We start from the raw sequence: 144,179 nt of genomic DNA on the forward strand, positions 1-144,179 counted from the left end.
AGGCTCCATTCACTCTTTTACTATTTCCCCATCAGTAAAGGGCTTGTTATGTTTTCCTAAGATCCACTGTATTCTTAGGGAACATTCATATGCTGGTTGTTGGGCGGTAAGTGAGTGAGGGAGGACCTGTGTAGATCGCTACTACTGGGCTTTGAGCTCATATATTTTCCGTGTCCTTACCTCGGACTGCTGCGGGTAAGTTTCTTCAAAGTGTCTCTGTCTAATTTCATAATGCCGTTTAAGGTTTACACTTTTGACAACCGCGACAGACTCCGAGCAAATGAGACAAACCGGTCTCGTGCATCTCGATGCAGGAAGAATAAATGCAAATCTCTCGACCCATTCATCTCGGAAAACATGGTTTTCAGCGTCAACTTTTCTAACTTTTGAAAAGGACATTGTTTTTCAGTCACTGACAGTTACATCTGTCTACGCGCTGTGCAGCGAGTCTGTCTTGGCTCTCTTCTCTCCACGACGTTGACGTCTGAACGTGGCAACAGTGCGCATATGTTAACTGTCCATGGCGTCTTAGGACCCAAACTGCTACTGAGCGGACCTTGATGTGCCTGCTATAAATTTGATTGCATTAGAAAATAATGTTAGGCGTTCATTTATTTATTATGTCAAAAGGCTTTGAGGTCCGGACGGATGCATCTCGCGGTCCGCATCCGGACCGGAGTCCGCTAGTTGGTGACCCCTGGCTTAGAGCATCATCAAAGGCATATACCAAGCCACGCCCATAGCAACAAAACAGGTTAGCCTAGCAACCATTTAGCAAAACCTATATCTCTGCATCAGAACATGGTAGAGACACGGGACTTGGTTCGTTTCACTCATAGGTTAGAGTATTATCAATTGCAGATGCTAAGCCACGCCCATAGCAACCAAACAGGTTAGCCTAGCAACCATTTAGCTACACCTATATCTCTGCATCAGAACATCATAGAGACACGAGAGTTGGTTCGTTTCACTCATAGGTCACTCATATCTATCTATCTATCTATCTATCTATCTATCTATCTATCTATCTATCTATCTATCTATCTATCTATCTATCTATCTATCTATCTATCTATCTATCTATCCGTACATCCGTCCTTCCATCCATCCAGCAAAACCTAATAAGTTCTAATAAGAAACTTAATAAACCACATACATTTTGCCTGGTTGTGGTCTCTCTACCTCTCCCTCTGTCTTTCTCAAGCCAACATAAAGTTTGTTCACAAACTTTTACCTCATCTAGTTGATATTCACAGTGCAATTTTTGATCAGACAGGTCAAACATTGATCGAACTGACTGGAACGACCTGTGCATTAAACAGTTTAAATGCACATGTTTCAGCCAATCAGCATCGAGGATTCAAACAGACCATGGTATAAAGTTATTTAAGATCAGGACACAGTTGATCACTTCACAACACCTGTGACACAATTCAGACAATATACTCACATTAGAGAGAAAAAATCAACTCCAAAAGTTCAATTCAATTCAATTTTATTTATATAGCGCTTTTCACAATGTGCATTGTTCCACAGCAGCTTTACAGGAGCAAATAAGAAAAACACAGAAAGGTAAAACACAGTGCAGTGCATGGTGTTTATAGACCAAGCAGGATCATTATAATAAATAATATCTAATAAATAAATGAATAAATAAATAAATGCAGTCTCCCGGTGAGCAAGCCAACACTGCACTGCTGTGGCGAGGAACCCAAAAGTCTTCTTCTGTTCAGCTCATAAAACATGAATATGATAAAACAGACAATAAGAAAATCGGACAGTCTGGGCTGGGTTTCCCGAAACCTTCTTAACGCTACATCATTCATAAGTTATACCTTAAGAGTGGTAGCGATATATTCTTAAGAACGACATAGTGACACAAAGGTTTCGGCAAATCCAGCCCTGGACCTTTGCATCATATTCATCTTTAAATGTTTAATGTTAATGTTTTAAAGTTTCATGACTTACCTGCAGACTGACTGATCAACTGTCTTTGAATATATATTTTCTAGAGAATTTAGCATTAAGAGGAACAGTTACACAGTCCTCCACAAACCCCAACTGGCTAGCTCAACATGCCATAGATGGTGTCAGATATGGAGATGTTTCTACATACTGCGCTGGTACAGCATCTCAAAGTAACCCATGGTGGAGGTTGGATCTCTTGGATGTTTATAACATTAGTACAGTGATCATCACTGCTCATGGCAGCTATTTGAGTCAAGCCAACAGAGCAGAGATTCGTATTGGAAACTCACTGGACAACAATGGAAACAACAATCCCATGTAAAGTTATTCATGAAATCACTTCAACACTTTTCATTGATTGATTGATTAAACACGTCTATAGAGATTCATTGATTCTCTCTCTCTCTAGATGTGCTGTGACTCCTGATCCTCTACCTGGTAATACTGTCAGTCTCTCATGTGGTGTAATGGAGGGACGTTATGTGAATGTGATCCTGTCTGGACGTACATCTTATCTCACTCTGTGTGAAGTGGAGGTCTATGAAACAGGTCATTTCTGGCAAGCAATTCTGTACCGTTAGATATAGAGAAAACTTTGATTTATTTGACAAAAATGATTTTTGGAAATATTCAATTTCATCGACACTGATAGCCCTGTGGTTAGTGCTCTGAGATACAGTGCCAGTACGCTCACAGCAACCCAAGTTGGCTGTGGGTCTGTAATGAACATAAGAGTTGAAAAGACTCAAATGGTCATTAGTTGATTCTCACAGATGTTTTTATACAGACTGACTGATCAACTGTCTTTGAATATATATTTTCTAGAGAATTTAGCAGTTAAAGGAGCAGTGACACAGTCATCCACATATCTCACCTGGACACCTCAACATGCCATAGATGGTGTCAGATATGGACCAGACCCAGATGATGTTCCATACTGCTCTCACACAACATCTCAAAGTAACCCGTGGTGGAGGCTGGATCTCTTGGATGTTTGTGACATCAGTACAGTGATCATCACTGCTAGATCAGACTGCTGCGTGGCTCAAATCAACGGAGCAGAGATTCGTATCGGAAACTCACTGGTCAACAATGGAAACAACAATCCCATGTAAAGTTATTCATGAAATCACTTCAACACTTTTCATTGATTGATTGATTAAACACCTCTATAGAGATTCATTGATTCTCTCTCTCTAGATGTGCTGTGACTTCTGGTGTTCTAGCTGGTCACACCATCAGTTACTCGTGTTATGGGATGGAGGGACGTTATGTGAATGTGGTCATGACTGGACGAACATCTCCTCTCACTCTGTGTGAAGTGGAGGTCTATGGAAAATGTATTGATAAAAAAATACTATTTGGTAGAGTTGGTAAATGTAAAGTTTGAGTTATGATATTTGTGACACCACATTCCCTGTCTTTTTTGTCTTCCATATTTTAATTACATTATATTCATATTGTGTTAAATCTATTCATGCTGTTTATTTCAGTGTGTGTATTTGAATGTGTTTTGATATCAGTTCATATTAGTTAAACACATCACTTTTGATAGACTTTCTATCTTATAGAATTGTTCTGATTTAATTCTGATTAACAGTGTTTGGGGCCGTTTACACGAGTTCAATTTAAAACAGGAAGTTTTTATGCATTTTGGTTGTTCCTTTACATGACAGCGGTGCTTAGGTGGACTGAAAATGCAAAACACAGGATACCTTTATTGTCTCTGTTTAAACTACAAAATGTGAATTTGTTAAAACGGTTGATGTCATGTGTATTACCTGTTTCTTTACAAAATGACATCACTTACCTGACATGCATAATATATCGTTTTAATCATGTTCGCAGATCCATGTGTGCACTGATCTTTTTGACAACATTGTCATCTAAAGAAAAAACTTCCTTTTTTACTTGTGTAATGTGCCCTTTGTTAGACTGAACTAACTTTCTGCTTCGCTTCTTTAGTGTCCTCTTGCAAAGTGTTTTTATTTGTATGTGATTGTTGAATTTGTGTTTTCTGTGTTTCAGGTCATAGAAAAAAATACTTTCTGAGGCTGAAGTTCTCCTCCAGTGGTGATGTAGCTGCTGAGAGCGACAAAATCCTCCATCAGGTGAGAAAAAGAGTCTTAAAATACAAAAGTAAATGTCTAAGTGGCGTAGCAAGTCAGGTCCGGGCCCATCCGTCCGTCAGCGACCGCGTTGCACATTACTGGACATCGGTTGTTTACTCGGTTGTGTTATTTGAATGTTGACGTGCATCAATCGTGCTCCAGAAAGAGACGCAGCCAGCGTTTTGCCTGTGTTATTACACGCGATATGTGAACGGCCCTACCATTGATATGATAATACAGTTGTCAAACATTAAACATTTAGTTACTTGCATCGCGCTGGCTCACATTGTGTCTGTCAATAGCAAATCCTGCCATCTTTCATTTGATTGGACAGTAGTCCTTGCCTTCCTTCATTTGTTTGGCCACCTAATTCAGATTGACATTGACAAGTTCATTCAGAGTCCATATAAATTAAACTTCATTAAACTAATTTAAACGACACAGCAAGGTAAACAAAGTACACTATACACTACACAATATTAATAGAGTGTAAATGATTATATTTATTAAATTATGAAATGGATGTCAACTAATTGGGACAATAAAGACCTCCCTACTACCCCTATCCTCACCATACACTTTATTATTAAACATCTCTTAGCCATTTTCTTCATTTTGCTGAAAATAAATGCCTGTACGATCTGATCTGTGATGTGAAAATGTAGAAGAGTGCGTTGGCAATAGATGGATTTGAACTTGCATTCACATGCAGCATCAGAACTACTTGTCATGCGTTTTACTCGCTACGCCACTGAAGCTACTGGCAAAGTAGTGTCGCTTTTACACTTCTGGGATATGACTTACTCACATGTATGTCCATAGGTAGACCAGGGCCCATATTTATCAAGCTTCACAAAGTGCCATTTTAGTATTAAGTGCTGAGAAATATACTCCTCCTTCCAAACTTAAGTATAAAAGCAAGTTATCACATTTCTTAAAGCTAAGAATCACTCTTACTCTCCCAATTATTTAAGACAGCTGGAGAGGTCTCTCAAGTGCTTGGAGTTGCCACTATAGGGGCTTGTGATGGCGCTGAGGAGACAGAGACATGTGATGGACAGAGGGGTTGGCCAATGGAACCATATCATTATACATTATACACACATAAATTCAGTACTCTCCTGCATAGGCGTAATTGCAGGTGGGACTTTTTTAAAGTATGAATTTGCGAAAGGCATTTATTAATGAAACAAGATCTACACATCATTTCTCATCATCAAATTTATACATTTAACAAACTTCTTTGTTCGCAAGATAAAAGGCACGCAGTCCCGTACATGACATTCATGCTGCGCGCATTCAAGTTATGCTCTATGGATCATCAGTATACTGTTGCACGTTCTCCTTATGCTGTATTGTTCTCAATGGTATGTGTGATTTCACACGCAAGAAAAGATTTATACCGAAAATAACATTGTATTTAAAGCAAAACTACTCGACTAAAGCAAATAAAAGCAAATCTCTGCACTGATTTAAAATGTGTCATTAAGAATTGGTGGAAACGTGTTTATCTTTCACTTCCAACGTGTATATCATAATGGATTCTCTTGAAAAGTCTTTATTGTCATTGTGTGTGTTGAATATAACTCATTTTAGGAATTTCACCATTCAACGTGAATGTATCAGAGAATTTTCTTAAATAAGGAAATCTATTCAGTGATTGGTCCATGGCATTGATGGCAATGTCGTCATCCAAAATCCCGTTTGCGGCACAGCAAAGTGTTGTAAATCATCTCTACACTGGAAACTTAAGATTTAGTCCAACACTTCACTGAAATTACGACTGAGCTGCTTGATCATTTGTTTACTCTCACGTCAGTTCTTAGCAGTGTTCTTGTGAGTAATTCTCAGAAGCTTGTTAAATACGGGCCCAGATCTGAGATCAGTAATCTAGTCAATTTCTACAGTATTGTACGGCCATGAATAAACGGACCCATGTGCACCTGCATACCCAGATGCTACGCCACTGACATGAGTGATGATGAGAGAATGAGAAATGACAGAATGTTTCATGTTGAAATCTTTGATGAATTTTAGCTGCAGTCTGCTCTGGCATCACACATCTCTGATTTTAATCTGTCCTGGACACAACTACCTGAGGAAGAAGAAAAACCAAGAGCTGACAGAGGTGAGTACACTTTAACAACTTGACTGATCAACAAAAAGTTAATCTATTGATCTAAAATCAACATCAACAATATTTTAAATCTGTTTCAAAATCTGTTTAAATAAATTGTCACAAATGCAGCTATTTTCCCTTACAGAAAAGACACATGAATTTCACATGTTTTTTGCATGTGATCACATGTATACAACATGTGTTTAACATGTGCAAAAAACACATGTGAAATGTGTGTTTTTGGAACATTTTGGTGTGAATTCCATGTGAATTCCCATGTGAAACACATAGGATAACATGTAAAAACCCATGGGATGACATGTGCAACATGTGGTGACGTGAAGAACATGTGATCACATGTGGAGACATGTGGGATATGTTATCCCATGGGTTTCACATGGGAATTCACATGGAATTCACACCAAAATGTTCCAAAAACACACATTTCACATGTGATCACATGTGTTTTTTGCACATGTGAATTTCGTGTGTCTTTTCTGTAAGGGTTAGGAGCGACAGGTCAATGGAGATCAGTTTAGTCGGCGGTTTTTTAAAAAACAATCACTAAAGACAACTGTAACACCGCATCCTAACCAAGCGTGACGCTGCGACACGCGATAAAAGCGTTAACCAGAAGTTTTGTCCTAACCAGCCGCGAAAGCTCCACAGCAGGGCTGACAGCTCCGCCCACACAATGGTCTCATTCGATGTAAGTTCTGCACCTCATGAATATTAATCGCCAAACATGGATGAGGACAGGCTATATACGTTTGATTACATATGTTTAGATTGTAATATTATAGCATAGCGTCTGGTGAGGCATCACTGAAGTCATGAGAACAGGACGCATCTCTCTTTGTGCACTCTTCAGCTGTGCGGACCAATAGTATCCAGCTGCAGGCCCGCAGCCACTCATTTTAAGACACACGATCCAGACCACCAGTCTCAGGCTGGAACCATAAATGGTTTAGCCCAGATCGTGCTACCAACATTTTTTGTAGCTTATGTTCTTATTTTCGCATAGATTGTGGTGAATTACGTACAATATCTGAAAACGCTAGAAAATGCATAACCTACATTTTTTTTGTAGTTATTATTTGCATAGTGCTTTCTATTTTACTAGATATAATATTTACTTAGTGTTCATAATATCTACACAATCAATATCTGTTCATTTTATAATAAACACTTAGGGACAAAGTGACTTTTAATCTCAAATATACATTATTTTTCAGAATTCAAATAATGTAAATAAAGTCTTGCATTTCTTGAACAAACATTTCAACAAAACACGCTCAAAAAGAACATATTTTTTACATTTTAATAGATGTATAGTATATTAATAATTGGAACAGAAATAATAAACAGTTAGAAATGAAGACTGTTCAAAAGAAGAGTTTACTTTCAGTCCCGTTTTATCATGTGTCTTACACAAAAATACTCCATGTCTTCCTGGAATGAAAAAAATGTAAAGGGCTCCAGGGAACCTTGATGAGGGCCATTTCCTTGTCCTCTTCATCCACTGCCAATGCTGTGCTAAAGGGGCACTGTTAAAGGCTGCAACAGTTTGTACACCGTTGCAGCTGAGGTATTTTCTTCTCTCTTAGAATTGCCGTATGTCTCTACACTGTCTAAACTGACAAAGTAACTAACAGTTAAGTGCCTTAAAGTAACGTACCACAAACCATAAATAAATGAGCTATGCGTTGAATAAATAAAAATAATCAATGCGTTGAATAAATAAAAATAATCAAGAGATAATAACCAATAATAAAGATAGACATAGCTGCTTCGCCGCAAAGCCCCTTTACAACAACCTGAGTGTCCGCAGAAATAAAACACACAAAACGATTGAATACTACAACGATTTTAAACTTCAATTATAACATGTGAAAGTTGTGCACATAATAGTTGTGATAAACACATAACTTAATATATACATTAATTTTTCACAACATAAACAAGAACTGGAAAAAAGGCGTGGTGCTGCCGGCCCGCCCCTTCCGGCCTGAGACTGGTGGTCTGGATTGTGTGTCTTAAAATGAGTGGCTGCGGGCCTGCAGCTGGATACTATTGCTCGCGTGGAGAGAGAAAAACGGTTCTGATTGGCTGTGTCTTGTGATTGACTGTCGCGCCCCGCCCCTTTTTTGCTTTCGGTATGGACAAACAAATTGCTTATCGCAGGAATATCATCGCGTCGCGTTTGATTAGGACGCGGTGTAATACATAGACTACATGATTGACTGAATCTTTGTTTTATTTTCAGGTTCTTGTGTGAAACATCTTTAATCTGGATACACGCACTGAATGTTTAAGGCAAATGCTCATTGATTTTATTCACTCATTTCTGTTCTTCTCTATCATTGATGTGGTGTGAATGACGTGGTGTTCACATCACTGATAAATGTCATCATTTCAATCTCATCATAATCCTCATCACTATATTTGTGTTGTTAGTTGTGTAGTTGTGTGTCATAGTCAGAGATAAAGTGTGTAGAGCATCACTAGCTTACATAGTTTTCATTTAATATGCTGTTTATTTCATTGTACAGCATTCCACAAGATCCCATTTTTTGTAAATCTGATTACGACTTTTGAAGTCTACTTCCCCATAGTTTTATTGACACTCGTTTAATTTCTATATTGTTCACATCTGTACTTTGCTTTTTAAATTGTTTGGCGATATTTTAAATGCTAAATAAACCTGTGACCTGCAAGAACACAAACCTCAGCAATGATGACAATGTAAATCAGAAAGAAGGTCTGAGGCACTAATTTAACAATCTAAGCACATGGTCTAAAGCGCACAGCGCAAGTGACCTTAGTCCGAATACACTTTTGCTAGTTTAACGACGGGAAAAACAGTTGGCGTGCCTGGCACATTGTATTACAGCAGTGGTGTCGTCGAGGTTTTACGCCATATATCCACTTCTTTAACAGTCAGAATTGAATATAAGCCAAAAGGGAGGGGCAATGACGTCCCGTGGAGTACACACCTCTACACGCTACTTGCACACACCTGTTTTGTGATAGTGGTTAGATGTATGAAGTTAAAAGAGTAGGTCGTTTTATTGTGGGCGGGGTCCTGCTGAGTTCCTTGCCAAAGCTGCCGTGCCTGGACGTGGGTAAATGTTATTCCGTGTATGTGAGTATATTAGGATTTGCGGCTCGGGATGAGGTTGAACTTGGGTGGGCGCCATTACAGGGACCCTCCACAGGAAAATAAAACAATTCTGTCATGAATAACTCTCCCTTAAGTCGTTAGTCAACCCTAAGACCTCCGTATATCTTCAGAACACAAATTAAGATCTTTTGAAGATGACTTGATTTTACAGGTAACAATTTGCGAGAGGTTGAAAAATACCTAGATCACAAGTAAAATAAATATTGAGAAAAGCCGTTTCTCCAAGGGGTGTTCGGTTCCGGGTTTTTTGGAGTAGACTCCGATTCTCAACTCCCACTTTTGGAGACGACGGAATCGACACTTCGACTCCATTTACTGTCATTCAAAACGGGCTCAGGAATACAAATATAAAATAAATGAATGAACTTCAGCTTGGGAACGTTGGGCTGGCAACCAATCTCCAAAGTCACTAGCAAATACACATGCATTTGTCCAACACAGTCACAGAGTTTTTTGTGCTGTCAGACCAGTTACTCCTTTCTGGTCCTAAACCAATGTGGTTTTCCAAGCGCAAGCAGCGCAAGGACATGACTAAAACATTTATTTATTTATTTTCATGTAAGAGTTTATATATTCACCCTCGGCTAAGTTCAACACTTTAAAAAAACGCATTGAGCCTACCTTGTGTTCTTTTCTTAATGTAACTCATTGCAAAATAACTCAAAATATCAACATGTAATTTTAAAACCAACAAATATGCTATAATAATAACCCAGCAACAATAACTTAAAAAACCAGCAACAGTCAGGAAGTCACAAATCATATATTACGTTTTTAAGCTGGATGAAACGCTTTATCATTTGTTTCCACAAACTTGATTTTGATTTGTGTCCAGTTATGCGCACAGACTCACATAACCATAGCGCCACGCTTTCATTTAAAGCAACTTACAAAGTCTTAACAGTCGTTTAGAGAAATAAAAGCTTGAAGAGGGACAGACGAAATATAGGAGAGTTTTTAATAAGATTTTTTTAGAATTTAATGAGATTGGATTGAAGGTAAAGAATGAACGGGAAATATTGCGTGTACTTTTGTGAGCGAACAAGTAGGCATCGCTCATGCTCTGATTAACGCAGTGTTTTGGATCGGCTGTAAACGTGTACAGAGAGAGTGGACGTATGACTTTTACCTGATTGGTTTTTAAATGTTATTCGTTGCTTTGCGCCAATCACAAAGACAATGTAACCGGTTTGAGTCAATGACAACATTAAAAATTACGGAGTCGACGAGTCCTGTTTTGGAGTCGATTCCGACTCTAGGGACATTAAGTTGTTCTTATGTTCTATAATTTAAACACCCTTTGCATTTATAAATAAAGCCAACTATTCTTCTTTTCCTGTGTATCACGGGAAAACACTTTACTAGGCGGCAATGTTGTATGATCATGAAGAAAAAGCAGGCGTGACCCATATCTGGAGTGAAAGCATATCGTCGCTGTCGGGCGGAAACCTCCTATGTCCAAATTTGGTCAATTTCATATTTTTTCACAAATCGATGCTATTGGTCAGTCCCCATGTGGGTCTGTTATTTTTACAAATTATTAACCAATCTAAAGTGTTGAAAATAGCTTGAGAGCAAATCTCTTAACTCCATTGGACACTTCAACTGTCTGAGAAGTCTCGTAACTCCACCTCTTCTTCACTCCGCGGGAGCTTCTCGGCATTACGTCTCCTGATTGAGTGAAAGTAGTTAGGTACATTTGAGTAGGTCTGTTTTGTTAAAAATCGATAGCTGTAATGCTTCGGTGCAGAAGGAAGCCCGTGAGCCACGAAGGTAAGTTTGCGAGCAGATTCGGCTAATTTCCGCCTATTAGACAGCCTAGTCAGCTCATCGTTTTTTGTATTACATCACTTATAGTTCTTAAACCTTTAAAATAGAGTTTAGGAAGATGTATTTAACCACAGTCGTTAGCTTTGGTTAACAATTGAAGCCTTTTCTCTTGTCAAGAGGCTCAACGCGACCGCCGACTTTATTTGCATGCAGATTAATTTCCGCCTATATTAGACAGCCTGTTTAACGTTTTATTTTGGTATTGCATCACTTATAGTTCTTAAACCTTTAAAATAGAGTTTAGGGAGATGTATGTAACCACAGTCGTTAGCTTTGGTTAACTATTGAAGCCTTTTCTCTTGTCAACGCGACTGACGACTTTATTTGCGTGCAGATTAATTTCCGCCTATATTAGACAGCCTGTTTAACGTTTTATTTTGATATTGCATCACTCATAGCTCTAACGTTTAAAATAGAGTTTAGGAAGATGTATGTAACCACAATCATTAGCTCTTAAAGCCTCGTCTCTTGTCAAAAGGCTCAACGCGACCGCAGACTTTGATGAACACTGCTGGCATCAGGGACGTCTGTGTCTGTACCATTCTTATCAATGACAGCGTAATCTCGTATCTCCCTGCTCCCAAGTTATAAACCTCGTATCTCCGATTAAACATGGTTTTGGGGAAATGTTGTGTTAATTTTGGTACACAACAGTATATGATAGCAATATAAGGTATAATACCAACTTTAACGATACAATGTTTAATAACTCAAAAAATATGCAGTTTTTTTAACTTCCTGAAAAATAATGGTTTTGGAGACACGAGGATTCCGCCCGACAGCGACGATATCATACAAATTCATTCGAATTAGCCGCCAATTTTCTGTAATTTCCCATGGGTGTGCTTTTCCCAGTAAATAGAGAGCCACACATTATGGTAATTGTTTGAAATATAACTTTTACTATAACTATTACTCATCAATCTGTCGTTTTTTCCCCTCTTTGTCGTTCATGCACAAACAAACACGGGATGCATCCTTAATTTGTATTCTTAACTAATGAGTTTCAAACAAAACAGTATGAGATGGAACAAGTCAGTCATGTCTAATGGTCTTTGTTGTTACTGTTTGCATGTTTTAGTTGTAAACTCAAAGACAAAATATGTTTTGATCTGTCTTTTTAGATCGAATCCCTGTCTGCTTTCATATACATCTTCTAGATACTATCACATGTCTTATTTTCCAACAGACCATTTTCATTCACTCTGATTATCAAAGAGAAAGAGAAATATAGCTGCAAGCAGCGACACGGGGCCAAGCCTACACTTTGCGCCACTTTTTACATGGTTTATAAAACACTTCAAGTTGTACTACATGTATCGCACTTTATTTTATTTCATTACTAAAATGACATTACATTTCGTTTGTTGACATACTTGCACTATTTGTGCACATACTTGCAAATTGGAATGTAAAACACACGACACAAGGTTCAAACCAGCGACCTCTTGCACTTGAGACTTGCAATTTATCAGGTGTGCCATTCAGTTGACATGCGACCCAGCAGCGTTCAAAGGTAATAAAAAAATATAAAAGAGTAATATCTCACGAACGCAGGTATTGATGACAGATGTCAGAAGTGACAACGAAAGACAGAATGTCATTTTGTACTTCGCTTGTTTCTGTTTGTATGTATTTACATGTATTGTAAACTGCTTTAAGTTGCACTACGTACGTCGCACTTTATTTTATTACTTAAATGACATTACAGTTCATTTGTTGACATACTTGCAAATTGAAATTTATGAATGTGCAACACAAGGTTCGAACCAGCGACTTCTTGCACCCGAGACTTGCGATCATATCAGGTGCGCCACTCAGTTGGCTTGCTTCAGCAGCAGCATTCAAAGGTAATAAAAAATATAAAAGAGTAATATTCAATTCAATTCAATTTTATTTATATAGCGCTTTTCACAATGTGCATTGTTCCAAAGCAGCTTTACAGGAACAAATAAGAAAAACACAGAAAGGTAAAACACCAGCACAGTGCATGGTGTTTATAGACCAAGCAAGATCATTATAATAAATAATATCTAATAAATAAATGAATAAATAAATGCAGTCTCCCGGTGAGCAAGCCAACACTGCACTGCTCTGCTGTGGCGAGGAACCCAAACTCCAATGCTGAATAATGGAGAAAAAAAAACCTCGGGAGAAACCAGGCTCAGCCGGGAGGGCCAGATCTCCTCTGACGTGTCATGGCTGCACTCAGTGACCCCGACCAAAGCCACCGAGCAACGTCCACGAAGAACAGGGAGAGCCCACGAGCCGCGACCCAGGAAGCCCCACCCGCCGAAACCGTGCAGGTCCAACCCGGTCTCATTCCGCGATCAACAACAGACAACAGAGGAACAACCAGGGAAAAGTAGTAATGGCATAATTAACTTTATTCCTCTGTTGTCCGACATCGACCACAAAACAAGACCAACCAGACCAGATCCACACAGTCCCAACAAATGAAACGCCCCGAACCACAACCAACAAGCCCCCCCACTCCCCACAACACCCACCCAGCTACCTCCAATCAAAGTCACTGAGTGCAGCCATAACTTCAAACTGCTGTCGTGTGATGTAAGTTTAGCATTAAATACCAAGTATTGTAAATTTAGCATTTATGTGACAGGTAGTCCGTCTTTGCTCTCGGTTGGGGATGGAATTGTCTGAGCTGGGCCGGCCAGATGGTCGCCTTTTTCTTGGGTGGTGATGGAATTGCCTTGGATGGAGCTGGATGGTCAGTCAGTCCGCAGGCTCTCGCAGGAGGATGGCACGGGATTTTCAGATGTAGCTGGCGTAATCTCTAGTTGTGGATGGGCATATGACGTTCATCTGGGCCTGGCGGAATCTCTCCCTACCTCGGGATGGGCATCCCGAGGCGAGGGCAGAAACAGAAAGAGAATAATTAGCGTAGCTGCTGTTCATTAGCTATGTATTAGTGAATGCTTGGCTGAAAAGATGTGTCTTTAATCTAGATTTAAATTGGGAGAGTGTGTCTGACCCTCGAATAGTATCGGGGAGGCTATTCCAGAGTTTAGGTGCTACGTATGAGAAAGCTCTACCCCCTTTGGTGGATTTAGTTATTCTAGGTGTTATCAAAAGTCTGGAGTTTTGAGATCTTAGAGAGCGTGATGGGTTGTAGTGTGGTAGAAGCTCTGTTATGTAGGTAGGGGCTAAACCGTTTAAGGCTTTATAAGTAATTAAAAGAACTTTAAAGTCAATACGATACTTAATGGGTAACCAGTGAAGGGTTGATAACATTGGGGTTATGTGATCGTATTTTCTGGACCTGGTTAGAACTCTGGCAGCTGCATTCTGAACTAACTGTAGTTTGTTTATTGATGCTGCAGGACAACCACTAAGCAGTGCATTACAGTAGTCAAGTCTTGAGGTCACAAATGCATGAATAAGCTTCTCTGCGTCAGCCACACATAAAATATTTCGCAATTTGGCAACATTTCTAAGGTGGAAGAAGGCTGTTTTTGTGACATTTGAGATGTGATTTTTAAATGACAGGTTGCTGTCTAATATAACGCCAAGGTCTTTAACTGTATTTGTTGGAGTAACAGTGCAGCCTTCAATTTGCAGGTCATAATCCGAAATATTCTGCTCACGTGTCTTTGGTCCGATAAGTAATATTTCTGTTTTATTAGAATTTAAAAGAAGGAAATTACAAGTCATCCAATGCTTTATATCGTCGATGCACTCTGCCAATTTGGATAGTTGGAAGGAATCATCTGGTCTTGATGAGATATATAGCTGAGTATCATCTGCATAACAGTGGAAGCTAATTCCATGTTTTCTAATAATGTTTCCAAGGGGCAGCATGTATATGGAGAATAGCAAGGGTCCTAAAACCGATCCCTGAGGTAATCCATAATTTACTTGCGTTAGATTTGATGATTCCCCATTTAAATGGACAAATTGATGTCGGTCTGATAAGTAAGATCTGAACCATTGTAGTGCCTGTCCCTGAATACCGGTATAATTGTGTAAGCGATCTAGAAGTATTTTATGGTCTACAGTATCGAACGCAGCACTAAGGTCGAGCAGGACTAGGAGTGAGATGTTACCTTTATCTGATGCTATGAGCAGGTCGTTTGTAATTTTAACGAGTGCAGTTTCAGTACTATGATGCGGTCTAAAACCTGACTGGAATTTTTCGTGTATGTCATTATTTTGTAAGAAAGAGCACAACTGAGTGGACACTACTTTTTCTAGTATTTTAGACAGGTAAGGGAGATTTGAAATCGGTCTATAGTTTCCTAGTTCATTGGGGTCTAAGTTTGGTTTCTTGATAAGAGGCTTAATGACGGCCAGTTTAAAGGCTCCTGGGACATGGCCTAGATTAATTGACGAGTTGATAATGTTATAAATGGGCTCAATTGCAACGGGTAATAACTCTTTTAATAATTTAGTTGGTATGGGGTCTAATAAGCAAGTTGTAGGTTTAGATGTTGCAATAAGTTTAATTAAATCTTCCTGTTTTATAGGTGAAAAACACTGTAGCCTTTCTTTTGGGGCGATGGTTGGTACTAATTTATAGGACAGACTTGGAGGTTGAGATTTTACTATTTTGTCTCGTATGTTTTCGATTTTCTCTGTAAAAAAGTTCATGAAATCATTGCTACCAAGGTGCGGCGGAATACCCAGGTCAGGTGAAGTCTGTTTATTTGTTAGTTTAGCAACTGTACTAAATAAAAACCTTGGATTGTTTTTGTTAGTTTCTATGAGGTTACGGAGGTGCTCAGCCTTTGCTGCTTTTAGTGCCTTTTTATAACAGTTTGCACTCTCTTTCCACGCAATTTTAAAGACCTCTAATTGGGTTTGTTTCCATTTGCGCTCCAGTTTACGTGTTTCTCTTTTAAGGGCGCGAGTGGTGCTATTGTACCATGGTGCTGCGTTTTTCTCATTAATCTTTTTTGACTTCATAGGTGCGACAGCTTCTAATGTATTAGAGAAAATAGTGCCCAATTTGCTGGTCATGTCATCGAGCGATTCTGTATTTATTGGTATGGTTATTAAAGGAGTCAGATCTGGCAAGCTCTTTGCGAAACTATCTTTAGTAGTCGAGGTAATTGTTCTACCCTGTCGATAACGAGTTAAACGGCTGATTTCTGCAGTGCGCAGTGTACATGTTATAAGATAGTGATCAGTGACATCGTCGCTTTGAGGTATAATATCTATATTGGTTAGATCGGCTCCGTGAGATATAATCAAGTCTAGTGTATGATTAAATCGATGAGTGGGTCCATTGATGTGTTGTGTTACTCCAAAAGAGTGTAATAGCTCTGTAAACGCCACTGCTAATGCATCGTTAGCACTATCTACGTGGATATTAAAGTCTCCGACAATTAGTACTTTATCAACGTTAACCAATAGGTCCGATAGGAAGTCCGCAAACTCTTTCAGAAAATCAGTGTAGGGACCAGGGGGTCTATACACTGTAGCCAACGTACAAGAAAGCAATGGTTTTTTACTGTCAATTGGAACAATTATGTTCAACGCAAGCACTTCAAATGATTTAAATTTATGCTCCGTTCTCTGAGTTACAGTAAGAAAGTCTCTAAAAATTGTTGCGACACCGCCACCTCGACCAACCGCACGTGGCTCATGCATATAACAGTAGCTTGGTGGTGTACACTCATTTAGACCGTAATAATCATTTGGTTTAAGCCAGGTTTCGGTAAGGCAAAGCATATCAAAATTGTTGTCTGTGATCATTTCATTTACAATAACTGCTTTTGAATTTAGTGATCTAATATTTAGTAGGCCGAACTTTATGAGTTTGTTTTGGTCGTTTATTACATTGTCCTCAGGTTTAATCACGATTAGATTTTTTCTCTGAGATTTGGCTATTTTGTTATTTTGTAGTATTATTCGGGGGACAGACACAGTCTCTATGCATTTGGAAGCAGTAACATTTATAACAGATGAGTGGGAGGAACACAGACTATGGTTAAAGTTTTGACTTACCGCTGGGAGACGTAGTCAAGCGGTGCGTAGCGTCTTTGAGATGTTGTCAGACAGAAGAACTGCTCCGATGCTGCTGGGGTGCAGGCATATTGCATATGTTATGTGCTGCTTAACACTGTGTACCTAAAAATCATGGTAAACATAAGCATATATTATTATCATATTTATTTGATTAAACTTTTTTTTTCAAAACACTACATTAGAATATTGACATATTCAAAACATTCATTTTTAAGTGGACGAAGCTGCACCACATTACACACACAGCAGGGGAGAAGAAGAAGCCCAGCTAACATTAGTAATTTGTGATTCATTTACACTACATTTGTCCTAATCCACAACACTAATTTCTCTGTCACAAAAAGGATCAAATGCCTACACGCCATATCTTACCTTATAACTGCAGAAAAATGTCGTGGTGAGAACCTCTGGCAGGGAAAGAGAGAACACTGTTAGCATCTAGAAAAGCTCAATTTAATACATAAAGACAGTTTTTTCTGAAATGAATAAAATCAGATGCTGTAGCCAATGTGTCACATTTAATGGCTTTGACAACTGACAATTGTATTTACTTACAGGTGTGAGTTTTGAAACATCACACAGCCTGCGTGTTCTAGCTGCATGTGATGCTTTTAACCATAGTGTCAGAATGAAATATTGTTTTTCAACTGATTTTCTCCGTAAATGCGGTTGCGAGTTGTGAAAGTTTACAGGTGCATTGTCATTCCCATAAATAACCAAACTGTTGTGAACACAACCGTATTAATGACTCAAATACAGGACTGATAACCGTATTTTGGTGCTAGATGAACGTGGCTATGGAGTATTATTGGAGTAAAGTTGTAGTGTTTAAATGATCACAATCTCAACTTTCCTTTATTATAAAAAATATGATGTATTTTCATGTACAATTCTGTCACGATCACAGAGGAGAAGAACCCAGATGCAGGCAGCAGTGAAGGGGTTAACAAAGAACAGAATTTTAATGGGGATCAAAACAGAAAACAAAAACCCACAATAGGGAAAACCGGACACGATAACAAAACAAGAATTCAAACAAAACACTTCCCACGGGGGAGCAACGATAAATTAACAAAACAAACTGGCTACACAACGTCTAAATAAACAGGCAAGGTAAGGGTAGGCAAGGCAAGACAAGGGGTATCCAAAGTCACGGTATACACGAAGCGAAATAACACACGACTAGGGAACAATACAAAACGAACTAGCACAGGACAGCAAAAAAAAGACATTAAATAGGGAGACTAACAAAGGAAGGTAACAATGGGCAGGTGTGGGTAATGAGACACGGCAGGTAAGCTATACAGGGAACGAGAGGGGCGGGGCCAATGACAAGACATGAGAAAACACATGGTATGTCGAAAGATAAACAAACCATGACTTTATCACACTAAACATAAGGGATCTGTCACGATCCTGCCACAAGACTAGAAAAATCCTGAACAAGAAGGCAGGACCATGACACAATTCACAAGGGCTCTTTTGCAGTGTCTTGTAGTAGATATTTGTGTGCCTGTCAGTCTTACTTTCATTATGTACCCCTTAGAACAAATAATTACAAATGCTTTTACTCTCTTTTAAATATTTCAGTGTATTATATAGTTTATTACTAGTGAAGCTTAAAACATTACACTGTTGGGATATCACGTTACTTATATGCATATTAACATGTTATATTAACAACGTTTACCTGAACAGCAATGAAACAGCTATTAGGAGGATAAATCGCAGCTCTTTTCTCCGTCTAAAGTTAAGTCAGTGTTCATTGTGCTTATGACGATACACCTGTGGTGTAAAGCCGCCACTGCAGTTAAAAAGTACACCCTCTGGATGCAGCGTAGTATTTCAGAGTTTATGGACTATAATAATAATGAAAATAATTATTATTTTGCTATTATAGTATGTATAATTTTGTATTCCGTCGTAAATTGATAAAGGATACACTTAAATGATTCATTTCTAAAATGGTAGGGATGCACGATAAATTATCGGCCAGATAAATCAGTCCGATATATTATAGCTGGTAAATTATAAATCATGTCCTCTGCTTAAACCACTTCAGCTGCACGCCGCTCACAGTTAAAATACATACAGTGCTGTCTTTCTGTCATGATCATCATTCACTTATTGCTATTAGCCAAACATTGTTAGATATAGATATTTATTATGAATGTGTAATTTATAAAACCATATTGTTTGAAGCAGTCTGAATGCTTTCGGTCTTGAGACCTATTAGACTCGAGGCTATTAAGACATTTTTTCTGGGTTGCTCTGGAAGAACATCTATCATTTGTTCATCAAACAAAAATTATAACAGAAAAGTTTGAAGGTTAAAGATCAGGGACGTGCACAGACATTTTGAGGGGCATGGGCTCAAGTGGAAAAAAGGGCACTTCTCATATTTGTTTTAATTTTTTCCAAACAAAATGTTAAATATATTAAAATAACTATTTTTTGAAATCCCTCACACTCACCCAATTGTTTCATTTTCCAACAATGCTCTTCTGTAGAATTCACAAATTTTATCACAAGAACAGACAACAACATGAAATTAAGCCACATTGTGTATGTTTTCTATGCTAAAGTTTCAAGTATATATTTAGGATAAATGACTGCACAAAGGAAAATGACATATTTTCACTAATAATTTATTTATTTTGCACATGCCAATAAACTGTTGGTGTCCCAATAACACCAAAATAATTAAAACAATGACCTTCACATTAAACTGAAAAAGGCAGTTGGTGCTAATTTGTTACTTTACAGGAAAAAAACCTGCAAAAATAATTAAAACACACTGCAAAAAATGATTGACAAAATACAAAAATACAGCTGCTTAACTAATTATTATTATTATTAATATTATTACCTATAATTACACTTACTGTACCACGCACACACACACTGATGGTGACAAGAACTTTGTTTCACATTTGAGGGAGGGCTGTTTAGATCTATCAGCATACACAACATATAAAATGGATAGTCATTAGATGAGGAGTCTGACATCAAACTTATCAAGTTATTGTTTAAGGCAGGACACTTAATGTACTGTTCAAGTTTGAGATGTTGGTCTATTTTGCTTTCATGTCTTCTTTTGCTGTTTGTTTTAAGCCTTCTATACCCTCGTCTGTTTGCTTCTGTAGATTTCTTCTAAATTATCCAAAACAAGCGGCATATATATCTGCATATGTAAACATAACATTTCAAGGGAAAAGACTCTTGATGAATTGCCTGACAAATGTATGCAAGTTAGCACATTTTAATGACTTAATGCCTGGTTTACATAGCAATGAGGCGATTCTGATGACGTTATTAATTTGACTGTGTTCAGCTGTCCTTTCTCCATCAAGTTAGCATGTATGCCAATATACTGCCTCAGCCTTAGAGAAACTTTAGCTATTAGCTTACTCATTAGCTCATAAGCAGAGGTGGGTAGAGTAGGCAAAATCTTTACTCAAGTAAAAGTACAAGTAACTAGAGAAATTGTTACTCAAGTAAAAGTAAAAGTCACTATTTAAAAAACTACTTGAGTAAAAGTAAAAAAATATGCAATGAAAAAACTACTCAAGTAGCTAGTTACTTAGTTACTTTGTATCTGATTATATAGGCCTACTGCATAAAATTAATATTAACGCCAATATTTTAATATGACATTTTAATCAATATTTTTATTATCATAAGCAGATATCTTTGCAATATACTAGAGAGACTAAAGAATAGACAAACACAGAAGAGACAAGCATTTCTGTAAATTTCATCTAGTCCTGATGTCAATGTAGTTTACACAACTTATTTAGAATAAAAGACCATGTCAAACTAAAGCATGAACTAAACTCAGAGCATTTCCTAAGATGATCTAGAACATCTGCAGTGCTCTCTTAAATGAAATACACATTTTTGAACAAAGCTCATGTTTTCTCGTGTTGTGAAACGCTCTTACTTGTAAACAAACAGTAAACAGTGAACCACACGCCCATCAACACGTTTTCTTCCTTCTGTTCTTCAAATGTATATTTCTGCAAGCAGTGGCGCCCCCAAGGGGGGGGAAAGTAACTGGCACCCCATTGTCCCCCCCAACCAGAATGAGATTTTTTAAATATATATATTTTTATATTAGAATAATAGTATTAATATTTATTAATTAAAATGTACATTATCGAAGCACTATGTAAAAAAATAACTTGTATAATGTGTTATGTAGAATACGATCTCAACCCCTCCTCTCTCGTTTAACCTGCGAAACCACGACTAATGTCGTCTTTACACAGCAAAGGCGGCACAGAAACCGAATCTGAAGCGGCTTAAAACCACGAAAATGAGTATTTACACAGAGCGTTAATGCAGCTCTAAAGCGGCATAAATGCATTTACACAGGAATTAAAATAATGCGAAATAATGCTGAACATAACCACAAAAGCACAGTTCTAACAATATGCTGATGAAATAATATCTTAAATTAAACAATATAAACTCAATATACATATATACTGACACTAATAATAACAACGCATACTTTAGGATAAAAGCAATAATAGGCTATAAATGCAACATTTTAAATGATTTTCCTAGCTAACAAACACTCTCGGGCACCTCACCGCATATTGAAAGACGCCAAAAGTTGTTTTAAAGAGCCACAAAGTCACTGTCGACCAGGTAAATGAACAGTTCCGATGTTACAGCAAATGTTACCAGATCGTTTTCGTGTATGAAATACTGTCCTCAATGAGATGCGTCTCGAAATATAACGACAAAATCCTGCATTTCAATCCTAGCCCGACAAGACCCAAATAATTTACGCTCCTACGGCCGGGCATCTGTGCACAAGCGCTACTGTCCTCACTTTACGATCAGGACAGAAGCACACTTACATTATTATGATGCGAGTGTTTTGAGGTAAACGGTAAGAAAAGCACACACTCTCTCATCACAACACAATGTTAAGTTTGTGATTTATTAAGTGTTCGACTTCATGCGTGTGTTGCGGAGACCCATCTGCTTAAGTAACACGAGAGCTTTTCAAATAACTCTGCGACACTGCATCATGTCCGACAAACCTAATATTTGAAGCAGTTTGAGACGCACAGTAAAACATGTCTGCATGTGATCGTGTCACACATACCGGAAGTATTTTTCCACGAAGGAGAGGAGCTTAAGGAGGAATTTAAACAATGTCATGAGTTCAAATAAAAAAATCTGCATGCCGGGCCTGAGTCACAAGCAATCATACTCCAAACATTTTTCTAAATTAACTCTAAAAAGAAACGAAACGAAATAAATGTAATTTGCCATTAAAAACTAATCTAAACTATCACAGCCTGCATGAGTAAACAAAAATACTCCAAACATTTTTCCTCATTAAATCATTTTATGAGGAAATGAAACGAAAAATTTGTTTGAATTATTTAAAAAACCTGTGTTGTTATTATTAGCCTAAAACAAATGTGGCTGTGTGTTTTTGGCTTCATCTTCACTCTCTCACTTTCTGCTGACATGACAATGACGTAGTTTAGAGCGGCTTTAATGCGCCTTCATTTACACTAAACCTGAGCCGCATCTGAGTCGCCTTTGATACTAGGGTCTGAGGAGGGTCAGAGGCAGCATATTTTAGATCGGCTTTTGTGCGGCATTGCGTCTTTACACAGAAATTTAATCCACCACAGAGACGCCTTAACTCGCCTGTGTAAAGACGCCTTAATATGCGCACAGGGCAGCCGCAGTACCACGCACGTGAGGTCATGTTTGCTTCTGTTCAGTCAGCACGCATGAAAGGGGTAGAGGGTTGGAGACGAAACTCACAACCTAGTAAGTAAAACGTGGTTTATTGTATGATAAAACTTATTGTATCAAACTCTAATACGGGTTGGCTAACTGAGATTAAGCTAGTCGCTAAGGCATTGGATTTGAATTTTTCTGCTGCTCATATTCGCATTTTGATCGATCACTATACATGTTTGGTTAATACACTACTCCATCAGCTGATCTTTAAATTGTTGGATTTGCAGTTTTTGGCATCGATTACGATCAATTTTTTTATAGTCAAATATATGTAGAACAGTTAGCGAATTAGCATGTATCGATCAAACACTGAAAATATTAGTAAATTAAATTAGAAATTAAATCGTAAGACTAGTAATAACTTTATATGATCCCAGTAGTATTAATGGCAATGCCAAAACTCTTAACCATTAGATTCAGGCATAATACATTTTTTTAAATATGCCACCCTAAGATTTGTACTGGCCCCTTTGTGCCACCCCATAAAAAAAATTCTGGGGGCGCCACTGCCCCTGACAAGCAACAGTCCAGATACCACCGGATGACAGGTTTTCATCCAGTTTATCCTTCCTTCCATCCGGACCGCGAGACATAATAAACCATTAAAAAAAACCTTTCTGTGGTTTAAATTGAGCAGCTGCGCGCGTCTACATAACCGAGATGTACACATCACGCGCACTCAGGGACATTTATGTTGATTATATTTTGCCGCTATATCCTCTAATATCTTTATTTAGCGCCAAACGCACTTCATTTGAACCCTTTCCGCTCCGCGAGCGCTGCTTCTCCCGCCAAAGACGCCTCGCATATAAAGACCTGCAGACACCAAGAGCAGGTAAATAAATGGACACTTTTTCTGTAACGCTTAAGTAAACGAAAATGTTTTAAGCTGTCAGTCAGTTTTGCTATATAGGTTTGTGACAGATTATAAAACATAACATCTTGTATCTACATATAGCATTTATGATATTAATAGCATAAATAATCAGCATGTTAAGAGCATTTCATGAATCATGTTTTCATTGGAAATAATATTTAGAATCGGTTCCAGTATGAATGGCATGGAAAGGCTGTTAGTAACTTTGTAAGTACTCCTGCTCACGATATATTTATTTCAGTTGTTACAGTTTGTTGTCAGTAGTTTTATTAAATGTTAAAATAGACCACTGGGACTTCAGCACCAGAGCCTACAACACATTTTCTCAGTTACCAGACCTTCTGTGTTTCATACAGACTGTGGCTATATAGAATATAAAGTAAATGGCCTGATAAAATATTAGATTGATTGATTTAACATTATTTATTTAAAAAAGTATTGTCCGGACCTCCGCCGCAAAAAAATATAGAGACCGCAGACCAGCTAAAGACCAACTAAACCAGCACAAACCAGCATCAAAACATACCAAACCAGCATATGCTGTCTTTTTTTACAGGGATGGCCTCCTGGCAAAGACGACACACCGGCTTGTTTCCATTAAGCACAAACATGTATTTGCTTTCCCATCCCTCTTGAAATAGCCTCCCCTCTGCATCAATTTTTCTTTGTTTGACACGATGTGTCTAATTAATATATATATCATATCACTCACTTATTACACCGCTGGTTGGAATGCTTGATTCTGATTGGCCAGTCGTGACATTTGCAGGTTCGTTATTCCCAGATAACCTCTCAAAACTAATAACACAGGGTAACCCTGACGCAACAAATCATTTTGACAGGGTTTTTTTGACAAATTAAATATAAATATGTCTTTTAATAACATATATGACATTATATTTACAAATTATTAAACCAAATTGAATGTTCGTGACATTTGAACGTTGTTTCTTACCTTAAAACTGAAAGTAAACAGCTTTTCCTGTTAGGTCTGCATTCAGTAAAAATGAGCTAATAAAATATTTCAAATTCACATTTCATGTCAAGTTTCTTTCTCATGTGGCAAGTATCCCGCGTAATAAGCGGAATAATGTACAAGCAGCCGGCTGTTATCGCGAAATAAGCCCCTCCAGTGTGAAACAAGAAACAACCTGATCGCACTGGAGGGGCTTATTTCTGCGATATATACGGACACTGCCACCTACTGGCTAGATGTCATCATCGCGCAGGAAATAAAGTTGAGTTGCATTTTCAGGTCGTGGACGTAAAATGTATAATAACACTACAATAATTTGTAAGCTCTCGCGGGCCACATAAAATGAGGGGGCGGGCCGGATTTGGCCCGCGGGCCTTGTATTTGACACATGTGACCTAGGGGAAACACTGTACAGTATAATGTAGGATTTATTCTGTGTATATTCTGATCTACAGGAAGCTCAATCTGTGTCAATGAAATCACTTCATATGTTACAGTACATGACAGAATTCATCTTTAATGTTTACAGATTTCATGAGTGTTTATATATCTACAGACTGACTGATCAACTGTCTTTGAATATAAATTTCCTAGAGAATATAGCATTGAAAGGAACAGCTACACAATCATCTATACACCTCGACTTGCTAGCTCAATATGCCATAGATGGTGTAAGATATGGACCAGATCCAGTTGCTAGTCCATTTTGCGCTGTCACAGACTATGACATTGACCCATGGTGGAGGTTGGATCTCTCTCTCTATAACATTAGTACAGTGATCATCACTACTGAGGACAGAAGTTTGGAACTAACCACTGGAGCAGAGATTCGTATTGGAAACTCACTGGAAACAACAATCCCATGTAAAGTTATTCATGAAATCACTTCAACACTTTTCATTGATTGATTGATTAAACACCTCTATAGAGATTCATTGATTTTCTCTCTCTAGATGTGCTGTAACACCTGATCCTCTACCTCAGGGGTGGGGAACCTTTATCCTATCAAGGGCCATTTACATTTTTACAACTTCCCTTATGGGCCATACTAAATTACTACATACTAAAATACTGAACACATATATCACTAACCTCTCTAATGTGACGGTTGGAACTGCTTCTCTTTGGTGAGGCGTCTGATGTCAGTGATGATGATGCTACTCGCAGCTGGTTTTCCAAGTTTGTGTCAGTCAATCAGCAGTAAGTTGTCCCAAATAGAGATGCAAACTTCAGTGCATGTCTTCTCAGAATGGGAAAATCTCAGAACGTACATACAGTTTATAGAACTCGAGCAGCGGGAGGTTGTTGTACTTAGCTTTGCACTCGTCATTGCTTTGCAGCTCGATTATTTCATGTTGCAGGTTGTCAGGTACATCAGATGGTTCCACATTAAACGGCGTGGCAAATATCTTCAGTTCCTTTTGTTTACTTTTCATGTCCTGAAACCTCTCTCCAAATGCCTGATGCAGTTTTGCACACTCACAAGCATATTCATCTGTGACAGCAGGCTTTTGTTCTTGCAGAGTAGGAAAATGCACAGTGTTACCCTTTTCCAGTTGCAATTGCCACAGCTTTAATTTAGCTTCAAATGATTTCACGTTTGAAAGCAGAGAGCTGAGAAGCTGATTTGGACCTTGGAGTTTAACGTTCAGCTCTGACAGGTACTTGGTTATGTCCACCATAAAGGCCAAAGGTCACACAGCCACATAGCATCACTGAGTTCCACAACCGTTTTTCCCTTAATCTCCATGAAATGTTTTACTTCTTCCCTCAGATTGTAAAACCGTGCGAGCATATCTGCACGACTCAGCCATCGCACCTCACAATGGTAAACCAGATCTCCGTACTCAGACTCAAGATCACTCAGTAACTCTTTAAACTGGCGGCTGTTTAGCCCTCTGCTTTTGATTAAATTTATCGTGGAAACGACAGTTGTCATTACACTGGAGCTTCAGGGAATGTGCACACAGACTTTCTTGATGTATGATACAATGACATACAACTAAATCACTTGGATCGAGACAGAGACGACTCATTTCTTTTTTGATCAATGCAGTTAATCCCTTTTGCGGGCCAAGCATGGCAGGAGCTCCATCTGTGGCAAGGCCACTTAACTTTTCAAATGGTAGTTCAAATTTGTTCATTGCCAAAACAACTTGCTTAAACAAATCCTCACCTTTTGTAGTGCCATGCATGGCTTGCAAAGACAGCAATTCCTCGGTCGTTTCAAACTCCGCGGTAATCCCACGCATAAAAATGGCTAATTGGGCAGTATTCGTTATGTCTGTTGTTTCGTCGCAGGCCAGAGAGAAAAACTCAAGTGTCCTTCAGTGTTGTCTCGATGTCTTGTGACATATCAGTAATTCGTTCTGCGACGGTTCTTCGAGATAAACTGACACTTTGGAAGAGTTTTACTTTGTCTGGTGCTAGCAGCTCCGCGGCAGCAACAAGGCACTCTTTCACGAACTCTCCTTCTGAATGAGGTTTCAGCTTTTTAGCTATTAGCTCGATCACTGCAAAACTTGCATGCATAACATTCTCTCTTTCAGAATGTGGTCTTGTGAAAATGGCTTGTTGAGCACCCAAACTCCGCCGAAGAGTGTTAACTATCCAAGCGCATTTGTCCTTGCAACGCATCCAGTTTAGCATGTTTCGAGCTGTAATGACGCTCGAGATTGGCCTTTTTCATAACTGCAAGTGCATCCCCACAAACTAGGCAGACTGGCTTACCTTTCATTTCAACAAAAAAATAATTGTTTGTCCATTTCTCTTGAAAAGCACAACATTCTGAATCTACCTTCCTTTTCTTGACAGACGCCATGACGCATATCACTGATGACAGCCACTTACGTACCTGTTGTGTTCACGCTGACTGTGACCCGGACATGCAAACCTCACTCTATTATGTTATTTTATATTATTATAGATTATTTAAATATTTTATGTTATTTTCTATCACATGAATGTTAATTGCTGTCTAAAAAAAATTATTTTAGTATTTTCTGATTTGACTCACGATCCAGATAAAACAGTTTCGCGGGCCGTATCAAACTGTCTCGCGTGCCGCATACGGCCCGGAGGCTCCCCACCCCTGCTCTACCTGGTAATACTGTCAGTTACTCGTGTGGTGTAATGGAGGGACAATATGTGAATGTGATCAGGTCTGGACATACATCTAATCTCCTCCTGTGTGAGGTGGAGGTCTATGGGACAGGTCATAAGACAACTAATTCTATACTGATAGATAGCACTGGGACATCACTGGGACATTTGATTCATTTTACAAAAATAATGATTTTTTGGAGCTATTCAAATTTATAGATCACTTAAAAATGTATAATTCATCATTTGTTTCATCAATCAAAAGTGTCCATGTATTTTTGTCTTTTAATGTTTGAAATGTAACATTCTTGTTTAAAATGAGTTTACATGAATCTTAGAACAGTCATGCAGTATCCGACTATTTCAATGTCAGATTAAAGTTTTTTAGCTGTTTGAAGAGGCTGTGGGTATGTCATGAACATAAGAGTTGAAAAGATTCAAACGATTCTTAGTTGATTCTCACAGATGTGTTTATATATCTCCAGACTGACTCATCAACTGTCTTTGAATATATATTTTCTAGAGAATTTAGCATTTAAAGGAACAGTGACACAGTCATCGACATATCTCACCTGGCTACCTCAACATGCCATAGATGGTGTCAGATATGGACCAGACCCAGATATTGTTCCATACTGCTCTCAGACAACGTCTGAAATTAACCCATGGTGGAGGCTGGATCTTCTGGATGTGCATGACATTAGTACAGTGGTCATCACTGCTAGACCAGACTGCTGTTTAGAACAAACTAATGGAGCAGAGATTCGTATTGGAAACTCACTGCAAAAAAAAAAAATGGAAACAACAATCCCATGTAAAGTTATTCATGAAATCACTTCAACACTTTTCATTGATTGATTGATTAAACACCTCTATAGAGATTGATTGATTTTCTTTCTCTGTCTAGATGTGCTGTGACTTCTGGTTTTCTACTTGGTAATACCATCACTTACTCATGTTATGGGATGGAGGGACGTTATCTGAATGTGGTCATGACTGGACGTACATCTTATCTTACTCTGTGTGATGTGGAGGTCTATGGAAAATGTAATTCCTAAAAATCTATAATGTTTGTAACGTTTCAACTTTGACTTGGAAATATTTGTGGCCCAGTCTGTGAAAATCCAGCTAGTAATAAAATCATCCAACATAGTGTTAAGATCATTCTATGAGAATATAATCTTGATATCATTAATATTGATAGAGTAATGAAATGTCAGAGAATTGAATTCATAGTAAAATCAAACTTTGATGCTTGCTATCTCAAATTTGGATTTTGAGACTTTAGTCTGGTTTTCACAGGCAGGGTGATGTTTATGAATGAATGATTTGAGTCATCACAGTGTTTTGGGCCGTTTACATGACACTGTTTTCAACTTGCATGAAAAGGTTTCTATTTTGTTTTGGCTTGTCTTTACATTACAACAGCATTTGGTAATAAAGCCGCATGCCTTTCCCCGGCACAAATTCATGGAGGTGCATCAAGGCTTCCATGCCATTGCTGTTAGAATATAAATGACCCTTCCAAAGGCCAGTGAAGACAAAGTGACAATTTACAATTTTGATTATTTTATAATATCGCATGAGACCTGATGAATGCCATTTCGATTATTTCTTTTAAAAAGAGCCTGATCTCACATAACGCAGTGAAGCAGCCCCTGATTCTCAAGTGATCAATATCAACCAATTCAGGACCACCGCCATGGAAGGCACCTGGTAATGTGGCTTGTATGAAAGTATACATTAAGTAATCTCCTAAGGCAGGGGTGTCAAACTCAGTTCCTGGAGGGCCGCAGTTCTGCACAGTTGAGCTCCAACCCAAACACACCAGATTCAGCTAATTAAGATCTTCAAGATTACTAGAAACATCCAAGCAGGTGTGATTGGAACTGAACTCTGCTGCACACCGGCCTTCCAGGAATTGAGTTTGACACCTGTGTCCTACTGTCACGATCAGTGAAGAGAAGAACCCAAGTGCAGGCAGCGGCGGTGAAGAGGTTAACAAATATACTTTATTTGTTCCCAAAAAACAAAACACCCACAATGGGGAACAGACAATGCAACTAAAATGTATCAAAAAGGTAAACCAAAACTTCCCACATGGGGGCAAAAACAGCAGGACTAAAAAATAACAAAAACTAAACACGACACAACATCAAGGACTCAAGGTAAGATAATACAAGACACAGGGAGCACAAAGGTACAGGGTACACAGTACAACGCAAGAGCAAAGGAAAATGAAACATGAGGGCATTAAATAGGAAAGACAAAGGAAGGATAATTGACGAGGGCAGGTGGGGAACATGAGACACGGCAGGGAAGCAATACAGGAAACGAGAGGGGCGGGGCCAATGACAAGACGTAAACAACTCATGACTTTCTCACATAAAACATAAGGGATCTGTCCCGATCCTGCCACACGACTAGAAAATCATGAACAAGAAGGCAGGACCATGACACCTACGGTATAGTTCAGGGAACATGTCTTGAAAGGGTAAATAATTAGAGCAGTGTTTCCCAATCCTGGACCTGGAGATCCCCAGCACTGCACATTTTTCATATCGCTCTAATCAAAAACATATGTTTTAACTTTTCAGCTTGTTAGTAAAGTCTCCAAGATCTCAGACGAGTGTGTCAGATTAGAGTGAGATCAAAAATGCACAGTGTTGGGGTTCTCCAGGACCAGGATTGGGAAACACTGCTGTAGGAGCCAAACTGTGTTAAGGTTATGTGCTATTTCCTTTTTTGATCACTAAGTGGCGCTGTGAACATGGTGGTGCATTTAGTATATAGGTGGGCTTGCTACTGTTGTAAGCAGGCATTTGACCCAGAAGGGCAAAAAGGTTTTCACATCAACAGCGTAAAACTCATGGACATTGTAAGTTTCACTTGTACATGTATTGGATATAATTGGACATTTTGCACGCCGACGTTATGTGGAGCCAATAAATTGTGTATGGTGATGCAAAACAAAAATGGTCTCTTCGTTACTTATGGAGATTTGCAAAGAACCAAACAAACGGTACACGAAGAAAGCGCATCAACCTAATTGTTCCGGGATCAAACAACTCAGTAGCTTTAAGAATTAAACTTAGCTCCTACAACAGCTTTAGAGTTTTCGCAGCATGCTAAGAGACAATGTTATCAATACAATACAGTGATTGTCTCTGTGTATAAACTACAATAATGGGGATTAGTAAAAACAGTGATGTCATACATATTTTGTTCTTTTACAAAGTGATGACATCAACTACTTGCCCGGCTGCATAATACAGCGTTTTCAGTTGTTTCATGGATCTATGTGAACTGGAGATCACTTTGTCTTCTGTAGCAAAACGTTTTTCAAATATGCAAAGAAATAATCTTCCTTTTTTTAGTCGTGTTAATGTTCCCTTTGATTGATTGAACTTTCTTTCTGCTTTGGTTCATTGATGCCCTCTTCCAGTGTTTCCCTAAAATATCATTGTTTGTATATTTATATGATTGTTTAACTTGTGTTTTCAGTTTTAGTTCACAGAAAAAAAACGTTTCTAGAAATAAACCACAATACTAAATGTATTGCTCAGTTTAGTGTTTACCCAGCTGGGATTTCCAATATACCGTTGGCGCGCTAGTTGGAGCTCTATTAATGCAACACAAAGTACTCACGAATCCAGGAGAAACAAGATTCCAATGACATAATAGCAATCACAACTTCTCATTCCCCGCTGAGATGAACAGCAGCATCCGTGATGCACGATGACGTGGATTTACTGGGTAGATGAGTCCGCGACGATCCTCACTGATCTGGACTCCAAACTGCACACACCACTGTGATATAGCCACTTGAATGTGTAAAATAAACACGGGTATATTCTTCCGAATTTCGTACTCTTAATCTAACACAACGGATACATTTAACGATTCAAAACGTTTACTCACACGGAATCCTCATGTGAACTCTCTTCCGCATCTGACTCACGCGGTGATCAGATGTGTGCGGCCTCGTGTAGTATTTTTCCTCATGCAGCGAATGCAAACTGAGGTTTAGCACATTCACAAGATAACACAACTCACTGCGAACTCTGTCCATCGAGCTGTCACCCACAAAGTCTGTGAATATTGTTTTGCTGCGAACTTCAGTGTGTTTCTCACGCGGTTTTCTCTTACTCCCCGAAACTGTCTTTTCTCAACGCCATCTTTCTTCTTCTCTCTCTCTCTCTGACTCCTCCCCCTGAACTCGCAGGGTCAAAGTACACAGTTCTCATTGGGCAGATAGAAAATATAATCAATTGCAGTCCTTACGTATTTTTTCTAACACATCCACATTAGAAAAACTATTTTAGAAACACAGTAATAAATGTAAACATTTGTTTAGGGTTCTACATTCTCCCCCCATCAAGAATCGTTATGTCCTCATAACGAGGGAAAATAAAGGAAAACATTTTCTTTTGTACAATGATGACATTTGTATCACCATAGAAAACAAAGTCATTATCTTAAGTTAACTGTACACATACTCAACTTTGAGGGAACATTCATCCACAAGTATGCAGTAGAACAATATCTAACAGGGTTCACAGCTTTTGCTTGAGCAAGGACTGGCTCAAATTTTGGCACACCAAGAGTATCATATTTAAATCTCTTGGGCACAACTCTCTCTCTCTTTGAGATCTTTTACCCACTTCAGGTACATTACCAGAGAGTTTGATTTACATCACTTGGATCCACATTCATGTGGTCTCGCACACTGGAAACAGCACCAGTTGACTCTTGGCTCACTTTTCGCACATTGTCAGATTTGTTTTCAGATAGCAAGCTTGTATCAGACACTATAGAATCTTCTGTCCCAGCACTTTGCAGAATTTCAACCTCTTCTTCAGGGTATTCTACATTCTCTGTTACATTTTCAGAAACCACTGGTTCCTGAGAAGTTCCTATTCCTTCAGGTGTCAACTGCTGATTTTGAGGTATGGGAAACCACACTCTGAATGTTTCAGTCTCACTGTCAGAACTCTCATCATCCTTCGGAACAACTCTGGTTTCTGATTCTTGAATTTCAGGTACATTCGTCACTTGCTGTCCTGGAATCTGACTCCGTTCAGTATTCTTCCGTCGTCTCAGAGTCCTCCTTCTTGGTTGCAGAAAACTGTCAGGGACTTGTCGCTGTCTCAGCTCTTGTCCAATAGGAAGAATGTGATTCCGATGCAAAATCTTGACAGGTCCATTTCCACTCTCGGGCTTTAGACAGAACACCGGTAAGTTAGGCATTTGGCTCTGGACAATGTAAGGCTCTGAACTCCATCTGTCCGCCAACTTATACTTCCCTTGCAGTCCAAGATTTCTGATCAGAACTCTATCACCAGGTACCAGGTGACAATAGCGCAGTCTCTGATCATATCGCCTTTTATTCCTTGCATTTTTCTTTACAGCATTTTCCTCTGCTAGCTCGTAAGCAGACTTCAGTTATCGCCGCATGACCTTTACAAAGCACTGGTAAGACTTTGTGGAAGTACCATCACTTGACACACCAAAACTCAGGTCGATGGGCAACCTGGCTTCCCTTCCAAACATTAGGAAGTAAGGCGAATACCCAGTGGCTTCGTTCACACTGCAGTTATACACATGTACAAGATGTCCAATATGATGACTCCACTGTTGTTTCTGCCTCGGATCCAGGGTCCCCAACATATTCAAGAGTGTTCGGTTGAACCTTTCAGGTTGCGGATCTCCCTGGGGATGGTAAGGTGTTGTCCGGGATTTCTCCACTCCTAGCATGTCAAACAACTCATGGATAAGCCTGCTCTCAAAATCCCGTCCCTGGTCCGAGTGCATAAGCCTAGGAAGTCCATAGTGAATGAAGTATTTCTCCCAGAGAACTTTTGCAACTGTGGACGCCTTCTGGTCCTTGGTCGGGAATGCCTGTGCATACCTGGTGTAGTGGTCAGTGATTACAAGGACATTACAGATGTTCTTTCAGTCTGGCTCTATGGATAGAAAATCCATGCATACAAGATCCATGGGTCCAGTACTGGATAGATGTGACAACGGCGCAGCTATTTTTGGCAGAGTCTTTCTTTGGACACACGTCTGACAGTATTTCTCCACACCGACCTTCATCCGAGGCCAGTAAAACCTCTCTTTTACAAAACAGTAGGTCTTGTCAAACCCCAAATGTCCAGATTCATCATGAAGCGATTTGAGAACGTCTTCATGGAACTTTGCTGGCAGACACAATTGCTTACGACGCGGTCGACCTGGGGCTTGAGTGCACCGAAATATTACTCCATTTTCCAGAACTAATCGGTCCCGCTCTCTCAGAATCAATGGAATGTCCTTATGAGCGTCTATCTGGACCATGGACAGATCTCCATCTTTCAAAGCCCTCCAAATCTCTCTGAAACAAGGATCATCCTTTTGAGCATATGACAGATCCTCAGAACTCAGATTGGAAATCTTGAAGGCATCCAGCTTAGCTAATTTACAGTACACTCTGGGAACTGATTTAGGAGATCCCCCCACGGACGCAACAATCCTACTGGTGCTTGCAAAACAATTTGACGCGTCTTGTCCGGGTAGCTTACACAAAGATCTCACTCCAAAGGATGGAATATTTGTCCACTCCGGGTCCTTCACTCGCCTATATGGACGCTGAGACAAGGCGTCAGCGTCGACATTTTGTCTCCCAGGCCTGTACTTGAGACTGAAATCATAAGCGTAGAGCGCGGCCAACCACCTATGTCCCACCGCATCCAACTTGGCTGTAGTCAAGACGTAGGTGAGTGGGTTGTTGTCAGTCTGAACCTCAAACTTGGCTCCGTACAAATAATCATGTAGCTTGTCGACGACTGCCCACTTTAACGCCAAGAACTCAAGTTTATGGACTGGGTAGTTCTTCTCAGAAGGCGTCAAAATTCTACTGACAAATGCCACGGGCCTCAACCCTTGTCCTTGGTCTTGGTACAGTACACCACCCAAACCTTCACAACAGGCATCAACATGTAGGACATACGGGAGCTGAGGATTGGCGAACACCAATAAAGGAGCCTGGGTAAGTCTCACTTTTAACTCATTAAAAGCTGCTTCACATGTATCCGTCCATCTATTGCCAAAAGGATCAGAGGCTTTGTACACTACTCGTTCTGGGCAGGATCCTGCTTTGATCTTCTTTAAGCTTGCTGCAGGCAAGCACCCTTGCAACAACTGATTTAAAGGGTAAGACACCTTCGAATAGTCTTTCACAAATCTTCTGTAATATCCACAGAAACCCAAGAAAGAGCGGAGCTCTGACACGTTCTGCGGTCGAGGCCAAGACTTTACAGCTTCGATCTACGAGGGATCTGTGGAAACACCATCTTGAGACACAATGTGTCCGACATAGCTGACAGAAGTCTGACAGAAAGTACACTTATCCAAGGACAGCTTCAATCCTTCACTCTGTAGTAAGGGTGTGCAAAACAGCCGGTATTTGTATCTGTATTTGTATTTGTTGAGGGGGGGAAAGTATTTGTATTTGTATTTGTTGAGGAGGGGAAAGTATTTGTATTTGTATTTGTTGAGGGGGGAAAGTATTTGTATTTGTATTCGAGTAAAATTCAAAATAGGCGTAAAAATCCAGTTTTTTTGCGTTACACTTCTAATTTACGTTATAGTGTACGTAAACAGAGCGAACATGAGAGCACCCGACTGCAGACGTCAATAATGCAGCGTAATGGAATAATCTCCCTATCAAACTCCGCTTCCCGAAAGTTATAAACTGCCTCCGGAACCCAGTTAAGGTACAAAAATCTATTCAACAAAAATAGTGATGCACGCAGTGAAGTCTTTTTTCGCTCAGCCGAGCCTTCTCTGTTGCTGTGTGGAGCAGCCTGTGTCAGTCACCTCTTTTACCCCCCACCCCCCCGACTCCTGAATGTCACTCACTCACTCACTCATGCGGGCATGCACTGCGGTCTCATGAGAAAACGCAGCTTTTTGATATAAAGTTTTTCTTGTTCCCCAATACAAATATTTTTTTAAGTATTTGTTCCAAATAAGTATTATTAAAAAACACGCTATTTGTGCCTTTCCGAATACCGTATTCGGGTTCGGCTCCACCCCTACTCTGTAGCCTATCCAACACCTTGATTAACCTCTCTTCATGCTCCTCTAAAGTCCTTCCGAACACGAAGAGGTCATCCAGATAAACCAACACCTCCAAGAGATTCATGTCGCCTACCGTCTTTTCCATGACTCTCTAAAAAGTCGACGGAGCCCCACAGATCCCTTGGGGCATCCTCTGGAACTGATAAAACCCCACGGGGCAAATGAAAGCAGACTTCTCTTGGTCAGCTTCACTCATAGGAATCTGGTAGTACCCGCTCCTGAGGTCCAATACACTGAACCACTTGCTCCCGTTCAGGCAAGCCAAAGCATCTTCTATGCGTGGGACTGTATATTGGTCTGGGATGGTACGCCGATTCAAGGTCCGGTAATCCACACACATCCTGATCTGCCCGGTCTTTTTTCGCACAACCACAATCGGAGACGCATAGGGACTTCTGGACTCAGTGATAATCCCTGCCTCTTTCAACTTCTCCAGATGTTGCCTGACGTCTTCCAGATCAGCTGGGGGAAGCCGTCTTGACCTTTCCCGGAAAGACTTGTCTTCCGTCAGTCGGATGCTGGGTACTTCTTGAACATCCCACATCAAATTCATCACAAGAAAAAACATCCTTTCTCTCCAACATCTTTTTAGTCAGACTCTGTTTCCATTTCTCGGTCACAGGAGGATCGCCAAAATTAAAGGAATGCTGGTTCAATTTGGCCTGGTCGCTGCTCTCTGGTGGCTTAGAGACTGTAGACACGACCTCAACTGGAAAAACATGAGCAATGGGCATTCCTCTTGTAATCATCACTGGACGAGAGGAGACATTTCTGACTGTAACTCCAATCCGATTTGACTGGACAACAGTAGTAGATTGTACCTCGGCTGTTACTAGCAGTTCGTCAGGAAGACGAGACTCCTCAGGTTTATCCACTAGCAAGGTCTTGGCAGAAAGAGCAGGAAGGTATTTCAGGGTACCATAAACTCTAGCACTCTGCCCTGGAGGCAATTTCACTGGTTTAGAGCGAAGATACCAGACAGTCCCTCTATTGTCATCGTCGTCACATTTTTCAACAGCAATTATTCGTTCATAAGCATTTCTGATCTCAGGATGGACATTCAAGATGTGAAGAAAATCATTTCCGACCTTCTCTCTGCATGCTCCTACCAGCCTCTTTACCAGCGAGGTATTTGTTCCCACCAGAATGTTAACGTCTCCTTTTCTGACAGGATCGGGACAAACCAACACCAGGGCATCTATGGATTCGGTCACTCCTGCAACAGACCAAGGAAACTCCAGCCTTAAAGACACACAGCCATCATATGGGTACCGCTGTGAGCTCAGTCCCCATATCTCCAAATTTTCTATTGGCGTCAATAGCAGATGCTTCAAGTGTTTCTCATAGAAAGACCTGTATAGCAGAGTTACTTGCCATCCACTGTCTAGCAAAGCCTTAGCAGTGATCCCTTCCACTTGGATAGGAAAAACAGAACTCGGTCCCACTAGCCCACTAGGAAGAACTGCTGGCTCAACTTTGACTCTTTTGCACTTGGTGGAACGTGTCTTTCCCGGAGCTTCAGCACGTTCCTCTACCGAGCCCCGGAGAAGTTTCCCGACGACTGTCTCATTTTGATGAGTCGTTGGTTCACTCTCCTGAGATTTTCCTCGCTTGTACAGTCACGCTTCAGATGCCCATCTTCTCCGCATCAGTAACAGAAGACATTAGCTTTGTTCACTGGTCTAGAAGGTGTGCTCTCTGCAGCCGCAGGTAAACTATGCACAGCAGGGTGATCATGGGAAATGGGTTCTTTAACAGCAGCGGTCAGACGAGACACTTCATTCTTAAGTCCTCTTATCTCCTTCTTGAGCTTTTCTACTTCTGAATCGCCCATGTTAGTGTTAGTAGACGACACATTTCTCGAAGGGGACACCACAGAGACAGCTACATTGGACTGTACTGAATTTCTGTCTTTCAGAAGAGTTTCTTCTTCTCTCACCTCCTTCATTAATTTGTTAAAGGAAGGAGGGGTGCACAACTTATGGGTCATTCTCAAACGCATAGCTACAAAGTCACTGGATAGGGCACCTCTGACTATTTGTTGCATTCGAAGATGATTCATGGCAGAATACTCAATGCCTTTCTTCCTCAGCATACTATGCAGCATCCTGTCCAATCTCAGTATGTAGGCTGAGAGCTTTTCTCCCTCATTCTGGTAAGTGCTTCGAAACTTTAACATCAAATCTGCAGCATCCTCAGTAGTGCCAAAGGCAGACTCTAGTGCACCAAGATAGTCACTGAAAGTAGCAGATGGGTTACCAGTCTTCTCAAACCTTACAATGTCTGCTGCAGGACCTCTGAGACACTCCACTAACCTCTGCTTCTTCACATTTTCAGCACACTGCCATTCTTCCAGAATGTGAGTAGTCTGCTCGACCCAGACCTCATACTCATCTTCTCCAGGAGGAGTTGGTATAAACCCTGAGAAAGGACGCAGCTTTCTATATCCGACTCTCTCCTCAGATGAAGCCACATGACACGTTTGAACAAGGGAGTTTATGGCATCAACCAGCTTAGTGTTAAGGTCAGGTGCAGAGGAAGCCGAACTTGGAATGTCAGCTAGCGATTTCCCCTCTTTTTGAAGAAAAGACATCAGCTTGAACTGGAACTCATCTTCCTTATTCTGCTTGGGTGTTTCAGTTGCAAAATGGACAACCTGTGTGTACCAGGAGCCTACTTCAGGTCCTCCAAACTCTGCTGGGATAGACATCTTGGAAACGCTATGTGCAGTTTTAAGCAAGACAAAGTGAAATTGCTTAGTCTTATCAGAGTGCCGATCACGCACTTTGCATTTCTCAATTCCTAGAACATCATTCAGCACACTATAGACTATTTGGTCTTCACAATCTGCTGGAACATTGGTCAGAATAAGAACTCTGTCGAGATCAATGTCTTTCTCTCTGCACCATGCAATAATTTCGCTGACCTCCATTTTGTTCACTTGTGGAATCGGCAATTTGTGATCAGAAAAACAGGTAATGGCTGTTAAACATTAACATTCGTTATACAACATCTCCAAAGAAACACAGTGTGTACATAAATTTCTTCCAACTTTTTCACAGAACATTAAAGTTCACTGTTTGTGAAAACACAATCTGAATAATCTGAAGAATCCCGGACGAGCCCCCACAAAATGTAGCCCTCCCACAGGGTAGAAACTTAAGGCTCACTCAATAGTGAATTATCTAGGGAAACTACCACCCTGGTTAAGGCACAATTTCAGAAAATTACAGTTTTCACACACAAAACCCAGATCTCAGACCGTCACGTGTTAGTGTCAGATTTATGTTTTCCATATGGAAACTGAACTACCATACGGTATTTACCTTTAAAGTTAGGAATACAGCAACCACAGGAAACCTCACAACATGTACAGATCAATAAACATGTATTTATTTTCCTGGAACTCTTTTTGAAGAGATTATATTTTCTTGTTCTTTCTCTTTGCTTTCACGTTAGTGTGCAATAAATCAACAACAAAGCAGTTCAACAATAATACTGTACATAACAACCAACACACTAACCCCCAAAGAAATAAACCACAATACTAAATGTATTGCTCAGTTTAGTATTTACCCAGCTGGGATTTCCAATATACCGTTGGCGCGCTAGTTGGAGCTCTTTTATTGCAACACAAAGTACTCACGAATCCAGGAGAAACAAGTAGGCCGTAAAGTGAAGCCGTTTTTCGTTTAATCCCGTTCCCATATATGGGGCACTAAATTATTTTCATTCCAATAAAAAGAGCTATTGTTTTTGAGTGAGAAAATAAAAGTTCTCCATGTATAATCCTGCAGTTTATTTTTTATTAGTGTTCTAAGTCGGCAATAGTTCCTTCCTCGCGTAATCATATTTTGATCATGAGTGATTAGGCGTCGCGTCACATGTAGGAAGCACGGCCAATGAGGTGGCCGCTATTTGGAACGACATTCCAATATGTCTGCGCCCTTGTTATCAATCTCGAGTAGCGAAGAAGAGGAAATTATGGCCAGACCTCCTTCAAAACTCCGTAAAAAGGATTATAAACAATGCTATATGCATCTCACGTCCATAAAGAAAGAAGAAACAAAGGATTTTACACGCGAACGATGGGATACATACAGAAATAGCGTCAAACGGTGGCTTGTTTTGCATGGTGAGAATCAGAGAATAGCAGAAACATACAAACATTGTCTAGAAATCGAGTTTGAAAATGTTCCTGAAGACGCTGGGTTTCACTCCACTTGCTACAGGCGTTTCATTGACAAAAAGCGCCTGGATGCGGCAGAGAAACGTGTCATACAGCGTCCTGAAGTTCAAGATGCTCACAAAGATCAGTCTGTGTCATCGAGTAGTAGTACTTAAACAACTGAATGTCCTAAAAAGAAACTTAGGTCCAGGACGGGCCTGCCAGTAGCTTGTGCAGGTCCTGTGCTTCCTAAACCTTGTGCATAATTTGTAAGAAAACGGACAAGTACATTACTGTGGCAGGCAAACGCCAGAAGGACCATCTTTCACAGGCAGAAACGTTGTCAGCAGGTGGGTACACACACACGCAAACGTTTTAGCTTTGAAGTTTTATGCTATATGTTGGATACCATGGTAGAATTTTAATTACAATTAGGTAATTTATTTAATGTTTACAGATTTTCATTGTTTTGCATATAGCTACAGCCAGAACAATCAATATTGTTTAACGGATAACACAGTTTTTATATAATGGTTTTTATTTACAAATTTGTTTCATAATATATAAAATTATATCATATTTATTTACAGGCCAGTTGCTGAAAGCTGCTGAGATGAAGACACTAGCATTCTTGTGCATATTCAAGACAAAGACTGTGTGTCTCTGGAGGTGCGATACCACAAGTCCTGTTACAGACAGTACACCGGGTTCTTGACAAAGTCTACTGCAACAGTTACTGGGACCTTAGAAGAACAGTGAGTTATTATATTGCATTATCAAATGATAATTAAAAATGTATTTAAAATATACAGACTATGCAGATGGTCAATGTTTTACCTTTGAAATGTTTAGTCTGTAAACACGGTTTTGACTGCACAACTCAATATTTATTTCAATATGATCAAATGTGTAGTGGTTTGTGAAGGCTGAATGAACAAGTAATGTTTTATTAACAATTATTATGTTTTATATCTAAAATAGAAGTAATTGTGAAATAGTTATGGCACAAAGTAATATATCTTTTTTTTCTGTGTTTTCTTTTCAGAAATGAGCCAACCTTCGATTCCAGCTACAAGATATTATGTGAGAGGACCATCCATCATAGAATAATTGTAAATCAAGAGGTGCTGACAATGATGCAGCTAAGAAGGATCTTTTTAAATCTTGTGAAAAAACATGAAGATCTTGATGCTTCAAACTACAGGTAATTTAAATAAAGTTTCTTTTAAATGCAGCTTTGGAAATAATGTTACTGCAACATTTTTTTATTTTATTACACAATTTTAATTTATAAAAATGACAACCATAATCATATTTTATGAAGTGTTGAAGCTCATACACACTGTATTTTAACAATTGTTTTCAGTGTAAATATATATATTTATACCACTGTGATCATATTTCACTGTATCTTTGTTTCAGGCAGGATAAATTGAAGAGGAGGTTGATCCGTGATTTCCCCCAGCTGGTGTTTCACTCGCCCAACAAGCGCAACATCAGTGAGCTGGTTTTTGTCGAGACACTGTCTGCAGATAAGCTGATCGACAGGCTCCCTCATCCATCGGGTACAGAAACAACAGAGTCAACTGAGGTAACTAGCCAAAGTGACAGTGAAAACATGCCAAGTACAACAGCTGGTCCGCAAAGACAAACCTCAATGGCCTCCAATTCTACAGAAGACACAAGGACATTGTATAGTGCAGCACTGATTTTAAAGATGCTTCTATGTGACTCTCCTGGTATGACATGTCCATGGCCACCCAAGTCAGATGATTTAAATGTGAGTGAAGCAAAATCTGTTGTGCCAATCGAACTGTACAATCTGATTTCCTGGATTATTGGTGCAAATGAGGAACCAACACTGGCCCATTATGTTGATATTACAGATGATTTGAACCTAAAAGTAATATCTATTTGTCAAGACATTGTGTATCTCGCAACAAAGGGCCGGAGGCAGACACCCAAATCATTGTGTCTTGGTCTAACCGTTCGCCATTTAACAGGTTCATCACAAATTGTGTCACTTCTAAATAGACTAGGACATTGTGCATCATGGGACACAGTTGTCAGTCTAGACAGTAGCCTTGCCCAACTTCAACTAGTAGAGGGCAGAGACAAAATACCAAAGGGATTCTCAAAGAAGGTTCCTACAATACTTGTGTGGGACAATATTGACTTTGGGAAGGAGACACTATCAGGTCGTGGAACTACTCACCACAAAAATGGAATTATGCTGCAAAATACTGTAGTTCAACCTGTGTCAACAACAAACAGACAACCACTACAGAAGGGAGTTTCCTCATTCAAAGCACCCCCTTGCATCCCTATCGAACAGTACCATCAGTCTAAAAGACAAGGACCACAGAACTTGTTTCATCATGAAAGTCAGTCAGTCAGTCAGTCATATTTATTTATAAAGCACATTTAAAAACAACAGCTGTTGGCCAAAGTGCTGTACAAAAATTAAAACATACACCAAAATACAAAGGTAAACAAAACAGAACAACCAATAATACACTACAGTTATGCCACTGTGCTTACTTGCGACCGTATGCAATATTGAATAAATACGTTTTAAGAAGGGACTTAAAATCAGTGTATGTTGAAGCAAATCTTATGTAAGTTGGCAAATTGTTCCAAAGCTGTGGGGCAGCCACTGAAAAGGCACGGTCGCCTTTCAATTTCAGACGTGTCCTTGGAACAGTCAACTGAAGACTACTAGTAGATCGTAGTTCCCTGGAAGCATTACATTGAAACAGGAGATCAGAGATAGATGACGGAGCCAATCCATGCAAACCCTTATAAACAAACAACAATGTTTTAAAATGGATACGATGTTTAACTGGGAGCCAGTGAAGAGAGATCAGCACTGGTGAGATATGTTCCCTCTTCCTTGTTTTGGTCAACAATCTGGCAGCAGCATTTTGAACAAGTTGAAGACGTGACAATAGGGACTGTGAAACACCCAAGTACAATCCATTACAATAATCTAATCGGGATGAAATAAAAGCATGTATTACAGACTCCATGTCTCTTAATGTTAAGAATGACTTCATCTTTGCAATATTCTTTAACTGATAAAAACAACTCCTAACCACAGCATTGATCCGTTTATCAAAAGTCAGAGCAGAGTCAAAAATAACGCCTAAGTTTCTAACATGTGAATGAAGATTACCAGATAGAGGTCCTAGTTTACTGGCCACAACCTCTGAAGAAGCTGGGGAGCCAAAAAGTAAGACCTCAGTCTTAGACTCATTTAACTGGAGGAAGTTGGCAGACATCCATTGTTTAACATCTCTTATACAATCAAACAGACACTGCAGGCTGGAGCCATCCTTAGGGTGCAGAGGAACATAACACTGAGTATCATCTGCGTAACAGTGGTAAGAGACATTGTGCTTTTTAAATATGGCATATAAAGGAAGCATGTACAAAGAAAATTAAACAGGACCTAAAATTGAGCCCTGTGGAACCCCATATAAGACTGGTGCACAAGTTGAAGAATATTTGCCAGTCTCTACTGAAAAAGTTCAGCCCTTTAAATAGGATATAAACCAATTTAACACACAACCTTGAATCCCAATTTGCTGTAGGCGATTTAAAAGAATGCCATGATCAAGAGTGTCAAATGCCGCACTGAGATCCAGCAGGATTAAAACAGCACAACTTCCAGAATCAACAATCAGCAGCAGGTCATTTACTACTTTTAGCAATGCAGATTCTGTACTGTGTTGAGGTCTGAAACCAGACTGATATTTATCAAAATTACCATTTTCCTGTAGGAAAGAGGAGAGTTGATTGAACACAACCTTCTCCAAAACTTTTGATAAAAACGGTAATTTAGAGATGGGACGATAATTATTAAGAACTGCTGGATCCAGATTTGAAAGTGTTCCATTACAGGTAGATACATACAAATTGAACACGATGTCTGCTGCACAAACTGAACTGGCATATGTTTTTTTTAAAGTCCATACATGCTGAAAGTTGTACAATCCCAAGCTGGACAGGTTTCCATACATTGCTTCAAGGTGATGGCACTCTGCAAAAGTCAGCACAGTATTACCTTCCAGTCATTGAGGCTTCACCGACAAGAGATGTCAACAGTAAACACAATTCTGAAGCGAAGTGTCCAAATTGCTGATCAGCTAGAATTGGACCATATAGTGTTAGTTTTTGACCAAGCTATATATGCCAAAGCTCAGCAAATCCGCTGAAAAGACAACGACCTTACTCAGCGTATAGTGATTAGACTAGGTGAATTTCACACCTGCATGTACTACCTGGGCGTTCTAGGCAAAAGATTTGGAGATGCAGGACTGCAAGACATACTCATTGAGTCCGAAGTTGTTGCCCCAGGATCCATCAGCGGAGTGATCAGTGGTCATCACTACAACCGCAGCATGAGGGCACACAAACTTCTGTATGAGAGTCTGCAACGCATCAGATTTCTCACCTTCTTAGACTCCTTGCCACCAGAGGAGATGTATGAGTGTATGGATGTCATCAATGAGATCAAATGTGCATTCCAGGACAGAACCATGGATGTTTTGTGTGCAAATGAAAAATTTGACAAAATGTGTTCAAAATATGTAGACTTTGTAAAAAGAAGAAGTGCAGAAAACCCAACGTTTGCCTTCTGGAGTTCGTACATCCACATGGTACAGATACTCCTTCTATTTGTGAGAGCAACACGAGAATCAGACTGGCAGCTTCACCTGTCAACAGTGCGCTTGATGATGCCGTGGTTTTTTGCTTACGATCGTGTAAATTATGCTAGGTATTTACCTTCACACTGGCTGGAAATGGTCAATTTGCCCCTCACACATCCTTCTTGCCACAGTAAGCTCAGTGTTAAAGGCCAGTAGACTGTCCAACGTCAAAGTGTCCATGGATTTGCCTCGATTGCTTGTGACCAGGCCATTGAGCAAACATGCAACAGAGATTCCAAGACAAAGGGTGGTTGGACAGCGATAACACAGAATCGAGCTGCAGTATATCGCTGGATATTGTCGCAACATGAAAGGGCTGCCATAGCAAGACAATGTGAGGAAATGGCAGGTAAATCTCCTGATTTAAGGAAACGTAAAGACCTTGACAGTACACGGATTCATGCTGATGAAAAGGCTGTGACCAGAATAATTTCCACCACAGATTGCATGCTGAATCCTTTTGACACACACCAAGATGGCATTGTGTGTCTTAGCTCTGGGACAGTCACAGCTGAAGAAATCATGAGGGATTTGCTCACAGCTCCTGGAAAGGGGGAAAATGCTCTCAGAGAGTTTATGGACCAAAGACTGTTATCAACATCAGTTGATATACTTGCTCCCATCAAAATACAAAAACGAAAGACCTTCAGTGACCAAGCAAAGACAAAGAAGAAACCGGCAGCAGGCAAGGAAGTGATTCTGTGTGCCGACAAGAAGCTATTCTCCAGACTACTCGTCATAGGTCAAAGTAGAAAGATAGAGCTTCGGGAAATTCTGTCCTACTCCTTGGGAACTGTGTCATATCCTTTAGCCAGTGCTGATGGTTCACTTGCTAAAACAAACAAATCAGCTCTTATGGATTTATTGGAAACCAAAGGTGGAGAGTGTTTAGTTGACAAAGTTCCGGCAGGTGGAGCTGTTCTCTTCGACGGAATGGCGGTCATTCAAGCCATTCGGTCCACACCAAGTACAGAGAGAGCTCGCCGACACCATACTGCAGTACATTGTCAAGCTTGCTCTGAAGCACAACTGTACACGGATAGACTTTGTGATTGACCAATATCCAGAAATGAGTATTAAAAATTTAGAACGGTCACGTAGAGCTGTTGGTGGTACACAACTGGTGAAAATTTATGGACGGATGCGGATCTTACCACTGTGGGCAAGGACTTAATCTTGTACATAGCACATGGAGACCGGTGTCACTGTGTGACAGTAATGCAGGGTATACAGACTCTCAGTGCTGTTGAAGATCTGACATGTGATCATGAGGAATGTGACACCAGGTTGTTTTTACATGCACAACATGCTGCGCATAACCATCAAACCATATAGTCATCAAGAACCCTGATACTGATGTGGCAGTGATTGCTTTAAGTCTGAAGCCAGATTTACCATGTAGGTTGTTTTTTTCACAAGGGTTGGCAACAAAACAAGGATCATTGATTTAGCTAAGGTGTCATCAGCTCTTGGCACCAGTGTGTGTTTGGCACTAATTGGGATCCATACCTTCTCAGGTTGTGACTCTACAAGTGCCTTTTATGGCAAAGGCAAAAGAAAGGCATTTTATGTTGCTTGCGAGAAAGAGGAATACCTGAATGCATTTACAAATCTGGGTAGAAGTTTTAACCTGGACCAGTCTACCTTTGACATACTTTGCAAATATGTGTGCCACCTCTATGGCCAGCCATTTGCCGAAAATGTGAATGATGCAAGATACAAAGCATTCTGCATGGCATCATCGGCTTTGCCAGAACTATCCATGCCCCCGACACGTGATGCCCTGCACCAACACTGCAAAAGGGCAAACTACCAAGCAGCCATAATGAGACATTCTCTGAAAGGTATAATGTTTGCCCCTTCACCCATTGGCAATGGATGGCACCTCGAGGATGGGGAGTTAACAGTGACCTGGGTGACTAGAAATCCTGCCCCTGAATGTGTGTTGCAGGTAGTCCACTGCAGTTGCAAGCAAGGCAAATGTGAGACTGGAAGATGTTCCTGTATGTCTGCAAGACTGTCTTGTACCGATTTTTGTCGGTGCCAAAATTGTGCAAATGTTTCAAAGGAAACAGAGGAAAGAGCAACATGGGATGATGGTTCCGATGATAGTGATAGGGATGATACTGATGAGTAAAGATGTGCTGTGCATTATCTTAAGATGATTTTCAGTTGTAATTAATCTGTTGTGGAATCTGTCTGTTCATTTTTGGCATTATTCATAATTAAGGGGGGTGTGGTCGCATTTTGAGTCATTTCAGCCAACTTGGGCCAAAGTGTGCTGCTTCTTTATGTTTCTGTGATTACACAGTACCTACTGAACATTTTGATGTATAATAAATCACAGTTTTGCTAAAATTACAATGTGTATGTTTAATTATGTTTGGTGCCAATCCATGAAGTTGAAGCATATTTTCTACAAATTGGCCATATTTTAAGGTCTACATTCACACTTGAGTATTTAATGCACCAAAACCTTTCTCAAATGTTTAGGTACATGTATAAAGGTCAGTTTGAGAGAGATTTTATGTTGCTAAAATGAATATAAATAAAGTTATAAGCAAAACCAGCAGCATAAGATTTTCGTTTTTTTTGTATTCACAATTATACACATTTATGGATCTTGAAAAAAACTGCAGGATATTTTGCGGAGAACTTTTAACAAAGTCCAAAAGGGTGTTGTCTATGCAACAATGCATTTAAAAAGTAGTGCCCAGGCATGGAAACGAAAATCAATTTCTATCCACTTTTTCCTAGTTCACCTTATGGCCTAAAGATTCCAATGACATAATAGCAATCACAACTTCTCATTCCCCGCTGAGATGAACAGCAGCATCCGTGATGCACGATGACGTGGATTTACTGGGTAGATGAGTCCGCGACGATCCTCACTGATCTGGACTCCAAACTCCACACACCACTGTGATATATCCACTTGAATGTGTAAAATAAACACGGGTATATTCTTCCGAATTTCGAACGAGTAATTCGATATAACTAGCACTTGAACTGTGTAAAATAAACACGGGTATATTCTTCCGAATTTCGAACTCTTAATCTAACACAACGGATACATTTAACGATTCAAAACGTTTACTCACACGGAATCCTCATGTGAACTCTCTTCCGCATCTGACTCACGCGGTGATCAGATGTGTGCGGCCTCGTGTAGTATTTTTCCTCATGCAGCGAATGCAAACTGAGGTTTAGCACATTCACAAGATAACACAACTCACTGCGAACTCTGTCCATCGAGCTGTCACCCACAAAGTCTGTGAATATTGTTTTGCTGCGAACTTCAGTGTGTTTCTCACGCGGTTTTCTCTTACTCCCCGAAACTGTCTTTTCTCAACGCCATCTTTCTTCTTCTTCTCTCTCCCTCTGACCCTTCCCCCTGAACTCGCAGGGTCAAAGTACACAGTTCTCATTGGGCAGATAGAAAATATAATCAATTGCAGTCCTTACGTATTTTTTCTAACACATCCACATTAGAAAAACTATTTTAGAAACACAGTAATAAATGTAAACATTTGTTTAGGGTTCTACATTCTCCCCCCATCAAGAATCGTTATGTCCTCATAACGAGGGAAAATAAAGGAAAACATTTTCTTTTGTACAATGATGACATTTGTATCACCATAGAAAACAAAGTCATTATCTTAAGTTAACTGTACACATACTCAACTTTGAGGGAACATTCATCCACAAGTATGCAGTAGAACAATATCTAACAGGGTTCACAGCTTTTGCTTGAGCAAGGACTGGCTCAAATTTTGGCACACCAAGAGTATCATATTTAAATCTCTTGGGCACAACTCTCTCTCTACGCACGCACGCACGCACGCACGCACACACGCACCACGCACTGGCACACACACACACAAAGAGTCACACAGAAAAGAAATGTTATGAATCAATCCACTGCATATGTTTTAAGTATAATCATGAGTTGTGATGTGTTTTAATGAATCATAGGATTAAGAAACAACGCTACATAATTAAAAGCATTAGATAATTGAGTGTTTTCTTTTTACTAAAAGAATGTTAAGAATGTTGGTATGTTGTCCGGCCATAAAAACTGTCTCTAGGGAACACTTCCCAAAAAGAAACTGTCTCTAGGGAACATTCCTCAAAACTAGCGACTGACCACAGGATGTATGTTTTGAGATGTTATTTTGCAGGAACTAAGAAAAAGGACGGAGTCAGATAACCTGGTTCACGGTGATTGGTGGAAAGGGAGCAGCACTCCTTAAAAGGCAGAGGAGGAGTCAGAAGATGCGAGCGACGTCACATACTGAATAAATATGTGTGTTTTTTAAATAATCGGGGTTGTTGGTTGTTGGCTTGTGGTGGAGTGAGGAGATCATCTGACAACCCAAAGCTTTGTTACTCCTTTTTACATCTGATAATAAACTTCTAATCGATTTTGGAGAACGTCTCTGTACAAATTTTTGAACATGCAGGACTGCTTTAAAAGTCCAACACTACCCAAGAAAGAAGAAGAACAGACGGAGGACGAAGGTGAATATAGACTGCAAACATATATTCATAATAATTTGTTGAACTAAACTGGAAAATATGGAACCGTAGTTGACTGACCATGCTTTTGGTAAATACACTCATGGGGTCTCATTTATGAAATGAGCGTACGACCAAAAACTGGGTTTACGGTCGTTTCCACGCAAAACTTGGCATTTATCAAAATGGACGTGTGCGGTTGCTATGATCAAATCTCACGACAGGTCTCAGCTCCTGTAGCAAGTTTTAAAAACCCTTTAGGTAACTGATAAAGAATAATGACAAATAAAAAGATAGATTACGTTTTTTCGTTTAGTATGACGATGTAAAAATAGATTCCAATGCGATTTCTTATTTTCATTACATTAATAAAGTATTTTATTTTCTAGCCTAATTATATGATTATTTAAAAGGTTAAAAGATGCTTTTGTGTACAAAACTTTAATGAAATTTTAGGCTACTTCATAAAATGCACAGTTAAAAGTAAAACATTTTAAAAAGTACAATAGGCCTAATCAATGTATGGGCAATGGGTTAGTTTACCTAATTGCAAGACCATAGCTTCATTGTTTGACAAATAGGCATTCTAATAAAAACAGACAAAAGGCATGATTTAATGTTTTTTTTTATTTGTGTGATGTTCGCTTGGGGGTGGAAGACGCGCACTGGGTCAAAGCTCGAGATTGCCTGGCTTTGTGTGGCAGGCTCCAGGCTGGTTTGTGGGGGCAGAAGACCGCTGTTCTGGTTCTTGCCTCTGATAGATCTGAAAGAGAAGTAAACATAAAACAGCCTGTGCTTCATTTAAGCAGCCTGAAATGCAAGATCTGCAGCATTAGATCCCGTTTAGAAACATGCATCTGTCTCCTCCGCCACAGACCATTTTCTCTTCACCTAAATGAAACAAAAATTGTATAAAAAACACATTTAATGCACATTTGATTGCGCTGCAAAAATGATCAGTAGGGACTAATTTACACCTACATTCGTTTTTACATTAACACATTAATGTAACTCAAACACAGTTCTTTAAGTCTGAAGTCAGATTAATTTCGTTTAAATTTAAATGCATTTTACAACCAAAGTAACTTAAAGCAACAACAATACTTTCAGTGTAAACATAATAGTGAAAAAAGGCAAGAAAATAAAAAATTCAAACCTCAGCTGGAGTTCGGTTCGCTCTTGCCCGCAGCAGTGATTTCTTTATAAACTGTTTTCAATTCTTCTGATTTCGCTTTTCAAGGTTAAAGTTTACATATCTAAATCGTAACAGTTCCTCTTTTTGGCCGGATTATGTTTCTCCATGTCGCAAAATCTTGGGGCGAGGTGTCTACACCCTGGATTTATAGGGGCATGATATGTAAATTACGATCGATTTCAGCCGCCACATTTATCAAGGTACAATCATTCGTACGATGAGCTTGCCGGCATACGAATGTTTGATGAATCACACATGAACCCTGTCATAAGATGATTTCTGCGCACGGATCTGCGCTCGTTTCTACGTTAGGTTGATAAATGAGGCCCATGGTCTTTATAATAAAGTGTAATGAAACATATATAGAATATATAATGTGATCGACTGAACCTTTGTTTTATTTTCAGGTTCTTGTGTGAAACATCTTTAATATGGATACACAAACTGAATCTTTAATGCAAATGCTGATTGATTTTATTCACTAAATGTTATTATTGTTCTTCTCTATTATTGATCTGGTGTGAATGATGTGGTGTTCACATCACTGCTGAATCTCATTATAGTCCTCACTATATTTGTGTTGTTAGTTGTGTAGTTGTGAGTTCTGAGATGAAGTGTGTAGAACAACAGTAGTGTGTCATTGGTCAATGGATCAACAATATCATATTTATTATAGCATTTCAATTTATTTATGAAAGATCATATTTTTAACTCTTTTTCAAGATTTCCTTGTCCGTGTTTATTTTCTATATTGCTCACATCTGTACTTTGCTTTTTTATTGTAATGTTTTAATATAGAAATGTTAACAGTCATGCTAATGAAGTTCAGCAATGACAACAAGCTGAAAATATTATTGGTTAGAAATAAGATACAATGTTAAACTAATACAAACATGTAAAGATCTATTTTGGCTTTAGTACAATTAAAACTGACAAATTAAACTGACCATACAACATGGCAACATATAACAATTTTATATCATTAAATTTGGTTCAGAAATGTTTTTTTTTTGCATGTTGTTTGTATGTGATGTGTGTGACATCATCATCATCATCCTCAGGTGTTGTGTGTGTCTTCTGTAGTGAAGTCTGTCAGATGTGTGCTGCACTGCTGCATCTTCAGCTCCTGCTTACAGACTTCTGATCTTTTCTTCAACACATTAAAGTCTTGCTCAATACGACTCAGATCAGTCAAGAATGATTCAGTTCATATCTTTATCACAAACACATTTATTGTTTGCATTATTGTCTTGCTGTATGAAGCTCAATAAATTTTAGGCATTTGATGAAACCAGCAGATGTTTCTGTTCATTTCTGAATGTATTTGAAGATGAAAGATCCAAGTAAGTGAAACGGAATTTGTTTGTGACGTTACAGTACAAAGTTGCATATAAACCAATAGCCGTAAAATAAACATTTTTCAACTAAATCAGCATTTTGTCATTTGCATCAGTGAATACGATCGGGTGTTCAACATTTCTATCGGTAAACATTAAACGGTTGTCAAATATTGAATGTTTTTAGTCACTTACAGTATGTTTTGTGTTGCAAAGCACTCTTTCAGTTTTAAAACTCAAAAACTGAAGTGTCTTGATGAACAGTTGAGAGTAGCTCTGTCTTCTTTGATTTGATTGGTCACTGCTCGGCTCTGTAACCAGTAAATCCCGCCTCCTTTAATTTGATTGGCCACCTCATTTATTTTCATATTGCAATGTTGCGTTTAGTCTGTAATTTCACAAATTTTGACACATTTACATTTAGTCATTTAGCAGACACTTTTATCCAAAGCGACTTAAAGAGAGTTCAGGGAGCAATAAGCAATATGTCATACAGGAGCAATAATACAATAGGTGTCAATGCAAAGTTACTGGTTTCAACAAATGCCAGACCAATACCTGTTGAGAGAAAGAGAGAGGGTTAGTGTTTTTTTTTTTTCAATTGTCAAGTATTCACAGAAGATATGGGTTTTAAAGGAGTCATATTGCACGGCTAAAACAAATATTATTGTTTGTTTTAGATGTAATGCAATCTGTATACACCATTTAAAGTTTAAAAAACGCTGTATTTTCCACACACCGTGCATGTTTGTATCTCCTCTTTGCCCCGCCTCTCTGAAACGCGCTGATTTTTTACAAAGCTCATCGCTCTGAAAAGCGAGGTGTGCTATGATTGGCCAGTTCACCAGTGCGTAGTGATTGGTCAAATACTGCAAGCATTTCACGGAAATGTAACGCCTCTTACCATATTCGGAACATCAGGTTCCAAAGCAATTGTACTGACAGGCGATACAATGAGATTTACAATTACGCCCACCTTAACTACGTGTAGATTTGGGCGGTCTTAGTCAAATCATGTTACGAAGTGACGTAGATTTGTGGGGGTGTGGTTACACGAGGCATTTCAGGCAAGTCTGGTTGAGCATTCGCTTTTAGATAGAATGCATCTTTTGTTCCCACACGTTCATTTCTGCAATTTTACGTGTCTAATACATGCATGGGCAACTTATAACACACCAAAAACACAGAAAAACACATACTTCCGCCATATGACCACTTTAAGTAGTTTTTTGAATGTTGTGAGAGATCTGGTTGACCGGACCGAGTTAGGAAGAATGATCCACCAGGAAGGTGGAACACACACCAAAGAAAAAATACTATATGCGGTCCTACATGAGATGGATATATGTGCAGCAGCTTAGTTCGCTTATAAGGAGGGCCGGCTCTGCCTACATATGATAGTAGCGTATGTTTCACATGTGCAAGGAAAAGACGTGAGGATGGAGGAATTGAATAAAGTGTCATATCCTTGCTCTCTTAAGCATCAATTCATTACATTTTTGATTTTAAATGAAATGGGAGGAAGTTTTCATGATTTCTTATGTCAACAATAAGATTCATGACAATTATTCATTATGGTTACTCACACATGCCTGACTAAAGGGCCGTTCACATTATAACGATAACTATAACAAATATAGCTGCAAGCAGCGATATGGGGCCAAGCCCAAAAGGCACCGCAAGCGTGAAGCTGCGCCGGTGCAGAGCCACGAGAGCAAAAAAGGAAAATCTGTGATGAAAACGGGACAGAATGGCCGAGATAAGGCCTCGGATCCATTTTTGGGTCAACTTTGAAAAATTTGTGACGTCGCAACTTTTGAACAACGGCGAAAATCGTATGTGTGTTGGGTCACGACTTTGCGGCTCAGTCCAAAGATCGTCTGAGCCAATTTTCATAACAATCGATCACAATTTCTAGGACTAGAAACGAAAAAACGCATAACTGTATTTTTCCAGATTGTCGCTACTGTAATGGATGGACTCTTAATGTAACACATGGAATGCGATGAGCGTGAGGAGTGGATGTCATGTGCTGAGTAGAATTTCTGTATATCAATGGGTTCAAAAGTTACAGCCATTTGAAAAGTGAATTTTCGAACTGCTGGTGGCGCTATAGAGTGAGTGCCAGGGCCCCCATAATTAGTCATATGACTGTTGAGGACCACCATTACGAGTGTGCCAAATTTCATCATTTTCATACGTACGGTTTATAGGGCTGCCATAGGCTCCCATTGGGGAAGAAGAAGAAGAATAATACAAACAGAAGCAGTAGAGGCCATAGCCCCTTCGGAGCTTGGCCTCTAATAACTGTAACTTTAACTATATTTACGTCCACACCAATAACAATAACAACAATAACGTTGTTTATTTTAAGCCTGCCCGCTGCAGTGTTCCCAGTCACTAAAATGAATGTAGATGACGTGCTGCTGATGCTTTCATTTTCATTCCGGAACGTCTTTCCTCCAAAACATGACAGCAAAGGCTGGAAGCTCTCTCTGAAGGCTAAAGGTGTGCTCATGTCTGGGATGTAAAGCATATATTTTACCAGCTTGCTTAGACTCATAAATGTTACATATATAATATCCTACTGTAAACACACTGCTTTCCGACCACTACAGTCTTTAATTCAGACATAAAACCTGCGTTGCGATCACCAATAGTCAAACGTTATCTGCCAGAAACTGTCTGACAGTATGTTTTATCGTTCATCAGCTGGAAAAAATCGTTCTGAAGGTCATCCCAACGATATCATTCTCTCTATCTGTATCTTTATAGTTATGGTGTGAACCCCACTATTCTCCTGAATTAAGTTTTTTAAAACCTTATTTTTTAAAGTTATCGTTATAGTTATCGCTTTAATGTGAACAGCTCTTTACTCAGTAAAGTCAAATTATTTGCATCCTCTTTTTTGAGTTTTTAGGACTCATACTATTTTTGTTTGTTCTTTTTAGTCTTCTGTTCCTCATGATCTTAACTTGCACTCTACAGTAATGCCCACTCATATATATTAATTTTTAAGTTATTTATCCTCTTACAAGTAGTCTAATATTTACCAGTTTCACACTTCTAGCCCAGTCCATCGCAGGAAAGTCCATACAAAGAAGGTGTAAGAGCCATTTTTTTCATTTTTGTCTACTTTGAACTTTATGAAGATGTGTGTCCAGTAGGAGTCACTGTTGATTAAGTGATGGCAGAATAGAGGTAGGAACCTTCCCTCAGGTCTCACTAAATCCTTGGTGTTCGAGTCAGATCCGTCTGCGTGTTGATTTTGACTAAATTCTTGCTGTCTCGAGTCTTATGAAACCCTAACCCACACCCTTACCGTAACTATCTGAACTACCTATGATTCTTAAACTTGCCGAAAAAACACAGCTGCGGGATGATGTCAGACTCGAAACATCAAGGATTTAGTGAAAGCCGAAGGTGCACACATGTTTTTTGGCCGCGACGTTGTTTTGTGCCATGCCACGCCACACAACAGTGAACTTTGAAGTGGAACTGTGGATTTGAATAGTTATGACCAAGTGAAGCTTTCTGGACCATCGAAGATTTCAGTTAACTTTTATGGGGAAAAGGTTCGGTACTCGATGCTTTTCAAATCAGACAGAGCTTCGACTAGGACCTCTGCTGGTTGAACTAAATAAATGCAGGTGCATGCACAAAAAGGCACACACGCACGCACGCACGCACGCACGCACGCACGCACGCACGCACGCACGCACGCACGCACACACACACACACACACACACACACACATTTAGATATGATTCTAACAAATCTGATGCAATACACCTGCGTTTCATTCCGAAGGGATCATCCTTCTATGCCCATAAGTAATTTATCCTCTAACTAGTTTGATGCACATTTATTTCTGTAAGAAGTTTTGAATAACTGTATCATGAACTAAACGATTTTCAACTTTAAGGATCAACGTATTTCTGGTTCATTGCTTTACAAAAACTAACCTTACAAATAAAACCAGACCATGCTTATGTGACCGGTCCTACTCGCCCCGCTCTGCGCGGGCCTCGTACTGGCGTCGGTCCGCATGGGAGACGGGCGCTCTAATGAGGAGGCTAAAGACCGCAGTCTCTAGCATCTGTCGTTAGAGCGTCTCTGTTGGTCGGGGAGTGAGGTTTACACACTGCACAGCTCTTCACTAGCTGGCCTCCGTTACACTCACTCCCCTAAACCTCACTCCCATCCGGGTCAAAGCACCAATGTAACCGGTCCTACTTGCACTGCTCTGCACGGGCCTCGAACCGGCGACGGTCCGGATGGGAGACGGGCGCTCTAACGAGTAGGCTAAAGACCGCAGTCTCTAGCATCTGTCGCTAGAGTGCCTCTTGAGGTCGGGGAGTGAGGTTTACACACTGCACAGCTCTTCACTAGCTGGCCTCTGATACACTTACTACAGTTAAACTATCATAACCACAATTTAACCACATGGATTTGCTTCAGTAACCATATTGTAATGTACGTTGTTAACGCAATGCTCTTATCCACTGAGCTACAGGAAAGCTTTTTACAGTCAAAAGAATCTTAAGGATGGAATATACTGGCTAAATAGTTATTTACTATAAAATAGTGATTCAACAAATGCAAATTTTAGAATAAAAAGCTTTTTTTCAGTTAAATAAAACAGCTAATCATTTGCAATTTAACGATGATTTAATAAGATGGGTGTGCGTTGTGAACTGATTAGTGCAATAAACTGCGACTGCGCAACCCTTGGCACATGGAGTACATTTTTTAATTATTCGCAGATAATGTAACAAATATTATTCATCCTGCAATATTTATACATCTGGCTTGGGCAGATGAGATTCTGTTGTGACTGTTAAAATAAAAATAATTATTGCCAATTTATTGGCATATGTCGATAATAAAGTCCTCCCTACTTACCTCACCATACATTTTATTACACACCTGTTAGACATTTTTTAAATAGTTTTTTTCATTTTGTTGAAAATAAATGCCTGTATGATCTAATTTGTGATGTGAATTTGTTAGGTGGATTCTAACCTGCAACGCGATAGTATCAAAGTTTGCTAGTCACACGTCTTACCCACTATACTATTTAAGCTGTTGATTAGTGAGTGTCGATTTTACACTCTAAAGTATACATGCTTCCAACGCCCATGCTAAAGATATACAGTAGTCTAAAATATTTGTATTATCTTTAATGAGCATCAATATGCACACTTTGTTTCCACTGCCTTTATTCTAAAGCAATCCATATTTTCTTTGGGTTAGTATGATTGTTAGCATTTACAATGTTGCACCAGCCTTTTATAAAGTGAAGCAAAGTACAGATGTGAACCGTAAAAAAAAAATACAGTAAATGAAATTATGTAGAAATAGAAATGATCTGTTTTAATAGGGATCTTACACTCATAAAATGAAATGCAAATGAATTAAATATGATCTAGCAATGATACACAACTGCTGTACCTCACACTGTCTCTCAGGTTATAGTACACAACACAAACATAGTGAGAATGATTATAATGAGCATCAGCAAGAACAATAATAGAAATCACTGAAGAAAATCACTCAGCATTTACATGAAACATTCAGTTTGTATGTCCAGATTAAAGATGTTTAACTGAAGAACCTGTAAATAAAACAAGAATTCAGTCAATCACATTATATATCTATATATTAGGGCTGTCAAAATTAACGCGTTAATAACACGTTAACGCAAATTCCTTTTAACGGCACTAATTTTATTAACGTGCGATTAACGCAGCGCGAATTTTCTGTTTGAAACTTGGCCTTGCCCGTAGTTTGAGAAAGTAAACGATGCAGCAGCAAACAGAAATGGAGAAATAAATAAGTCTTCTGAACATAAAATTCATATATAAAACGATGTCTGATGGTTCTGTCGACAAGACTAAAGTGATCTGCATTTATTGTCGATGTGAATTAAGTTATCACCGCTGCACGTCGAGTTTAAAATATCACTTGATGGCGAAGCATACAACTGACGCAGAGAGCTCTCCCCGCGGCAGACCACACTAGATTGTTTTCAGCAGAGACGGATGGACAACTTCACAAGCAACAGACTCACCACATCTATCGCTAAATGGGTGGCTACAGCATGTAGGCCAGTTAATGTAGTGGAGGACGAGGGTCTACTTGAAATTATTCGCATCGCATCTAACGATTACACATATGAACTACCTTCGAGAGCCACTGTTACAAGCAAGATTCACGACTCTTACAAAGAGGAGAAAGCGAAAGTCGAGGAGGCGATAAGACAGACAAACACGGTTGCGCTCACCAGAGATTACTGGACTTCCCTCAGTAACCATAGCTACCTGGGGGTCACGGCTCATTATTTTGACACACACTGGAAACTACGGTCGTACGCTTTGACCGTTATGAAGACAGACGAGAGGCACTATGCTGACGTTTGCGCTGAGCACTTTCTGCAGGTAGCCAGACAGTGGAATATTGAATACAAAATTAGCCCACTGACCACCGATAGTGCACGCAGCATGATTGCCGCGGCCAGGCAGCTTCCGTTCGAGCATATGCCTTGCATTGCACACAGCCTCCACCGAGCTATCACAGTTGCGAAAATGTAAACATGCTTGTGTAAGTAAATAGCTCAGTGCAGAGAAAGAAGTAATGGGAACCTGTGTTTTTCCAGTTTTTTTCATGTGTTTAATAGACATGTACAAGTTCTTTGAAAAATATCTATGACCTTTGAAACATGTCTAGTCTCCATGCTCTATCTTGAGTATGGTTTCACTAATAATAAACAATATACATTTGCATAAAGCATCAATATTTGTCCATGCCCATGTTGATTAGAGTATTAAAAACTTGAAAAGTATTCATTTAAGGTACATTTATAATGGATAAAAATGTGCGATTAAGTTGCGATTAATCACGAGTTAACTCATTATAATCATGCGATTAATCGCAATTAAACATTTTAATCGATTGACAGCCCTAATCTATATGTTTCATTATTATACTATAGTGGAGAGCAGGTCCTGTAATCACGAAACATTTGATCTTACCCCTAAGTGTTGGTATAAAATGGCAGTAAAGGTTTTTATTCTGGAGTTTCATCTTAAAATCCATTCACAATGCTGCTGAGAGGAAGTTTTACTTAGCATAAGATTTCTTTCTTTTTTTAAGTGAAAGGGCGGAGTTGATCTTGTTGCTATAGATGATGTCATCAAGCTTACAACTCAGAGTACCCACAGTAGTGGCATAATAGCATAATGATTCAGAATGCGCAAGGTCTAATTTTGAGCTACAGGCACAAGAAGAGAAACATTTTGGGGTTTTCATAGGTAAAAAAAAAAGTACATTATTAAAGACCCTCGTCTAGCGATCCTTAATCTTTCCTTATATAAAAGCATGCATGTCTATTGGATTCGGAAGTAAAGCACTTTTTGGTTTCAGTTTTAAAAACAAACTGCAGGAATGAGAAAACATGTGAGACCTGTTAAAATGTTAAAAGTAGAGATGCACCGATACTAAAGTTTTCCACCGATAGCCAATTATTATTATAGTGATATCTGCCGATACCGATAGCTTGGTGGTTAAATTAACTTGCATTAACTAAATTCTGAAGATTTAATTATTTCTTAACTTTCTGAATGTTATTAATTCATAGTGACTATTACATTGAACATCAAACTGGTGATGTTTTTCTATACACAGAGCACAAATTCATTCGGTCTTGTTTTGATTGACAGGATATATCTCCCCTTATCATCGGCTCTTTTAAACTATCGGCCGATAATGTCAAAAATCACTTGACTGACACATCTGAAGTGTGCGCACAAGGATGCTCTCAGACAGGCCGTAATACCGATATGTGCATAAAAACAGAATTACAGTATTTAAAAAGATCTGTTTATAAAACAGTTAGTTCTGGCCCTTGATTTCAATTGGTTAAGCTGTTAAACATACATCATACACCCAAAACATACAACTGACCACATTATGTCACTCCGCCACTTTATCGGTGCATTCAAAAAGGGATATATGGATGTTTGGTAACTGTTGGCAAAAAAATATCAGATGTGTAATATTATATTACATCCTTGCATTACAGCAGATCTTAAAGCCGTCTGTCTCAATGGCCATCAATAAAAGAAAGAAAAAAGGTTTTTCTTTTTGTCAGATTCCAACAAATCATACATCATATCGAAAGTGTTGGTCAATTTGGATTTGGATTTCGAGCTCATTCTGTATGGATCCGTTTTCTGTGCTTTCACATTAAAGTGTCACATTTGAAAGTGTGTGTACTTGCCTCAGTCCTCCGTCTGTTCCTCTTCTTCTTTCTCAGGTAGTTGTGTCCAGGACAGATTAAAATCAGAGATGTGTGATGCCAGAGCAGACTGCAGCTAAAATTCATCAAAGATTTCACTTATACTGTCATTTCTCATTCTCTCATCATCACTCATCTCATATATTTACACACATCAAACACTCTCATATGTCACTTCTCTCTTAAATCATCACATTTACTTTTGTATTTTAAGACTCTTTTTCTCACCTGATGGAGGATTTTGTCGCTCTCAGCAGCTACATCAACACTGGAGGAGAACTTCAGCCTCAGAAAGGTTCCTTTTTTATAACCTGAAACACAGAAAACAATCATCAAGAAGCAGTAGAACAAAATAACGATATTTGAGGAAAACATTAAAAGAGGGCAAACTGAACCAATCAAAGAAGAACAAATGCTAATGGAAGTACAATTACAAGCAACTATACTGAAGTAAAATTCATCGACTCATAAATATTTGCAGTGTTACAATTGCTGACCCTGTTGTCACATGCACATTATGTACTGCACAGAGAATGTGTCTTGTGTCTTCATGAAGTAAAAAATACATTTTGAAATAATATTCGGTCCAACACACCTCCAACATCTTGGAGAGATGTAAAACACTGTTTTTACTTTAAAAAATGCTGGGTTATTTCAACCCAAAAAGTTGTGTTGCTTTAAGGCATTGTTCTGTCAAAATAAACGAAACGTAAAACAATCACAAATGTATATCAAACTTCACTGTAAATATAAGCAGTTAATGCACAGCAATAGTACATTAAAATCACACAATGAAAAAGTCATTTCTGTTACCTCATATATCTACACACTATTAAACCCAAGTAATCTCAAGTCTCCTCAAGTTTATGATTGCTTGACAGAATATCATATATGAGAAAAATGGTAGCGGGTAATCTGTTGAAACTTCTTACACAGTCGAGCCACTCTCTGACAATCATACATGAAAATCTTTTTTTTGTAGCATACAACAAGTGTTTTTCAACTGGTCAGAACTTACAGTTGTTGAGGCACAACATACATGCGTCAATAGCTGTGTCTCGTTTCAGAAGGCTGCGTCCTCGTGTCATCCGGAGGATGCGGTATACAAAAGGTCCTCGACTTAGAATTAAACGAGGCGTACATCGTAGGACAAACTGGCAGAAAAAGAAACAGGAAGTTCCACATTGCTATGGCAACACATTGCATTCACCTCTCACACCTGTCAAATGAATTAAAATGATTTCGAAATGATTTTAAGAGGTGGAAAGTTGGTCACTTCATACCCTAAACAAAGCTATTCCTTGTCTTGCTGTTTTAAACATTTAAAGTCACTAAACACTTTTAATCGTACTTACCACATATGTCTGCTGAGGTAAAAAACACGTAACACAAAATTGTATGCTGTTTACATTCAAACACCACATATTTGATTGAATGTGCAGCGTCTGCCATATATTCAAATAAAAGACATTGGGCGACGCAAAGAATTGTGGGTTATCTCTAGCAATGAAGGATTCACCCTCATGCGTCCTCTGAATTCCTGTGAAAGATGGTCGGAAGGGTGCATTCGAAGTGTCCTACCAGCTTTTATGGAATGAGACGGCCTCAATGACGTATGCAACCTTCGAATGCGACCCTCTGAAGGACGCAGCCTTCCAAAACGAGACGGTTGTTGCTAGAAGGGATACAGCTATGGCTGGAAGTGGTGCAAAATCTCGCCATATAATTGTAATAAATTACGCTAGCTAAAGCCTACACCTACCCCAACCCTAAACCTAACCTTACAATAATAAAAAAATATTAATCAACTGTTTTCAGCGTGTCAAAAATTATGCGGTATTGAAGTGCGCATGCACAGTGGAGGTAGCTGTATCCCTTTTAGTCAAAACCAAACGAGACACAGCTCTTCTTCTACCACAGCCCTGCATTTCACACAATTTCATACGGTACTCTGGCGCCCCCAGTGGTAGTCAACAATAGACTAGAGAAAAATTCTGTGGAGTTTCCTCCACAGAGGTCTTTCCTTTCGGGGTTTCTGGTTCCTGTCTGCATCGCTGCTGGAGGTTCATTTGTATCCCTGCACTTGCACTTCGTTTTAATATTAGTGTATTTTATTATCGTCACTTATCACTGTCGTTGCTAACTTATCCTGATATCTCAATAACCCTGTTCTTGTTATTTACTTGAAGATTCTAAACCAAAATTGATAGTTAATTTAACGTCGTTAGCATAGCATTCGCGTGTTAGCTTGCTTTCTGTTTACACTGTGGAATATCATCTTGCCTCTAGTTTGTCTTGTGTGCTAACCGTTTCTCTCTTTAAGCATATATACTACGATTCATCAAGCAACCTTGGTAAGTTGGAATTGCTCTTAAAACCCGGTGAGTTATGGCTTCTATTCCTATTATTGTTAGTTGCATCTCATGTCATATTTATTTTATTTTAGCTTAGCCTTCTCTGTCAGCTGCGAGGGTTTTATATGCGATAAATGCAGGGAAATAGTTAGGCTGACAGAGAAGATCTTAGAATTAGAGTCTCGCATCCAATCTTTATCTGAGGATAGTAAGAGTGTAAGGACCTGTGGGATTACAAATGTATACAATGTTATATCTAGGTTCCAATGTAATAATGTACATAACTTTCTTAGTTTATATACTGTATTTCACATTTTGAGGTAAAGATGATGACATTCTAAGAATATCAAGTCAGGCAGCCCAGGTGTCTGAGACATTACCCTATTGTCTTTATGCACTTCCTGACCATTGGGCAGGGTCCCAAGTTAAAGGTGAATGCTAAGCTCAAGGCAAAGCTAAGCCTTTGTCTCTATGTGAAGGTATGGGCAATACTGTCAGGCTGATTGGATTAGCACCTATGCATTTGAATGACACTGTTATGCTGATGAGACCATGGCTGGGACAATTCCGGTAAAGGGCTGATTCCTGTACTGCATTTGCATGCTTTGTGTAAATCATCTCCACCTCTATGTATCCCGCCGCCTTGAAAGGTATAAAACTCTACTGTGCTGAACTAAAAGTCAGACTTGGATGACTACAGCGACGCACAGCGAGTCCTCAATAAAGAGTAACTTCTGTATGAAAGATATCCCAACGTCTCCTGGTCTCTGCTTCGACGAGGAAAAGGTTTCCTACAGACCATAGAAAACACTTTGGATGCGAGCAACATTAGTGCACACAGCTGGGTTCCAGTTGAAAATCCCCCGCAGCTGGGAAAGTTTGTGACTGTGAGACGGCGTAGTCACAGGACAATACAGCATTCAACTGTTCCGATTACAGTCTCGAACAGGTTTACCCCGCTCAGTGACGCACGGACTGAGAAACCTGCTGAAAGTGCCCTAGTTATCGGTGATTCTATTGTTCGGAACGTTAACATAGAGGCACCAGCCACCATAGTCCAATGTTTACCGGGAGCCAGAGCGCCTGACATCAAGTCAAATTTAAATGTGCTGGCTAAGGCTAATCGTAAATTCAGTAAGATTGTTATTCACGTCGGCACAAATGATGTTTGATTCCGTCAATCGGAGATCACAAAAGATATATTAAAGAGGTGTGTGAGCTCACAAGCATGATGTCAGACACTGTAATATTCTGCTTATCGTGGTGATGAAATTTATAGCAGATTATCATCACTAAATGGCTGGTTGTCTGAGTGGTGCCTGCAGAATGATATAGTTTTTATAAATAACTGGAAGAGTTTTGAGGAAAGACCTGACCTGTTGAAACGAGATGGTCTCCATCCCTCCTGGGCTGCGGCTTCCCTCCTGTCTAGAAATATGGCAAAAAGTCTTAATGCTAATGCTAAAACTTGACTCGCTGGGGCCCAGGTCAGGGAGCAGACAGAATGGCTTAACCAACTGTCTGCTTGCCGTCTCACGTCGCAAAATACACAAAATGTACAACATGTAGTAATCCGTTCTCCCAAACATCACAAAGTAGAGACTGTGTCTCTCCCCCAGATTATCAAACATAAAATAATGCGTAAACGTCTTGAAAGTAATTTAATAAACGTTAAACAAATTAAACATGAACAAAATACAGGTAATCACGACAGTTACAACTTGGATTGCTAAATATTAGATCTCTCTCTAATAAAGCACTTTTTGTTAACGATATGATAACAGATCATAAAATAGACATGCTCTGTTTGACAGAAACATGGCTAAAACCAGATGATTATATTACTTTAAATGAATCTGTCCCCAGCCTGGATTTAGAGCATGTCACAGTACAGAGACTGCTTTGATCAGAGTTACAAATGATCTGCTATTGGCATCTGACCGAGGTTGTATCTCGTTATTGGTGCTGCTAGACCTTAGTGCTGCATTCGACACCATTGACCACAGCACACTCCTACATAGACTAGAAAATTACGTCGGCATTAAAGGAATAGCTTTGAAATGGTTTAAATCTTATTTATCCGACCGTTTTCAATTTGTAGCAATAAACAATGAGGTGTCACGCAAATCGCAAGTCCAGTACGGTGTACCACAGGGCTCAGTCTTAGGGCCTCTGCTCTTCGCATTATACATGCTACCTCTAGGAGATATAATAAAGCGACACGGAGTTAGCTTTCACTGTTATGCTGATGATACTCAACTTTATATTTCCTCGAAGCCTCATGAAACACAGCAGTTCCATCGAATAATGGAATGCATAGTCGATATAAAAAACTGGATGAGTAACAACTTTTTATTACTGAACTTGGACAAAACAGAAGTGTTACTTATTGGACCGAAAACCGCCATACGTAACAACCAAGAATACTGCTAAACTATTGATGGATGTTCCATAAAACCCTCGTCGTCAGCTAAGAATCTTGGCGTTCTATTTGATAGTAATCTGTCATTTGAGAGCCACGTCGCCAACACCTGTAAAATTGCGTTTTTCCATCTTAAAGCGGCAGTCCGCAAGTTCTTTTGAGTAAAAATGAGCTAAAACCAATTATTGAGCAAGTACATGAAAGAATGGTGTTTAAAACTGTGTCACTACCCTTGCTGGATTCACCACGGAAAGCTTGTAATAATGGTTTGTAATTTGCCCTGTCGGGTCGACTTTTTCTGGAGATCCTTATATGGTGTCTTTCGTCTATGCGTCATTTCCTCACATTTGTAGACAGAATGAAGAGGATCCGGCTGCTAGCCAGCGCGTGGATGCTGCGAGTGACAGGCGGTTTATAGCGTGTACTCATAACTGCTGGGTAGGATTTCATACAACCTTTAGTATTATTTATGGCGGTGTTTAGTACTTTTACTTTTAAACGCCAAGCAGTGTTGACATCTGGGGATTCATCATTTGTGAAAAACAAGAAAAAACGAACTGAAGACAGTTTACAAAGAAACAGGGAATGTGATCGGACTCGCGCGAAAACAAGAATTAATATTGGCAAGGCATTTCAAAGGTGGCGTGAACTCCGTGATCTGAAAGTATTGTAAACGGATGCAGACATCGCTTTATTTCTTCTGAACAGGTAAGACATTTCAATAGATAACACAAAAACCGTAGCGCACTTGTTGCGTTAATACAGACGGGTAGAGTTTCATCGGTTGTTCTTTCTCTCTTTATGTTCATTATGATAAATGTAATTTAAGACCTATTCACCCGGGATTAGTATTATCTGGGGACCTCGTGTGATTTAGAAATGACCTCCCCACATATGTATTTCACGTGGCGCAAATTAGCACGGACAAGTGAAGCCTGTGATTTTGCTATCCCGGATATTATGGCAAGGTTTTGCATATAGTATATATAGTTGTATGGTGTATAATGATTTATGACCGTGCCTGTCAGCATTTAAGACCTGCATTCGGGGATCTTCTGTCCGGTTCGCGTTACGGGAGTTTCCATGAGAAATAACAAAACTGGAGACTCCCGGTCAAAACGGCAGTGTTGGCAGGTATGGAAATGACCCGCACCCGAAATAATATCAAAACACTTCAACACTGCCTCCATTTGTGTCTGTTTGTGTTCTTATTTGTCTCGTGTTATATCATCTGCCATGTTATCTGTGTTTATTATGCGCTACTGATGTACAGTGAAGATTCTCACCGGTGCACTGTCACAGGCCACGACTCAAAACATCAGACTCATCCGCGCAGTGAGCAGTGCCGAATCACAACTCACGTAATGAAATATCTCCGCACATCACTTGCAGTAGCAATTACAAACTGAGATGGCGACAAAGAGGCCAATCCTACGGACTGCAGCTTTAAGAATATATCTAAACTACGTCATATGCTGTCACTGTCAGATGCGGAGAAGTTACTGTAATGCACTGTTAGAATTTTAGATTTTTAAAGTTTTACTTACTTAATATTGCATATAGGAATTTGTAGTCTGTTATATTTGACCTGTGCTTCTCTCTCCTATATCTTAAATGTGTGCTCTCACTGTGCGTGCGTGCGTGTGTGTGCGTACTTGTCTGTGTACGTGTGTGTGTGTGTGTGTCTGTCTTCTGTGTTTTCACCTTTTCCTTGTTTTTACAGGTACAACATTAATTGTTTTGCTTATAGTCAATATGTCTCATGTACAGCTGCTTTGTGACAATGAAAATTGTAAAAAGTGCTATATAAATAAAGTTGAGTTGAGAGTTGTTAGGTGGTTGCCCTGCAGGCTTATTACAAAAACTCCAACTGGTCCAAAACGCGGCAGCTCGAGTTCTTACACGTACAAAAAAGTACGAACATATTAGTCCGGTTCTGTCAACCTTGCACTGGTTACCTATAAAGCATCGCGTTAACTTTAAAATCTTGCTTATTACCTATAAAGGCCTACATGGTTTAGCTCCTCAGTACTTGAGTGAACTCCTCTTGTATTACAGTCCTTCATGTGCATTACGTGCAAAATATTTTGTGAATAAGGGCCCTGGTCCCGTATTCATGAAAACGTAAAAAGTTGCTCCTAGCAGGGCCGTACGCAGGATTTTGGAAATACCGAGGTCCAAAAACTGAATTTGCAACAAACAAATTTCTTCAAAGTTCTTGAAAACTTTCTTGATCTACATACAGTATGTGCATTTTAAAATGTTTGGAGTGCAAATTACATAACAATTGCTAAAACCATCTCTGTCTTTTCATGTTTATCAGTAATGAAAGTAAACACATGGTCAATTGATATTTTTATACAAATACTACCAGATTGAAACACAACCCGTCTTTCATAAAGGAGCATAATGCATTTGGGTTTGAAATTACATAAAGGTAAGAGAATGATAACAGAATTTCCATTTTTGAGTGAACTGTCCCTTTAACTTTTTTGTGTAGCTACAGAAGTTGCAGACACTTAGGTTGTTATTAATAATAGGTCAACTTAAAATAATATAGAAACACAATTAAAGAACCATAATTTGTTTAAAAGTGATGCATTTGAATTATTTGCAAATTATATAGTTGTTTTAGTAGGCTAACCACAACCTATAAACACACCCGAGTCAAAGCCACGCAGTTTAGCGTGAAGGTCTTGTATTGTTTTTGTCACGTCAAACTGACATTAAACACGTAAATGATATGTTTTCGGCGTTTTGTAGTTTGGATTACTAGATATTACAATGCTAATGACGTGCGTCAAGCACGCTCAAAACGTGAGTGCAAACTCCCGGACCAAAAGAGGGAGAAGGTGACGCAGTCAGTGTTTTGCATGCATTTTTTAGACGCGACATGCGAATGACATGCGATGTTTTTTGGTATGACAGCTGAACTTCAAGGAATTTAAACAGGCGCATCATTTAAAACATGCATTCATAACATAGTGCAGCACTTTGTATAACGATTGGCTCATAATCATAATGAATGAAGTACGCGGGGCTGATTTAAACAAATATGAGTCGCTCTCGTATGATGATACCATAAGCGAATTGGTCTGCGCACAGCGCGCGTGAGGTTAAACACATCTTATCAACCTCAAACCGAACATTAGGATGGATTCTATTGTGCTGAGAAAGATCGCTTTGTTGATGTGTTCTTAAAAGCAGTCACAGTGTAATGATGATAGCGTGCTCGGGTGCGGATGGTAATGTACAGTGTGAGCGCAGGTCAGCGGCGGAGTGGGGCCAATCGCGCTCCGGCATGTTTCAGGGCACGCTAGAGATACAGGCTCTCCAATGCTTTAGTTTGTTCGTCTGTTCAGACGTCTGTTAACTTATCAGAGATGCAGAACACCACACAACAACTTTCGGTATTGCACCAGGCACAGTCATCGTCATCATTACAAAGCGCTAAGACCAAACGCCTGACAAGGTCTACACACGTTCGTTCGAATAAACGGATATGACGTTTTTGTGGGCGTTCCTAGTAATGCAGACGCTCGTCCACACCCACTAATTAACATGTAATTTGCATGACTGTGAACAAGAAAATGAAAACGAAAATGAAATAAAAGAGAAAATAAAATGAAAATCAAAGTTTACATTTTAATTTGAATTGTGTCAGTATTATTGCGTGAACATTAATAAAACCTTTGTAAAAAATGTTTTTACAATTTATTTTTCACATTTGCCTTTTTATTTTCAAATTGGCAGTCTTGCCTCGAGATTTTAGTGAAAATGAAATGTCAAATCACCAATTGTATTTTCTTTTTCAATTTGACAGGTACAACGCATTGTCAGTGTAAAAATGAAAATGAAAATAAAATAATTTCATTTTATTTTTCATTTTGGCACATATTGTGCACGCAGTTGTGTATAATGAAATTGCTAATCTGGTTTTCATTTTCATTTTCATCGTTTAATTTATTTATTTAAATTTGGCAGGATTTGCCTCCCATAAAAAAGGGCTCATAAGGTCCAAAATTTTAGGAGTAGCGAGGAGGACTTTTAAGAGACTTAAGAGTTTCTTTAGCAGCAGATAAGATGGACGAAACCCGAAAAGTGAGAAGAAATCTGTTGCAATGCATGACAATTTACTTATTACTTTTAAGGTTTATCTGATTTTTTATTTTTATTGTTTTTTGTGTGTTCAACTTTATTTTTTCTTGGTTGTGGTTTTCCTGTACAACTACTTTGATGCAATGCAAATTGTAAAAGCGCTATATTAAATTGAATTGAATGACAGTGAGTTGATAAGACATTAGATTGTGCAGGGTTCATGTTTGTGACCGATCCTAGTAGAGACACGCTAACATCTCCAAGACAGCGCAGAAATGACATAGCACCAGAAATAGAAGTAATCACTACATGAACATATTTGGCAACTGGAGAAATGCAATATGCAATATGCAATATGCAAAACTGTGTCATATAAATAGAAACAGGGTCAGCCCCGCCTCCTAAAATAATTTTTATAAGATAAAAGTTTTTGTCTTTTCATTGCTCAAAGTTGCTCTCAGATTGGTCCTGAATCGCTACGTAGAAGTTTTTAAAGAGTACATAACTAGGGATTTTTAGAAGGTGCCAGCAGAAGGTGTTTAAGAACACATAGACGGTGTAAACACACTATTATTTCGTAATAATAGGCAGTTATTCTTAACTTACTTCTTGACTGACTCTCAAATGATTCGTTTCGCGATTCATCGGTCTAATCCCCTCCTTTCCACTATCTTAGTCTGATGTGATTGGTCAGATGGTCTAGTCTGCTGTGATTGGTCTACTGCGAATAAGGCTCACAAGTTACAGTGTTTGGGGGAGAAGAGTGAAGTTTTCACGTGCAGTCCTAGCAAAACGTAGGCGGGAACTATATGTAGTGACGTAAATCCGTGGCGGTTCACGAATCGGACTAGGGACGACTCGTTTGCGTGATTCAGAACAAACAGCGCGGATACGAATCAGTTCTGAAATATGCATGACATTTTCCTGCAGTGCTGAACAATATTGAAGCAGTTATCAGACATTACCTGCTCTATACACCTCTACTTCACACAGAGATAGAAAAGACTTGATTCCAGTCATGACCACATTCACATAACGACCCTTCATCCCATGACATAAGTAAATGGCAGTAACACCGAGTGGAAGATCAGCAGTTACAGAACATCTCGAGAAAGAGAGAAAAAAGAGAATTAATGCACACGTTTAGATCAATCCATCAAATGAAACTAAAATTATTTCAAGAATTTCTTTACATGGGATTGTTGTTTCCGTTGTTTTCCAGTGAGTTTCCGATACGAATCTCTGCTCCGATGGTTTGATGAGGACAGCAGTCTATTCTGTTCGTGATGACCACTCTGTCAATATAATAATAATCCAGAAGATCCAACCTCCACCACGGGGTCGTTTGATAATCTGTAATGGCGCAGTGTTCTCCTACACCGAGGCCGTGTTTAACACCGTCGATGGCATTTTCAGCTACACGAGCTGAATGTATGGAGGGCTGTGTAGCCGTTCCTTTTGATGCTAAATTCTCTAAAAATCGATTCAAAGTCTGTGTGTCAATCATGTTACAATCTTATGAAACAATAACTCTACCAGCTAACTTTTCCTAGAAAGTCTATTTATGATAAAATGAGGGTTAAAGCTTTACTGATATCTTTCATCTTAGTTTAAATGAGGCCAGCAGATGTAAAACAACAGCAGGTTCATATTAAACTCATGATTAGTGATGATGCAAACATGAAACATGCCAGAATTAACCATTAAAGGTGCAGTTTGTAACGGTCAAAACAACAACAATGCCGTAGCTTGATGACGCTGTGAAGGAGCGTGGAATGATGGGATCTGTTGTCTTCAACTCCACCGCTGATGGCCATCAATGAGACGGGAATGAGAAATCATGCTAGCGGATGAGGTAAAGTTTTATAATTTTAGCGAATAATTGTGGTCCATAAATAAGTGACTGCTCCAAACAAGTTAGTGGGGTTTACAGTAAAGAGGGAATGGGAAAATGGCCTGAAGACGATAAGAAATAAGTAGGATCTGAAACAGCTGAATGAAAGAAGGGGGAAATCAGACAACAGAAAATGTTGAAAGAATGTTGTGTCATGCAAGTTCATGACTAAAACAAAACACACACCATTAGACATGACTGATTTGTTCCATCTGTCTGATACTTAGAACTGTTTTGTTTAGACTGTTTGGTTTGAAACTCATTTGTTAAGAAAATTCACTTTGAATTCATCACATTAGTCATATGTGAACAAAGGCAACCATAACTCTGAGTGGACATCCATGACATGTGGAGTTGCACAGGGCTCCTGTTCAATTTGTATATGCTCCCACTTGGCCAAATAATAAAAAAGAACCAAATTTCTTACCATAGATTTGTCGATGACAAGCAGATCTACTTAACCCTATCACCCAATGACTACAACTCAACTGACTCCCTATGCAGTGCATTGATGACAAAACCGAAGTCATTGTATTTTGAAACAAAGATGAACTCATTAAAGTAAACACAGTAAAAGGGTCTAAAGACACAAAGTTAACAATCTTGGTGTAATTTTACACGGGATATGACGCCATTGACAGGCAACTGCACAGCCCCGTGTCACTGTTTAGAATGCCGATTTTCTCACGATTTACAGGAAACATTTGAGATATTGTAAGTACTCAGCAGAATAAAATATATAACACTAGCTTACTGGTTTTGGGATATTTTACTGCAAAATTGTTACAAACTGCACCTTTAAAGAAATATTAGAAACTCTTGGGCAGAATTAAGCCTGCATGTTCAATACATGCACTTCATAATCAAGATTGCTTGAACTTCTTTAATCAAAATGAAATCTCATGAAATCTGTACCTTCTAAAGGGTCTAGATTACCCTGGATGGAAACAAAACCTATAGAAAAACAGAAATTAATTCATTTTTTTAAGTTGTGTTTAAGATCTTAAATAATACTTGGAATAAGAAATAAGAATTGTTCAGAGCATGTGTAATGTTGAGATGTGTTGTGTGTTCTATAAGATGATGATGTGAGGTGTACTCACCAGAGAGTAAGATCAGATGAATGAGTTTGTCCATGTCTCTGCTGAACAAAAGGAATATGAGAAAGGAGAAGAGAAGAGAATTGAGTTTCTTCTGGGTTATGAGCAGAAATTACAAATGAAGATTTCACTCAGTGTGAGAGTCCTCCTCTCTTCTTCACTCTTCTAGCAATACATCCTTTTTTCTCTGTTTTTCCAAACTCCACCCTCGTGATGACATTATCACTACCAGTTTGTATGTTGAAGGTAAAGAACATCCTTGAACCTCTGTCTAACTTTGTCTGTTATTTCAAGTCATATTTACAATTGAAATCTGTTGTCACATTTCCATGGGCAATTTGACATCCATAACATGAGGACCTTACTTGTGTTGGCACCAGGAAACCAACATATAAGAAGATGTTTTCTGTATTGATATAACTGATCAACTAAATTGAACTAACATGAATTTTCCTTATTGTGGAAAGAACATGCTGAAGAACATGTTTGCCAAAGCAAACACTAAATCACCCGAAGGGTTAGTGGGGTTTACAGTAAAGAGGGAATGGGAAAATGGCCTGAAGACGATAAGAAATAAGTAGGATCTGAAACAGCTGAATGAAAGAAGGGGGAAATCAGACAACAGAAAATGTTGAAAGAATGTTGTGTCATGCGAGTTCATGACTAAAACAAAACACACACCATTAGACATGACTGATTTGTTCCATCTGTCTGATACTTAGAACTGTTTTGTTTAGACTGTTTGGTTTGAAACTCATTTGTTAAGAAAATTCACTTTGAATTCATCACATTAGTCATATGTGAACAAAGGCAACCATAACTCTGAGTGGACATCCATGACATGTGGAGTTGCACAGGGCTCCTGTTCAATTTGTATATGCTCCCACTTGGCCAAATAATAAAAAAGAACCAAATTTCTTACCATAGATTTGTCAATGACAAGCAGATCTACTTAACCCTATCACCCAATCACTACAACTCAATTGACTCCCTATGCAGTGCATTGATGACAAAACCGAAGTCATTGTATTTTGAAACAAAGATGAACTCGTTAAAGTAAACACAGTAAGGCGCGATTCACATTTCGCGTCTAAAACCGCACGGAAAACGCGAGCTGCACTGTGTTCTCCTTTTTTTCCAAAGCGCCAGACTTTGCGCTCTCCTGGCATCTGTCGTCGCTAAGCAACCATGGGCCACGATAGCCGTTGAGACGAGGAGGTATAAACAAAGGATATATGGATTTTATGCACTGAAAATACCTCGCAATAACTCTACTACTAGATTTGGTTATGCTGTGATCATCGGTGTCTCCATTTTCATTGATCTTGTCTATATTGGCTGGTTGGTTCTTGTCACATGACCTGCGGTGCGCTTGCGCCTTTCTGAAAAGTTGACATTTTTTCATCTCGATGTGGCACCGACGCTCCTGAAAAAAAGAGCGCGTCGCACCTCATGTACGTCGCGACCGCGTCAACCCCTATTTCCGCGCGTGGAAAAGACGCGAAATGTGAATCCGGCCTTAAGAAGCAGCTCGTTTGAGAATCATGAGCAGTGATAACGGCAAGTAAACAGTCACTTTTGTTGCAGCTTGAGATGTTAAATACAGAAGAACAAATAATTTACTTAAAAGTCATGTTTACTCAAACGCATTTCCGAATGAATTATCTATCGCAGAGTTTTTTGACCTGAGGGAGGGGTTCAAACAGAACAATCACAGCGCTTGCGGTCCGCGTTGAGTTGACGCGTTGTTACATTTTTGGAGACGTGCGTGCCAGGCTACATAAACTGCTTTTATATTAAAACACTGTTTGCAGGAAACAAGGTAACATTTGGTTTTATCATGTACCAAGCCTACTTTAAACTAGTTAAATATTCTTCTAAATTCGAAACTAACTTTAAACATTTTCCTGGTATAATGTTTATTTAATGAACAAATTATAGATGCTCCTCCAGTGCAACCCAAAAAAGTGTTCTCAATAGCCAGAAGTTTAACAGGTGTCAAGACAAAGCATTCAAACAGCTGAAATCATTCAGACATTATTCAAACCATACACGCCGATTTATGTTCCTGCCAGTGGGTGCTCAAACCTCCACAACACCTACCTGCACAATTAAAGTGCATTAACTACAAAATTAGTTGTTCCAATTATACAGACTTTAAGTATTCCAATTTAGTATACCAAAAGTACAATTGCATGGTATTTTTTTGAAGTACCTACAGTACATATGTAAATAAATGTATTTCAAATAGATTTCCGTATATAGTATTTATTTTTCACTAGGGCAATGTTTAGATTGCTGAAAAAAACATATTTTCAGGTCATATGTGTCACGATTTGTAGGGGGAAGAACCCAAGCGCAGGCAGCGGCAGTGAAGGGGTTAACACACACGCTTTATTAATAACAAAACAAAAGCCCAGGATGGGGGAAAACCAACTAAGAAAAAACAAAACAAAGACTTCCCACGTGGGGGCAAAACGTAAAGACAGGATCAAAAATAAACTAAATGAAAACAATGACACAATGTCTTATAAAACACGGAAGGGTAACAAAGGCAGGGCAAGGTAATACACAAAACTTACAATCCAAAAGCAAGGCAGCAGGAACACGAGCAAACACAGGGATTTATACAAACAGGTAGGCACATAAGTACAACAAACGAGCACAGGACAATGAACATGAGGGCATTTTATAGGGAGACAAACAAAGGATAATTAACAAGGGGCAGGTGTCAGGGATGAAACACTGAAGGGAAGCTAACGAGAGAATGAGGGGCCAATGACGAGGGGCCAATGACGAGACCCAGAGAGAGAGCATGGCAGGTCAAAACAAACAATGTCATGTCTCTCTCTACACTAAACACAAGGGTTCTGTCATGATCCTGCCACTAGACCGGAAAATCATGAACAAGGAGGCAGGACCATGACAGAGCCCCCCCGTAATGAACACCCCCAGGTGTTCACCAAGGGGCCGACTAACGAGACAAGACAGACTGGGACAGTGACAAGATTAAACAAAACATGGCAAACAGAATTAACGGCAGACAAGAAAACACGATAACAGGGTTGGGGTGAGATAATAAAAATAGCAAACATGGGAGGGGGGGTGGGGGAACAAAAGAGTTCAAGGGGGGAAGTCCAAATGGGTTAGGACAGGGTGGGACAGTCTTAGGGGGAGGGGCTCGAGAGCGCGGAGTCCGGGGGGACTTGGTCTGGGCAGGCTTAGCTGCTGGCCGGACACGGCTAGGGGCCGGATTGACTGCCGGCTCAGTCGCCGGCTGGACAGGGCTGAACACCGGCTGGAAGGCCGGCTGGAACACCGGAAGCATCGGACTGGACACCGGAAGCACCGGACTGGACACCGGAAGCACCAGACTGGACACCGGCATCACCGGACTGGACACTGGACTGGATACCGGACTGGACACCGGACTAGACAACGGACTGGATGCCGGCTGCACCGGCAGCACTGGACGGGACGCCGGCTGGGATGCCGGCTGGATCGCCGGCTGCACCGGACAGGACACCGGCTGCACCGGACTGGACACCGGCTGCACCGGACTGGACATTGGACTGGACACTGGACTGGACACCGGCTGGGACGCCGGCTGCACCGGCTGGGCTGGATCCCACGCCCCCCTCCGTTGCCTCTTCTTCTTCAGCCGAGCCACCCGTCTGGTGGTTGGCTGAAGGAAGGAGGTGAAGGGCATGGCTGGCTCGGGGTTGGAGGCCTCCGAAGATGACCCCCAGGATTCTCTCCTCCCTCTCTTGCCACAAAGGCTGGCTGCCTGCTGGGTTCGATAGAAGCTCGTTCGTTTTGTCACGATTTTAGGGAGGAATAACCCAAGCGCAGGCAACGGGAATGAAGGGGTTAATGAAGATATTTATTTAACAAGAGGACAAAACAAAAAACCACGAGGGGGCAAAGCAATAACAACAAAAACAGAGACAAAGACTAACTACACACTAGACTTACCAAACACTAGACAAACTAAACTCAAAACTTACTAGACTAGACTGAGGAATTCACAACAGGACACAGGCATGAAGAACAGGAATGCACATGAGAGGAACGATATACACATCATGGATACACACAGCAAACACAATGACCGAACACAGGACAATGAAAAATGAGGACTATATAAAGGGGAGAAAATCAAGAAGGGACAGGTGCGGGGCATGAACTAAATAACACTGTAACTAAGGAGACGAAAGGGCGGGAACAGAGACGCGACACCGGAGAGAGAGAGAGGACGTGGAAGGCCAACAGGGCCGAAACGTCTCTCTCCACATAAAACAAGGGATCCTGCCGTGATTCTGCCACAAGATCAAGAAAGACATGACAAGATGAGGCAGAATCACGACAATATGTTTATTAGCATGACTGTGACCATGTACAGTATTGCAAAAGCACTTAAAAAGCAAAGAAAAGTACAGATGTGAATCATTAAAATAAACAAGAGTAAATACAATTATTGGGAAATAGAAAAAAATCAGAGTTTTAAAAGAGATCTTATACACTCACAAAATGAAAAGTGAAATTTAATAAAATTCTAATGAATTAAATATGATATAGCAATGACCAATGGCATAGATTTGGGTAGGGACCGTACGGACGTGTATATATCAGGAAACACAAAATTGTCCCTACCAAGGGCAGCGCTAGGGGTGGGCTAAGGGGACTGAAGCCCCAAATGTTTTCAATAAAGCCCCGAATATTGTCATTAGGCTACCATACGAATCACTTTAGGGGCCGTTCGTGTCTTGCACACGGAAGTTCCTTACTTTAAATGTAGATGCGAGGCGAGCAGGCTCAATTAGAGAGCAACTTGGTCCATGTGTCTCTGCTGACCAATTTAATTCATGTCGCCACCGATGTCAAAATCAAACTTACACTCGGTGTTGTATTTCACAATGTCCCTCAGACTATAGTACACAACTAACAATACAAACATAGTGAGAATGATTATAATGCACTTCAGCAAGAACAATAATAGAAATCACTGAATAAACGCAATCAGCATTTACATTAAGCATACAATCAGTTTGTATGTCCATATTAAGAACCTGTAAATAAAACAAGTCAATTTGAGAAAAAAAAATATTTATATATATTGGTTTTACACTGAACTATATATAAATATACTGTATATGTAAGGAATAATTGACGACGGGCCGTTCAATTATCGAAAGTTAATGCACACCCCGAGATGGTAAGCGACGTGGCCGTTACACCTCGGGTGTGCATTAACTTTCGATAATTGAACGGACCGGAGACAATTATTCCGCTTATACCACAGTCACAACACCACACGACGTTGTTCCGATGTTTTATCTCAAGACATTTGTATGGTATTTGTCCCGGAATGCTCTTGCTGGTAGAACTAATTTCTTACGCATCTCATCTGAAGGCGTTGCTTGAGCTGCATATGCAGTTTTCCGAGAGCGAGAGGAAGACAGACAGTGCACGTGCACACGCGTTTGCTTCACTGAGAGTGAAAAGACAAGTATCTATATTTGATTTGTTTTCGTCGTATTTAACACCCCTGTCGTATAAGAAAAGTATTAAGAGAAAAAAGTGACACGGAGGTTTCTGCGCCAGCTGCGGTTCTCTCAGTGGCATAGAAAGCTTCCTGCTGTGTGTTTTAAGTCCCGTTTACCCATTCCACAGACCAATTTAACATGTTGTTGTTGTTATGTTTGTGCTTCGTGTTTTATCTTTAACCCGCTGATTGTGTCATGTAGTTTGCCGTTACCTTTGATATATGCTTTAGTTTTTCATCTGAACAGTCCTGTACAGTGCTCTCGCCATTGTTGTTCAAATGTTCATGCTGTCCATAAATATTAATAGTTATTTCTTCTCAGACAATGGAATTTGCCTGTCACTTTGTCTGTTGTTAAATACATATTCACTGGTGGACAGTAGGCTACATTTAAGTTAAACTGGGCGAAGTGATATGGAACTGTAATGCAGTCAGCAGACCTGGAACACCTTCATAGGTGTGCATTTACCGAAAGTTAATGCATACCCATAGAACGTTTGTCAGCCAATCAGATTGAAGCATTCAACAGCCCCGTGGTATAAATATATATATATACAGTATAGCTCAGTGGAAAACCAATATGTGCTCAGAGTTAACATTCATCTTGGCTCTTTCAAGCTTTAGAATGGAACTGAATAGAGAGTGAGATTTTCAAGCTTCACAAAGTGCAACCATCAATCAAAGAACTGCTCGACACTGCTCCATGGGGTTAATAAAGTCCTTCTGAAGCAAATCGATGTGTTTGTTTAAATGAGACATCCACATTGACAACTTTATCAACTGTATTGTTTAACTTCCGTTCTCCATCGACTACGCATGCACAAGAGGGTGGCGTTCCGGCAAATAATGAAGGCGTTTGAAATGATGAAGGCCGGTGACGGAGACAGCACCGCATAATTTATAAAGGAAGTTAGACAGAAGGCCTTATAACCCCATGGAGCTGTGTCGAGCAGTTCTTTGATTGATGGATGCACTTTGTGAAGCTTTAAAATCTCATACTCTATTCACTCCCATTCTAAAGCTTGGGTGAAAAAATATAAATGGTATTATACTGTAACTCCACCTGTATTCACATGAAAGAAGTCATGTACACCTACACTGTAAAACATTGCTGTAGTTTTGCCAGTAACTTACTGTAAATTCTATTACTACTTAAGGCTAAAATACACTACAAAACGTTTGCTTAGATTTTGCCCAGATTTTCAGTCTGGACTTGTTGCAGAAAGTCTGTGCCGGTCTGCAGATTTGATCAGTTAGTGTGGTTCTATCTGAAACTTTCAAAAAGTCTGCATGTGTATGATGTCTAGTTTAAAAAAAATCTGTTCAGATTTTAAAAGTCTTGTAGTGTATTCCAGCCATTAGAACTACTTTCCTATCAGTACCGTTTTCAAGTTTAGTTAAACTTTACATTAATCAAAATGAAAACACTTTGACTTTTGAGATTCAAAAGCTGGTCTCATTACAGGCTTTAGCACAGCATCACTGCAAAACACGACTGTAATACTGTTCAAAGTAAGTAAGGAAGGAAGGAGGCGGGAACCGGCCAACAATAACAAACTTTTAATCAAATAAACAAACAACAAAACGAAAGTAAAGGGCCGACAGCTACCTCACGGTTAACTGCCGGCCACACAAACATAAATAAAACTTAACATAATGTCCAGGCCTGGTCCTTTCTCGTCATACACTCCTGTCGCTCGTCCTTTTATGCTTCCGATCTCCTCCGTGAGAGATGCGAGACTGGTGCAACGCGCAGCTGACACTCCTTATCACTCGCGTCACCGGCCTCGCACCGTTCCCTCACGACTCTCGTCCTGCCTTCCTCGTTACAATGACATTCTAACTAAGCATTTTTGTCTTGTTTTCCAGTAAAAATATTTAAAACTTCTTAAATTATGATACATTTACATGACAAGAAAAGTGACCTAAGATATTTAGTCTTGTTTTATGAAAGAAAATATAAGAACAAGGTAAGTTTATGTTTAAAACAAAATTAAATCTACAGTAAGTTACTGGCAACCGGCTGCAAAACGTTTTACAGTGTAGGATGCTATGAGGGTGAGTAAATCATGGGCAAATTTGTTTTTGGCTGAATTTTCCCTTTAAACTGAATTGAAAAAGTTCAGGGAAATATTTAAAATATATAAAATATTTTTAGTGGAAACAATGATCAAGCCTGCGCACTTTGCTATTATTGTGGACACTCCTAATTCAAAACATGTTGTTAAAGTGTGTGTACTTGAATCTGTCAGCTCTTGGTTCTTCTTCTTTCTCAGGTAGTTGTGTCCAGGACAGATTAAAATCAGAGATGTGTGATGCCAGAGCAGACTGCAGCTAAAATTCATCAAAGATTTCACTTATACTGTCATTTCTCATTCTCTCATCAACACTCATCTCATATATTTACACACATCAAACACTCTCATATGTCACTTCTCTCTTAAATCATCACATTTACTTTTGTATTTTAAGACTCTTTTTCTCACCTGATGGAGGATTTTGCCGCTCTCAGCAGCTACATCAACACTGGAGGACAATTTCAGTCTCAAAAAGGTTTTTTGTCTATAACGTAAAACTGAAAATACAAATTCAACAATCACGTACTAATAAAAACACTGATACTTAGAGAAAACACTGGTCACCAGAGCAGAATGAAATTTTAGTTTAACACTCTATATTTACATGACTGAAATGTTTTCGCAACAGATGATGATGTTTTTAAAATGACACCGTTCACATGGATCTGTGATAAATGACTAAAAACGCTGAACTATGCATGACAGGCAATAGTATGGGATTACTTTTGTGTCAATAAAAATGAATGCAAACTTAAAAAAAACGAACAAAAATATTCAATGAGAAAGAAAAAAACACTTTGATAATGAAAACAATAAATTCAATTGCAAGAATATGACATGATTTTAAAATTAACTGCTATTTTTCTTAGCAATTTTCCAAGTTTCGTTTTTGTAAATAATAGTTTTGAATTCGCAGCTAGATTTTTCATTTGCGCATCTCAAGTTTTCGTTCGCCTTTCTGGCACAAATCTTACGTTTGGGCGGGATTTATGGCCGCTTTACTCTCATTGGTTGGTGAGCTTTGGATTGACAGCTCCCTGACCAGGAAGTCGATACTGAAGACAGTGCAGCGGATTAAGAGAGCAATCTTCTTGCGGTTTTCTGTTTTGTATTGTTTTAGTGTTTGAACTTAAATTACTTTCTTATTTTGTCAGTATATTAGCAGGGTTGCCAACTTTCACGCACTTAAAAGTAGGACACGCCTCTATCACGCCGTAACAACAAGCCAACGTCGAGTAAAGACAGGATAGCTAGCCATATTCACATGCAACTTTACTTGGGTTTAGAGGCCGTCAAGACAGCCGTCTATAATTTATAATTACAATGATATCAGGAAAACGAGATGCCTAGTGAGTTTTGAGGAGATATACAATAAAGTGTTATGCTTCCAGTCATATTTATAATTTATAGATTATAATCGTGGTGGCATTTTACGTATTGTTTCTATCTTTAAATGTTTGTTTATATTTTATGCTTTTTTTAACCTGTTTTATGTAGGTGTGTAAATACATAATGAAATTGATGTTTGCAAGAGGCAGACTAAATGAATAAAACATTCTAAAGGCCTCTAATTGTGTCACCTTATGAATATGTTTTGTTGTAGCGTTTAAAAAACATAAATGTCATTTGAATGTATTGGTAGTGTTTTATGAGGTGTACTTTCTGTGAATGTAAAGAAAGGGGTATAATACTGTACATTCACCATGAGTTTAAAAAGAAAGATACAGTACTTGACTTATAAGTGGACTTAATTCTTTAAAAGGAGACTGTATGCAAGAGCGACATCATCATCCTCCTCCTCAGCTGGACACAAGTCACCCTCAGGTACATTTATGTAACCGAGATCATAAAATCGCTAAAAGTTTATCTGTACAGTAACTATGCAGCAATGTTTTCATTTAGCACGTTAATTTCTCACAACCCAATAATCTGTAACATGTCTTTATTGGATGTTATAATGCAAGTTGTTCGTTCCTTTTTAAGAAAATAATCTTACAGTCCATAAAATAATACCTGACAGAAAGTATAAAGCACACAATGAACGAACTAAGTAAAGACAGAATTGCTACTGTACAGGAATAAAACTTTTAGCGATTTTCTTTATTATCTGAATTACATTCATTTATCTGAGGCTGAGGAGGACGATGATGAGGAAGACGCTTGGATCCACACCGCGCATGACTTGCCAACTTCAAATACCAATTACTAATATACTTAACTAAATAAGTGAGTAGTTTTAATTTTTATTGACACAAAAGTAATCCCATACAATAGCTGCTGATGTCACTTTGCAAAGAAACAAGTAATACACATGACATCATCCTTTTTACAAATTCACGTTTTTGTAGTTTACACAAACACAGTATCTATTTCAAAAACTTTAAAACCTGCTTTCTACAGTTTGCATTTCTATGGAAGTATTTTAATGCCATTAGTCTTTGAATCAAAAACGCATGTTGAATTACCACTAATCCAAAATAAATCTGTGGTATTACCATTGCTTGCGAGTCTGTAATTCAATATGGTTGTATAGTTAAGCTGTGAATGTTTCAAATTGAAACATTTCACGCACAATTTCACCTTTAAAAAATTCTATAATAAAAATTCACCTTTTAAATTTCATTTAAAATATTCAACTTGTTTTAAAATACAACCTTTAATTTTCGACAGACAATTTTCAGTCCATATTATTTCGGTTTAAAAATTCGCTTCCACAATTTCAGTGGTTCAAATTCGGCTTGAAATACAAAGTTTCACATCCGGGAATCCCAGGAGAAGCAATAGAGCGCCGAATCCACAGATGCATGATCTCTACCTGCTGCCTGACCGCTTCACCAGCAGGTGGTGCAAGTCGCTTCTGACGAAGACCAAAGCAAGAAATGCAGATACTTTTATATGCTGGCCACACAGTCCACTCATCCACTCATCTGCTCAATTAAGTGAAATTATTTGTTCTCATAAATCTCTTCTTATGCATCATCAAGAAAACATTTATTGACGCTTGTACTCCACTGTAAAACTTTGCTGTTTTGCAGCAGGTTTGCCAGTAACTTACTGTAGATTGAATTACTACTTTCCAATTAGTACTGTTTTCCATTACTTTATTCAAAATTAAAACACTTTGACTTTTGAGATTCAAAATGAGCAAGCAGAGACTGGCATTATCATAGCAACACTGCAAAAAATGACATTCTTCCAAAGCATTTTTTCTCTTGTTTTCTGTAAAAATATTGAAAACTTCTTAAATTAGGATACATTTAGATAACAAGAAAAGTGATCAAGATATTTAGGCTTGTTTTATGAAAGAAAATATATAAACTAGGTAGGTTTATGCTTAAAACAAAATTGTACATTAAATCTACAGTAAGTTACTCGCAAACCTGCTGCGAAATTACAGCAAAGTTTTACAGTGTGGCAGTTTAGCTCACCACTCAGCCCTGGAACGGACATGGAGCACGGGGACAATTCCAGGTGGCCTGGAATCAGTGGACTAGTCACACATTTATAATATTAATTTAATCATTGAAATATCCTACCCAATCTCCTAGTACTGCCTATCAATAGTACGAGTTTATGTTTGTATTTGGCTTGCTATTTATACAGTACGCATTCAATACTTTTACATGCAAATGATGCGCACTATTACCCCCTTGGTTAAGATGGTCTGCAGGGCTGGACTAGGACATTAATTTGGCCCTGGCATTTTGGACCAGCTTCAGCCCTCCACCATTTTTGTCGACGGCATACATGTGCGATTCGCAATTGCGTTCGCGTTCCGTGCATACGCGCCAGATTCACGCTTCTAATCCGTCCATCTCTCTGGCCCATGCGTCTGCTTCGGCCCAAAAAGTACATCAGCCCACCGGGAAAATGCCGGGTATGCCCGATGGCCATGCCCGATGGTCTGGGTTAAGTACGAATGTACACGAAAAGTGCGCGCATGCAAAAGGTAAATTCTATGTATAAATAGCTCGCCAAATACAAACATAAAATCGTGCTATTACAGTTTTTTTCAACTGCTTACACACAAAATGTTTACTTATCACACAATTTCTGAAACCTGACACTCAAACACCAGAACCACACACCAAATCGGCAAAACCATACACTAATTCTCGACCTTTGACTCAGTTTTCAGTTTCATAAAACACTTTTTGCAAAACACAACACACAATTTTCTATGTAACACACAAAAATCTTACAGGAAGTATATTGATTTCCTTTTTCAAACACAACCAATCAAAATGCCACACTAATTCGTCAGTGCATCACACTAACTCCTCACATGTGCAAACACACATTGCTTTATTTAACACCAACCAATCATGACTTTAGAAGAGGCCTATAAATAGGCCAAGGGTCAAGTTATAGGTTTTGAACAATGGATGCAAACAATGTAGACAGAGTAAGGGGAGTTGAAGGGAGAGCCAGAGGACGAGGCAGAGTTCGAATTAGAGGACGAGTCGGAAGAAGAGGAGGAAGACGAGGAACAAGAAGTGTGGTCTCGAATGAGATCAGGGCCACAGTCATTGATCATGTGATAAACCACGGTTTACTGTAACAACAAGAGAGGCTGTACAGAGAGTCCAGCCCAATTTGAGTCGATTTACAATGGCAGGTATAATTTGAACCTTTAGAAATGAGAACAGGTATGTAACAATCTACTGTTATGTACACATGATCTAATGTACACAAACAGTAGGCTATAATACATATACAGTATTTTACAGTAGTACCCTTGCATTCATTTACTACGGTGCACTGCATTGGTCACAGTCTGGTGAGGTATCACACTGTACAGCAGTACAGCCAACTGTAAGAAGACATTCTGACCATATTGTATAAAATAGTATATTATGTTACAGTTTATGGCACATACTCACACTGTTCCTGAATCTTCTACAGAGTGGAAAGGCGAAGGTTTCATGTTCACTGAAGAGCAAGAGACGGCTATCGTGAATTTGGTTTTGGCCAATAATGCTTTTAGAATTCGTGAAATATACGCAACCATATGCTTAATGATGCCACAATTTTTGCAAACATAAATGCTGTGAGTCCCTCAACAATACATCGTGTCCTCCAGAATTTTTGTTCCATACCGTGTACAGTAATACTGTATTCACAACCAGCAAAAACATAAATAAACACAAGAAATAAAAAGTTTGGCTTTTGTTTTTACAGTGAATTTTAAACATCTCTCTGCCAATTTCTTTCAATCATGTACAGAAATGTACAGAGGAGCTCATGAACTAAGAGCTTTAGGTTTTGAATAACTGTGTGTACATGATATATCCCAAAATATAACATTACGGTAAAAGTGTTTGCAACAGAAGACAAATGTTTGCTTTTGAAATGTGTTTGTGATATTTTTAATGTAGTGCTTCATTTTGAAAGAGATGTGAGGCATTTTGCATTTTGTGTGTGCAATTCTTGGATTTGGGTGTAAAGTTTTGAAAAAAAGAGGCAGCTTTTTGAAAATGTGTGTAAGCAGTTGAAAAAAACTGTAATAAGCACTATCTTAAGTCATCAAATAATGGTTTAAGTTTCGGGGATGAGAAAAATGTAATTTGTAACAGTGAATTATTGAACCATACTGTGTATTGAGTTTTTAATATAAAATAAATTTGCATGAAGCTATTTTAATGACGCATACAATGGTATGGTCATAAATGTGTCAGAAAACAAAACAACAAGATTTTAAAGCATTACATTAGTTACATAACACCAACACAATAAACTTAACATTGAAATTCAGATAAAACATTTTATTTTGGTATAAAACTAAGCAGGAAAAAGAGCAATACATTTACATTTTTAGACGAATTGACAAATAAAAATAAGCAAACTGAAATAGTACCTAGTGCAAACAGATGTTAGAACAAGCCATAAACTATTTTTTTATCAGAATGTAAAATAAATAATCTACACACTATAAATAATAATTTCTTAAAAACGTAATTGTAAAATATTTTGTAAATGTAGGATATAAATGTAACTTAAACAAACGCATAACTACACCACTTAAAAGAGAACTATCAATGAAAATAATAAGGCATACAGCTTTTCATCTGAAACCTCTGAGGTCAGAATGCAAACAAAATAAATATAGCCAATATTATATTAAGGAATAAATTACAAAAACAAGCTGAAATACTGCAACAACATAACAACTCGCGTCATTGTTTTTCCTTCAATGTTAGTTCTTCTGGTAATATGTAAGAAATACGTCGGGACATCCTAACTTTCTTATTGTGCCATTTAATGCTTTGTGTTCATATTCAGGGCTCTTCTGATTTCTGTATAGCCTAGGCTTTGTTAAAAAGATGTAGGCTATGCAAATTTTAGCCATTTGGTCTGAATAGATTAAGCAACATTTAGCATTTTAGCACGGTACACCGGCCAATGAGACGATGCATGCTGATGGCGTGGCGTGGTCCGTGGACGCGAAAGGGTTAAGCAGGCAGATCTTACAAGCTTATAGCGTTTTTGTTCCACCATGCCACCATGGCAATGTTGTGGATATTCAGAAAAATGTTCGCTTCTCATTCAGTCAGCATAAGTTCATTTAACTGAACTGTAGACATACGTTTCAGACACTTACATTTCGTGCTTTCTCCGTCAAAGCAAATCCTTAAATGAGTATGGTTTCAGCATATCTAGACTTCTGTCATTTCAAATTCATAAATTTAACAATATGTTGACTTATTATGTAAGCATATAGATGATAAATGATTATACTAAATTGTAAAATTTTGTTTTATATGTTATATTAGTATCGGGTAAGCTACACTTAAAATGAAAGTATATAGCCTAATATAAAAGTATAATGCAAAATACAATGCGCCAAACATCAACAGAACTATGTATATATATTGCCAGTGAGCACTCATTGTTTTCTGACCAGTAATTAAATACATTTTTCCACTGCTCAGCCATGAAAGACTTGTGTTGAAGTGTATGTTAGAGGTCCTCGGTCCCAGTGGTTTCAGGTCTAACACTTTGACATTGGGCACGGGTCGAGTCCGATATGGCATCGGTTCTATAGCCTAATTTAAAATGATTGTGCTTTTACCAAATCGACCCGAAAAGACACAAATTAAATCAATCTTATGGTTAGGTAAACAACATATATTTGTTACGCCAAACTTAAGACATAATTAGGTTAATTAGGTTTAGAGTGAGTGAGTGAAATTTTGTCACTTCATGAACAGACAGCAACTCAAGCACTTTAGCGTGTAGTCATACATGCATGTCCGTGTGAGGCACATTATTGTGAAAGTTTGTATCTTTGCACTTAGAAAACCATCTTACAGCTGTTAGATCCATAACGCCGTGAGGTCTCGCTTGGCTGCAGGCTCTACACAACGTTTCAGGTCTTGTCGGGTTCTAAAGAAAGCTGTCTGTTTTATCTGGCCTGCGCGTGGCTAAAAGATTCGTTTCTGTCTCGTATCAAAATAAAAAACGACAAACGTCTCCACAATTGCACAACAGCCAGCATTTTCTGAGTGTCGCAATTTAAAACAAGATCATGTGACGAAAATAAAAAGAAAGCTTGTAGAAATTGCTGCTACAATATACACTATAAACAGATGCACATAGTTGGAGAGTCCGCGTTAAAATCAGAGCGGCTGTCAATAAGCTGCTGAGATCACAGCTATTTGACTGCTATAAATACAAATAAATGTCCTATAAATGCTGATGATGAATAAGATTTATGTGAACATGATGTGCTGAATGAAAAAAAAACTTAATTCCTTCAAGCCAGAGCAGGAGGGCAGTCAAAGTCTGAGCATAATAGGCCTATAGTGTCCGTCTGTGTGGACTGCTGGCAGTGCAAGCGTCAGTAACATTTCTGAAAATGATGATGATGCATAAGAAGAGATTTATGAGAACAAATAATTTCACTTAATTGAGCAGATGAGTGGATGAGTGGACTGTGTGGCCAGCATATAAAAGTATCTGCATTTCTTGCTTTGGTCTTCGTCAGAAGCGACTTGCACCACCTGCTGGTGAAGCGGTCAGGCAGCAGGTAGAGATCATGCATCTGTGGATTCGGCGCTCTATTGCTTCTCCTGGGATTCCCGGATGTGAAACTTTGTATTTCAAGCCGAATTTGAACCACTGAATTTGTGGAAGCGAATTTTTAAACCGAAATAATATGGACTGAAAATTGTCTGTCGAAAATTAAAGGTTGTATTCTAAAACAAGTTGAATTTTTTAAGTGAAATTTAAAAGGCGAATTTTGATTATTGAACTTTTTAACGGTGAAATTTGAAATATTCACAGCTTAAATATACAACCATATTGAATTGCAGACTCTAAAAATGCAAGCACTGGTAATGCAACAGATTTATTTTTGATTAGTGGTAATTCAACATGCTTTTACGCTTCAAAGACTAATGGCATTAAAATACTTCCATACATTTCAGTCACTGCTCTCATGTCAATGAACAACCAAAACTCAAAAAAAGCTTTCTGTTTTAAGTTGAAAACGGTGTTGAGCCTGAATGTATTTGTGTAGTGGAGCAGCTGTGATTGAAATTAATAAAAAAACTGATGATTTTCTTCAGGAGCTTCTTAACCAATCACTCATACTGACTTCAGTCTCATTCATACATTCACATCAACTCATATCAACACACATTCACAACACAGTGCAATTGACAAATATACACACTAAAATAAACAGCATGAATAAAATAAACACAATATCAACAAAATGTCTTGAAAATATTGATGAATTACCCAACAAAAAGACTCAAATCATTCATTATACTAAATATTTACAAGTACAATTTTAAATGCACCAGCTCTACCAAACAGTACATTTTAAAGACATTACCTCCATAGACCTCCACTTCACACAGAGTGAGATGAGATGTACGTCCAGGCATGATCACATTCACATAACGTCCCTCCATCCCATGACACGAGTAACTGATGGTTTGACCAGGTAGAGGATCAGAAGTCACAGCACATCTAGAGAGAGAGAATCAATGAATCTCTACAGAGGTGTTTAATCAATCAATCTATGAAAAGTGTTGAAGTGATTTCATGAGTAACTTTACATGGGATTGTTGTTTCCATTGTTGTCCAGTGAGTTTCCAATACGAATCTCTGCTCCGTTGGTTTGTTCCAAATGTTCGTCTGGTCTAGCAGTGATGATCACTGTACCGATGTCATAATAATCCAAGAGATCCAGCCTCCACCATGGGTCACTCTCAGATGTTGTAGCAGAGCAATATGTAACATCATCTGGGTCTGGTCCATATCTGACACCATCTATGGCATGTTGAGGTAGCCAGGTGAGATATGTGGATGACTGTGTCACTGTTCCTTTAAATGCTAAATTCTCTATAAATATATATTCAAAAACAGTTGATCAGTCCGTCTGTAGATATATATAAAGTCATGACAACATTAGAAGATGAATAGGAGGACTTTATCATTGTCTGTTTCAACATAAGTGTTCTATCAGTTTGATTCATTGCTTTTTCATTTGACACAACACACATAAACCACAGACTCACAGCTGAAAAACTTTTCACTTCACATTGAAATATCTGTCTGATCCTTTATAACTCATCTAAGTTTCATGTCAACTATTAGATAACAAGAACGTTTCACTTGAAAGTTTGCAACACAAATATTTTTTTGATTCATGTCTTAGATTATAACTTTCATGAATATTCATTAAAATAAACTGATCCAAAAAATCTATATTGTAAAATGAATTCAATAATAATGCATGCTGGTGTAAGTATCTGCACAAATCTGAAAACATTCCTGATATTTCCAGTGGAAGCTCTTGAAAGACTGAGCGTCTAGATGAGACGAAAAATTTGATGAAAAACACAAACATACCAGAATGAAGCATTAGAGAACACATTCCCATGAGAATTAAACTGTCAGCTAACCACAAACTTACAACAATGAATAAACAATAAAAACAATCATTTTGATCATTCTACATGTGAAGACTCAAAAGAATTAATTACCTGCTAAACTACCTGGAATACAAAGACCTGTTGAACAAAACAAGAATTTTACACTTATATCTGAAAATCAATTACATTAAGATTAATACAAAGCTGTTTCTTTAATTCTAAAGATTTAAAGATTTAAAGATTTGCATGAAGAATGACTGACAGCATGTATGATGTTGAGATGATGATGTGAGGTGTACTCACCAGAGAGTAAGATCAGATGAATGAGTTTGTCCATGTCTCTGCTGAACAAAAGGAATATGAGAAAGGAGAAGAGAAGAGAATTGAGTTTCTTCTGGGTTATGAGCAGAACTTACACATGAAGATTTCACTCCTCTCTTCTTCACTCTTCTAGCAATACATCAACACATCCATCTGGACATTTGACTGTCACTCTCTCCACCCTCATGATGACGTCACCACTGAATAGAACAGCACTGGACCTCTAAAAACTCAAGTCTTATTCACAAATAAAATCTGGTGTCACGGAAATGAGGATCTTACTTGTTTTGGTACCTGGAAAGATTCATTTTCAAGCTTTGCTGGATTGATTTCGATCATGAACACAAGTCAATGAAAGACTGACAGAATGCTTTATTTCTTCAACACATTTCTTCTGAACTCACAGCAGTGTTTTCTCTTCCTGATAATCACTCGCATCATGTTTTGTGTTATTGGTACAGTAAAAAAAAAACATTGTGCAAAAAGAGTGTAGAAGTCACATTAAATAGAGAGTTAATCAACATAACAAAATGTGTCAAAGACATCCCAGTTCAGTCTTTAATGGCCATTGAATGCATTCTTGTGAGGCAGCTGGATTTTGATGATGTTGTGGAAATCATGAAAGATACCTCTCTTAAAACCAACTTTTTTTATTAAAGGTATACTTCACCCAAAAATGAAAATTCTGTCAACATTTACTCACCTTCGAGTTGTTTCAAATCTGTATAAATGTCTTTGTTCTGATGAACACAGAGAAAGATATTTGGAAGAATGCTTATAACCTGACAGACTTTGCCCCCCATTGACTCCCATAGTAGGAAAAAAACAATGGTAGTCAAAAGTGCCCCAGAACTGTTCGCTGTCCTACATTCTTCAAAATATCTTCTTTTGTGTTCAACAGAACAAAAAAAAGATAAAGTAATTTTTCCTGCTATGGGAGTCAACGGGGGGCAAAATCTAAATGTCTCATAACAAAAACACTTCCAAATGAAGGACAGTGAACAAAGACTATTAAAATTTAAGGTCTTTGCACATACAGTTTTTTCGTATTTAGCGCTTGTTTGTACGGTGTCTCTGAATTGTCAAAACGCCTCTCAAAATGCTTGTAACGGATGCGAAAAACGCAGAAAATCTAATCCAGTCCGAATTTTTTTATGACGGACGAAAATATCGGAGGTAGTGTGTACAGTAGATGTGATTGACACAACATGAGGTCGTATTTATTTTTTAACATGCGGAAATTTCGGACGCAAATTTCTGACTCAGTGTGCAATGGCCTTTAGACATGGGTCATTAATTGTTCAGTCTTTCAGGAACTCAGGGCTGTTTTGTTAAGGACTGCTTTGTTTGAAACTCATTTGTTAAGCAAACAAATTTAAATTCAGCCTATATTTGTGCATGAACAAAAAAGGAAAATGTGTTGCATCTCTGTGTTGCTCTACCCTGCATACAGACAGATCCTCAAGAAAGCCTTCTCAGCTAATCAAACTGTTAAAGTGTGGTCCGCTGCATCTGATGCGTTGCTTCTAGACTGCTTTCAAACTACTAGCTGGGAGGTGTTTAAGAATGCCGCTATGCGTACGGACAGTACTGTTGACCTGGATGATTACACATGTAACAACCTATATTAGCACCTGCATTGACAAAATTGTGCTTACCAAGAGTATACGTATGTACCCTGTAGGGTATGGTCGGATCAAAGTTGACCATCTGTGATCGTAAAACACAGTAACCTCTCAGCAGGACTACGGCCAGGCACCAACAAGTTTGGCCAAATGTCCTATTCTCAACACCTTCATCACTGACCAGGACAGATTCGGATACTCTCCCCTAGACTTCAAAGGAGGTTCTTGGGGGAGGACAGGACTGTTCACCAAAGTGAGAAAAGCCATGTGGCCCCCAGGGACTGAGAGCCTCAAATTCTTCCAAAAGATTCTCTCTTTCTCTTTCCTTAGCCACAAAAGACTGGTTTAAAGTGTATACACATGAATCTCCACATTGTATGCTTGCCTCTATGTTATTCTCCTTCACCTATAACCTCAAAGGCATATGTGCTTAGTGCTATTCTGTGTATATTTACATTCTTGTCCAAACTACAGGTCAATGTAAACGTAACCCCTTCATGTTTCATATCTACGTGTTTCCCTTTTCATGTCTTAGAATATGGTGTATAGCACAGTAATGTATTTTATACCATACTCATTTTATTCTATTCTAAGTCTATTCCTGCTCCAAACTACCAGTTGACCATAAATGCAAATGAGTGAGTGTGCCGGACAAAGAAACATGTTTTCGCGCCCAAAACTATCTCATCACATTGGATCGCCCACCTTGGAGGGGCGTGACGCCCTCTGTGTTAAAACATCTGAACACGCAGGAAAGCTTGCTCTTTTGTGTATGTTCGTTCGCTGGTGTGTGTTCGCGCTCGTGCGCGTTCGCGCGCTTGTGTTCTTTCAACCTCTTGAGACCTGTCTCTCCTCGGAGACAGCTTCTTCCGGCAGTTTGCTTCAGCTAAATCCGACGGACTCACGGCTTGCGCTGAACACACCAGGACCTTTTGATACGCGTGCCAGCACGTGTCCCGAGAAACAAAGAAGCCAATGCAAGTATCTGAACTATTGCTAACTAGTTGTGTATAAGCTTTGCCCCTTTTAAATAAGGAGATTGTCCTCGATGGTTCGTGCAGATGTGAATAGCTGATTTAATACTGCCATTTTCTTTGCTTTATCTATTTCTTTCATTCTCTACTGTTTTTCGTTTTTATTTTTGTTTGTTAATGTTTGGTTTGTGTTAGCTAGTTGATTTTAGTTCCCCCGTAGTGTAGATAAATAAACCGCATGTGTATCCACGCTCGAACTGTTTCGGTGTTTATTTATCACATATCAACATCACTTAAACTGCTTGATTTCGTTAAGATTTCTGAAGTGGTACTGTACTACAGTAAGAATATTGTTTTTCCAGGCCAGGGGAGTAATATTTCTTAGAGTTAATACACGACCTGCTGATCACTCGGTGGACGAGTGTATTTAGTTTGTCGCTGTTATTAGCTCTGCTGCATCAGGTAAAGTGTATAAAATAATTAATGGTTAATCACCATTAATTATTTGTAGGTTACTGTGTTTAAACTCATAGTTTCCCCGAAATACACTACAACCCAAACCAGAGGCAAACCGTGAAGTTCGCTCCTCGCTGCATGCACGCTCTTCTGCATTTGTTTCGGGCAATGCCGGTGACTACAAGAAGGCCAAATATGATCTTCAACGGTCATTAGGAATGATTACAGACTGATACTGGAGTGTCACTTTACCTCTGCTGACACCCGACGCATGTGAGATTACAGAACAACACAGACTAGCAAAGCAAAAGCCGGTGTACGTTCACTGACAGCTGCTTCATTCCTGATAAATTCAATGAATTCTTTGCACGCTTTGAGGTTCTTATGACCGAACCACCAGAATCGCTCATACTGTACATCCATCAATCTTCATATCATTTGCAATGGTAAAAAAAATTCTTGAGAATCAACCCAAGGAAATCGGCTGGCCCAAATAGCAGGTGCTCAAAACATGCTCATCTGTATTTGCTGACAGCTTTGACATATTTAACGCATCAATTACTCAAGCCTCAATTCCCACATGCTTGAAGAGCACCACCATCTCACCAGTGCCTAAAAACAGACTTCCGGCCTGTTGCACTGACACCAATAGTGATGGAGTGTTTCGTGCGAATCATCAGGAGTCGCATCCAGACTTTCATTCCAGAGACCTTGGATCCTCTTCAGTATGCATATAGACCGAATAGGTCAACAGAGGATGCTATCAACATCACAATCTTCACTGCCCTCTCACACCTGGAGAACAAGGACAGCTATGTTTGAATGATATTTATACATTACAGCTCAGCATTCAACACAGCGATTCCAACTAAACTCATTAATTTGTTGCACACCCTTGCCGTACCACCCACCCTCTGCTACTGGGTCCTGGACTTTCTAACGGGCAGACCACAAACTGTTAGGATTGGGAATCACACCTGCAGGACTATAATCATAAACACAGGAACTCCACAGGGCTGCATGTTAAGCCCCATGCTCATGATTTTTGTGTATTGTGCTCTTTTTTATTGTGTACTTAAGTTGTGTACTTCTACAATTACTTTTAGTGTTATCTTGTATATTGCATTTTTGTGTATTGTACTGACTGTGTCTTGGGCTGCTCGAATGCGCACAGAATAAGAATTTCACTGTATAGTGCAACCGAGTGTACCTTGCACACGTGACAATAAACTCTTGAATCTTGCATTTTTTTAGTATTTATCATAATTTACATTTACATTTAGTCATTTAGTAGACGCTTTTATCCAAAGCGACTTACAAAGAGTTTAAGGAGCAATAAGCAATATGTCATACAGGAGCAATAGTGCAATAGGTGCCAATACAAAGTTACTAGTTTTAACAAAAGCTAGACCACTACCTGTTGAGAGAAAGCGAGAGGGTTAGTGTTTTTTTTTTTTCATTTGTCTGTCAAGTATTCACAGAAGAGGTGGGTTTTAAGTAGTTTTTTGAATGTTGTGAGAGATGTGGTTGACTGGACCGAATTAGGAAGAATGTTCCACCAGGAAGGAGTTGTGAATGAGAATGAGCGGGAAAGCGATTTACTGCCCTTATGGGAAGACAGTACAAGACGACGCTGGTTTGCTGAACGCAGGGATCTTGATGGGGTGTAGGAGTGTAGGAGGGTGTGAAAGTATGTCGGTGCAGATCCAGTGATAGTCCTGTAGGCAAGCATTAGTGACTTGAATCTGATACGGGCTTCAACCGGTAGCCAGTGGAGGGAGATGAAAAGGGGCGTCACATGAGCCCTTTTGGGCTGTTGGAAGACGAGGCGTGCTGCTGCGTTCTGAACCAGCTGGAGCGGTTTGATAGCCTTTGCAGGAAGACCAGCAAGGAGAGCATTGCAGTAGTCCAACCTTGAGATTACCAGGGCCTGGACAAGGAGTTGTGCCGCATGCTCAGTGAGATAGGGTCTAACCTTTCTAATGTTGAATAAGGCATATCGGCATGACCGCGTTGTCTTTGCAATGTGATCATTGAAGGACAGCTGTTCATCAAATATGACTCCGAGGTTCCTGGCTGTTTTGGAAGGAGTGATTGTGGTATTGCCAAGTTGGATGGTGAGATCGTGTTGCACCGTGGGGTGTGCCGGAAACACGAGTAGTTCTGTCTTGGCAGGGTTCAGCTGGAGGTGATGCTCTTTCATCCAAGCCGAGATGTCCTCTAGGCAGGCAGTAATGCGAGCTGCTACAGTGGTATCGTCTGGGTGAAACGAGATGTAGATCTGGGTGTCGTCAGCATAACAGTGATAGGAGAAGCCGTGTGCCCGTATGATGGGTCCCAAGGATGTCGTGTAGATGGAAAAAAGCAGCGGTCCAAGCACCGATCCCTGAGGGACCCCAGTGATCATGTGGTGAGCAGTGGACAGCGAGCCCCTCCATGACACCCTGAAGGATCTGCTGGAGAGGTAGGATTTGAACCAGCGGAGAGGAGCGCCTGAGATTCCTAGAGATGACAGGGTTGCTAGCAGTATCTGGTGATTGACAGTGTCAAACGCTGCAGATAGGTCTAGCAGAATCAGGACCGAGGATTTAGATTCCGCCTTGGCTAGCCGCAGTGCTTCTGTGACCGATAGCAGTGCAGTCTCAGTGGAGTGGTTTGTTTTGAAGCCAGACTGCTTGTCATCCAGTAGTTTGTTCTGGGATAGGTAGGACGACACCTGGTTGAAAGCTGCCCTTTCAAGTGTTTTTGCAATAAATGGGAGGAGAGAGACAGGTCTGTAACTGTCGGTAGTAGAGGGGTCCAATGTGGGTTTCTTCAGTAGGGGTGTGACCTGGGCCTGTTTGAATGTGGATGGAAAGGTGCCGGTGAGCAGGGAGGTGTTGATGATGTGTGTGAGTGCAGGTGCGAGTGTGCTGGATGTGGCCTGAAGGAGATGGGAGGGTATTGGGTCAAGGGGACAGGTGGTGGGGTGGCTGGAGAGAAGTCTGGTGACTTCAGTGTCAGTCAGTGGGGTGAAAGAGGAGAGTTCAATGTTTGAAGTGAGGGAGGTGTGTACCGAGGTCTGAGGTGCTAAGAATTGTTCGCTGATGGATGATGTTTTCTCAGTGAAAAATACAGCGAAGTCCTCTGCGGTCAAAGATGAAGTGGGTGGGGGAGGAGGGGGGCAAAGAAGAGAGTTAAACGTCTTGAAAAGCTGCAGAGTGTTAGGCGCATTGCTTACCTTGGTGGTATAGAAAGACGTTTTAGCTGTGGTAACACTAGCAGAGAAGGAGGACAGTAGTGACTGGTAGTCCCCTAGGTCAGCAGGATTCTTGGTCTTGCGCCATTTCCTTTCAGCAGCCCTGAGTGTACTCCGTTGTTCACGGAGGATGTCAGACAGCCAGGGGCAGGAGGGGGTGGCGCGGGCTGGTCTGGAGGACAGAGGACAAAGGTTATCTAGACAGGATGTAAGTGTTGAGCATAAGGTGTCGGTGGCGGTGTCAGCATCTAGAGATGCAAAGTTGGAGGGAAGAGAGGATGTGACTTTAGCAGAGAGGGTGCTAGGAGAGAGAGAGCGGAGGTTCCGTCTAAAATAAACGGGTGGTGGTGTTGGTGTAGTGCATATAGGAAGGAGTATGTTGAAAGTGATGAAGAAGTGGTCAGAAATGTGAAGAGGTGTGACTTGAATGTTATCTGTGGTGGAGTTACGGGTGTAGATGAGATCAAGCTGGTTTCCTGATCTGTGAGTACAGGCTGTGGCGAGGCGCGTGAGGTCGAACGAGGCGGTGAGGGTGTGGAAGTCAGAGGCATAGGGTTTCTCTAGGTGGATGTTGAAGTCCCCGAAGACTACAAGAGGGCCGCTATCCTCCGGGAATGATGAGAGCAACACATCTAACTCTTCAATGAAGTTGTGAAGAGGACCTGGGGGGCGGTAAACTACAACAACACTGAGCTGAGTGGGAAAAGTGATATTAACAGCATGGTATTCAAATGAATGGTTGTTGCATAGGGAAGATAGTGGGGAATATTTCCAATTATTGTTGATAAGCAAACCTGTGCCTCCTCCTCTTCCGGTTTGGCGGGGAGAGTGAGAGAAGGAGTAGTTTGTGGAGAGAGCAGCGGGTGTGGCTGAGTCTTCAGGACGAATCCATGTCTCAGTAAGACCAAGAATGTGAATGTCAGACTGGCTGGCAAACGCATGGATGAAGTCAGTCTTGTTCACAGCTGACTGGCAGTTCCAGAGACCCATAGAGAGAGACAGAGGTGTAGAAGGGGATGTGTGAATGGGACGCGCGTGAAAGTGAGCGCGTCGTGCCTTGCGTCTTGGGTGAGAACGCTGTATGCGGTGGAGTACAGGAATAAACTTGAAACACATGGTGTTAGTATAGACGTAAATAAAACAAAGCTTATGTTAAATATAGTGATGTGCCTTGCTGGTGTCTTTGCTCGGTGGAGTCGCGCAGGTAGAGTCGCAGGTCTTTACACTCGTCGGTCTTCACACGAGGAGGGCTGACGCTACCGCTGACGCTTACCGCCCCAGCGCAGAGGCACTGCTTAAGTAAGTGTTGAGATTAGCGCGAACAGAATACAGCTGGAACACGCCTTCTCGATTAGCAAAACAAAGCCTGAACGACTTGAATGGGCCACGGATCAAACAGCAAACAAACTTGCTCCGTGCGTTTTAAGTGCAAAATTATAATGTCAAGCCGTAACGAGCGGCTAACGGCAATTAATTTAATGTGACTTCAGTAGCAACGGAACAAAAACGCTAACACCTTAGGAATCAGTCAACGACTAATGAATAATTAAATAAACAAGCTCAAATAATCTTAACTAACAACAGGCAACAGTCCAGTTCAACAGTTAAAACAGCTTAACAGGGTAAATAGCAGACTCATGCACTACCGCAGACTTGTGATGATATTCGCTAATATGACACATTATGTTTAAATGTGCAACATCGCATTATTTGGATGAGGATTTCTTCAAGTTAAATTCATTAACACCTCACCAATCCTTGGAATATGGCTACATTAAAGGCGGGGTAACCGATTCCGGGCCGAGTACCAAAACAACCTTGTAGCCAATCAGCAGTAAGGTGCACAGTGCACAGGACGGACATTAGCCCAGCCGAGCGCTGACGAAAGCGAAAGATGGGGGTAGGGGTGTGTTTGTTTTGGTGATTTGGATAAAAATACTGACACATCATCGAAGTACTATAGTGTTTATCCACATCACAGCCTATGAGGTTGAAAAGATACAGATTTTTACTCAAATTACCAGCTTTGTAGGATTAAACTAACATAATCTTTGATGATCTGTAACACACAAGTCTTACAGAAAGTTAATTAGCTTTGTCTGTCATGCCTCTTTGATTATAAATACAATACACATGCATTCTGTTTCCCTCTAATAAAAATGAAATTTACATGTGGAATTCAAAGTAAAAGCCATCCTCAATTTATTAAAATACTTAAAGTCCGGGTAAAGAAATATAAAATATGTGTTCTGAGTTTGTCACACCATATAAAAATGTGTTATTAACCACTCCGACAAATATGAATGATTAAAAAACCTGCTAAGTAAAATAAGTTATCAAAATCTTGAAAAAAAGCAGTGCTCTCTTCTCTCAAATGCTGAGAGTGTGTCTGCTGTGTGAGACCCTGATTCCTCCGTCCTCACTCACGTCTTTTCCTCGCTTCCTTCCCTCGCATCCTGAACGCTGAACAAATATAACTGAGAAGCATACAAAGAAAAGATGCAAAGATGGAGTAATTAAATCAAATGAAATGGCATATTCCCGCTCTCTTTAGCGTCACTACAAAGTGTCGTCAGTTCATGATGACTATACACAGCACATTGAAAATATAAGTTTCATACATGTACATACTTTAGGTAGAGTTTATAATCCCCACTACATTAAAATGAAGTTAACACATGCTTAAAAGTATATTTAACGCTGTTTTTGAATAAAAAAAAAGTGGGTGGGTCCTCCCCCAGGAAAAATTTGAGCGTCTAAACGACACAGCAGAACCAGTGGGGTAGTGAGAAAGACCAGCAGTTTTGATATCGACGCAAGTTTGAATCCACCTTACGCCAAACTCGCTCTTTTACACGTTCACATGACACATCAGATCGTACAGGCATTTATTTTCAACAGAATGAAGAAAATATTTGAAAAATGGCGTTTAATAATGAAGTGTATGGTAATGAAATGGGTAGGGAGATCTTTATTGTCCAAATTAGTTGCCATTCATTTAAAATTTGTAATAAATATAATCATTTACTCTCTAATATTATTGTGTAATGTACAACAAAACTTTGCTTACCATGCTGTGTCGAAACGCATTTAGAAATGCTAAATGTCGTTTATATCAACTCAGCAGCAGCATGGAAGTCAAGGCTGTAGCTAAAACGTGGAATGGAGTTTAATTTATTAGGCGTTCCTCAAGTGGAATGGATTGGACTGACTGCGCTATAAAAGTAAGGCCGCTTTCATATCTAGTTCGATTGCCTGGACCGAACCCTAGTTCAATTTCTCCCCCCTCCGGTCTGTGTTCACATTGTAATTTTTGCATATGAACCGCGGTGCGCTTGCGTCATCAAGCGGCGGCCACGTACTCATGTTGCTCTCTCTCTAATAAAGCACTTTTTGTTAACGATATGATAACAGATCATAAAATAGACATGCTCTGTTTGACAGAAACATGGCTAAAACCAGATGATTATATTACTTTAAATGAATCTGTCCCCCAAGATTATTATTATAAACATGAGCCTCGTCTGAAAGGCAGAGGGGGAGGTGTCGCAGCACTTTACAATAACTCTTTTAGCATTTCCCAGAAGTCTAACTCTAAATATAATTCTTTTGAAGTCATGGTACTTCATGTTTCAACACCTAATACTAAGGATAAAACATTTTTTAAAACTGTATCTAAGGATATTCTGGTATTATGTTTGCTTCACTGGCCTACGGCTGCAAATAAAACTCATTGTTACAAATATGGTAGAACAATAACTTCAACTACCAAAGATGCGTTTCTCGATAATCTGCCCGAATTGTCTCAAATCATGAGAAATAACGTTGAAGATCTTGACATTACCACTGAAAATTTTAATTCCACCTTCTCGGTAACGCTAGACAAAGTTGCTCCACTACGTTTAAAGAAGATTAAAAATGGCAGCCCCACACCGTGGTATAATGAACACACTCAGGCTCTAAAGAAAGCGGCCCGAAAAATGGAGCGCAACTTTAAGAAAACTAAATTAGAGGTATTTCGTACAGCATGGAAGGATAGTATTCGAAAATACAGGAAAGCCCTAAAACTTCTAGATCCGCCTACTTTTCATCACTAATAGAAGAAAACAAGCACAACCCTAGGTTTTTATTTAACACGGTGGCTAAATTAACAAAAAATAAATCGTCAGTGACTTCTGATCCTGTATATCAGCATAGCAGTGATGAATTTATGAACTACTTCACATATAAAATCCAAGATATTAGAGAAAAAATTATAACAATGCAATCAGAAGTGAAACCCGCTGAACAAACTAACTACAGCGCCCTTAAGGAGAAAATGCAATTATTTTATACCGTAGATCAAGATGAGCTGTCTAAAATTATTAGATCATCTAAATCAACAACATGCATACTAGACCCTATACCTACAAATCTACTGAAAGAGATGCTCCCAGAAATTATAGATCCTCTTCTTGGTATTATTAACTCATCTCTGACATTAGGACATGTGCCTAAAGCATATAAGGTGGCTGTTATAAGGCCCCTTGTCAAAAAACCCCAACTCGAACCCTAGAGAACTAGGAACTACAGGTCTATATCGAATCTACCTTTCATATCTAAAGTTCTGGAAAAAGTAGTTTCAACTCAATTATGCTCCTTCCTCCAAAGGAATGACATCAATGAAGAATTCCAGTCTGGATTTAGAGCATGTCACAGTACAGAGACTGCTTTGATCAGAGTTACAAATGATCTGCTATTGGCGTCTGACCGAGGTTGTATCTCGTTATTGGTGCTGCTAGACCTTAGTGCTGCATTCGATACCATTGACCACAGCACACTCCTACATAGACTCGAAAATTATGTCGGCATTAAGGAATAGCTTTGAAATGGTTTAAATCTTATTTATCCGACCGTTTTCAATTTGTAGCAATAAACAATGAGGTGTCACGCAAATCGCAAGTCCAGTACGGTGTACCACAGGGCTCAGTCTTAGGGCCTCTGCTCTTCGCATTATACATGCTACCTCTAGGAGATATAATAAAGCGACACGGAGTTAGCTTTCACTGTTATGCTGATGATACTCAACTTTATATTTCCTCGAAGCCTCATGAAACACAGCAGTTCCATCGAATAATGGAATGCATAGTCGATATAAAAAACTGGATGAGTAACAACTTTTTATTACTGAACTCGGACAAAACGGAAGTGTTACTTATTGGACCGAAAACTGCTATAAGTAACAACCAAGAATACTGTTTAACTATTGACGGATGTTCCATAAAACCCTCGTCGTCAGCAAAGAATCTTGGCGTTCTATTCGATAGTAGATCTGTCATTTGAGAGCCACGTCGCCAACACCTGTAAAATTGCGTTTTTCCATCTTAAGAATATATCTAAACTACGTCATATGCTTCAATGTCAGATGCAGAGAAGTTAATTCATGCATTCATGACATCAAGACTAGACTACTGTAATGCACTGTTAGGTGGTTGCCCTGCAGGCTTATTACAAAAACTCCAATTGGTCCAAAACGTGGCAGCTCGAGTTCTTACACGTACAAAAAAGTATGAACATATTAGCCCGGTTCTGTCAACCTTGCACTGGTTACCTATAAAGCATCGCGTTAACTTTAAAATCTTGCTTATTACCTATAAAGCCCTACATGGTTTAGCTCCTCAGTACTTGAATGAACTCCTTTTGTATTACAGTCCTTCACGTGCATTACGCTCTCAGGCGTCCTGTCAGTTGGTAATACCTAGAATTTCAAAATCAAGTGCAGGTGGTAGATCCTTTTCCTATCTAGCGCCTAAACTTTGGAATAGTCTTCCCTGCACTGTCCGGGAGGCAGACACACTCTGTCAGTTTAAATCTAGACTAAAGACGCATCTTTTTAATCTTGCATACACTACTCTTCCATAATATAAATCCTCTGAGGGTTTAGGCTGCATTAGTTTAGATCAACCGGAACCAAAAACACAACTGATGTACTTGTTGCATCAAAGAGTGCAGAACAGTACTCTACTCTCAGCCAGTCTTGTCTCATTGTTCCAAGGTTACCACAGCGAGCAGGATGCAGTTCATGGCCTGACCTGATGGTAGAGCGGAGAATGGGAAGTGGGGACCTGACAAGAGCTGAGATGATAGAGCTGGATAAAGAAGGATGCGGTACTTGACACGTCTTCACCACAAAATTTCAAATGCTATTAGATTATTAATGATAATCTTAAACTATAATTTATTTTATTATTAAGTTTATTTATTTTATTTAGCCTTGTTGTGCAAGTTCTCTGGAGCTTGTGCAGAGGCAGCAGCTTTTGCCAGAGGGGAACTGGAATCCCCTGGTTGGGCCTGGGTTCTCCTGAGGTTTTTTTTCTCGATTAGAGTTTTGGGTTCCTCGCCACCGTTTGCATACTGTTTTTGCACTATCTGCCTGACCGGGGGGGCTGCTTTAGAATTTTAAAGTTTTACTTAATTAATATTGCATATAGGAATTTATAGTCTGTTATATTTGACCTGTGCTTCTCTCTCCTTTATCCTAAATGTGTGCTCTCACTGAGCGTGTGTGGTGTGTGTGTGTGTGTGTGTGTGTGTGTGTGTGTGTGTGTGTGTGTGTGTGTGTGTGTGTGCGTGCGTGTCTTTGTGTGTGCCTACTTGTCTGTGTACGTGTGTGTGTGTGTGCTGCGTGCGCGTCCGTGTGTGTGTCTGTGTATGTCTTGTATGTGTGTTAGTACGTGTGCATATTGTGTGTGTGGAGTGTTTTGTATGTGGGTATGTCTGTCTTCTTGTTTTCACCTTTTTCTTGTTTTTGCAGGTACAACTTTAATTGTTTTGCTTATAGTCAATATGTCTTATGTACAGCTGCTTTGTAACAATGAAAATTGTAAAAAGCGCTATATAAATAAAGTTGAGTTGAGAGAGTTGAGTTACTGGGCCACAAAAGTTCATATCTATATTTATTTGAACGAACGTGTGTGTAGACCTTGTCAGGCGCTTGGCCTTAGCTCTTTGTAATGATCACGATGACTGTGCTGGTGCCGAGGGCGCTGCACATTTTCTGAGGGGTATGCGAGATCAGTATTGGCGCCCCCCATCGGCCACCCCAATATAGAAAACACACAACAAATAAAAAATCTGCAGACAAGTTGTATATTACCTTTGGAGTCATTCTATTTTACATCATGTGAAGGTGACAATCAGATTTGCATCTATAACAGAAGCATAAAGGTTTCCTTTTACAGAAACACTTTTCCAACTGCTTCACAATGTAACAGATACACAATTCTGAAAAGATAAATAACAATCTGAAAAATAATGAAACAAAGGAGCAAAAAGTAGTAAAAGTACATAAAGCTTATGTTCAGACATACACAATAAATTAGGGCAGAAACTAACGATTATTTTAATAACCGTATAATTGGACGATTGTTTTTTTGATTAATCGGATAACAGGCTAAACAGTTTTTAAATTGATCTTTTGCTTATAATAACCAAATAAGGGGCTGTGTCCACCGAGCATTTACGCGGCTGAAAACGGCAGGAGCTCGGCTGAAAACGCCCGCTGCAGGCGCAGCGTTCTGCCCAAAGTTGAGCATTTTTCAACTCAGGGCGATCGGTCGAACGCCGGCGCTGAGCGTGAAAAAAAACGCATAGCACCAGCGCAGAGCGCGGAAAAAAAACGTCAGCTGATGGCTTTTTTTTAAAAGCGCGGCGTTTCCATAGGAAACAATTGAAAAAACGCCGGCCGCAGGCGTAAACGCCTCGGTAGACACAGCCTCTAAGACTTCAAATAAGGCTAATTATTATATTCTTTGAAAAGTGAGTTTCACTTATCTAGTCTAGAATTTTGACATTTAAAACCTTTAACAAAAAAACTTGTCAAGTTTTAAATAATAAAACTTCTTTAAATATCCCAAATATAAGTAACAATCGAGTTGTAGCCCATTAGAGATGTGCTGATGAGGAAATAAACTTATTTTGATCTTTAAAGTTATATATAGATTATTCCCTTTCCTTCAACAAAAAGTATTATTACCATTATTTATTATTATCAGAATAAGACGAATAAGACGTATCACATGATATACTCGCGTTGTATTTTTTAGTTCTTTTCCCACTTAGGCCTACTTTAAAACGAATGCTTAGTTTGTGGTTCATTAATATTTAATAAAAACACAACAATAAAATTTGCCTATGTTAAACATACCTTTACTGTGCATTTATAATTCAAATATTATTGAAAAAACGAAATAAGACGGATAACAGATATTATAACGCAAATAAATAAAAAATCTTTGGATTTTCCCCTTGCTTTAAGCATTTTTAGTTAGTGGTTCACATTTTATGAAAACATCATTAAAGTAAAACAAAGACAAACTCACTTACATTGAAAGCTCAAATTATTTTTATTAACTAACATTCTTTTGCGCTCTTGTCTCTGTCATCCTGTCAATCATTGCGCTGTTTCAGTGTCCACACGCAATATCTCCGGCGCTCTGTGCTGCGCACTGTTTGCAGAAGACGCAACTGCTCATGTTATGTGAAGGACACGGACCTGACGTTCAAACTGCACAGCTCGCGTCGTCATATGGGGAAAACGCGTCCGACGATTAATGAAGAACCCGATAATGCGTGATAGTGGGAGACTTTAACAACCGTCTCAGACTCTCCCGAATGTAATTATAAAGCTCCTTCACAAACATAGATTTATTTTATAAGCGCCAAAGATGTAGGCCTAGAGGTGACCTGATATTGTATTATAATATGAACTACCTCTCAGGCAACGTTAAATAACTTGTTTTTTGTCAATTTACTTTTCATTTTCATGTTCTGTTCTGCGCTTTGGGAAGTTTCTTTGCTCGATCCATTTGGTCATTTGACTGTGAAAGAGTGATTGGTTGACATAATAACTTGATTAAATAAATTATATATTTATTGAACTCGTTTAAAATGCTAGACAAAAGTGAAACTAAAACGTTTTAGATAATTACTTTTTCGTTATATTTTTTATAACGTTTTATTTAAAAAAATGTTAAATAATATTTTGGCACAATGGCGCCCCCACTTGTGCGGCGCCCCTATGCACCGCATATACTGCATACCCCATTTTTGCGCCCCTGCCTGGTGCAATACCGAAAAGTTGTAGGGTGGTGTTCTGCATCTCTCATGAGTTAACAGACGTCTGAACAGACGAACAAACTAAAGCATTCGAGAGCCCTGTATCTCTAGCGTGCCCTGAAACATGCTAGTGATGGGAATTATGATTCATTTGAGTGATTCGTTCTTTTTCAGTTCGTTCACCAAAATGATTCGTTCAGATTCGTTCACTGATTCGTTCAGTTACCATTTCTATAATACGCCAGCAGGTGGCGAAAAAGAGTTGTGTTATGTCAACGAACGTATTAATGGATGTATAAACTGATTACAGGCTTTATTAAAATGTGTGTCTCTGATCTACTCATTAAATAAATAAAATAAGTCTAAATAAGTGGTTCAGATGACCAACGCACAAAGTTTTTCTGCATAATTAAAAAGTTAATTGTTTGGTCATTTACACATTCATAATGTCACGATTTCAGAGGAAGAACCCAATTGCAGGCAGACGGTGGTGAAGGGGTTAACACCAAATACTTTAATGACGAAACAAGAAACAAAAAACCCACAACGGGGACAACAAGACTCGATAACTAAAATAAAAACTGAAACAAAACACTTCCCACGGGGGGCAAAAATAAACTAACAAAACAACCAGCGACACAACATCTTAAACAAACAAGTAAGGAAAGGGTATAGGCAAGGCAAAACACGAAGCACACGACTAAGGAGCAATACAAACACAACGAACGAGCACAGGACAATGAAACATGAGGGCATTTTAAAGGGAGACAAAGGAAGATAACGAGGGGCAGGTGAGGAACATGAGACACGACAGGAAGGCTATACAGGGAACGAGAGGGGCGGGGCCAATGACAAGACCGGAGAGGACGCATATTATGTCAATAATGATGATAATCTGTTCCTCTCCACACAAAACCAAAGGCTTCGTCATGACTCTGCCACAAGACCAAGAAAACCATGACAAGATAAGGCAGAGTCATGACACATAAATCAGGGATTATGTTAAACGTGAAGTTTATGTATTTTAAATAAACAAGCGTGCAAAGTAGCCTACCTGTAACTGCGCTTTGCATCCGCTTTCTGCTGATTGCTGAATGAGACTCACATGCTAAATGACCGACCTACAGTGTACTCTCGTTCATTTCATTCAATTCATTAATTTCGTTCATGAACGACATGTACCAGTTTGTTCAATTCGTTCACGAACGAGATCTCTCTCTCTCGTTCAGACTCAACAGCGACTTGGTCAGTGTGGGCGTTTTCGTTCAGTGGAAGATCTAACCAATTACACGTCCCTTCACAGCCGGAACTGGAATGCTATTTGCTGACGTGACGCGAATGAGAGCTAACCAACACTTTTTTGTTTTACAGTTTTTAGAGAAGTGCATGACATGAATTAAATGTAATGAAGTCGTTTTTATTTGAAAGAACAATAAATGATACAAAATGCACACAAAACACCTGTGCTTGCAGTACAATAACCGAGTAAACAGGGCTTGACATTTTCCATGCAATAAAAATGACAATGTTAATTTGTCTTTGTTACATTTAACCATCAGCTTGCATTATTTAATTAGTTTCGTAAGGATCTTTACATTGTGTCCGTTTCTGCACTTGTTGAACAAGAGACCTCATCTTTCATTTCGTTTACGAGTGAGAAGTAACAGCTCGTTCATGTCGTTCAAGAACGAGAATCAGCGGGTCTTGTTCGGACTCAAACACAGGCTCGTTCGTTCAGTGAAGGGCGTATTCGTTCAGTACATTCAACCAATCATATGCTCTGTCAAAGCTCACTCTCGAACGCCATTGGCTCGTGCATTAGACACTCTTTTAAGCCAAGACACTCTGTGCTCGAGATTTCAGTGAGCGAGAAATATGAGTCATTTCATTGAAATGTGAACGAGAATGATTCAGTGAACGAGAATGATTCGTTCACTGTAAAGATTCGTTCAAAAAGAACGATTCGTTCACGAACGAAACATCACTAAAACATGCCGGAGCGCGATTGTCCCCACTCCGCCGCTGACCTGCGCTCACACTGTACATTACCATCCGCACCCGAGCACGCTATCATCATTACACTGTGACTGCTTTGAAGAAAACATAAACAAAGCGATCTTTCTCAGCACAATAGAATCCATCATAATGTTCGGTTTGAGGTTGATAAGATGTGTTTAACATCACGCGCGCGGTGCGCAGACCAATTCGCTTATTGTATCATCATACGAGAGTGGCTCATATGTGTTTAAATCAGCCCCGCGTACTTCATTCATTATGATTATGAGCCAATCGTTATACGAAGCGCTGCACTATGTTATGAATGCATGTTTTAAATAATGCGCCTGTTTAAATTCCTCCTTGAAGTTCAGCTGTCATACCAAAAACATCTAATACGCACAACACTATTAGTTCATTCGAATGTTTTTTTTTCTCCCACGGCACGGTGACACAGGCCTGCACTTAATAGTGTTGTGCGTATTGTCACGTTATGGTGGAGACAGAACCCAAACGCAGGTAGCTTGACGGGTTAAACAAGGAAGACTTTAATAAGACCGAAATAAAAACCCACGATGGGGAAAACAGTAAGAAACAAAACAAGAATTCAAACTAAAATACTTCTCGCACAGGGAACAAGTAAACACAAAGAACAATCCAAATAATAAGTCCAAACACGAATAGTAGTCCAGGGGAAACACGTAATCCACAACGATATGAAAGGGGAAGCACAGAGGAGTCTACAACGTGAAAATACAAACACAATATCACACACAATGAACCGACAAAGACTGGGGGAAGAACAGGATTATTTAAGGGGAACCACTAACAAGGGATAATAATAAACAGACGGTGAAGGACGGGACGGGACAGACATGGCTGGGGAAGGCTGGGACAATAACGGCTGGACAGGGTTGGGTGCCGACTGGAAGGCCGGCTGACAAGGGCTAGGTGCCGGCTGGAAGGACGGCTGGACGGGACTGGACGCCGGCTGGAAGGCCGGCTGGACGGGACTGGACGCCGGCTGAATCGCCGGCTGCTGCACCGGCTGAGAAGTCGGCTGAATCACCGGCTGGGACGCCGGCTGAATCATCGGCTGGACTGCCGGCTGGGCTGGACTGGACACCGGACTTGGGACCACCGGACTCGGAACCACTGGACTCGGATGCAACGGACCGGACGCCGGCTGCTTTGGACTGGATGCCGGTTGCACCGGACTGGATGCTGGTTCCACCGGGCTGGACGCTGACTGGGATGCCGGCTGGATCACCGGCTGAGTCACCGGCTGAACCTCTGGCTGCAAACCGGGAACGGACGTCGGCGGTTGGGCAGGACTGAACACCTGGGGCTGGACCTAGGTTCGCCTCCTCCCCTGCTTCCTCCTAGACCCGACCACGGGCTTTGCGGGCGGTTGAGAGGACGCCGTGGGCGAGGGCGCTGAGTCCGTGCTGGAAAAGCCTGATGCAGAGTCCCATGACTCCCGTCTTCCCCGCTTGCCTCGGACACTGGTAGGGGGTGGAGAGATAGCAGGGGATGAGGCAGACGGCACGACGGTGTTCACAAACCCGATCTGTAGAGCGCGACCCTCGGGGATGGTTGCCAGCCCTGTGGAGGAATCCGCCCTAGAGAGCTCCCTGGACCACTCTTGATCCAGCAAGGTCTGGAGATGGTCCACGAAACCCAGAGGTTTCAGCAGGCGCATCTCAGCAGGTCCTAGGGGTTCATCGAGGCAACTATTAAAGATGACTTTAAGTTCGGCCTCCTTGAACCCCGAGTAACGCGCTGTAGCCAGAAAGTCCATGGCAAAGTCCTTTAGGGGTGTCCCTTTCTGTTGAAAGCCAAACAGGGTGTGAGCCTGACGGCTTCTAAATGCCTCGATCGGCTCGTCCATGCCACCTGGTGGGTTCTTTTGCGGTCGGTTCATTCTGTCACGTTATGGTGGAGACAGAACCCAAACGCAGGTAGCTTGACGGGTTAAACAAGGAAGACTTTAATAAGACAGAAATAAAAACTCACGATGGGGAAAACAGTACGAAACAAAACAAGAATTCAAACTAAAATTCTTCTCGCACAGGGAACAAGTAAACACAAAGAACAATCCAAATAATAAGTCCAAACATGAATAGTAGTCCAGGGGAAACACGTAATCCACAACGATATGAAAGGGGAAGCACAGAGGAGTCTACAACGTGAAAATACAAACACAATATCACACACAATGAACCGACAAAGACTGGGGGAAGAACGGGATTATTTAAGGGGAACCACTAACAAGGGATAATAATAAAGGGACGGTGAAGGACAGGTGACAAGACTTAACATTAAGGGAGACAAGCGGGAAGATGAATGGACAGGTGAGGGAGATGAAACACTAATGGGACACTAACGGAGAAACAAGGGGGGCGGAGCTAAACGGAAGACAGGAGGTGAAATGTCAAAACAAACCGCCACGTGTCTCCACACAAGACGAAACACACACAAGACATGGTACTGTCACGACCCTGTCCACAAGGCACGAAAACTCAGGACAGGAAGGACAGGATCCTGACACGTATTAGATGTTTTTGGTATGACAGCTGAACTTCAAGGAATTTAAACAGGCGAATCATTTAAAACATGCATTCATAACATAGTGCAGCGCTTCGTATAACGATTGGCTCATAATCATAATGAATGAAGTACGCGGGGCTGATTTAAACACATATGAGTCGCTCTCGTATGATGATACCATAAGCGAACTGGTCTGCGCACAGCGCGCGTGAGGTTAAACACACCTTATCAACCTCAAACCGAACATTACGATGGATTCTATTGTGCTGAGAAAGATCGCTTTGTTAATGTATTCTTAAAAGCAGTCACAGTGTAATGATGATAGCGTGCTCGGGTGCGGATGGTAATGTACAGTGTAAGAGCAGGTCAGCGGCGGAGAGGGGACAATCGCGCTCCGGCATGTTTCAGGGCACGCTAGAGATACTGGCTCTCCAATGCTTTAGTTTGTTCGTCTGTTCAGACGTCTGTTAACTTATCAGAGATGCAGAACACCACACAAAAACTTTTCGGTATTGCACCAGGCACAGTCATCGTGATCATTAGCTAAGACCAAGCGCCTGACAAGGTCTACTCTACACACGTTCGTTCGAATAAACGGATATGACGTTTTTGTGGGCGTTCCCAGTAATGCAGACGCTCATCCACACCCACTAATTAACATGTAATTTGCATGACTTTGAACAAGAAAATGAAATAAAAGAGAAAATAAAATGAAAATCAAACTTTACATTTTAATTTGAATTGTGTCAGTATAATTGCGTGAACATTAATAAAAACCTTTGTAAAACATGTTTTTGCAATTTCTTTTTCACATTTGCCTTTTCATTTTCATATTGGCAGTCTTGCCTCGAGATTTTAGTGAAAATTAATGTCAAATCACAAATTGCAATTTCTTTTTCAATTTGACAGGGACAACGCATAGTCAGTGTAAAAATGAAAATAAAATCATTTCATTTTATTTTTCATTTTGGCACATATTGTGCGCGCAGTTGTGTATAATGAAATTGCTAATCTGGTTTTCATTTTCTTCGTTTAATTTATTTATTTAAATTTGGCAGGATTTGCCTTCCATACAGGTACGTCTGTAAGACGTCTGCTAAAGATCTGGAGATCTGGAAAACATCTGCTTTGTAAAAACATCTGCTAAATATCTTAGAAAGAGCAGTTGTACATCCCTTCTAAATCATACACATCTTACAGACATCTTCTAGAGGTCTACAGTATATCCAGTATGTTTTGCATATTATTACTGTTAGCTAAAATTTAAATTGAATCCATCTGAGATGTATAGTGCATATAACTTAAGCTATTACTTCATAAAATACATTAAAATAATTGTTTGCAAAATCCTTGTATCTTACAAAAAATGGCTAAAATTGATACAACTTTAAAAATACATTACAGACGAATTTTTGTACCTTGTTGTAAATGAAATATTTTTATTCAGTTACAACTTCATAGTAGCCAACATGGCTCTTTAAACAATGAATGTTTAAGCATTCATGTTTAAACAACACGTTAACCAACATATCCATCATGTAACAACATCGCAAAGCAAGGCCCAAGTGAGTCTGTAAAACGGTCCACATCTTGATCCATCAGAGCACAACAACTATAATTTTAGATATTCAATTCAATTTATATGACTTTTATAACTGTATTTTTACTTCATATAATTTTATCTTTCCCTTAGAGACAGATGAAGATCACAGATGCAGAGGGACGACATACAGGTGCATCTAAAAAGATTAAAATATGAACAAGTAATTTTTCTTTTGCAATTTAATTCCAAAAAGTAAACTTTCTTATATTCCAGTTTTATAAAGCATAAAGTGAAATATTTCAAGAGTTTTGTTTTAATTCTGATGGCTACGACAATCAGCTAAAAAAATCCAGTTTCTCAAAAATGTTAGCTGTCTTAAGGAAATAGGCAACAGCTGTCACATTCCTAAAACCAAGTTCCTTCTGAACCAGAAACAACGTCAGAAGCGTCTCACCTGGGCTAAAGGGAAAAAGATCCAGTCTGACATCCGGCCAAGACAGAACTACTCGTGTTTCCGGCACACCCCACGGTGCAACACGATCTCACCATCCAATTTGGCAATACCACAATCACTCCTTCCAAAACAGCCAGGAACCTCGGAGTCATATTTGATGAACAGCTGTCCTTCAATGATCACATTGCAAAGACAACGCGGTCATGCCGATATGCCTTATTCTACATTAGAAAGGTTAGACCCTATCTCACTGAGCATGCAGCACAACTCCTTGTCCAGGCCCTGGTAATCTCAAGGTTGGACTACTGCAATGCTCTCCTTGCTGGTCTTCCTGAAAAGGCTATCAAACCGCTCCAGCTGGTTCAGAACGCAGCAGCACGCCTCGTCTTCCAACAGCCCAAAAGGGCTCATGTGACGACCCTATTCATCTCACTCCACTGGCTACCGGTTGAAGGCCGTATCAGATTCAAGTCACTAATGCTTGCCTACAGGACTATCACTGGATCTGCACCGGCATACTTTCACACCCTCCTACACTCCTACACCCCATCAAGATCCCTGCGTTCAGCCAACCAGCAGCGTCTTGTACTGCCTTCCCATAAGGGCAGTAAAACGTCCCGGTGGAACATTCTTCCTAACTCGGTCCGGTCAACCACATTGCTCACAACATTCAAAAAACTACTTAAAACTCATCTCTTCTGTGAATACTTGACAGACAAAATGTCAAGATGAAAAAAAATAATAATGAAAGAAATAAAAAAATAAACACTAACCCTCTATTTCTCTCAACAGGTAGTGGTCTGGCTTTTGTTGAAACCAGTAACTTTGTATTGGCACCTATTGCATTATTGCTCCTGTATGACATATTGCTTATTGCTCCTTAAACTCTTTGTAAGTCACTTTGGATAAAAGCGTCTGCTAAATGACTAAATGTAAATGTAAAGAACTGGACTGGACTTGGTGGTTTAAAGTTCTTTTTTCAGATCAAAGTAAATTTTGCATTTAATTTGAAAATCAAGGTCCCAGTCTGGAGGAAAAGTGGAGAAGCACAGAATTCAAGTTGCTTGAAATCCAGTGTAAAGTTTCCACAGTCTGTGATGATTTCGGGTGTCATGTCATCTGCTGGTGTTGGTCCACTGTGCTTTATCAAGTCCGAAGTCAATGCAGCCATCTAGCACGATATTTTAGAGTACTTTTCTTTTCCAGTAGGACTTGAGGATGCGTGAATCCGGGGTTACCAATATGAACCGCGAATGTAGATGCCTCTATAAACCAGTATGATAGTTACCAAATATGGAAAAAAAATACTAAATAAGTCATTTACCACAGGTGTGAATCACTCATCTTGCGCACTACTTGAAGATCATCCCGCCATTGTAGATTTAAAATTTACAGCAATATTCTGTACATTTGAGTTAATCCGTCACGTGACCCCAGAATGCATTGCACTTTACAGCAATATTCTGTATTATTTAAAAAACAGGCAGCTTCTGTAAAATAACACTGTAGTTTTTACAGCAATTCATTACAGTGCACATCTACAGAGAGATAAATCAGAAAAAAATAGATCATTAATGCAGCTGTTTAAAACAATCAATTCAACTAAAGTGTGAATTTACATCATTGCAACTCTACATGGGATTGTTGTTGCCGTTGTTTTCCAGTGAGTTGCCAATACGAATCTCTGCTCCATTGCTTTGACCGGGACAGCAGTTTCTTCCGTTCGTGATGATTACTGTACTAAAACTGTAATGATTTAAGAGGTCCAGCCTCCACCATGGGCTCGTTTCATTGCCTGTAATAATATCTTATTTCACCATCTATGGATCTTCCAGCGTCGTAGTGAGTATGCATGGAGGGCTGTGTAGCCATTCCTTTAATGCTAAATTCTCTGTAAAAGTAAAATAAATAAAATATAAAAGACAATTGATCAATCAGTCTCTGCGTTTTACCTTCATGTTCTGTTTAGAGTCTGGCAATGTGAACTGAGGATTAAACCTCAAAAAGTGATATGAGTAAGTGATATGAATGAGCAGAGCAGACAAATGTTAATAAATCAGAACATAAAAACTTTCGCTAGAAATCCCTTTATTTTCAACTGAGACTCATGATTATCAAAACACAAACATCATTAATGATCAGAGAATAATGAGTGGTGCGTTTCCTAAAAACCCAACTATCGCAAGTTTGTCGTTAAAGCACAGTCTTTCCCGAAAACATTGTTCCAACGAACATTCGCAAACAAACAGCATCGCAAAGTTGCATGCTTAGAACTACAACTCTTGAACTGTGGTCAGAAGCATAGTTTAGACTTCATGACATAGACTTCACATACATCAAATTAACAAGCAACATGCAGTGCATTCTATATCAATCATTCGAAATATATGCAGATTCTATTTTACGTCTTTAAGTTTGTTAAAAGCATCAAAAAGCCGTTTTTGAAAAGTGTGCATGTTTGTAGCCCTACGTGCTCTAGGACCCTGGGGGAATCCCTGGATGGAGTGACATAAGAGGAACCTTACGAATGAATGAAATGTCATGAAAAAGCTCATTTATTATATGATTGTGATTTAACCAGACGATTTTGGGTTGACTTAAGTATTTGTGTTTAGACCTATAAATGTGAGTCATAGATTGACCCTCAAAGATGTTTTTTTACCATGAATGCCCAAAAATGCTTGCTCTTGAAAATGTAGTTGTTTTTGCATTTTATATGAAAAACTTCTTTCCCCGATCTAATATGTATATATAAGTTCTGCAAAACAAAAAATATATATCCTGAAATAAAACAACCAAGAACAAAAATGGGATAACAGTAGTGCATGTTACTACCCCGCAACCTACGTGACATAATCAACCAATGTTGTTAAAGCGATGGATATGCAACAACGTTATTTAAGTTGCCATTTACAAAGAAAAAAGTTACTATGTTTTTGGGATGCAGTTGTGGCTAGCTAGTTAGGCCCAACCCCATTTCTACCCCTTCACTTTCCCCTACCCCTGTTTAACGCGTTCACGTGAAGCGGTAGTGCTGTCTCAATTATATTTTTGGTTGGAGGGGTAAGAAGGGCCATATAACCCTTAAAACAAGATTTTTTGGGACCTCACTCAAAACGAGCGGTATGACATTTTTAAACATGGCTGCTCACGCGAGTACAATGTAAGTCTTTTTTGGCATTACTAAGGATTTAAACAACAAATAATCATTTGGTTTGTGTTAAATTTATTCTTGTGTTCATATTCATGTTCTTGATTACTTGAAACGTTTGCAAAAAGTTTGCTAACTTACCGCATTACAAATTGCATTGCACGATAGAACCGCAACATAAGACAAATGCAAAAAAGACACTGTAAAGCAGGCCCGTCTCCAGAATGCAATCGCAAACAGACCGGGGGAAGCAGAAGGCGTTCCGTTTTCCCCGGTTTGTCATCGCACTTCAGGGGTCTCCCCCTCCATCCGGGGAATCGCAATGCGATAGTGTGGGGTTTGTGGTGCATTACTTTTGGCGAAAAAGTCCAGGGTCACTCTTTAGGCTGTAATCCACTAAACTGATATGACTACAGCTCACCCTGGTATCTTGGAAGTTTGTGATAAACATCGGCGCATCTCCTTTGACGTAGGAGCTGATGACGCATGACGGTGTAGTAGCGGTGTCCCATTTCTTAGAGGAATGTCTTCAACCCTTCCCCTTGCCACGCTGTTTCAAGGGGAGGGGGTAGGCGAAAGGGGTATAAAACAGTATTGGGATTAGGCCTTAGTTTTTCCAACGATGCATTGTACTATAGTGATTAGTTAGTTGTTCAGGAAACGCACACCAGGAAGATTTTATAGACCTGACTTTGAAAAAACGATAAAATGTTATACCTCCAAAAGGTTCTAGATTTGCCTGAATGGAAACTGTCGGGACTCGAGGCTAGCACTGTTTGTTTGATCTCGTTGTGTGTGTGCACGTATGTATGCTGAGCAGGCTGGGTCTTGTCTTGGCAACCGCCTGTCGCCACTCATCAGCCCTCGTTAATCTCTGTGTTTTCACCCGGTGGTCATTTATTCAGCCCTATTTATTCTCTGTCACTTCCTCACTTCCCTTGTACGATCGTTGACTCCAGTTTATGCCGTACCTTGAGCCGTAGTACTTTACTACCCCTTGTCTTGTCGTGACCTTGATAATTATAGTGTTGTCGTGTCGTGTCGTGTGGATGTATGTTTGTTGGATTACTTTACCGTGTGGATTACTGTCTCGTTTACTTCATGTCACCCCTAACCCCTGAGGACTGCTTCCACCACAGCACCACCCGTAACTGACCTCGCCATCGAGAACTGCATCTGGACTACGGTCTCTTCCCCTTGTTGCCGGCCACGGGCTGCCTGTTCCACCAGAGAGGCGGTTTCTGCCCGCTTCGCTCCCGCCGCTATCGCCGGGGTTATCTGCCGTCTCCCGACCTCATCTCTGCAGCTGGCTTACACGTCATCTCTGCCGCCGTCCTGCTCACACCTCTGCTGACGCTGCCGTACACTGGGTCTCCCAGTTGGCCTTGTAGTTAGCTTGGACGGTCGGACTCTTTCATTGTCTCGCTATTGAACTTTCTCAGTACACAACTGTGTGTCTTCTGCCAATAAAGCCTTGTTACCCCGCTATTGAATCAGAGTGTTTCTCAGTCGTGACAGGAAACAAAGCCAGTTGGAAAAAAAAATCTAAGTTTATACAAAGTTGTTAAAACTTTGTAGTTTTTCTTAATTTAAAAGTTGAGTTAAATTTTTGAAATAAGAATTGTTCAGAGCATGTATAATGTTGAGAGATGTGTTGTGTGTTCTATGAGATGATGATGTGAGGTGTACTCACCAGAGAGTAAGATCAGATGAATGAGTTTGTCCATGTCTCTGCTGAACAAAAGGAATATGAGAAAGGAGAAGAGAAGAGAATTGAGTTTCTTCTGGGTTATGAGCAGAATTTACCTCTGGGGTTACATGTAGCGGATTTCACCCAGCCCCAAAAATAAATCACCGACTCCAAGCTTCTTGGTGGATCACATCTGCAGTTTATTTAAACAGAAGACACGGGACACACACACACACATCCTCAGATCAATGGTCTGTCAGCTAAGGAATGTATGAGACAAAACAAATAAATCCCCATCCTCCATTAACACAATACTGCAAGTTCATAAATTCTGAGTCACCGTTAAGGCTAATTAGACACAATATCAGGGTAAAATAAAAATTGCACGCACCCATTTCACATTAAACATGACAAATAACATTTTCAAAGATACAGTCCACCGATATTAAGTATATTGAACCGATAACAACATTATAAACTCGCGCTCTAAATTTGCGCGCAGGCCGCCGTAACAACCAAACACGTTTAGGCCCCACGTTCATAAAACTCTGTGACTACGCTATATTATTAACAAGGAATCATGTAATTAAACACAATCTCTCTTTTCAACATATTCGTAATCAATATTGACTCATATTTTCCCTATATATAACATATCTTCGACAAAGCAGAACCGTACCTGACTCTCTCTAGTCACCGGCTGAACGGAGAGAGAGAGTCGAGCGCAATGGCACACTTCAGTGACATCACTTACATGTAAATATAACTTTTTTTAGAAAACGCACAATTTTCCTTGCACCATATAAAGAAAATAACCGTCTGCATGAAATTTATATAAAAAAACATAAAATTCAGAAATTAATTAATTTCTTAAAACACTTTCAAAATAGAAGACACAAAGATTTGCTGAAAGAAAACACACATCATTACATACAGATGAAGATTTCACTCAGTGTGAGAGTCCTCCTCTCTTCTTCACTCTTCTAGCAATACATCAGTACATCCCTCTGGATATTTGACTCTCTCCACCCTCATGATGACATCACCACTGACAGTTTGGATGTTGAATGTATAAAACATCATTGAACCTCTGTCTAACTTTGCTAATTTCAAATGTATTTACCAATCAAATCTGCTGTCACAGACATACTATGGATGTCAAATTGCACATGGAAACGAGGATCTTTCTTGTGTTGGTACCAACAGAGAGGAATTTAGTGACCACCTTTGTGTTGATGTATTTTTTAGTGACCACCTTTGTGTTGATGTATTTTTTAGTGACCACCTTTGTGTTGATGTATTTTTTAGTGACCACCTTTGTGTTGATGTATTTTTTCATTTTCAAGCTTTGTTGGATTGATTTCAATCATGAACACAAGTCAATGAAAGACTGACAGAATGTTTGATTTCTTCAATACATTTCTTCTGAACTCACAGCAGTGTTTTTCTTATATGTTATGAAAAATGGTCTGTTGGAAAATAAGACATGTGATAGTATCTAGAAGATGTAAATGAAAGCAGAGAGGGATTCGATCTAAAAAGAGAGATCAAAACATATTTTGTCTTAGAGTTTAGAACTAAAACATGCAAACAGTAACAACAAAGACCATTAGACATGACTGACTTGTTCCATCTCATACTGTTTTGTTTTGGCCTGTTTTGTTTGAAACTCATTTGTTAAGTAGATTTATTCAAATTTAGGATGCATCCCGTGTTTGTGCATGAACGACAAAGAGGGGAAAAAAGGCAAATGGTATTTAAATGATTGAACAAAGGAGAAAAGCCTTTTCTGAATGTTTATTTTACTTGTGATCTAGGTATTTTTCAACCTCTAGCAGGCTGTTACCTGCCTTTGTTTCTTGTCAAAAAACAAGTTACCATGGCTAAAATGTTGTTTTTAAAATATTTTATGACATTATAATCATGTTTTTTTAATGTTTATGGTCAATACTGTACTTTGTGACCGCCCTAAGACAACTAAGTTATTTTATTGAAACGTTCCCATGACCAGTATAGTTCATTTCAGGTACCTTTATCTCATAGACACTACAAATACCTATTATAGATATAGAATTGGTATTATCTATCTATCTATCTATCTATCTATCTATCTGACAGCCATTCAACCCCAACAGAAGGGAGGCCAGTGAACCAGTGAAATATCAACTTATGTGAGAGGAAAGGTAGTCAGATTCTACAAGGAGGATGCCTTTTGCTTGTTTTAACATGAAGCAGTTATCATTTTCACATCATGCATCACATTGTTTAAAATGCACTTGCGCTAATTTGTGCACCCATGGGCGTGCTGGTCTAAAAACGAGGTGTGTTGAGGCGCACTGTTGGCGCATTGCTATTTTAAAGAAACTGAAAAAGAATTATATAAAGCGACAAGTATATGTTTTGTGTGGAAACAAACAAAAATACTGACCACATTCAACTATATTCCAAATTTCAGTGTTAGTTTCCAACGTGTGTTCACAGTGCATCAGGGGTCAGCATCACACAACACATGTCTTTACTCACTTTCAGAGCTTTGAAGTTTGGTTGCGTTGCAGTCTATGGAGGACTCCGAAAGCTCCCTGACCTCTTCAAGACGATCTGAATTTGCATTCTGAAGATAAACGGAGGTCCTAGGGTTGACGAACGACTTAAGGGTGAGTTATTCATGACAGGATTTTTTTATTTTCCGGTGGAGGGTCCCTGTAATGGCGGCCACCCACATTCAACCCCATCCCGAGCCGCAAATCCTAATATACTCACATACACGGAATAACATTTACCCATGTCCCCGGCACGGCAGCTTTGGCAAGGAACTCAGCAGGACCACGCCCAACAATAAAACAACCTACTCTTTTAACTTCATACATCTAACCACTATCACAAAACAGGTGTGTGCAAGTAGCGTGTAGAGGTGTGTACTCCACGGGACGTCATTGCCCCTCCCTTTTGGCTTATAAGCAATACCGACTGATAAAGAAGTGGATATATGGCGTAAAACCTCGACGACACCACTGCTGTAAGACAATGCGCCAGGCACGCCAACTGTTTTTCCCGTCGTTAAACTAGCAAAAGTGTATTCGGACTAAGGTCACTTGCGCTGTGCGCTTTAGACCATGTGCTTAGATTGTTAAATTAGGGCCTCATACATTCTTTCTGATTGACATTGTCATCATTGCTGAACACATTGTTTGTGTTTTTGCAGGTCACAGGTTTATTTAGCATTTAAAATATCGCCAAACAATTTAAAAAGCAAAGTACAGATGTGAACAATATAGAAATTAAACAAGTGTCAATAAAACTATGGGGAAGTAGACTTCAAAAGTCGTAATCAGATTTACAAAAAATGGGATCTTGTGGAATGCTGTACAATGAAATAAACAGCAAATTAAATTAAAAACTATGTAAGCTAGTGTTGCTCTACACACTTTGTCTCAGACTATGACACACAACTACACAACTAACAACACAAATATAGTGATGAGGATTATAATGAGATTGAAATGATGATATTCAGCAGTGATGTGAACACCACGTCATTCACACCAGATCAATGATAGAGAAGAATAGAAATCACTGAATGAAACGAATGAGCATTTGCCTTAAAGATTCAGTGTGTGTATCCAGATTAAAGATGTTTCACACAAGAACCTGTAAATAAAAACAAAGATTCGGTAAATCATGTATTCTATGTATAACAGAGTGGTCCTTAGTGAATTTTCAATGAAAAGCTCTCGACTAAACTGATCTCCATTTAACTGTCGCACCCAAAATAGCTGCAATTGTGAGGATTTTGAAACAGATATAAAATAATTTGGATTTTGATTTTAGATCAATAGATCTACTTTGTACTTTCACATGAAAGAGTTTTTCTCTGTTGATCAGTCAAGTTTTAAAGTGTGTGTACTTTCCTCCGTCTGTTCTTCTTCTTCCTCAGGTAGTTGTGTCCAGGACAGATTAAAATCAGAGATGTGTGATGCCAGAGCAGACTGCAGCTAAAATTCATCAAAGATTTCAATTATACTGTCATTTCTCATTCTCTCATCATCACTCATCTCATATATTTACACACATCAAACACTCTCATATGTCACTTCTCTCTTAAATCATCACTTTTACTTTTGTATTTTAAGACTCTTTTTCTCACCTGATGGAGGATTTTGTCGCTCTCAGCAGCTACATCACCACTGGAGGAGAACTTCAGCCTCAGAAAGTATTTATTTCTGTGCCCTAAAACTGCAAGACACAGATTAAACAGTCATATACAAATAATAACATCGCAAGAGGACACCAAAGAACCAAAGCAGAAAGTTAGTTCAGTACAACAAAGTATTTTGTTATAAGTACACAAAATATTTGAAAAGTTTAGTTATATTGTAGAGTTATAGGGGCGGTTTCCCAGACAAGGATTATCTTAAACCAGGACTAGGCTTTAGTTAAATTAGGATAATTAAGTTGTTTTAAAAACATACGAAAAAAATATTACTGTGTGCATCTTGAGACAAACCAATCAGAGTGATATATTTTAAGATATGTCAGTGCAAGTTGTTTTCGATCAAGGCATCTCTCACATTTAAGTTAGTCTGAGACTAGGCTTAAACCCTGTCCAGGAAACCGCCCCATAGTGTTCACAAGGATCTATAAAAATAACTAAAAACTTTGCATTCTGTCAGGCAAGTGATGTCACTTTGTAAAGAAACACATGACCAATTCAATTTTAACCAATTCATGTTCTGTAGTTTACACAGAAACAATGAAGGTATCGTTTTCGAAAACTTTGAAACCTACAGTATTTTTGAAAAATGTGCCTGCGGTCATGTAAATGAATAGCCAAAACGCATAAAAAGCTTTCTGTTTTGTAAACGGCCCCAAACACTCAAGAATCTAAATCAAAATTAAATCAGTAAATAAAACAAGTATTAGAAAATCTATCAAAAGTGAAATAATCATGTGTGAGCGATCTCATCATTAATCTCATTCTTCCATTCAGTCGTGTTTGACTCATATGAACTGATATCAACACACTTTCACAACACAGTTTGATTTACAAATACAAACACTGAAATACACAGCATCACATAAACACAATATTGATATTAAAGCAATAAGCCCCAAGAAGCAGTGGGTTACTCCGCTTCACGTCGTGCCACAGCGCCCTTAGCTGTTATAAAATGCACTGTAACCCACTGCTTCTTGGGGCTTATTGCTTTTATAAAACAGTTATTCCATATGCGTGGCAAGGTTTCATAAAATAAAGTAATAAAATGATATTTAGGCTATGTGGTGCAGTCAGCCGTTATAAATCGGGGTATTTTATATCTGCTTATAACTCCGCTCAGCCAATCAGAATCAAGGACCAGAAACTGACCGTTTTATAAAATGTAATTAAAATATAGACAAAACCGAGCGGAAATGTAATTCCATTTTCTGAGTAATTGTGACAGTCATACTGTATTCTGTTCTGTTTTGGTCTTCTGTGCCTTATTGTGCTCCTTATTAGTTAATTAGTCCCTCACCTGATTTAGTTTACCCCATTATGTTCCCCTGTGTATTCAAGCCTGTCTGTCCCTCTAGCTCATTTTGCGGTTTTAAGTTGATATGTTTGGTTGTTGCTACTCTGTTTTCTTTCTGTCTGGATTTCTGATTAAAGCTCTTTTTGGAATATACTCCTAGCCGTGCTCTTCATACAAACCCTTCTGTGACAGTAATCACTCATATCATTCATTATAATAAATATTATATTATTATAATTTACCAGCTCCACCAAATAGTATGTTTTACAAATTACATTTTCCATGGACCTCCACCTCACACAGAGCAAGAGCAGATGTACTTCCAGAGATGACCACATTCACATAACGTCCCACCATCCCATGACACGAGTAACTGATGGTGTAACCAAGTAGAAAACCAGAAGTCACAGCACATCTAGAGAGAGAGAGAAAATCAATTGTTTATGTGTTAATGTTTAAATCAATCAATCAATGAAAGGTGTCCAAGTGATTTCACCTGGGATTGTTGTTTCCATTGTTATCCAAAGAGTTTCCAATACGAATCTCTGCTCCATTGGTTTGATCCTCACAGCACCCTGGTCTAGCAGTGATGATCACTGTACTGATGTCATAATAATCCAGAAGATCCAACCTCCACCATGGGTTACTCTCAGATGTTGTAGCAGAGCAGAATGAACCCGTATCTGGGCCATATCTCAAACCATCAATGGCATTTTCAGCGTCCCAGTCGTTAAATGTGGATGAGTGTGTTGGCGTTCCTTTAAAGGCTAAATTCTCTAGAAAAATAGATATAGATACGCATTTAAAGATCAGCCAGTTTGGTTTTAAGCCAAGACACGGGGTTCAAACAAGAAGAACATGAATTTAGGTTTTTAACCATTTGTAAATTTAGGGCAGTGTTTACTAAATACTGCAAATGAGCGTGAGATCATAATTTCAAATAAAGTGCAAATGAGAGTAAGAACTGGAACGTATAGTTTTATCATTCTTATAAGTTAAGCATATTTATGTTTGTTTTAGACGATTCTTACAAGTTACGCCTGTTTCACACATACTCCGTTTGCATTGCGTATGCGGTGCATATTTTTTTATGTGCCCATGTTAACAGATTAGATCATTCATACAGCATGTGCGGTCCGTCCGTTGCAGTTGCAGTGCTGCAGTGCAGCAGTCGTTTACGCATTGAGTCTATTTTTGCTGTACAGCACAGATTGATTTAAAGCGATAGCACACCTATCATGCTCAAAATCACACCAATTGAGATTAATCTCACCATGAATGCGTGTAATTAAAGTAAGCCACTAATTTCACAGTCATCTTATCGCTTTGATTTCGGGATAAAGCAAGTAAAATCTAAACACTTACCAGGTGTTGCAAAAACACATAATCTGGTAAAAATTATATCTAAAAGTCTATTTTTATGTAAGACATTGCACAGTTTGTTATAATGCATTTATTACATGGCTCATGGAATGCTTGATTCTGATTGGCCAGTCGTGACATTTGCAGGTTGGTTATTCCCAGATAACAACCTATCCAAATTTATAACACCCGGTAACCCGGATGCAGCAAATCATTTTGACAGGTTTTTTTGACTAATTAAATATAACTATATCTTTTTATAACATATGTGACATTATATTTACAAATGATTAAACCAAATTGCCTGTTCGTGACATCTGAATGTATATGTGTGAAACATCCGTTAATCTCCTTTTTTTCTGTTAAGAATGGTGTTTATTTTTTCAGGCGTATAAAATCTTTGATTGGTCTAATTTAAATTTATAAAAGTAACACTGTCTTCACCGGATGCAGTGCGACGTGACAGAAGACAATAGAACGAATTAGAACCCCTTATAATTTTACATTTTCGCCACACTGGGTGCAGCGTGGTCGCATCCGGTGTAGACTCTCGCTGCATCTGAAACCGCATACTATGACCGTACGTACTGATTTAAATGAAGTACCTACCTATCGACTATTAAAACATTACGTTCTATATAGTATGTGTTTTTTTATTATTTGCACTGTAATCACTATATGTGTTAATTTAAATTGATTAGGCAGCATTGTGATCATCTAACATGCGAATATTTTCAGAAAACTGGGTTAAGCACCTACTGTTGGCCATTTTGTTTGTAAGTTGTTCGGTGTCATACTTTTTCCACAAAGCTGTGTGATTTACACTAAAGAGAACAATGAGCTTATTTTATGCTGCAGTCGTTCTTCACTGACTTCACTGACTAGTAAGTCAGACTAAAGGTCTCAGCATACTACATTCGAAATCAAAAAACGACCGTCTGTGACCTGAATTCGAACAAAATCTGGTCCAAACGACAATTCGTTTCACTAGTTCGCCGCATCAAACCAAACAGAACTCTCCGGGAAAGTTTGTGTTGGCCGGTAAACACCCTCGAGCCACCATTGGTCCATTACGTAATAGGTGGGTGTGTTATGTAGCGCCGCCTGGTCTGTGGGAAATAACGCGTCATTTTATTTATCTAAGGTGAGGTCAGATAAGGTCTACATAAAAAAAAAAGAAAAACATTTGAGCAGCATGAATGCTTTTGAATGTCGCGTAGCAGAAGCTATTTGCATACGTCATGTAAACCCCACCTCCAGAGACAAAGGGGTGTTGGATTGTTCGAAAATACTATACCGTCTCTCAACGTTTTCGAGCTTCGTTTTACCCCCAAACACAGAACGAAAGCGCAATTCGCCTGGACTATGCCGAGCCTTTAAAACTAATTCTTAGACGGCCCCAGTTGTTATATCAGGGATTAACAGACCTTGGAATGCCGCGAATGGCCATAGCACTGTTTAATTACAGACTGGGAATGATTATTTATCATTTTTAATCATTCCATAATTCATTACCTGTTTCATAGACCTCCACTTCACACAGAGTGAGATGAGCTGTACGTCCAGACCTGACCACATTCACATAACGTCCCTCCATCCCATGACATGAGTAACTGACAGTATTACCAGGTAGAGGATCAGGGATTACAGCACATCTAGAGAGAGAGAGAATCAATCAATCTCTATAGAGGCGTTTCAATCAATCAATCAATAAAACAATCTGCCAATCAATCAATCAACCAATCAAACAATCAATCAATAAAAAGTGTTTAGGTGATTTCATGAATAACTTTACATGGGATTGTTGTTTCCATTGTTGTCCAGTGAGTTTCCAATACGAATCTCTGCTCCGTTGGTATACTCAAAAGAACCATCTGATCTAGCAGTGATGATCACTGTTCGGATATTATAAATATCCAAGAGATCCAGCCTCCACCATGGGTCACTTTCAGATGTTGTAGCAGAGCAGTATAGACCAGTTTCTGTGCCATATCTTTTACCATCTATGGCATGTTGAGCTAACCAGGTGTTAAATGTGGATGACTGTGTAGCTGTTCCTATAAATGCTAAATTCTCTAGAAAATATATATTCAGAGACAGATGATCAGTCAGTCTGCAGATATATGTCATGAAACTTATAAACAGAGGTGGGTAGAGTAGCCGAAATCTTTACTCAAGTAAAAGTGCAAGTAACTAGAGAAATTGTTACTCAAGTAAAAGTAAAAGTCACTATTTAAAAAACTACTTGAGTAAAAGTAAAAAAGTATGCAATGAAAAAACTACTCAAGTAGCTAGTTACTTAGTTACTTTGTATCTGATTATATAGGCCTACTGCATAAAATTAATATTAACGCCAATATTTTAATATTACATTTTAATCAATATTTTTATTATCATAAGCAGATATCTTTGCAATATACTAGAGAGACTAAAGAATAGACAAACACAGAAGAGACAAGCATTTCTGTAAATGTCATCTAGTCCTGATGTCAATGTAGTTTACACAACTTATTTAGAATAATAGACCATGTCAAACTAAAGCATGAACTAAACTCAGAGCATTTCCTAAGATGATCTAGAACATCTGCAGTGCTCTCTTAAATGAAATACACATTTTTGAACAAAGCTCATGTTTTCTCGTGTTGTGTCACGTGTGTGTTGTGAAACGCTCTTACTTGTAAACAAACAGTAAACAGTGAACCACACGCCCATCAACAAGTTTTCTTCCTTCTGTTCTTCAAATGTATATTTCTGCAAGCCCACGTCTCTGTGTCTGACAGGTAACGCGCATGTTGCTGTGTCTGACGAACAGGTCGCGCGGGTGCGCGCATATGGCGGGCATTTATCATTGCTGGCAAACAATATGACACATTTGTAGTTTTGATTATATAGATATATATTAATATCCACTTCATCCAACGCTCTTTGTGTTCATGCGTGTTCTTAAGTTTCGCGCTACGAGGAGTGAGTAATCCTGCTTCAGATGATTCAGATCATGCTGCGAACTGAACAAATCATTTGAACTGATTCATTAGCCTATTCAAATGGGTTTGCCCATTGTTCAATTAATGCTTTCAAAAGAATCGACTCAAAAGAATCGATCACTCGGGAATGCCCGTAAAAAGAGACGACAACCTTGAAATAAACAACGCGTTTTAAAAAGCATAGTTTAAAATGAAGGAACGAAGGAACGTCACGCAATGTAAGTTATGTAACGAAGTAAAAGTACAGATTTTCTATTAGAAATTTACTCAAGTAAGAGTAAAAGTACACACTTTTAATCTTACTTAAAAAGTACATATTTTCCAAAATGTTACTCAAGTAAATGTAACGAAGTAAATGTAGCGCGTTACTACCCACCTCTGCTTATAAACATTAAAAGATTAAGAGCTATAAAAATTCACTTCATGCTGAAATATCGGTTTGATACTTTATAACTCATCGAAGTTAAATGTCAACTATTTTTAACAACAATGCTCTGTAAAGAGCCACCCATCGGCCCAACGACGGAATCCAATGGCGTGGACGGAGGTATATCGCGTGTTCTGTCTTTCCAATGTGCTTTTAAAGGAATAGCACTGTAGTTCATTTTAATCTGACTCCAATTATAATATAAATCAATTCGGACAAAATCCCAATTAGTTGCTGATCAAAATTTAGTCAAATAATTTTTTATTATTTAAATTATCATACTTTTCAAGTTATCCTTTCGTTTGGGACCTGGTGTCGCACCAAGTCTCACGCCGACAGAGTACGTGGATCTCACGGTCACAAAACTGTCAGTCTGATCTTTCGTCAGAGGTTGCCAGGTAAACTAATATCATTAAGTCTGGCCGCCCCATGCTTGCTCAGAAACATAACAATAGTTATTTTAGTCACGATCATACAACTTGCTATAAGGCAGGTGATAGGTGGAAATCTGGTATGTGAGCCTTAGTAAATGTGCCCCATTCTCTGTTTAAAATCAAAACTCCAGTCCATCCTATCCTGACATACTTATTTTGTGGTAACAACAGGCTCCTCTCAATCTACTGGAAATAACAGTCTCTGAAGAATTCTTAAACAAATCAATAACAATGTTTTATGCCAGGCAGGTACAACATTAATTAAAAGAATATAATTCAGTTTCAATTCATAAAAATAATCAGCAAGATAGAAAACAAAACAAAGTCATACCTGGCAATAAATACACACAAAGTAATTTTGTGGGAAGTTCTGGATACAGATGCTTCCCTGAGTCTTTTGCCAATGCACCTTATATACCCAGATGGAACAAAGAGTCATAAGTTCAATGGTCATTTTGGAATTTAGTTTGTTTGGTTTCTCGTGACTGAAGAGAGCATCAAATGGGATCTCAATCTATCTAGAAAGTCACACCTCTTAGAGGAGTGCAGTTTATGTCCTAAAGTTAAAAAGCTCTAATACACTCTTTGTTAGGTTTGAAAGAACTAAACCTTTTTACCCATCGCACCATGACCTTTAAAACAATACCAAACATGATGATCAAGTCTTCATAACATGACAATAAATGATATACACAGTATTAAATGTGTAAGCACATTTCCAGTGGTCAGGGCCAAGAGATGAAGGGGAGGGGAGAGGTGCGATTAGAAGAGGGGGTTCAGTTACTTGGTATCAGCAACCCCCAGGGAGAGGGCAGGATATCATTCCTCAAGATTTAGCAAGGAATGTGGATTTTATCGCTTATGATACATCCCCAAAGTTTCTCCTGTTGTATGTTGCAACTCCACAACAACACCCAATGTTGATTACTTCGCCAGCTGCCTTACAGTTCCAACACGAAAACATTTTTGATCGATGACTCAAATTATAACTTGTACAAATATTCAATAAAATAAACGATTTAAGTGTCTACAAACACAAACATACACTGTAAATTCTAATTAGTTCAGTTTACTTAAAAAAAACTTTGGAAACCGATTGCCCTTATTTTTTCAAGCCGAACTTAAAGGTAAAATTAAAGTTAAGTTAGTAATCAGCTATAAGTAAGTAGAACAAGCTTTTTCAGAGTAATTTAACTAATACATATCAAGTAAGTTTAATATTTCAATTTCAATTAAAATACTAGTACTCTTGATACAGATTTACTATTCCACTTTAAGCTACGACAACTTAAAAAACTATGTGCAATCGGTTTCCAAAGTTTGTTCAAGTAAAGTGAACATGTTTTTTTTAAATACAACTGAAACAGAAGACACTCAACACAAGTTTGACATTATCAACTGTTTCTTTTTTAATAAACAGCTTGTTAGGAACATCACAATAACTGGCAAATGTAGACACAATGCTTCTGTCTAAACAGATCTCTTATGCCTCATTAAATAGCACTGAAAAAAATTACAATGTACAGCACTATACAGAACAAAGTAGGCATTTGACGCATGTAGACATTTAGCTTTTACTAAAATATAGACATTTGGCTTTAGAAAGGTAGAGTTATAACTATAAAAACATAACTGAGCCATCTGTAACCAGAAGTAAAACCAGTGCTCCCTTAAAATTAGTGCAGTTACAAAATAAGCCTGAAATACAAACATTTAACTAATCTACAGTATATATTAACATAAGTATAAAATCTGTGCAAAATTGAAATTAGTGAAATGACAAAACATGCCAAAATATTAACAGGCACAAAGGCATTCAAGACAAAGTTTATCTTAAAAGCTGATTTTAAGGGTTTGAAGTTTAGGTTTGAGTTTCTTACCTCCCAACAACAGAAATACCCTCAGGGCAAAATGTTTCCCTTATTGTCTTTGTGTAGTCTAAATTTAGATCATAGATTAAAGCAAAGAGGAGACATACGGCATGTGGCAAGTTTGGGGCATCATCCACAACAATTCTTCCCTCCAGAATGATTGCCCTTGATGCATTAACATTGAGAACATGGAGTTCGGGCAGGCGTATCTTCACGTGAAACTGTGAGCAGGCCAACATCAATTCCACAGAAGTCTGCATCTACATTTGAGTCCGAAACATAACAAAAATAGGAAAGCGTGAGTTTTTCTCTATCTTGAGACACATCAGAGCTTTGGGCAAGCAAGAAGCATAATGACATATAACCAAGCTTTAAATCACAACTGCCATAGACAGATGATAAATTATATAGTGAAACAGTTACAAAACATTTAAAGGGCTAGTTCACTCAAAAATGAAAATTCAGTCATCATAGGTTGTTTCAAACCTATATACATTTTATACATAAAGCACAAAAACAACCACTGCGTCAAATCAGAATTGTTTTAAGTCAAGAGACAAATATAGTATCGAAATACTCTTAACCTTAACCATTACTCTAATTGAACTAAACTAAACAGAAATACCAACAACAATTACTTACAAAGCACATCCTGAATTCTCAGAGTCATCCCCCAGGAAGAACGCGAAGTACTGCGAAGCACACACACGTAACACATTACATCAGATGACTATGCAAAAGCAAAAACAGACAGAGAATAAGGCTAACAATCATATTCAAATGAAGACTCAAAAGATGACAACAGTCAACCTAAAGAAATACCTTTGAATCAACCTGACGCAAAATTTCATCCAAGCGCTTTCCCCTGATTTCCTCCTTTTTTCTGAACAATTCAATCCAACATGCAGTGTGTGTGTCCAATGCTGCTCAGAACTTGGATCTCAGATTTTCCAGATATGCGATTGAATTCAGCAAAGATCTAAGCACAAAACACAAAGTGGTTGTTTACATTAAAATAAAAAGCCATTTAGGTTGTAAAGAGAAATAGAAAACAAACGTGGCTTTCAGTAAAAAGTGCTGGGCACTTCTCCAAGATCTCACAAACAGGAGGGTCAGAATGAATGATTTCCTTTCTCATCAGGGCAAATGTGCGGTCTTCATACTGAACGTTGAAATAATATGAGACTTACAGCTTCTCATAGCACATGTTTCAAGGCATCAAGCGGAAACTCTAAAGTAAAAAGTCAAACACACACACAATAATAAAAAAAACACACAATCATGTATTTCTCCAGCAGATCTAATGCGTTAACTGACAGAGAACTGGCCGGGACTATTTAGATCAGAAGGCAGAATAAAGAAATGAAGTTATTTTGTATTAAAGTCATTTTGGGTCACCATTGACTTACAAAATTTCAACGTTTGTGATGACAAATAACTGCAGACATGTGCTAGCACGCGTTTGTACAGCCCTCACTGAATTAAGAAAAGTAATGTACAGCGTTATAACGACTAACGAGTACTAAAATGAATAAAATCAATTTATTTTGTAAAGTAATGGCAGGCATCCTGGCTGCTGATTTTACACACTAAAGTGGACAATAACTAAACTAAGAAACACCGCAAGTACTTTGACACGTGAGGACCAAAAAGTGTTTAAGACACGTTTTAAGGTCTTAACATGTTCATAAATACAAAAAATAATCAATAAAAATAAAATAATTAGCAGTAATTACCTTGATTTGGCGAAGATCACAATCCTCAGTCCACGTGCTTCAGCAAGGTGTGGGGGAGGGGAGTTGTGCTTCATTGCGCATGCTCACATGACGCCCTTTTCACATGACGTCACGCATCTTCCGTTCTGCCGCAAAGCAGTGTATCATTACTTCCGCTAGCACTCCAGTTCATAAGGTGGCGGTAATGCACCTATAAGCTGGTTTGCCAACCGCCAGTAAAACTCAAGAAGAAGTTACTTCCGCTAGCGCCTCAGAATGGAGTTTACCAAGTGGCTTGCAAACCTGCCACAAATACGGCTAGATGATGTACAACGTCTTGCAGACAAATTTTCGCTAACGACAAGATCAAAGCTAGAGAAAGGATACAAATTCTTCGTTGAACAGTACCTGTTTGATTATGAAGGTAAGTGTTTTGTTTTCTTTTTGTGTTAGCGAAGGTGCTAGGATAAGTACTTGAATACGTGTTCTGTCCGTTTTTTTTCTCACTGTTGTTAAATTCCAGCGCGACAGCAAAATGGAAGTTCTTCTTCTTCTTCTTCTTGTTTGTTGCAAGACGGATGTTATGATACACTGCTTTGCAAAAAGGCGGAAGTTATGTGACGTCATTGTGAAAAGGGCGTATTTCGAGTAATTTTACTTAGTTTTTGTTAGTTATATCAACTAAACATTTTAACATTTTGACAACAATTAACAATGTCTAGTAAAATCAACATTTTGGCCAAATTTAAGTAAACATACTAGCACTTTTCAAGTAAGGTATACTATTTGATTTTACATTGTACCAGAATGAAACTACCTGACGTGTTGGAGGCACTGACTATGTTGATGCGCATAAGCGATTTTATCTGGTAAATGTCGTGGTCCATCGTGGTGTAACAAACTTGTCACAGTGGTTTATAAATATAAATAACAAGCGCTGTTGCAATATCGTCTAATACGTAAGCCAAAGTTCGATTCACGAGTTAGCCTTGCAGCTAATGAACTGGGACGGATAGTATGCGTGTTAGGTGTGCTTTATTTCTGTCACGATTCGGGCATGAGAGACACGGATACACAGACAGAGGACCTAAGTGCAGACAGGGTAAGGGGTAAACTAGACTTTTAATAAATAACAAAACATACAAAACAAAGACCCACGTGGGGGTAGAATAAACTGTAAACATGACATATAACAAGAACAAGGACTTACTACACTAAACTAGAAATAACATCTATTACATACTAAAAAGACTAGGCTACACTTAACAGGACAAGACTCACCCACACGAAACACGACAGAGTACAATGAACCGACACAAGACAGAGAACACAGGGGCATTAAATAAAGGGACAAATCAAAGGGGAACAGGTGTGGGGCATGAACTAATAAACAACCAGTAACGAGAGATACAAAAGGGCGGGAACACAGACAAGGACCGGAGAGAGTATCGAAGGCCGACAGGGTCAAAATGACTCTCTCCACATAAAACAAGAGGTTCTATCATGGTTCTGCCACTAGGTCAAGAAAAGCAAGACAAGGTGGGGCAGAACCATGACAATAGCCCCTCCTTAAGGAGCAGCATCCTGATGCTCCTCAAGGAACAAACAAGACTACACAGACTGTGACAAAAAACATAACTATACAAAACACGACCAAAAACGTGATACATAGAGAAAAAAAAGTCCAAACAAAAGACATGGCGCCGGCTGGAAGGCCGGCTAGACAGCACATGGCGCCGGCTGGAAGGCCGGCTAGACAGTACATGGCGCCGGCTGGATGGCCGGCTGGACAGCACATGGCGCCGGCTGGATGGCCGGCTGGACAGTACATGGCGCCGGCTGGATGGCCGGCTGGACAGTACATGGCGCCGGCTGGAAGGCCAGCTGGACAGTACGTGACGCCGGCTGGAATGCCGGCTGGACGACACGTGGCGCCGGCTTGATGGCCGGCTAGACAACACATGGCGCCGGCTGGATGGCCGGCAGGACAGGACATGGCGCCGGCTGGATGGCCGACTGGACAACACATGGCGACGGCTGGATGGCCGGCTGGACAACACGTGGCGCCGGCTGGATGGCCGGCTGGACAGGACATGGTGCGGGCTGGATGGCCGACTGGGAGGCCGGCTATCACCGGCTGGGCATGCCTGGATATCGACATGACAGGACAGGATGTCGGCGGCTGGGCAGCGCTCTCTGGCATCTGGGCAGCATCTCCGATGGCTGGGCAGCGCTCTCTGGCAGCTGGGCAGCAAACAAGGACAAACACACACAAACAGTCGACTTGACAGGCCTGGGCACCAGCTAGGAGGCCGGCAGGGATCTGCAGCGGGAACAGGACACCGGCGGCCTCAACCCTGGAGGGGAATCCGACAACCTCAACCCTGGCAGGGAGCCCGGCGGTCTCGATCCTCTGGACTGGAGCCTGGCGGCCTCTACCCTCGAAGGGAGTCCGGCGGATTCAACCCTGGAAGGGAGTCCGGTGGCATCGACCCCTCCCGCTGAGATCCCTCTGTCTGCTGGGTCCAGAATTGGTCGGTTCATTCTGTCACGATTCGGGGATGAGAGACACGGATACACAGACAGAGGACCCAAGTGCAGACAGGGTAAGGCAGTGGTCTCAAACTCAATTCCTGGAGGGCCGCAGCGCTACACAGTTTAGCTCCAACCCTAATCAAACACACCTGATTCATCTAATCAAGGTCTTTAGGATTACTAGAAACCTCTAAACAGGTGTGGGTTGGAATTGGTTGGAGCTAAACTGTGCAGAGCTGCGGCCCTCCAGGAATTGAGTTTGAGACCACTGGGGTAAGGGGTAAACTAGACTTTTAATAAATAAAAAAACATACAAAACAAAGACCCACGTGGGGGTAGAATAAACTGTAAACATGACATATAACAAGAACAAGGACTTACTACACTAAACTAGAAATAACATCTATTACATACTAAAAAGACTAGGCTACACTTAACAGGACAAGACTCACCCACACGAAACACGACAGAGTACAATGAACCGACACAAGACAGAGAACACAAGGGCATTAAATAAAGGGACAAATCAAAGGGGAACAGGTGTGGGGCATGAACTAATAAACAACCAGTAACGAGAGATACAAAAGGGAGGGAACACAGACAAGGACCGGAGAGAGTATCGAAGGCCGACAGGGTCAAAATGACTCTCTCCACATAAAACAAGAGGTTCTATCATGGTTCTGCCACTAGGTCAAGAAAAGCAAGATAAGGTGGGGCAAAACCATGACAATTTCAGCAGAGTACAAGTTGGAAGCACGGGCCCCTGCAAAGGTGGTCACTGCGTTGATACTGGCTTCTGTAGAAGTGGTGTCTGCTGCGGCAGAGCACGGGTTGGAAACACGGGGCGGTCCGGCCATCTGGAGTATGGGAACTTTTCCCGGTGGGCCGCTAATGTATGGGGCCGGAATGGACGCTTGGGCCGAATGCATGCAAAGCGAAATCATTAGTGAGACGGACACGTATACATGTAACGCAATGACACATTACATACAACCCCTCCATCTCCCCCGTCGACAGAAATGGTGGAGGGCCGATGCAATCAAACACCTCCGCCCGTTGAAAGAAATGGTGGAGGGCCGATGTGGGACGAAAACTCCAGGGCCATTTTTGCTTCCCAGTCCGCACCTGTGCTTGCAGATGGATTATAGCCACCGTGTGCATGATGCCTAGCTGTATACGTGAGTGGAGAGACGCAGAGAGTGAGCATGCTACCGTCACCCAAACGTTCTCAATAAATATGCTGTTATATCTTCAAATTGTTGTGCGCATCTTGTATGAGTCGAACACAATTAATGATTCCAGAGTTAACATTTGTCATCAGTCCAAGATGCAGTTTTATTCAGGTTGGCAGACGAGAGACGAGGGAGATCTTGCTGTTAAGCACCGGTCGAATATGCTGATGCATGCTGCTGTTTGTGCTGACTTAAAAGCAGTGTTGGGTGTAACTAGTTACTAAGTAATTAGTTACTGTAATTTAATTACTTTTCCCTCAAAAAAGTAAAGTAAGGGATTACTCTTGTTTTTCCTGCAATTTAATTACAGTTACTTCTGATGTAATTAAACTAAATACTTTGTGTAATATGTGTGTGTGCAGAAGAGGAATTTACATCAAAATTCAAAGTCTAACTTTAAAATCAGCGCTTTAATGTATAATTCTCACATTTGTAATTAATAATAATACTTTATGTAGTTTTATATTATTTATTTGAATGAATTAAAAGAGCCGTTTCATGTCCATCCTTGAATCACTTAACTCATCAAGGTTGATGTAGGATATAGAAAGTAATTAGTAATTAGTAATTAAATACTTTTTGAAGAGAGTAACTTGTACAGTAATCTAATTACATTATCAAATGTGTAATTAGTAACTAGTAATTAATTACTTTTTCAGAGTAACTTACCCAACACTGCTTAAAAGTGACGGCTGTGTGCATTATTTTGGACGAGATGTGAATGGGAACGGCACGCTGTGTAGAAAACGTATGCCGCTGGATGAAGCAGAAAGATTTTAGTTAATCCAGTCACTTTCGGAAGCAGCAATTATATCTACTGATCTCCAGAACCTTACAGTCGGCTCAACTGACGTTCGCTGAACAGTACGGGCGCCGAGGAAGTGTGCCGTGCAGGCCAGCAATATCTCACGCTTGAGTGCAGCAGTGTCAACGCGGGTTGACAGAGGATAAAGCTAAATATATTTTTCAAGTAGAAAGATTTTACTCACCCAGCTTCTTGCGTAACAGTGTGTTCGGAGGTTCAAACACAAGAAAAAAATGATAAATTCGGTAATGAGGCATGGAATTCGGGCTGATTAGAGCGACTGCATGGAACGACAGAATGAATTGTTTCCCCCAAGATGATTGTTTCACTTCGCAGAAGATGAGTGTACAGCCATTGAAACGTTAATGTATTGGTATTGGCTTACCGTTATTGAACTGGGTCGAAATACGGCAATCTTGCGAGTCTGACTAGCATATGTTTACATGTGTTATGGCAGTAGCGTAGCCAGGAATGAGACTCTGGGTGTGCATTTGAAAAACTGGGTGTGCCACATTTATTAACAGATTAAAGTACAAAAAAAACAACTCTGCATATAACGTTACAGAATACACTGGGCTGATGTGTAAAACTAAACTCGCCACATATCCATAAATATTGTAAGTAAACAACAATAGCACGAGTATAATTGTTTTTATTAAAACCCTTTCACACGTAAGTTTAAAATTTTCAGAATGACTCCCTGGCGTGAGTTTTTTTCAAGGCAACAGTTAGAACTTATCACTTTAATATTTCCATGGCGACGCAGGACTGCTTATGTGACAGACACACCGCAGAAGGACAGCAGCTGTATGACTGATGTACTGATTTTACGTAATTTTTCTTTTTTATTCAAAATATTCACAAACTTGTTAACTATGATATGAAATATCTGATATTCCGATTGTCAAATATGTGTAGGAATGTGTTTCGTTGTTTAAACACTTTTATAATGATCGCGTTAGTTGAGCTAACAGTCATGTTTGTTTGTGCCGCATTTACAGCACGTGAATTTAAATATATGAAGCCTAAAATAAGCATTATGTGATTGAAAGCACTGCATAGTTGTGATATGTGAGAGGACTGAGTAAGTCTGTCTCTGGCTCAGTGCCAGCCAAAGCGCGAATGTTCTAATCACACCAGTGTGATCGTATACGCGCCAAAGGGTTAATTTGAGACTTAAAAAAATCTGCATTTATTTTTAGGTGTGCCATCTGCCACTTTGGTTGGCACCGGCACACCCGTGGCTACGCCACTGTGTTGTATTAAAATCCTACTCCCCGTGAGATTACGACTCCCTTGTTTTCCCCTACGAAGGTTAGGGTTAGGTGTGGGGGCGGGATTTAGAGATAGGGACCAATCACAAAGCAGCATCCTAAGTGAATGAACCAATCAGAAGTAGGGGAGTCGTAATATCACGGGGAGTCGAATTTCGGTACAACAACGGCGTCTGAACACTCGTGTCCCGTTAGCAGTGAGCTAACATGCCGACAGCGATCGCAACTGGGAACGAGCGAGGTGACGAGCGCAAACGTAAACAAGCGGGTATATGGAATCGCTTCCCGAATCTGCGGGGAAGATGTATGTGGAAATGTTGCTTTAACGCACATGTGTCAAATACAAGGCCCGCGGGCCAAATCCGGCCCGCCCCCTCACTTTATGTGGCCCGCGAGAGCTTACAAATTATTGTATTGTTATTATACATTTTATGTCCACGACCTGAAAATGCAACTCAACTTTATTACCTGCGTGATGACGACATCTAGCCAGTAGGTGGCAGTGTCCGTATATATCGCAGAAATAAGCCCCTCCAGTGCGATCAGGTTGTTTCTTGTTTCACACTGGAGGGGCTTATTTCGCGATAACAGCCGGCTGCTTGTACATTATCCCGCTTATTACACAGGATACTTGCCACATGAGAAAAAAACTGGACATGAAATGTGAATTTGAAATATTTTATTAGCTCATTTTTACTGAATGCAGACCTAACAGGAAAAGCTGTTTACTTTCGGTTTTAAGGTAAGAAACAACGTTCAAATGTCACGAACATTCAATTTGGTTTAATAATTTGTAAATATAATGTCATATATGTTATTAAAAGACATATTTATATTTAATTTGTCAAAAAAACCTGTCAAAATGATTTGTTGCGTCCGGGTTATCCGAGAGGTTGTTATCTGGGAATAATGAACCTGCAAATGTCGCGACTGGCCAATCAGAATCAAGCATTCCAACGAGCCGTGTAATAAGTGAGTGATATGATATATACTGTATATATATATATATATATATATATATTAATTAGATTACATCATGTCAAACAAAGAAAAATTGATGCAGAGGGGAGGCTATTTCAAGAGGGATGGGAAAGCAAATACATGTTTGTGCTTAATGGAAACAAGCCGGTGTGTCGTCTTTGCCAGGAGGCCATCCCTGTTAAAAAAAACAGCATATGCTGGTTTGGTATGTTTTGATGCTGGTTTGTGCTGGTTTAGCTGGTCTTTAGCTGATCATGTGCTGGTCCATAGCTGGTTTAAGCTGGTCCAACCAGCATCAAAACATACCTAACCCAGCATATACTGTTTTTTTCAACAGGGGTGGCTGTGCTCAAAGAATACAGTACAATTTACGTCGGCACTTCGAAAACTAGCACACTTCGTATGCTAACCTTAGCCACCAAGAAAAGCAACAAATGGTACAAGACTTGAAAAAAACAAATGCTTCTGCAAAAAGTGATGCAGCCGTGAAAGCCAGCTTTACTGTGGCTGAAGAAATCGCCCGAGTTACCAAGTGTTTTTCAGAAGGTACATTTTTAAAGCAGTGTATGCTGAAGATATGTGAGCAAGTGTGCCCTGACCAGAAAGGCCTTTAAAAATGTTAGCTTGTCAAGAAACACTATGCAGACCGACTATGTGTTCATACAGAAACATATCTTTTTTTTTTTTATAAACTGTACAATAGTTGTACACTTGAATACACTTTATTTTACTGGTCTTTTACTGTCAAAACTGGGTATTAATTGAGTTATTACCAAAAGGAGTAATTAAGTGCAGATGTAATTATGCAGTGTGATAAAAGAGTGGATACATGTATATAGTCTTACAGTTACAACCGGCCCTTTGAGAGCAACCATAATACTGATGTGGCCCGGGATGAAATCGAGTTTGACACCCCTGCTTTAACGGATCGAGGCTGCGTGGCTGCAGCGCTTTTAAACTTCATAGGATCCCTTGAATACCTTATGTCCGCCCTGTGCTGATGAAATCCTTAGAGTTTAGTTCTCATTTAGGAATAGTTTATCGAAAAGCAAAAACAACCATGTAAAGCAAACAAGCTGCGGTGTTTGCGTGTGCGTCTATGAGCAACAATGTTGCGAAACGTCCGAGAGAATGGAGGTGAGGTGTCTTGACGACTCATAGGCTGTTAGGATGCTTGCTGTGATTGTTTATCGAAAGCCAGCCGAGTTAATTATATGCACGTGCTACTCCGAAACCTTGTTAATAAAACATCATTTTTGCGTGCATATGATACACCAATTTTTAGCATGCGTGCATATTAACCGGCAATTTGTCTTATTAACCTGTCCCCTAAACCTAATGTTAGCGTGCGTGCATATTACAACCTCTACCCAAACCCTAAACCTAACAGTATTATTTTCATTATTTCAGTGTTTCCTCTTCATGTACGTTTCAAAATGGCTGCTCTTCAGCGAGGTGCACGCAAACATTGGCGTATCATAAGCACAAATTTTAACTTTGGCGTACGTCTTTAACGATATCGCAACAGCGTGTTATTTATACGCAATTGATGAGAACGGGTTGTTCAAGCGAAAACATTTTTTATGCACATTTTCAGAATTGATGTGCATCTTTATGTTTCTATCCAGTGTTTTTTTTATGCGAAGTTAAAATTGGTGGATGGAAACATAGCTAGTTTGTGATCAAGTCTGAAAACTTCAGAATCACTTTCGAATTATTTTTGTAAATTTTTTTTAGCAGAAGCAGGCATAAAAAGACCAGAGAAAGGGAAATCCTCCCACCGCAAAACGCACCCTGTTGTTATGGTTTACTTAACGAGTGTTTCACTGTTTCATTTGAAAACAGAACATAGGCTACATGTAATGTTTAAATTAATGTTAATTTAATGTTAATTAACATTTATGATGTTCAGATACTATAGACAGTTGATCAGTCAGTTTGCAGATATATAAATACATATGTGATAATCTGCTAAAGATCATTTGAATCTCTTTAACCCTCATGTTCTGTTGACTGACCCACAGCGACTGAATGCCACAATGCCATAATAACCTTAAGAACTTAAATAAGAAACACAATAACAGAATTATCCTGGGACTAAAAATATTTTAACATTCACAACTTTATATAATTTTGTGAAAAATAAAAAGATTGTGTTACCTGCTAAACTACCTGGAAGGGAAACAAGACCTGTTGAACAAAAATACGAATTTGACAGTTAAATCTGAAAATTAAATTAAAATTGTTACAAAGCTCTCCAGTCTTTAGCCTATTTTTTTTAATTTTTAAAGTCATGTTAAAGATTTGCATGAAGAATGACTGTCAGCATGTATAATGTTGAGATGTTTGTGTGTTCTATGAGATGATGTGAGGTGTACTCACCAGAGAGTAAGATCAGATGAATGAGTTTGTCCATGTCTCTGCTGAACAAAAGGAATATGAGAAAGGAGAAGAGAAGAGAATTGAGTTTCTTCTGGGTTATGAGCAGAACTTACACATGAAGATTTCACTCCTCTCTTCTTCACTCTTCTAGCAATACATCAACACATCCCTCTGGACATTTGACTGTCACTCTCTCCACCCTCATCATGACATCACCACTCAATGTCTTAAACATCTAAAACACTTTTGTCAAGTCAAGGCTTATTTACAAATCAAATCTGGTTTCACGAAAATGAAATGAATCACAAACTACACATGCGAATCTTGTGCTCCTACCTAGAAACCAGCAGATAAACAAAAAGAAAACAACTTTTGTGTTGATTCATTTTTGATCATTTCTGATTTCTATCATGAACACAAGTCAATGAAAAACTGAGAGAATGTTTTTTCTTCTGCAGTCACAGCAGTGTTTTCTCTTCCTGATAATCACTTTCATCATGTTTTGTGTTATGAGTTCAGAATAAAGACACTTTCATACAGACAATTTAGTCCAAATAACAACAATTTACAAGCAAAAATCAAGAGTAAATGAGGAAATCGGCTGTTTGAGAATAAGAAAATAAGCTATTACACTCTTTAAAATGTTGCATCATTTCGACTCATTGTTGGGTAAAATATGGACAAAATCAACCAGAGGGTTATAAATGACTCTATGCTGGACTGTTTTAACTCATGATGGGGGAACAACAATCCAGTATACGTTCATTTATAACCCAATGGTTGGTTTTGTCCATACAGTATCCCTCATTTCTGTAGTGTATCTGGAACATATAAATAAAAAGCAAAGAGAAATTAGACAACAAATATATAAAAAATGTTGTGTCATCTGAGTTCATGTCTAAATGAAGATTATTAAACTGGGTCACGGCTGATTTGTTGCAGCAGATACTTCAGCCTGTTTTGTTTGAAACTCATTTGTTAAGAAGATCCATTCAAATTAAACATGTGTCCTATTTTTCAGTGTGAACCAAAAGGAAAACAAATGATTGTTTGCATCTCTCTACAGTGTTCAGTCATGGGGCCACATGTAAAAAAAACTTCTCAGAAATGCTCTTAAGAATAATCTTACGGTTTGACTTAAGTGTCAAAACAAATTTAGTTAAAGTAGGACCTGTTTAAGAGTAAAAGACTTAGAAAAGCAACTTTCAGTAAAGTTTAAGACTGATTCTTAAGTGCTGACTGAAGTGTTGTGTACTACAATGATGTCAACACAAAGTGTCCGCCCTCAACCTCTGAATCAGCCAATAGTGAGCCTGTGAGGGTCAGCAGCAACATGATAATTCACTGGTAATAAAGATAATAATGGTCACATGTTTATTAGCATGGTTGTTAGTTTACAATATTGCAAAAGCCTTTAAAAAAAATGCCACGATTTACACAGGAAGAACCCAATTGCAGGCAGCCGTGGTGAGGTTTTAACAAAAAAAGGTTTATTTACAGATAACAAAACAAAAACCCACAAAGGGGAGACAAAACACTATAACGAAAGAGAGATTTCAAAAGATAAACAAAAACTTCCCACAAGGGGCAAAACGAGAACTACAAATCATAAACAAAACAAAACCAAACTTACAAAACAGGCAAGGTAGGGCGCGACAGGGCATGAAAACGAGACCTACACGAACGAACAGCATATAGGAAACAATGAACCGACACAGGACAGTAAAAACAGAGGCTTTAAATAGGGGGATACAAACGAGGGATAATAACACAGGGAGGGTGACGGGCAGGTGACAAGGATCAAACACCAAGGAGAAGTTAACGAGGGAACGAGAGGGCGGAGCTAAAAGACGCAACACCGGAGAGGGAGAATATGGAAGGCCAAAACTGCTTCTCTCCACATAAAACAGGGGATGCTGCCGTGATTCTGCCACAAGATCAAGAAAGACATGACAAGATGAGGCAGAATCACGACAAAAAAAGTACCGATGTGAATAAACAAGTGTAAACAAAATGATGGGTAAACAGAAATAATCAGAGTTTTAAAAAGGCATCTAACACTCATTAATAAAATGTAAATGAATTAAATCTGATATAGCAATGACACACTAGTGTTGTAGTACACACTGTCCCTCAGGCTATAGTACACAACTAACAACACAAACATGAGAATGATTATAATGAGCTTCAGCAAGAACAATAATAGAAATCACTGAAGAAAATCAATCAGATTTACAATAAACATTCAGTTTGTATGTCCAGATTAAAGATGTTTAACGCAAGAACCTGTAAATAAAACAAGATTCAGTCAAACACACACACACACACACACACACACACACACACACACACACACACACACACACACACACACACACACACACACACACACACACACACACACACACACACACACACACACATATATATACATATATTAAGGGTGTGCAAAGCAGCCAGTATTTGTATCTGTATTTGTATTTGTTGAGGGGGGAAAGTATTTGTATTTGTATTTGTTGAGGGGGGAAAGTATTTGTATTTGTATTTGTATTCGAGTAAAATTCAAAATAGGCGTAAAAATCCAGTTTTTTTGCATTACACTTCTAATTTACGTTATAGTGTAAGTATTCTTTAATTATATTCATTATAATAATTATGGATATGCAATATTGGTTGATGTTTTTGAACATGTAACAAGGAACGTCATTGAAAAGAAAATAACATAACAGCCATTACCTCATCCATGGTTAAACCAACAACTAATAAAATACCATTGTGAACATTATGAACCCCACCACCACCGGTCCTTGTTGGAGGACGCTGAACAGACAGACTTCAAAGAACTGTTCTTCTTCTGAAAGAACTTCTTTCTAATGCACAGAATTCCAAGAACTAAACTTTATCAACCCCTGACTGGGAGATCTGGCAGAACAAAAGTTGTATTCTACATAATACTAAAAGATACAGCCCTGCTATTGTCAACTGTCTGCCAAAAAACAGACACAAAGGTTTTTTTTATGTTTTATGTTTTTATTTCTTTTAATTTTATGTTTTTTTAATGTTTTTAATTTGATTTTTTTATGTTTTATGTTAACCATAACTTAACCATATTTCACTTGGAAGAAGATATCTTCTGCCAACATACTCAGTTAAATTTCTCCATGTTGTATTTTGTGAACACAAGCTCCTCCACAAGTGAGGGGAGCAGTCTGGAGTGATGTGGGGACACAATATCTCCTGCTGTGCTAAAGATCCTCTCAGAGGAGACACTTGTTGGGGGGCAGGTGAGATATTTCATTGCCACATGAGCCAGGGCTGGCTGTGGCTGCATCATTTTTGACCACTGCAGGATCTGAGGTCAGTGATTCAGTGCTGTCCTCAGCTAAGTAGCTCTCAACTATCTTGAGGGAGGTCATAGCACCAGATGAGGCAGATTTGGCTTTTGGTTTAGCAAGATTGTGCATTGCCCCCAAAAGAGGCTTTTTTGCCCACTGGTCTCACTCTCAACTGAGGATGAACTGGCAGCTTCAGGTACCCCAGAAACATCATCTGCTTGGAGTTCTGCATACACCTCTGCAGCCACATCTGCCTTGAGAAACTCTGATGTACTAAGTAGTGACATGGGCAAGCTCTTAAATCGGGGATCCAGTAGGGTGGCTTTAAAGTAATGACCTGAGGAGTCATCAAAGACAGCCTGGAAGCGCTGAGCCAACTGAGACTGCAATGTGGTCACCATTTTAAGTGCCTCTGGAAGAGCCTGTACATCCGCATCCACCTTTAAGTTTGTTAACGCAGTCTTGAGAGCCTGCACACAAGGGATAACAGAAGACAGAGAAGCCACATCCTCACACACAGTGCGTGTTGCCTCCTCAAATGGTTGTAGTATTTTCACAATGGCCTGCACTA

General features: G+C 39.4%; 6 protein-coding genes across 8 annotated transcripts in view; 2 read left to right on the plus strand and 4 right to left on the minus strand.

Annotated features, from left to right (window-relative positions):
- Positions 1-8,907, plus strand: part of LOC130551096 (uncharacterized) — a 12,452-nt gene extending 3,545 nt beyond the window's left edge. The window contains exons 2-8 of the mRNA XM_057328678.1: positions 2,013-2,286; positions 2,378-2,517; positions 2,794-3,079; positions 3,169-3,308; positions 3,997-4,079; positions 6,117-6,207; positions 8,465-8,907. Of these exons, the coding sequence (XP_057184661.1) occupies positions 2,013-2,286; positions 2,378-2,517; positions 2,794-3,079; positions 3,169-3,308; positions 3,997-4,079; positions 6,117-6,207; positions 8,465-8,487 (1,037 nt within the window). The 3' untranslated portion in view covers positions 8,488-8,907. The remainder of the gene's footprint in view (positions 1-2,012; positions 2,287-2,377; positions 2,518-2,793; positions 3,080-3,168; positions 3,309-3,996; positions 4,080-6,116; positions 6,208-8,464) is intronic.
- Positions 8,908-37,708: 28,801 nt separating this feature from the next.
- Positions 37,709-38,770, minus strand: LOC130551202 (paraneoplastic antigen Ma1 homolog). The gene has a single exon (XM_057328775.1). It carries the CDS (start codon positions 38,768-38,770, stop codon positions 37,709-37,711), a length of 1,062 nt encoding a protein of 353 aa, XP_057184758.1.
- A 2,388-nt stretch (positions 38,771-41,158) lies between these two features.
- LOC130551278 (uncharacterized) lies at positions 41,159-45,996 on the plus strand. Its single transcript, XM_057328874.1, has 5 exons — positions 41,159-41,166; positions 41,274-41,432; positions 41,651-42,612; positions 44,525-44,714; positions 45,435-45,996. Exons 1-5 carry the CDS (start codon positions 41,159-41,161, stop codon positions 45,994-45,996), a joined length of 1,881 nt encoding a protein of 626 aa, XP_057184857.1.
- Positions 45,997-57,188: 11,192 nt separating this feature from the next.
- On the minus strand, positions 57,189-72,301 carry LOC130556930 (fucolectin-like). 3 transcript variants are annotated; one of them, XM_057338403.1, is made up of 7 exons: positions 72,162-72,301; positions 71,974-72,012; positions 70,358-70,637; positions 70,130-70,269; positions 60,519-60,601; positions 60,273-60,366; positions 57,189-57,608 (listed from the first exon to the last, which is right to left on the minus strand). In XM_057338403.1, the coding sequence occupies exons 1-6, from the start codon at positions 72,193-72,195 to the stop codon at positions 60,274-60,276; spliced, it is 669 nt and encodes a 222-aa protein (XP_057194386.1). In that variant the 5' UTR covers positions 72,196-72,301; the 3' UTR covers positions 57,189-57,608; position 60,273. The 3 variants fall into 3 exon arrangements, with proteins under 3 accessions (XP_057194386.1, XP_057194305.1, XP_057194468.1); XM_057338322.1 differs by lacking the exon at positions 57,189-57,608 and having other exon boundaries at positions 58,775-60,366; XM_057338485.1 differs by lacking the exons at positions 57,189-57,608; positions 60,273-60,366; positions 60,519-60,601 and adding an exon at positions 61,134-61,444.
- Positions 72,302-78,424: 6,123 nt separating this feature from the next.
- On the minus strand, positions 78,425-116,585 carry LOC130556765 (fucolectin-1-like). The gene is made up of 7 exons (XM_057338084.1): positions 116,228-116,585; positions 89,972-90,012; positions 89,780-89,806; positions 88,850-89,135; positions 88,624-88,760; positions 80,190-80,278; positions 78,425-80,037 (listed from the first exon to the last, which is right to left on the minus strand). The coding sequence occupies exons 1-7, from the start codon at positions 116,245-116,247 to the stop codon at positions 79,915-79,917; spliced, it is 723 nt and encodes a 240-aa protein (XP_057194067.1). The 5' UTR covers positions 116,248-116,585; the 3' UTR covers positions 78,425-79,914.
- Positions 116,586-119,963: 3,378 nt separating this feature from the next.
- On the minus strand, positions 119,964-140,473 carry LOC130556280 (uncharacterized). The gene is made up of 10 exons (XM_057337140.1): positions 140,387-140,473; positions 140,274-140,314; positions 140,052-140,081; positions 125,429-125,708; positions 125,149-125,288; positions 122,768-123,047; positions 122,547-122,686; positions 120,906-120,994; positions 120,669-120,753; positions 119,964-120,408 (listed from the first exon to the last, which is right to left on the minus strand). The coding sequence occupies exons 2-10, from the start codon at positions 140,305-140,307 to the stop codon at positions 120,398-120,400; spliced, it is 1,089 nt and encodes a 362-aa protein (XP_057193123.1). The 5' UTR covers positions 140,308-140,314; positions 140,387-140,473; the 3' UTR covers positions 119,964-120,397.
- Positions 140,474-144,179: the final 3,706 nt, after the last annotated feature.

The sequence above is a fragment of the Triplophysa rosa genome, linkage group LG1 (genome assembly GCF_024868665.1).
Source record: "Triplophysa rosa linkage group LG1, Trosa_1v2, whole genome shotgun sequence".
NCBI lineage: Eukaryota > Metazoa > Chordata > Actinopteri > Cypriniformes > Nemacheilidae > Triplophysa > Triplophysa rosa.

Bases quoted from the DNA above. Each gene is read 5' to 3' on its own strand.
- LOC130551202 (XM_057328775.1), bottom strand. From the start codon at position 38,770: ATGTCTATCCCAGCAGAGTTTGGAGGACCTGAAGTAGGCTCCTGGTAC.
- LOC130551278 (XM_057328874.1), top strand. The intron at 41,433-41,650 runs GTAATTTAAATA...TCTTTGTTTCAG, and splicing joins CTTGATGCTTCAAACTACAG to GCAGGATAAATTGAAGAGGA. The intron at 42,613-44,524 runs GTCAGTCAGTCA...TGGGCGTTCTAG, and splicing joins GAACTTGTTTCATCATGAAA to GCAAAAGATTTGGAGATGCA.
- LOC130556930 (XM_057338403.1), bottom strand. From the start codon at position 72,195: ATGGACAAACTCATTCATCTGATCTTACTCTCTG. The intron at 72,013-72,161 runs GTGAGTACACCT...GTTTTTCTATAG, and splicing joins TCATCTGATCTTACTCTCTG to GTTTTGTTTCCATCCAGGGT. The intron at 60,367-60,518 runs GTGAGAAAAAGA...GATGAATTTTAG, and splicing joins GCGACAAAATCCTCCATCAG to CTGCAGTCTGCTCTGGCATC.
- LOC130556765 (XM_057338084.1), bottom strand. From the start codon at position 116,247: ATGCAGTTCTCGATGGCGAG. The intron at 89,807-89,971 runs GTGAGTACACCT...TTTGTTCAACAG, and splicing joins TCATCTGATCTTACTCTCTG to GTCTTTGTATTCCAGGTAGT. The intron at 80,279-88,623 runs GTAATGTCTTTA...TTGTATTTTCAG, and splicing joins TGAAGTGGAGGTCTATGGAG to TTTTACGTTATAGACAAAAA.
- LOC130556280 (XM_057337140.1), bottom strand. From the start codon at position 140,307: ATGGACAAACTCATTCATCTGATCTTACTCTCTG. The intron at 140,082-140,273 runs GTGAGTACACCT...TTTGTTCAACAG, and splicing joins TCATCTGATCTTACTCTCTG to GTCTTGTTTCCCTTCCAGGT. The intron at 120,754-120,905 runs GTGAGAAAAAGA...GATGAATTTTAG, and splicing joins GCGACAAAATCCTCCATCAG to CTGCAGTCTGCTCTGGCATC.